The 144,179-nt window shown below is 43.6% G+C and overlaps 2 protein-coding genes across 3 annotated transcripts; both read right to left on the bottom strand.

Annotated features, from left to right (window-relative positions):
- Positions 1–4,654: 4,654 nt before the first annotated feature.
- On the bottom strand, positions 4,655–28,780 carry b4galt7 (xylosylprotein beta 1,4-galactosyltransferase, polypeptide 7 (galactosyltransferase I)). Its single transcript, XM_072263645.1, has 6 exons — positions 27,983–28,780; positions 22,092–22,424; positions 19,518–19,743; positions 18,933–19,016; positions 12,718–12,822; positions 4,655–6,683 (listed from the first exon to the last, which is right to left on the bottom strand). The coding sequence occupies exons 1-6, from the start codon at positions 28,036–28,038 to the stop codon at positions 6,528–6,530; spliced, it is 960 nt and encodes a 319-aa protein (XP_072119746.1). The 5' UTR covers positions 28,039–28,780; the 3' UTR covers positions 4,655–6,527.
- Positions 28,781–42,352: 13,572 nt separating this feature from the next.
- LOC140200386 (semaphorin-4C-like) lies at positions 42,353–121,614 on the bottom strand. 2 transcript variants are annotated; one of them, XM_072263646.1, is made up of 14 exons: positions 121,110–121,614; positions 106,297–106,454; positions 88,223–88,282; positions 82,183–82,281; positions 76,789–76,900; positions 73,398–73,517; positions 67,980–68,131; positions 66,037–66,218; positions 62,326–62,467; positions 58,775–58,994; positions 53,213–53,322; positions 51,989–52,152; positions 47,223–47,281; positions 42,353–44,185 (listed from the first exon to the last, which is right to left on the bottom strand). In XM_072263646.1, exons 1-14 carry the CDS (start codon positions 121,225–121,227, stop codon positions 43,863–43,865), a joined length of 2,019 nt encoding a protein of 672 aa, XP_072119747.1. In that variant the 5' UTR covers positions 121,228–121,614; the 3' UTR covers positions 42,353–43,862. The 2 variants fall into 2 exon arrangements, 1 of the variants encoding a protein (XP_072119747.1); XR_011886613.1 differs by having other exon boundaries at positions 44,160–44,185; positions 51,989–52,181.
- Between the last annotated feature and the right edge of the window lie 22,565 nt (positions 121,615–144,179).

Genomic DNA, 144,179 nt, shown 5'->3' with positions numbered 1-144,179 from the left:
CTGGTATGGAAATATTGACTGGCTCTTTATCTCACTCTGGTATAGAAATATGGACTGGCTGTTTATCTCACTCTGGTATGGAAATATGGACTGGCTGTTTATCTTCCTCTGGTATGGAAATATGGACTGGCTGTATCTCACTCTGGTATGGAAACACCAATGCCTTTCAATGGAAAATCCTACAAAAGGTAGTGGATTCAGATCAGTATGTCATGGGTAAAGCCCTCCAAAGCATTGAGCACATCTACATGAAACACTGTAGTAGGAAAGCAGCATCCATCATTAGAGATCCTCACCACCCTGGCTATCCTTTTTTTCTCGCTGCTACTGCCAGGTAGAAGGTACAAGAGCCTCCGGGCTTGCACCACCAGGTTCCAGAACAGTTACTACCTCTCAACCATCACTTCTTGAACAAAGGGGTTAACTACACACTTGCCCCATCACTGAGATGTTCCCACAACTAATAATCTCTCATTCTCGTTATTTATTGTGATTTATTTATACTTGTATTTACATAGTTCGTACTCTGCACTCTGGGTGATCTTTCATTGATCCTGTTATTCTGGCAACTTGATTGCATTTGGAGAAGAATTTTAAATCTGGGAGGTTGGCAGGTGTTAAGATTTGTGGAAAAGATCTAAAAAGTTCTAATGGCATTGTTCATGGTTGTATGACTGAAGATAGAAATGCCAAGGATGCTTGGGATAATGCAAGAAAACACAAACAAAAGAACAGAGGGCCAAAACAGGATATTTCCACAGAACTTGTTTGGAGGAAGTTAGAAAACCCAATTCAACCCATGAGATAGAGACATACAGCACAAAAATAGACCCTTCACTCCACACTTGTCTGTGCTGACCATAAACTGTGTATTTACACTAATTAGACCATAAGACATAAGAGCAGAATTAGGTCATTTGACCCATTGAGTCTGCTCTGCCATTCCATCATGGTTGATCCAATTTTCCTCTCAACCCCAATCTCCTGCCTTCTCCCCATATCCCTTCAAGCCCTGACCAATGAGGAATCTATCAACCTCTGCCTTAAATATACATAAAGACTTGGCCTCCACAGCTGCCTGTGGCAAAGAAATCCACAGATTCACCAATCTCTGGCTAAAGAAATTCCTCCTCAATTCCATTCTAAAAATAGGCCCCTCTATTCTAAGGCTGTGTCCTCTGGTCTTAGATTCTCCCACCATAGGAAACATCTTCTCCACATGCTATCAAGGCCTTTCACAATTCAATTGGTTTCAATAAGGTTACCCTGTATTCCTCTGAATTCTACTGAATACAGGCCCAAGGCCATCAAGTGCTCTGCAAATGAGAAACCATCTAATCCTGGAAGCATTTTTGGGAACCTCCTTTGAACCCTCTCCAGTTTCAGCACATCGTTTCAAACGAGCCCAAAACTGCTCACAGTACTCTATAAAGCACTAGTGAGGACTCACATAAAGTCTCAACATTATATCTTTGCCTTAAATAATCTAGTCCTTTTGAAATGAATGCTAACATTGCATTTGCCTTCCTCACCACAGACAACCTGCAAATTAACCTTCAGGGAATCCTGCACAAGGACTTCCAAGTTCCTTTGCTTCTCAGATTTTTTGTATTTTCTTTCCATTTAGAAAATAGTCAACTCTTTCATTTTTGTTTACTAAAGTGCATGACCATACAATTCCTGACACTGTACTCTACTGCTTTTTTTGCCCATTCTCCTAATCTGTCTAAGTCACCACGGGTCACCGGCAGCCAACCAGAAAAGGCTTCCATTATTCCCAGTCTTTGCTTCCTGCCAATTAGCTACTGCCTCATCCATGCTAGAATCTTTCCGGTAATACTATGGGCTCATTGCTTGTTAAACCTTGTGGCACCTTGCCAAAGGCCTTCTGAAAATCCAATTACACAACATCAACTGATTCTCATTTGTCTATCTTGCTTGTTATTTCTTCAAAGACTTCCATCAGATTTGTCAGGCAAGATTTTCCCTGACTGCGGCCTATTTTATCATGTGCCTCCAAGTACCCTGAGACCTTATCCTTAAAAATCGACTCCAACATCTTCCCAACCCCTGAGGTCAGACTAACAGGCCTAAGTTTCCCTTCTTCTGTCTCTCTCTCCCTTCCTGAAGAGTGGAGAAACTTTTGCAATTTTCCAGTCTTCCGGAATCCTTCCAGAATCTAGTGATTCTTGAATGATCATTACCAATGCCTCCATGATCTCTTCAGCCACCTTTTTCAGAACCCTACGGTGTACACCATCTGGTCCTGATGACTTGGTCCTCAGACCTTTTAGTTTTCCAAGAACCTTCTCTCTAGTCATATATTTCATGCCCCAACACCTGGAACTTCCACAATACTGCTAGTGTCTTCCACTGTGAAGACTGTTGCAAAATACTTATTCAGATTGTCTGCCATTTTGTTGACCCCATTACTACGTCTCCAGCATCGTTTCCCAGCATTCTGATATCCACTCTCAGCTCTCTTTTACACTTTATGTATCTGAAGAAACTTTTGGTATACTCTTTAATATTATTGGCTAGCTTACTTTCATATTCCATCTTTACCTTCTTAATGACCCTTTTAGTTGCCTTCTGTTGGTTTTTGAAAGTTTCCCAATCCTCTAACTTCCCATTAATTTTTGCTCAATTATATGTCTACCCTTTGGCTTTTATGTTGGCTTTGACTTCTCCTGTTAACCATGGTTGTGTCATCTTTCCTTTAGAATACTTCTTCCTCTTTGAGATGTATAATCCTGTGCCTTTCACATTGCTTCCAGAAATTCCAGCCATTGCTCCCATGCCATCACCCCTGACAGTGTTCTTTTCCTGCAACACGCACAAAATGCTGGTGGAACGCAGCAGGTCAGGCAGCATCTAGAAGTACAGTCGACGTTCCGGGCCGAGACCCTTCGTCAGGACTAACTGAAAGAAGAGATGCTGTTCTTTTCCTATCAATTCTGGCCAACTCCTCTCTCACGCCTTTGTACTGTAATTCTCTTTAATCCACTGTAATACTGATACATCACACTTTAGCTTCTCCTCAAACCTCAGGGAGAATTTGATCACTTTCCCTTACAGGTTCTTTGACTTTAAGCTCTCTAATCAATTCTGGTTCATTGCACAACATTCAATCCAGAATTACTGTTCCCCTGGTGGGCTCAACCACGAGCTGCTCTAAAACGCCATCTTAAAGGGCATTCTGGAAATTCAACACCCACCTGATTTTCCCAACCTACCTACATATTGAAGACCCCCATGACTATTGTGATATTGCCCCTTGGCATGCATTTTCTATCTCCTGTTGTAATTTGTAGGCCACGTCCTTACTACTCTTTGTAGGTCTGTATATAATTCCCCTCAGGGTCTTTTCACCCTTGCAGTTTGTTAGCTCTATCCACAATGGCTCAAAACCATCTGACCCTATGTCACCTCTTTCTAATGAATGGATTTTATTTTTTACCATCAGAGCAATGTCAACCCCTTTGAATTCCAGTCCTTTTGACACAGTGTGTCTCCTTGGACATTAAGCTCCCAGCTATAATCTTTCAGCCATGATTCAGTGATGCCTACAACATCATACCTGCCAATCTGCAACTTCATCAATCTTAATTCCGTATACTGTGCATATTCAAATACAGTACCTGCAATGAAGATGGTACCCAAAGTCAGAACTAAACTCAGATCGCTGGTGTGGTGAGGCAGTGGCCACTATTGTGTTGATAGTGATCCTTACAAGTTGGTAAAGACAGTAAATGGGGATAAATTAAAGGTAGCTTTCTGATATCTGCAAGTTGTAAGTCTGACAGTGTGGAGACGTGGAAGTACAGTTGTTAGTATACACGTGGAAGAAGACCTTGCCGTTATCGATAATATCGCAAAGAGGCAGCATACAGGTAGGTAGGAGGAGGCTGAAAGAATACAAATGTTTAGTAGATATTATTAGTAATTGCAGGAGTTACATTACAATGTGTAAGGAACATGTGCAATGAAAATGGATATTTTGATCAATGTTGAATGTTGTAGAACTACTAAGAACGATGTTTCAGAATGGTTGCAGAGAGGATATACTGGTCTCACTGGCAGAGTTTGCTGTTGCAGGGTTGGATCTACACCAAAAGGGTTTCAACAGGGAGCTGTGCTTTGGAGGTTATGAGATCCTCCAGAACTTTGACAAGTGAGACTCAAGACTAAGGTCTGACTGGTGAAGGAGATTTTAAGATGGAATAAGATAGTATGCCAAATGCTTTAGGAAGGAAATTCAAGTGAGAATTATTGGTAAATGTTCTTTAGGCACATTTGCTCAAGACAAATTTAAGCTCCAGATGTATTTAAGTGAAATATAAACCTCTTACATTCTATTGTAAACTTGTAACAAGTCCATCTTTATCCCTTTCAATGTTCTTCACTTCTATCCACTCCTCGATCTGGGATAGTTTCTTAAACATTCCTATTGAAGTTTGTTGTACCATTTTGCCTCTCAAAGAAGGGATAATTATTTGCCACTGAGTTGAATTAAAATCAATCTAAACAAGAGAACTAACTACCCAATGAATTCTTTATTTCCCCTAAGAGAAACTCATTTTCTCAAACAAGCTTTCTGTATTAAGGAAGGCACAACACAAATTGGTAAAATTAATTTATTTCTACTATAATAATCTGAAAAGTTAAGAAATAAATACAATGAAGAAATGCCCTTAATTTGTAGTTTCCATTCACTAATACTGATGTATCATCATCCATTTTTGATGGTCCTGTATTGCAAAGCATTGTAAAACACTAAAATAAACCATAAGTTTAACAAATTGTTCCGAACTTAGGGTCACTTACAGATATTCTATACATCCCATTCACAAATACCGAATGATAGGAGACACTGGCATTGCCACTGCTGTAGACCTGCAGCAGTCATTAATGCATAAGTATCCTTACAAAATGTTCTTAAAAAAAGCAAACATTGTGCCATTAAAATGCTCAATACTTTAATAAAATTGAATCCTTCGACGAATAAAGAAACAAATCTGTCAATATTTTATGATTTTCTTACTATGAATCTGTTTCAATTCATTCTGTTGTCTCCCCACACAGATCCTTGACCACTGTTCACAATTTATTTTTGAGAGATGATTTTTTACAGGTTAAAAAAATCCCCCGAAAAACCCCAAGAATTGTAACTCATGGATTACAATACAATTTCAAAGCAGACTAAAACAACAAAATAATCAATGAGATCTGAAGATCTCTTCATTCCTCTTAAGAATGTCATAATCATATGGGTACTGAAAGTGTCCATCAGAAGCTGAATGTGATACATGATGTAGTACTACATATATTCCACTGGATGGCAGAATAATCAAGGCATATGCTTTCTGCATTACTAAGAAGAAAATCTGCAGATGCTGGAAATCCAAGCAACACACACACACACAAAAAATGCTGAAGGAACTCAGCAGGCCAAGCAGCATCTATGGAAAACAGTACAGTCAACATTTTGAGCTGAGACCCTTTATCAGTCCTGAAACGTCAACGGTACTCTTTTCCATAGATGTTGCCTGGCCTGCTGAGTTCCTCCAGCATTTTGTGTGTGTTGCTTTCTGCATTGTTCCCTCTCATTGAACAATTAAAGGCCAGAAGACCCCCAAAAACAGGAGCTGCAAAATCACATAGCCTATTATTTTAATTAATAGCATGAGAGGAATTATCAGTTAAAATTTAAAACAGACTGTTCTTTATTTGCTTAGAGTGTTCTTTACCTTCATTGTGAGATCATTTCCATCTTCTCGACTTAGCTTGGAATGTAGCTTTTCTAACTGTACAGATAGTAACCAAGAACATTGCACTGGCCGAGTTTCAAAATCAGCATCATGAATCTGTGAACTTGTTGACAGCAGTAAATGCGTTTATCACAATGTCACAACCATGTTCACTGACAAATGCAGACACATTGATATGGAGATTTCAGTATTCTTTGTAAACTTCTGTTCCATCATTCCATGAACAAGAGGAGAATCCATTGGTCTCTGAATTGCAATGCTAGGGTTGGCATTGTTTCTAAAGTGGGTACCATAAGCTTTAAAGGTCCTTTTACAGAAAGCTAACAGATGATGTTGTTCTGCAATATTGGCAGAAGGCCTCTGCTCCCTCATTGAAATGACAATATACAGTCCATCAAGAGAACACTTAAAGTAGGTTATTGGCTATGACCTTAACAAAAAGATAAGGACTTGGAGACAAGAAGATTTTGCTAGTTTATGAGCAACTTCCCATGAAGAAACTTTTTAAATTGCTAACCACTCAGACTCAGAGATTCTTGTAACCAACTTGTCAAATGCAGCTAAAATCTGTAACATTGATCAATACGTCACCCATAGAGTATCCCTGTCCTATCCCGGAACTTGGTATGACATCGTGTACTGAGAGCATCACCAGTAGAAACAGGTGCCCAAAATCACAGAGCAATACGTCTGTCCACTTAGTTAGCAGTTCCATATCAGCTAGAAGAGATCCAATTATTTCTGGCTTATATCCCATCAGTTTATTACGCACCAAGGTGTTTCGTTTAGGTCACATTCCAGTAAGATGTTGATGATAGTGCAGTGCACCCCTGCGATCGTCAGCTCTGTTCTTGACCCAACACTGTATTTCAAGTTCCTTAATCCACCTTCTTTGTCAACTTTAAACTGTTCCTGTTAATAGATAAGAGAAGTGGGGAACAGGGGAACGGGGGTGTAGGGGTTAAAACAGATGTGAATCAATAATTTTCAAACCACTGTCACATCAGACCTTAGGAAAGAAAAATCATATTCCCCATTAATTTTCTCTAACCTAACCTCCCCACACTCTCATCAACTTCCACTGGAATCAACTATTCACCTACACACTTGGGGCAATTTACTATGTTCAATTGACCTATTAACTCTTACTCTTTGGTATGTGAGAGAAAACTGGAGCACCAAGAGGAAACCCACATGATCACAGAGTGAATGTAAACTCCATACAGAAAGTGCCAAGAGGTTCAAATTTGGCAGATGGCGGTGCACGTGTGTATCGCGAGACTCAGTGTCTTACCAGATTTTGAAAAATAGTGTTAATTTATCTGCTTGTTTCCTGCGTGTTCACTCAATTCGGCTATGCGAACTACACTTACAGCCAACAGTCACTTTTGGACATTAACTACCGATGCACCAACACAGTTTAGGACTATCCATTCACCTTCGACCAACTACCTCCGGAGTTAGTAAGGACACAGCGGACCTGCATTCAACTCGCAACGACCGGAAGGGCCTGGTGCCGGCATTGAGACCGTAGACAAAGATGGGGGAAGCGTGGAGGTCTGTGTGCTAGGCTAAGGCTAAATCCACACCGGCCAGCGCTACCTAGCATCTTCCTCGCCAATGTTCGGTCTCTGACGAACAAGCTGGACGAACTAAGGACTTGGACCCTCACACAAGGAAGGCTTATGGATTGCAACGTCATGTTTTTTATGGAGACGTGGCTAAACAGTGATGTCCCAAACAATGTGGTAGAACTGGAAGGGCGCACAGTCTTCAGGGCTGACAGAGCTGCAACAGAGACAGGTAAAAGTAGAGGAGGTGGTTTATGCATCTACGTGAATCAATCATGGTGTACTAATTCTACCATTGCTGACACTTATTACTCTGCTGATCTGGAATACCTGATTATTAAGTGCAGACCTTTTTATCAACCTTGAGAGTTTACATGCATTATTGCTGTCGCAGTTTATGTTCCACCAGATGCTAATGCTAAAGTAGCCATGAAAGACCTCAGTGCCGCTACTAGCAAGCTGCAGACATTGCATCCAGACCGACCCTTTATTGTTGCTGGGGACTTTAATCAATGTAACCTACATACTGTGCTTCCAAGGTTTTACCAAAATGTATCATGCAGAGAGAGAACGTCGACTCAGACCATGAGAGTCCTGCGTCGGGCATTTTCATGCCTTACAAGGCGCAGATTGGAAGTCTGTGTGGGGCGCCACTCCTCGCACAGACACTAGAGCAATGTGTGGTTAAGTGCCTTGCTCAAGGACACAAACACGCTGCCACAGCTGAGGCTCGAACTAGCGACCTTCAGATCACTAGATGAACGCCTTAACCACTTGGCCACGTGCTCACCACAAGGGGTAATAAAACCTTAGATCATGTCTACACAAATGTGGCTGACGCTTACAAAGCCACTACCCTCCCCCACCTGGGACAGTCCGACCATCTTTCATCGTTTCTGCTTTTCAAGTATAGCCCGGTCATTAAACGTGTGAAACCCACAATGAAGACTATTCAGATCTGGCTGGAGGGTGCTGACTCTGCTCTTCAGCACCAATTCCAGCACACAGGCTGGATCGTGTTTGCTGCCCATGCCACCACAGACTCTCAGATTAACTTTGATTTATATATCAACTCTGTCCTTCAGCACATCAACAAGTGTGTAGATAGAGTGATATCACAAAAACAAATAAAAATTTTCCCCAATCAGAAACCATGAATGAACAGAGAAGTTCACCTCCTGCTCAAAGCCAGAGATTCAGCCTTCAGGTCTGGAGACCGGGAGGCTTACAGCTCAGCCAGGGCTAACCCGAGGAGGGAATCTCTCAGGCTAAACATATATACAAACAGAGAATCAAGGAGCATTTCAACTCCTCAGCCTCCCATCACATGTGGCATGGCATACAGGTCATTACAGACTTCAAACCACCTAGTGCTGTGCCCCATTCCAGCTCTGCTTCCCTCCGCTTTGACCGAGAGAACAAGCAGGTCAGCCTCAAAGCGGATCTCCCACCTGGTGAACTGCCTCTCTCACTTTCCACCTCCAATGTTTGCGCCACCCTGAGCAGGGTGAATGTACGGAAGGCAGCTGGTCCGGATGGAATACCTGGCCGTGTGGTCAGAGTCTGTGCAGCGCAGTTGGCCAGGGTCTTCACAGGCATTTTTAATCTGTCCCTGGCCCAGGCAGTTGTCCCTACAAACTTCAAGATTGCCACCATCGTGCCAGTGCCAAAGCATTCCACTGCCATGGGCCTGAATGACTTCCGTCCAGTTGCACTCTCCCCCATCATTGCAAAGTGCTTTGAGATACTTGTTATATCAAATCTGAAATCCCGTCTGCCCACCACCCTGAACCCCCAGCAATTTGCCTATCGTATCAACAGGTCAACAGAGGATGCCATCTCCACGGCACTTCACTCTGCCCTGACCCACCTGGACAGCCCCAACTCTTACGTCAGAATGCTGTTCATTGACTTTAGTTTGGCATTCAATACTGTGATCCCCTCCAAGCTGATCACCAAATTTCGCCAGCTTGGTATCAGCTCATCCCTCTGCAACTGGACCTTGGACTTTCTGACTAACAGACCCCAATCAGTTAAGTTAGACAACCTCTCCTCCTCCACTCTCACCCTGAACACTGGCGTGCCTCAAGGCTGTGTGCTGAGCCCTCTTCTGTACTCCCTTTTCACCTATGACTGCATTCCTGTATATGGTTCTAACTTCATAGTCAAATTTGCAGACGACACCACGGTAGTTGGACTGATCAGAGGAGATGACGAGACGGCCTACAGGGACGAGGTCCAGCACCTGGTCGCATGGTGTGCCAACAACAACCTGGCCCTTAACACCCAGAAGACCAAGGACTTCAGGCATGCTAGGAGCCACACTCACGTCCCCATCTACATCAACGGAGCTGTAGAGGAGTGTGTATCAAGCTTCAAATTCCTTGGTGTCCACATTTCCAAGGATCTCACCTGGTCCCTGAGCTCCTCCATTCCGATCAAAAAGGTGCAACAGCGCCTTTATTTCCTGCGGAGCATCAAGGAAGCTCACCTGTGTCCCAGGATACTGACGGACTTTTACCGCTGTACCATTGAGATCATACTCACCAACTGCACCTCAGTGTGGTATGGCAATTGTCCTGTATCGGACCGCAAAGCACTCCAGTGTGTGGTGAAAACTGCCCAGATGATTATCAGCACCCAATTGCCCACCATTGAGAACATTACCATAAACACTGCCTGGGCAGGGCGAAAAGCATTATCAAGGATGCACCTCACCCTAACCACGGACTTTTTCCTCTCCTCCCATTCGGTAGGCGCTATAGGAGCCTCCGCTCCCGCACCAGCAGGCACAGGAAGAGCTTCTTCCCTGAGGCTGTGACCCTGCTGAACCTCACATCACAGCGCTAAGGAGTATTGCACCCATATTGTACTGTCTCAGTACTTTTATATTTGTGTGCTGTAGCACTTACTTTTTATTCACAGTTATTTTGTAAATAACACTATTCTTTGCATTTCTGGTTAGATGCTAACTGCATTTCATTGGCCTTGTATCTGTACTCGGCACAATAACAATAAAGTTGAATCGAATCGAATTGAACTTTTGAGACTGCAGCTCCATCAGCTGGATACTGGTCCATTATCTATTTCCCATTACTTCACAGTAGCAAGTAATAATAATATGCAATCATTCCTTCCTTCTACTGCTTTAAGCAATGGCAGGACTACCTGGAAATGTTTTCAGTTGTTGAAAAATAACAGACCCCCCTGCACCCATCCAGAACTATTTATTCCTTTGAAGAATTGAGATACGGTGAAACTGGCCTCAGCAGCTTTCTGGAATCCAGGCTGTGATCATGTACAGGACTAGACTGAGTATCTCTCTATTCATCTATGGACAACATCAAAAAGGCAGTCCAATTCAAACCCAGGTGCTTGGTACAGGATGCTGGACAACATTCAGCAGCTGTTACACTTTTGTTTCCTCCTCCTAATCCAGCTTTTGTGCCCCTGACAGTTGTGGTTTGGCAACCCAGCATAGGCCAGGTGCGGCCAAGGGCCTTTTAGTCTGCACAGTTTGGCAGCAGGCAGGAAGTCTGCTTACTGGGTTTTATCAGCAGCACACTTCAGGAAATGTTAACACAAAATAATCTGCAGATGCTGGGGTCAAAGCAACACTCACAAAATGCTGGAGGAACTCAGCAGGTCGGGCAGCATCCATGGAAACGATCAGTCAATGTTTCGGGCCGGAACCTTTCGTCAGGACTGTAGAGGGAAGGGGCAGAGGCCCTATACAGAAGGTGGGGGGAGGGTGGGAAGGAGAAGGCTGGTAGGTGCCAGGTGAAAAACCAGTAAGGGGAAAGATAAAGGGGTGGGGGAGGGGAAGCAGGGAGGTGATAGGCAGGAAAGGTGAAGAATGAATGGGGGAAGAGAGAGGAGGGGGAGGGAATTACCAGAAGTTGGAGAATTCTATGTTCATACCAAGAGGCTGGAGACTACCTAGACGGTAATCCCCCTCCCTTCCCCCTTCCCTATGTCACTCTGCCCCTTCCCCCAGCTGCCTATCACCTCCCTCCTGTTTCCACCTCCTTCTACTACCCAATGTCTTTTCCCCTATTCCTTTTTCACCTTTCCTGCCTATCACCTCCCTGCCTCCCCTCCCCCACCCCTTTATCTTTCCCTTTACTGGTTTTTCACCTGGAACCTTCCAGTCTTCTCCTTCCCACCCCCCCCGCCCACCTCCTTTATAGGGCCTCTGCCCCCTCCCTCTTCAGTCCTGACGAAGGGTTCCGGCCCGAAACATTGACAGATCGTTTCCACGGATGCTGCCAGACCTGCTGAGTTCCTCCAGCGTGTTGTGAGAGTTGCTCAGGAAATGTTAAGACGGGCCATTCTTTCTCTGGATGCGATCCTCAGAAGCAAATGGAAAATGACATCTAAATTTTCTCAAATGGCAGCTTCCAAATCTGAACAGTGCCAGTTAGTTTCCCAACAGGGAGAGAAAACAGAAATCATCCATTGTCGTTATCACTTTCGACAATGATAGAGAGTGAGAGTAAGAGAGAGATTAAAATGCAACAATAGCTTGAACTATGGGCAACCTGTAACTCTGTTTAATAAGTTACATTGATTCTGATCAAAACTACTGTATTATTCCTAGACAAGCACTGAAACTGATGAATATGGGACACTTCCACATAACTGAGCATAGCACTCTTGGAATTAACTGCAGCCAAACCAAGTCACTCTGACCCTCTGCTATTAATGACGAGGGCATTCCTCCTTTCTCATGCCATGGTCCCTATTCATGATGACTGCTGTGTACTGCCTGGTCTCATTGGTAATAATGAATGCCTGGATAATAGTAAATACCTAGTGAGGCCAAACAGCAGTGACAAGTGCAGCATAGAACACACTCAGCTGTCTACCCAAATGAATGGCAAAACGAAGAAAAAATAAAAATCAAGTGTGGAAATCTGAAAAAGAAAATGTTAATGCAGGAAACACTCAGTAACAACACTAGGCAGAGAATCAGAGCCAACAATTCAGACATGACTGATCATCAGAACAAATAACCTATCATTGTGAAACTTTATCTGTTTCACCATTCACATTTTCTGCTTCTACCATCCATACTAATAAGTTATTTTCCGATTAACACTAGTGATCATTGTCTCCTACTGATATCAGTAGTGAAGGGTCCAAGGAGACAAAGCTCACTACTGTTGATTAGACTACATTTCCTATATATAAAAACATGTATGTGCTGGAGCTGGTCAGCAATTCAGGCAGGATCTGTGGAGAAAGGTTTTTAATGTTTTGGGTTGATGTGATCTGTTGTGACTACTTAGGTGTTATAATATTCAGTGAAACCCAACGATTTCAGCTTTAGATCTCTCACACCTACTGGTAACTGTTGGGAGTTTAATCCATACCTGCTTCTGTCCTGATACTCTCTTCTGGTCTCGCCGCCTCCACGCTGGATCATGGAAATGTTTGAAGGTATTATATCCTGTCCGAATTCCAGTAGGACGATAAAGCTGCAAATTCACAGTAAAATACATTTTTTTCAAAAGACAGCAAATGCTGGAGATTTGAAATAAAAATCAAAGATGCTAGAAATACTCAGCAGGTCAGGTAGCATCTAAGGAAAGAAAACAATTCATTTTCTGATTAAAGATCATGAAAAAAGAATCTTCATGAAGGGACTTTGAACCGAAACTTTACCTATTTCTCTTTCCGCAGATGCTGCCTGACCTGTTGAGAATTTCCACTATTTTAAATGTTAAATTGGCTGTAGAGCAGAAAGTGCTTGCCATCCCACTTAGTGTTTGAGACAATAAATGAGATTTGCTCAATCATATCAGAATCATCCATTAATTTTTAAAGAGTGGAGATGAACAATAATTTGTCAGCTTAGACCATAAAACAAGATCTAATTCCTTTCAGCAGCAAAAAGATACACTGTGCACTCAGCGTAAAATATATAACAACTTGAATAAGTTAAGACCTGTAGCATACTCCATCTTAAAAACCGTAAGCGAGACGGCTGAGAAATCATATCACGATGCAAAAATTAATAATTGCGCTGTTTTGCAATTATAGAAATATATGTATTCCACCATTAATTGAAAATTACATTACACATTCCCCCCCTTGTGTAGCTCTACAATATTTTGGGGAATATGTGTCTCAGTCTTTATGGCAAAAATATTGTTTACAGCTTATAAAAGTCGGTGTCATTTGTACAAGGCTAGAACTGTAGCTAAACACTTGTACAACACAAACTCAAAATACTGCAAATGTGAAAAAAACTGAATTATTTGGCAAATCAAGTAGCAAGTGTTCAGAGAGAAAGGAGTTACTGTTTCATGCTGATGACTTTTCATCAGAACTGGGGGGATAAATTTGAAGTAAAATAAGATTGTAAATTGCAAAGGAAGGAAGAATGATGGGAGGAAAAAGGAAGATTCATGAAAGAAAAGAGCTCAAAACGAGGGCGGATGGAGCTCAGTGGAATAGGTGATGATGCTATTAAATGTAAAAGATATATATGGAAAAGGTAAAAACAGGAAGAGAAATAAATGAGTGAGATAACAAGTCTGAAAATAGCTGCTATTGCCAAAAATCCAAGGTATTAACGTAGAAATTGCTGGTTAACTGATATTGAATTCATCGTCAAGTATATAACTTGTAATCTGCTTAGTTGAAGGACGCAATGTCACTCCTCAAGATTGCTTTGGGTTTTGATGGAACACTAAGAAGGGCCATCTTCTGTAATTAGATAAGTAAGGTCAAAGTGGGAGGAAGTTGGTGTGTTAAAATGATAGGCAACTACATGTTCAGGAGTCATGAGTTGAATGGTGGCATTCCGAAAAACTTTCAGCCCATCTATGTCCTGAAACTTGATCTCTGTTGTCCACCTCTTTTCTGATATGCTCAGAATTTCCAGGATATCCTCCAATGAGATAATGCATGCAGTTTGGCTGCTGAATATATACATTTCCTGTATCTGACCTCAGAATCCAACTTTTAACAAAACTGTAAAAAAAAATCCCATCTTAGAATTTCATATTCTACACTTCATACATGAAATTCTTCATGAAAACTTTGATACAAAATAGCATCAGAATTTCCAATCTGAATTGCAAATATCAGAAAGAAACAGAAGCCAAAAGAAAATATCCAGAATGAAGAAAGTGAGGAACTCTCATCGGATATCACTTTCTTAGGTGCTAAAACTGGAAACTAGAACTATTTGAACCATCACTTTAAGTGAAGCAACCTTTTGCAAAGTTGTGCTGGTTTATTCAGCAGCATTTACCACAAATGAGCCAAACCTGTGCCGCAGTTTGAAGAATTTAAAACACAAGTCATATTCAGTACACACTTCATGCCAGTTTAAACAACACTGGATTGGAAGCTGGCCATGTTCACAAAGCCGTCTCACATTTAGCACTTTGGCAAGTTTCATTAATTCTCCCCATTTGCAGCATTTAAAATGAGCTATTTTCAGGCACTAATGGACAAATATTAAAAATCATAATAATTTACTCAGAAACTGAACAATTTCAATGATATCAGTAACTGGATCTGTACATTTAAAAAAAACTCCTTTGACTTATTTAAACTTTGTGTTTCCAATGGCATTTTCTCATTTCCAGCTATATTTATAGTATATTGAAAATGCTACAGCATTGTATTGCGCAAGATTTTACGTTCAATGAAATGTTACTTGATGACAAGAGACTAAGCAGAACAGGCCTATCAAAGTCTATCAAGAGAAGGGGTCTGAAAGAAATGTGTAAAATTATAAGAAGGGTTAACAGGATAGATGCCAAGAAGCTACCGACATAGGGAATCATGGCTTCAAGATAAACAGTCAGCTATTTAGCGCTGAACAGACCATTTTTCAGTCAGAATTTATGAGTCTTTGGGAATTCCTTAGGTCGAATAGACGCTGAGACATCAATTATATTCAATAAAATTAGATCACAAAAAGAATCAGGGGAAATGTCAATAAGGTGGGAAAGTGGAGTTAAGGGAGATAATTTAGACACTACCTTATTGAATGGTTGCGCAGTCCCAGGAGATTTTATGGCCTGGTTGGTTGTTCGTCCATCGTTGACGTCGATGAGGACTTCGACACCATTATGATGGTGTCGAGACTAGCGCGTGATTTGGATTTAAGTGAGGGAGAGTTGCGCAGCGTCAGCCTCACTCTCTCTTCCCAATTCCCATCTGGATCCAGTGGCAAGACAGAGTCTAGATGGCTGGAGATGGGACTAGGCGCAGTGAATGACCAGGACGTCTTCTGTGTCTTGTCCTGCTCTACACGTTCCACGACGCTTGCAGAGACCGCCTTCGTGACCGTTGGACCTTCCATAGGTCTCGTCCGCTCAATCCGCCAGAGTCTGTCTTCATATGCTGGGATAGGCAACTCCCTATCACACCGAGGGTTTGAGACCCGTCGGCTACCCTCACCTGGTTTAGCCGGCTTGTCGAAGCTGTTGCCCGGGGTGTGGCCGCTGTCGCATGCAAACAGCTACGGGGAGCCACAGGTGAGAGCTGAGTGCCAGTTGGGGACCAAAGGTGGACTAACCGCCCTGAAAAGGACGCGACATTTTATGGCCTAATCTTGATCCTGTTTTCATGTTCCTATTTGAAAGTGCCATTATCATCATAATAATTGGAGGGGAAAAAATGCTTTATTGAAAGAACACAATGTACAAATGCAATGTTCCTGACCTCCGGCAAGACCTGTGTCGGAGGTCTGTGGGCCTACGTCACAAGAACTGGTGTGTGAACACCTTGATAGTAATGGCCCACTGCTCACTGCAGATAAGAGTTTTTAAAATGGTGAAGTGCAGACCCTTCTGCTTGCTGAGGGAGTTCAGTGCCATTGTATTTACTGCTGTTTATCACCCCCTGTGCTCATGCTGTGGAAGTGTTGCAGCTCTACAGCACAATGTGCAGCTTCAAAGCCACTCACCCTGATTGTCCTTTCATTGTTGCTGGTGACTTCAATCATGCCAACCTAAAAACAGTCCTGCCAAAGTTCCACCAGCATGTCAAATTTGCAACCAGAGGAGAGAGTATATTAGATCTGGTTTATGCCAACATTTGTGGGGCCCACAAGGCTATCCCCCCATCCTCTCCACGGATACTCAGACCATACATCCATTTTGGTAATCCGTGAATACAGACCAGTGGTTAAGTGAGTCAAACCAGTTCACAGGGAGATCAGGAACTGGCTAGAAGGTGCCACCCCAGTGTTGCAGAACGGCTTCAAAAGCACGGACCAGAGCACATTCAGGGAGGTGGCTACCCAAGGTGATCATGTCAACATAGAAGAATATGCAGGATTAATGACCGGCTGCATGGGAGAATGCATTGAGGATGTTACCATGATTGAACACTCCACTACCAGGGCAAACCAGAAACCATGGCTGACTACAGAGGTTCATGTATTGCTTAGGAAGTGGGACACTACCATCAGATCGGGGAACAGAACGACTCTAAGGTCAACAAGAGGCACGCTCTCCCATGCCATCAAGAAGGTAAAGTATGAGTATGCACAGAAAATCCACTCACCTTTGTTTCACCAGGGACACGTGGGGCATGTGGCAAGGTATGCAAACCATAAGCAATTACACAGAAACATAGAAAACCTACAGCACAATACAGGCCCTTCGGCCCACAAAGTTGTGCTGAACATGTTCCTACCTTAGAAATTACAAATCCACTCCGTGCGTCAACAACAGGAAAGCATCCTTTCCTAATAGGTTGAATGCTTTCTGTGCACAATTTGACCACATTAATTACGTGACATCAAGGACAGAAACCTTGTCTGGCCATAGCTGAGGCTAAAAGCACCCTCGTCACGGTATACCACGTAAAGCTGCAGAGCCTGGAAACATATCTGGTCAGGTGCAGGGGGACTGTGTGGCCTTGCTAAGAGGTCTTAATGGACACCTTTATTATCCCTCTGAAAGAGTCCAGTCCCTGTAGACTTCAAGGCAGCCACCATCATTTCAGTGCCCAACACAGCAATGGTATCTTGCCTAAATAATTACCGCTCAGTGGCACTGACTTCAACAACTATGAAGTGCTTTGAGCAGCTGCTAATGAATCATATAAAGTCCCACCCTCCAGCTACATTGAACTATTTCCAGTTTGCCTGCTGCTCAAACCGCTCCACTGATGCCATACCCTTGGCCCTCCACTCCATCCGGTCCCACCTAGAAAACAATGCCTTGTATGCCAGGATGTTGTTCATCGACTTCAGCTCGGCGTTTAACACAACTATCCCTCAGAGGCTGGTGGATAAACTGTCCTCATTGGGACTCAATGACTTAAAGACCTCAATCAGTCCGAGTTGGCAGCAACATCTCAAGCTCCATGACGCTAAGCACTGGTGCCCCCCCAGGGTTGTATGCTTGGCCCACTGCTATTCACACTGCCAAATTCAGCTCAAACTGCATCATCAGGTTCGCTGATGATACAGCAATGGTTGGTTTCTTCAGCAACAATGATAAGTCGGCATACAGAGAGGTGGTAGAGAGGATTGTCAAATGGTATGAGAACAATAGTCTGCTTCTCAACATAGACAAGACAAAAGAGATGGTTGTGGACTTCAGGAAGGCACAGGTCAATCATTCTCCATTGCACATCAATGGCTCTGCTGTAGAGAGAGTGAGGAGCACAAAGTTCCTTGGTGTGCACATAATGGATAATCTAACCAGGATCCACTTCACCTCCTCACTAGTCAAGAAGGCACAGCAATGTCTACATGTACTTTCTATGGAGATTGAGGCATGCAAGGCTCCTTGGCCTCATTCTGACAACTTTCTGCAGGAGTACCACCGAATGTCCTGTCTGGCTGCATCATTATGTGGTGCAGAACCTGCAAAGCATTGGACTGCAAGACCCTACAGAGGACAGTCAAAACCGCCAAGAGGATCCTCAGGGATTCCCTGCCACTATTCATAACATTTATTGAGAGCGATGCTGATGAAAGGCCCAGAGCGCTGTTGAGGACCACTACCACCCAACCCACCATTTCTTTGATCCACTACCGTCAGAACGGAGGTACAGAAGCATCAGGACTAGGACTGCCAGACTGGGTAACAGCTTCTTCCCGCAGGCTGTGAGACTAAGGAATACCCTGTCACCACCAAGATCTTGTCAATAGGTCAGCAAGCTGTTAACTTGTGCTGTATTTTACTTCATGCATTTTGAATGATATTATTAACATATTTATAGTATAACAATTTGGTTTATGTGCTCTGTGTGATATATGCTGTGTGAGTGCAGAGTCTGGAGGAACATTGTTACCATTGATTGTATATCTGTAGCCAGATGACAATAAGCTTGAACTTGAACTGAAAGTTTACTGCATACTGCCTCTTCAGTTACCAAAGCACAATGGGAATATTTTACAAAACATTTCCCATCAACAATCCTCAAGTGTTATTTTGGCTTCACCCTAGTTCACGAAAGGAGATCACAGGTTGAAGAGTATATTAGAGTCACAGCCAAGAAGTTGAAAAAAAAGATCAAACAAGAATTTCACAACAGAGTTTTAACCTGCCTAATATTCATACTGAGTGTTGCAAGTCTCTTGTGCATAGTGGTACTAGATGATTACCTGGAGTCCTGCTGCAGTCATTCTACGATAAAATTCATCATCCTCGCGTCCCCATCCCCAAAACCGGTTTGACATCCCATTGCACTGCAAAGGAAAGGAAATACATTGTGTTTGGGAAAAAAAGGCCAATTTGCACAAACTCCTTAGCTGGGTTAAATCCGTTATACAATACAAATCCATTCTTTACCGATTTTTATACTGAAATTGATACCTGGTTCTGTATAGTCTCAAAGTCACCTGAATGACTTAAAATTGAATGCTCACAGTCTTCGTTTACATTTCCAGCTTTTAATAAAAGTGCTGCAGGTTGCAACTCTTAATTATATAAAGTATTTGAGAATTATACTCTGAAATACTGTGCAACTGCTCTTGCTTATGAAACAAATTTCACTTTTCTTTAAAGGACACAGAGAGCTATTCAGCCCTTTGGCTTGATGATGTCTTACTTCCTTATTTACATATATTCTTAGAATTCCATTTCACAGTTAAAAGTGGTGATGAACATTAAACACTATGATAGCAGTGACTAATTCAGCTATAGTACTTCTTTTTACTTGGCCTCCTTCAAGCAGTATTGTTACTCACCAGTTCAAAGTGTTGCTTGGTGAGGAGGAGTATCCCTCCCACATAGTTCTTGTAATGATAGAGCGGATGAAGTTCTGGGGATGCCACATGAAAGGGTCCTTTCTCAGGATACCCGTAGTCCAGGTCTTCATTCTGGGGCAGCAAGTCCACATCATGCATAGCAAGGTAGTCGGTATCATTCCCACTCTCCAAGAAACCAACGTTTATCAAAGACGCACGATTAAATCTGGGCAGAAAGTTATTAAAATGAACACACAGGATCCCAAAATGAAAAAATAGGATCCTTTGGTCCTTTTATAATTCTTTTTTTTTATACTTAAAAAAAAACTGGTCATAATTGACTGCTAAAATTAATTAAGTGATCCATATAGAGTATATTTTCTGAAAGGCTAGAAACTATTATTTTCAATACCGTGGAATCAAATAGTCATCGAGTCTCAGGCTTCCCTATATTCTGAGAGATTAAATGTTTAGCAAAGGAGCAAAGTTTAAAGGATGCAGAGCAGAGCCAAATTACAAATTTTGCAAACTTGCCCTGAGAAAGGAAAGCTCGTTGTACTCTCACTTCTTGTTCATGTTCAGGTATATGTTATGGTATGATCTGGTGATTTCTTCCACCACCTTGCTGATAACTGCCCAATATTTTGTGCATTGAAACACTCGGCCAGTCTCCCAACTTATTTTCAAAATGACAGTCTGGATATTATAATAAGCTGGATTTAGACTGTGGTATGCAGTTTTCAGTACCAATGTGGAATGCTATCAGGACCATAATTTTTTTCTATGCAGTGTGCATTCAATTAAACAAAACACGAAAATAACCAAATTTTTATACATTATCTTAAGAGAAAGCCACATATGACTGTACTATCAAAACTTCCACATTGAAGGCATGTGCAGGTACTTCAAACTTCTCAAAATTATTTTCCAGTTCTTTCACAGTCCCACCTCATTTTCTCTTCAGTATTCTTGAGGTATGTGTTCCTCCAATGGTCTTTCTGAGCATCTGATCTTAATAGCTCCACCTACAGGAGACATGATTTTAACTGTCTGCATTATAAACTCTGGAGTTCCCTCTCTAAACCTCTTGCACTCTCTCTCCTTCCTTCAATACTCTACTGAAAATGTCACCTGACCTAAGATCTTATAAAAGTTGTTGCCAAATTTTATTAGATAATGTTCCTGTGAACCAGTCCAGCATGGTTTACAAGTTGTTGCCTGTTGTGATTCACATACTCTTCTCCCAAAGTAGTGGAGGAAGGCATTCCCATTAAAATTCATCCTCTAATTTATTACCTGGCCACTCACCATCAGCCTGATTGAATGCATTATGGTCCAGCTTTATTCTGAATCCTGATTGAATGCATTATGGTCCAGCTTTATTCTGAATCCTGATTGAATGCATTATGGTCCAGCTTTATTCTGAATCATTATGGCTTTGAAATGGTTAGCTAATAATGAAATGACGAAAATAGTCAAACAATACAGATTTTGGCACTTAACATGCAGGCATCTCTTTGCCTTAACTTACATTGGATCAGCGCCTTATTCTACCTAATGCTGATGCTGGTCTTGGCTCCCTAGCCCCATTCCTATTCCCAGCTTCCCTGAAATTGCCTTCTCTGGAAATCCTGCTACTGTATTCTAACACCATACAGACCATTGGAGGGCACTCAAAATTACGTTCATAGACATTTTCTTTGAACACTAGATAAATATGAGACATTAGGAAAGACACAAATACAGCTATTCTAAATATTGCCAAAATATATGGTCAAGTATTACTCAACAAATTGGAGCTACTATCTGGTCAAATACATGTACAAATTATACATTTATCCCTGGAATTACTGTGTCTTACATTTACTTTGAATATTGGCACTAATGAATTACAGATAGCTTTCTCTTTTTTGCTACTGTTTTGTCTTCCTGCTGATTAGTTGCTGTCAATTTATACCACTAGCCAGGCCCTGCTGATTAACTTAAAACACAGTCTATTAACAGTATAAGTTTAAACAAAGTTGGAATTCTCCTGGGTTTCAGTACTGCTGCTACAAAGATTCAATTTGGCTTTTTTTTATAGGCTAAGAGAAGCACAGTTCATGATCTCGGGAAAGGAGTCACTAACACACTACTGACACCAGAAAATTATGTAAAAATAGTGTTTGATTACAATACTGAAGAGTTCCCAGTTACACTAGATAGCTTTGGTGAACCTTGCTATTGAAAATGGAAATTCTGTGATTAAAATCCAGCAACGCATACAAAACACTGGAGGAGCTCAGCTCAGGCAGCATCCATCCAAAAGAATAAAGGGTTGACGTATCGGGCCGAGACCCTTCTTCAGGACTGAAACTTCAACTGTTTATTCTCTTCCACAGATGCTGCCTGACCTGGTGTGTTCCTCCAGCATTTTGTGTGTGGTGCTTTAGATTTCCAGCATCTGCAGACTTTCTCTTTTTTGACTTTCAGTAAACACTATATACAGCAATATGTACAAGTTTGATTCTTAATATGTGATATAACAACCTACAGCGATATTATGTAAATATTATACCTTTTAAAGCCCAGTACCTGAAGTGATCGACTTGGTTGATTACAAGAATCTTGTGTCTGATTTTCTTCTTCTTTAAAAATGCGTGCATATATGGGACAAAGCTCAAAAGTTCTTCAAAACGCTCCCTGAAGGGAACAATGATTGCAATTCTGTGAGGGCCCCAGCTTGGATCATCGGTTTCCTCCCGGCAGGACACGTGCACTGAAGCATCATTCTTGCTGCGCTGGCTGCTGCTTATTCTACAGTTATACTGCAGCCACATGACAGAAAAGAATCCGAGGACTACAAATGTACAAAACAACTTAAAGATGGAACATCTTCTGGGTAACATCCTGAGCAGCAGGCCTGACCTGGAAAGGACCACAGCACAGTTACATTATGAAGAGTTTACCAAAGCTGTCCTTGGCAGTGAATTCCACAGATTCACCACCCTCTGGCTAAAGAAATTCCTTCTCATCTCTGTCCTAAACAGACGTCCCTCTAGGTCTCAATAACATTCGCGTATGCAGCACAAGCATTATTGCACATACTGTATGGTCATTACACATGTGCCTTTGTAATACTGATACATTCAAGTAAAGACACTAGGTGCTCAGCAGTACATTTGTAAACCTGCATGTTAGAAATACTTTAAACGCACATGTGCATTATGTGCACACTTAGTATATTTGGATAGTCATGCACACTTTACAACCAATACCCACATATTATAAAAGACACACTAACTAACACACACACACACACACACACACACACACACACGTACACATATGGAGCAAAAAATACATGACACTCACAAATTTGACTGCTCTGTGGACAGACCAACTAGAGCAGGAGCCCTGCCAGACAAAACAAGACAATCAGGGGATAGGTCACTTAGGGTGAAGCAAGTTGATAGCTCAGATTGCCATGATTATATTCTAAGGCAGATCATGTTCAGAACCATCTTAGAGGATATCACAGTGTATATTCAATTATTAAATATAACTGGGTTATTAGTGTCCCATAACCACCACCCCTACCATTTTTAATTTATTCTGAAGAAGCAACATTCCAGCAGGAATGATAAGTTAAGGCATTTATCCTTTAATCTCCTCTGTAACTTTATATAGTACTTCCTCCTTTAAGGCTATTCAATTACTTTGATGTAAATTTATTCTGACTACCTTAGCTACTAAAAGTGTTGGCCAATTCATGTAAAATGCACATTTATACATGTAAATCCTTAGAGAACTACAAGCACAGTTAAAATTGCTGGAATGGCTTTATGAATGTACTGTAAAAATTGCTCTGTCTCCTGAAATTAGTTTAATTATAAGTAAGCAAGAGTTCAAGAGCCAGGAGGTAACGCTGTAACTCTCCAACTCTCCAAAACTCTGCTTCGACCACAAAGTCGAGAAAATCTGCAGATGCTGGAAATCCAAAGCAACACGCACAAAATGCTTGAGGAACTCAGCAGGCCAGGCAGCATCTATGCAAGAATACAGCTGATGTTTCGTGCCAAAACCCTTCACCAGTGCAGAGTAATTTCATATTCACAGCTGGCTGTTTCTGGCATCTCCAAGCCTGAAATCTTGAAACTGCAGTGAGCAAAACAGGTCTGTATTGTCTTACTGCATATTTCTTACAAACTCTTAGTGATAAAAATCACTGCTTTTTGAACAGAAGCACTTGCACATTTAAAAAGTGTTCGCAGTAAGCACACTGTAGTGTCAAACGGCCACACAAGTGCACGTGTCTGATACTAGTGTTACATACCCCGTAACTGGGTTGCCAAACCAGCAGAAATGGATCACTCAGTTGGAGTCTGCATTACTAGAACTAAGAAAGTTTTATTAAAGAAACAAGCAACACAGTACTCTAATCAAAAGGATAATGAATGCAACAGTTCAGCAATGATAAACATGCATGTACACAGAATTAAGATAACAGGATCAATCAAGCTCTATCGTTGTCTAGGGGTAAATGACCAGTTTCAAAGTAACGCAAAGTTCAGTTCAGTTCGCAGTAATCGCTCCCGTGGCGATGGACAGTGAGGGGGGGGGGGAGGAGAGAGAGAGCAAAAACGAATGAATATTCAAGGCTTCCACACACAGACCTTCGCAGTCAGCTTTCGGCCGCGTCCTTTGTGATGTCATCTGGGGTCACTGACCGTGACCCCTCCGTTTCCAGACACGATCGTTTCCCTGCGCTGAACCTGGCACCCAGGCAAGGGTGGACACACACCAGGTTCCCACCGATCGTACCTTTCCACCCTGTGCGTTTATGGCCCGGTACTTCCCACTGACTTGTGAGAGACGCACCGCTTCCAGGGTCTTGTTACCTCAGGTGTCGTGTGTGTCCTGCCTTAGCGAACCTGTCCCTCTTTATCCCCCCTGCTGGGGTATCGCCTGTCCATCACTTCAAACAGTTCAGGGTTCAAAGGGGGAGCCGCTCTAGACAGCTCTCTCTCCCGTCCCTTCATTACACATCTCCAATTGCTGCTCCATTGTTTTCCTTATCTCTCTCTCTCCTGAAGACGGTGGCAGACCGACTGCTGATCCCACCAGTGCCAGCACAGGACAGCTACATCTTAATCTATGTGTATTCTTGTCACACCAGTTAGAAATTGTTTGGCAACAGCTTCTCCTGTCCCAATTAAGTGCCATAGTATCCCAAACAAATGAAGGGAATCCTGGCTATTTTTTCAGTTAGTTTTTGTTCTTTAAGAGTTGTCCAAAGTTAGTGGCTGCCATGATTTACCGTTGGCCCAATTAGCCGGAATCCACTGTACTTTTAGGACAGCTTTACAGCGAAAGGAAAATATTTTTAATGAAGAATCAGTAACTAAATGAAAGGAATGAATGGTTAGGGTGGTGAATAAGGAAACAATCAAGCAGGCTGCTTTGTCCAGGATGAGGCCAAGATTGTGGGAATTGTTGGAGCCAAACTCATCTGGCCACGTACAGCATATTCCATTATGCTATTCACTTCTGCCTTGTGAATGATGTAGAGGTTTGAAGCATCAGGAGATGAGTTACTCGCTAAAGGATACCCATCAAAGATTTTCTTATAGCTATAATTTGTACAGGGTTGACCCAGTTGAATTTTTGGTCAATGGTAATCTGCAGGACATTATTATTGGGGTAAAATTGAATGCCAAGAATTGATGGTTAAACTTATTGTCTGGCACTTTTGTGACAGTAATATTAGTTGCCAATGAATTACTCATGTCTGAATGTTGTTTAGGTATTCCCACATTTTAAGTACAGAGGAGTTTTTAATGGAAATGAATTTTGTGTGTTCTTTAGCAAACATCCCATTAGGTAACAAGAAGATCATTAATGAAACAGATGAAGATATATTTTTCCCTGAGGAACTCTTGTAGTGAGATGTCTTCCTTGGGTTCGTGATGACTAACATAGAACAACTACAATCATTTTTCTTTGTAGGAGCTATGACTCTAATCAATGGAGTATATTCCTAGATACCCACTGACTTCAGATGTACCACAGCACCTGGATGGCATATTCAGCCAAAAGCTGATTGATGTCTCACCTCATCTCCAGAGATTGGGCCAAGGGAGCAACGAGGTCTGGAGCAGAGTGGTCCTGGTGAAAGCTAATTAATAGGCAGTGAAGTAAGTACTTCTTGTCAGGGTTGTTGATAGCACCTTCCATCAATGTGCCAATAAATGACAGTAGACTGATTGGGCAGAAATTACCCAGACTGAATTTATCCTGTTTATGTGAATATGACATACTGAGACAATTTTGCTAGGTCTCACCATTCTTAAGGAAATTCTCGGAACCTCATCCTACTGTTTGTCTTCCATTATTCATGATTAACTGTGCTGGGATTACAGAGTTTTGATGGGGTTGTTGGTTGTCAGATTTCTTATTTTGTACCCAGTATTTGCTTCTTTGCACACAAAGTCCTGTTTTGCAGCTTCATAGACAGGTGTTGTATTTTTGGACATGTCTGGTGCTGGCCTTGGCACCTGTCTGCTGCACTTGTCATTGAACTACTGATCATCCCTTAATTTGATAGTAATGGTAGAGTGAGAGGTATTCTAGGCCATGAGATTATGGTCAGCATACATTTCTATTGCTACTGATAGACCACAAGATCTCACAGACACGTAGATTTGTGCTGCCAGAGCTGTTTCAAGCCTATTCCATTCAGTACAGCTGTAATCCCGCACAAAGCAATGCACAGCAACCTTGGTAGGAAGACAAGACTTATCGCTACTAGTACTGTGCAATGGGCAGTTCTATTAATGCTATGGTGAAGGATGCATCTGCCACAGGTAGACTGATGAGCATGTGGTCAAATTGCATTATCCCTTGTGTTGGTTCACTCACTACCTGCCAGATATCCAGTCTGAAATCTATGTCCAGTGCTGATGTACATTGGTCCCTGCCAAGATTACACTGTGTCCTTTCTATGTTCAATATTGATTTCAAATGTGTTCAATGTAGAGGAGCAATGATTCATCAACTCCAAGACGGTGTAGGTTAAGAGATAGTGTCCTTCCTACATTTGACCATATGAAACTTTTGGAGTCTGGAGTCGATGTTGGTGCCTATAGGTGTGACCATCATATGGCACATATCATGCCACTACCTCTGATGCGTCTGACCTTCTGGTTGAACAGACCTACCCATGGATTGCGATGGCATTTTGGATAAGGCATGATTCTTTGAGTATGAGTATGTTGGACTGTTTCTTGTGCAGTCTGTAGGACAGCTCTCCCAATTGAGACACTGGTTCCCAGATGCTGTGAGGTGGAATTTCTAAGGTTGATTCCGCTGGCCTCCACTTTACCATGTATGGATTTGCTGCTGTGGTTGCCCCTCAAGTATAATTCTATCTCTGTTTGGTTCTAACAGTAATGGTACAATTACAAATCTTGCAAGGCCATTTAAGAATCAATCCAATGGGATGGGTCTGCAGTTCTATATAAACTTCCACTCCGCAAAGGCCAGAAGGGTTTTTAAAGGAGCAGTCCTCCACATCCTAACTTTAAGTAGTTTCTTGTGAAAAATAGAAGGCAGCTGTTTAAATCAGAATTCCAATTATACTTCATAAAATAGCCCTCACCTTTATCCTTATTTGACTTGAAGGATTTCTATTGATGCAAACGCACTGACATGATATCACAATATTACACACTGGAAGCAGTGGGTTAAAATCTGCCCCAGCCTGATGTACTTAACAGCTAGGAGTATGGGAGTATTAAAATCTGTCAATAACAGACTTGGGAAATTACGATCAAAGACCCCTTTTGTAGCGGTAGTGTAGTCAATCAGTTATATAGAACATTCAAGTTTCAAGGACTGTAAACTCTGGGACAACTCAAGGTCTTCAGAACAAAGTTAAGTGATCGTTGAAGCTTTTCATTTTCATTTAAAATGGTTTGCACGACCATGAGAAAATAAACAGGGACAAGGAATAAAAGGAGTGAGGCAAATCACCATTCCTGTCCCTGGGTTGTCAGTCAGTGAAACAGCAGATTGTTCTCAGTGCCACTTTCCTGAACTAATCCCATCTCTTCTGATGTGTTATTTAGTTTATGTAACAATTTATACAATTATTTTCCAATACATAAGAGATATTTCAAAGTCAAAAGTATATTTACCTAATTAGTTTAAATAGACATTACAAAGATCTTACAGATCTAAAATTTTGAGGTGTCACACCATACTTAGTCACAAGAGGTCAATAATACAACAAATTTAGCGTGTAAGAAATTAATTGTAGGGTGAATTAATTAACTCAGTGGTCTCTACACTAAATGTAGTGCTGGATCAGTGGCCAACCAGTGCATTGAAGAATATTACACTATTTTAGTAAAATAAAAGAAATTAAATTTATGTATGACAAACAAATAAAATCCCTAGTTTCTCCTATTAAACATTATGCTTACCTGCTGTCCTCCTTGGTGAAGTAGAGAATGGGTTTTCGTCTGGACGAGTACATCATTTTCTTTCACTCCTTAGCTCTCAATCTCTCTCTGGCTGTGTTACATAGTCTATTGGCAAAAGATGTGGCGGATCTGTAGACAAGCCTCGTATTCTCAACAGTCCTTCCAAATATGACATACATTCGGAGAGCACAGCCGCTTTGTCAAAGGTTGGACACCAGCTTCAAACTTCGAGTCCTGCCCCAACAGATTAGTGCACTCAATGGCCCACAAAGACTTGTCGGCGGAGATACGTTAGTGGAGCTCTTCAGGCATTGTCATTTGGAAGATGCAGCCAAAATCCTTACAGCGATCATCGAGTACAGCTAGCCCCACAAATCCTCAGTTCCCCGATTCCCAGACTCTCAGCCCCGCCGGGAGTCACCCTACAGCCCCCAGGACTCTCTTGCCCGGTGTAACAGGATGTTTGCAGACTAAGGTAAAGTCGCCATCTCTCCTTTCCACAATGGAATAAGCAGTTTCTCAGACCCCGGGGATCCCTCGGCGCCCTTTCTCTGTGCGGTCACCCCTCCCCCCGGCTCCTGCTTCCTCTCACCCCTCCGGGACCCAACGTCCCTGGCGGCCGCTGTAGGGGCTGCGATCCAAATCCAGATCGAACGAGATCAGGGTTGGGGCTTAGGCAGGCGGGGGAGGTCCCGGGCCTGAGACCTGGGACAGAGGGGTGGGCGGGTACCCGAGGCCTGAGACGGGCGGCGGGGTGGGGGGCAGGATCCGATCCCCGGCACCGCGTTGGAAAGTTCCTACACGCTGGCCGTGGGTGCCACCTCATTCACCATCCGGTGGATAAACGTTCCGCAAAAGCATATTACAGTCAGTACGTTACATTTCTTCTCAACTGCAGAGGTATAAATATATTTATATTTACCTTATGGCTCAATCTTCAGCGCATAATCATAAAATTATGTAAAAAAGCAAGAATTCTGTAATAGTCGGTAAAATGGCACCGTATATGCGAAGGGCATTTACACCCGCAGCGTTTGAAACTATGAAGTATTCAGAAAGCGCAAGGTCTTTATTTTAGATTCTACATCTGCTACAATAACTTACACAGTGAACGTTTACATGAAAAGTTGGTGTAAGTGTGGCCGACATTTCACGTGACATTTTCCCCACTGTATGACGTGTGTAATTTATGTATAATTTATATATTGTGTGTTGTATCTATATGACTGCAACCAAGTTTCACATTTCACTGTTCCCTGCTGTATTTGGGCATATGTTAAATATAACGGAAATATCAGTTTATATGTTACTGATATCCTATGCTATCGTTTTGCCACAACATTGTATATCTGTGTTAGATACTGTAGTTGGTAGGATCTTGAGAACATGACACTGATTTGAATGGCTTAGAAACACATTTGTTTAACCTGTTACTTTGTTTTTAAGGAAAAATAGAGCAAACTACTAGAGGAAATCAACAGGTCAAGCTGATTTTACCTGTAGAGGTAAATGGATAGTCAAAGTTTCAGGTCCAAAATGAGCCTTCTCAGTTGCTACTCAACCTGCTGCATTTCTCCAGCAGTTTGTATGCTGCTTTGGATGACAGCATCTGAAATCTCTTTTGTCCTAGCTTTATTCCTAATGTTTATAGGAAAGAACACAGAAACACCATGTATTTCTCACAACATCCAATATTTTCCTGTATAGAGTCAGAAAGTACTGAAACAGGCGTTTCAGCCAATCTAGTCCATGCCAACATGATCTTCTGTCTAGTCCCCTCTACCTACATATGTACCATACCCCTCCATACTCCTCTCATTCATGTACCTATCCAAACTTCTCTTAAATGTCACAATTGAACCCACATCTACCAGCTCCACTGGCAACTCATTCCACACTCACTCACATTTTCCCTCAAATTTCCCTTAAGGATTTCACCTTTCACCCTAAGCCTTTGGCCTCTAGTTCTTGTCCCACTCAAGCTGAGGGGGAAAAGCCTGTGTGCATTTATCTTATCTACAGTATACCCTTCTTGAAAGAGACTAGTGTAGAAATTGCAGGGGCCCTGGCAGAAATATTTAAAATGTCCTTAGCCACGGGTATGGTGCCGGAGGATTGGAGGGTAGCTCATGTTGTTCCGTTGTTTTAAAAAGGCTCCAAAAGTAAACCAGGTAATTACAGGCCAGTGAGCCTGACATCAGTAGTAGGTAAATTATTGGAAGGTGTTCTGAGAGATCGGATATACAGGGGCTGATTAAGGATAGTCAGCATGGCTTTGTGCGTGGTAGATCGTGTTTAATGAATCTTGTAGAGTTTTTCAAGGAGGTTACCAAGAAAGTAGACGAAGGAAAGGCTGTGGATGTTGTCTACACGGACTTTAGTAAGGCCTTTGACAAGGTCCCACATGAGGGGTTAGTTCAGAAGGTTCAGGCACTAGGTATCTGTGGAGAGATTGTAAACTGGATTCGAAATTGGCTGTGTGGGAGAAGACAGAGAGTGGTAGTGGATGATTGTTTATCAGACTGGAGGCCTGTGAATAGTGGTGTGCCTCAAGGATCTGTGCTGGGACCATTGTTGTTTGTTGTCTATATCAATGATCTCAATAATAAGGTGGTAAATTGGATCAGCAAGTTTGCTGATGACACTATGATTGGAGGCATTGTGGACAGCGAGGAAGGCTTTCAAAGCTTGCAGAGGGATCTGGACCAACTGGAAAAATGGGCCAGAAAATGGCAGATGGAATTTAATGCAGACAAGTGTGAGGTGTTGCATTTTGGAAGGACAAATCAAGGTAGGACATACACAGTAAATGGTAGGGCACTGAGGAGTGCAGAGGAACAAAGAGAGCTGGGAGTTCAGATACATAATTCCCTGAAAGTGGTGTCACAGGTAGACAGGGTTGTAAAGAAGGCTTTTGGCATCCTGGCATTCATAAATCGAAGTATTGAGTATAGGAGTTGGGATGTTATGGGGAGGTTGTATAAGGCATTGGTGAGGCCAAATTTGGAGTATTGTGTACAGTTCTGGTCACCTAACTATAGGAAGGATATCAGTAAGATTGAAAGAGTGCAGAGAAGATTTACTAGGATGTTGCCAGGTCTTCAGGAGTTGAATTACAGGGAAAGATTGAACAGGTTAGGACTTTATTCCTTAGAGCGTAGAAGAATGAGGGGAGATTTGATAAAGGTTTACAAAATTATGAGGGGTATAGACAGAGTAGATGTGAATAGGCTCTTTCCACTTAGATTAGGAGAGATAAATATGAGAGGACATGGGTTTAGGGTGAAAGGGGAGAAGTTTAGGGGGATCATTAGGGGGAACCTCTTCACTCAGAGAGTGGTGGGAGTGTGGAATGAGCTGCCATCTGACATGGTAAATGTGGGCTCACTCTTAAGTTTTAAGAATAAATTGGATAGGTACATGGATGGGAGAGGTCTGGAGGGTTATGGGCTGGATGCAGGTCAAAGGGACTAGTGGAATAATGTTTCAGCACACACTAGAAGCCAAATGGCCTGTTTTCTGTGCTGCAGTGTTCTATGGTTGTACAATTTTGTATACCTTTACAAGATACCCCTCATTCACCTATGCTCCGAGTTATAAAGTCCTCATCGATTCAACCATTCCCTATAACTCAGGGCCATAACTCCCAGCAACATCCTTGTAAATTTTATCAAAACTCGCTCAAGCTTATTGATATCTTTCCCACAAGTACTTGACCAGGCTGCACTCAATACTCCAAATTCAGCCACACCAAAGTTTTGTACAATTCAGAATCGGAATTAGAATCAGGCTTATTATCAGTAATATATGACACCAAATTTGTGGCTTTGCAACAGCAGTACGATGCAATAGTATTACTAACTTATGTTGTGAAATTTGTTTTGCAGCAGCAGTACATGCAATACTTAGTAAAGCTACCATCAGAAATAGATGTATAAAAGTGGTGCAAGAAGAGAGAAACTGGTGAGGTAGTGTTCATGGATTCATGAATTGCTCAGTAACCTGGTAGTGGAGTGGAAGAAGCTGTTCCTAAATCGTTTAATGATGGATTCCGCCTTCTTGAAACGTCGCCTTTTGAACATGTCCTTGATAGTAGGGAGGCCTGTGCCCATGATGGAACGAACTGTGTTTATAACCCTCTGCAGCTTTTTCTGATCCTGGCCATTGGCACGTTTGTATCAGGCAGTGATGCAATTAGTCAGAATCCTCCTCTCAGTACACCTGTAGAAATTTGCTAGAGTCTTTGGTGGCATACCAAATATCCTCAACTGACTTATTTACTTGGGGCCTTAGCTCTCAGTGGACAACCTCCCACCTGCATCATCCTCTGGAGTCGATGGTACGGTTGGAGTTCAAACAGCGATGCACACACTGTGGTCTGTCTGTCAGGTAGTCCATTATCCGGGATACAATGGAAGGGCCAATCTGCATTGAACAGAGCTTCTCCCCCAGCAATAAGGGTTCTATGCTGTTGACGGCACTTGAGAAGTCAAAAAACACGATCCTCACAGTGGCAGTTTCAGATCCAAATGGCAGTTTGCTCTGTTCAGTAGGTAGATGGCAGCGCTGTCAACTCCAATGTACTCCTGGTGGGCAAACTGTAGGGGATTGAGGGCTAATGTGACCAGGACTCAGAAGTGAGCCAGGACCAGCCTCTCTAGGGTCTTCATGATGTGTGAGGCCAGGGCCACTGGACAGTAGTCACTCAAGACTTTTGGTTGGCCCTTCTTTGGTACTAGGACCACACATGGTGTTTTCCACACAGTCGGGACCCTTTCCAGGCTGAGACTCAGATTGAAAATGTGCTGGAGAACTCCACACAGCTGCTCAGCACACTTCTTCAGGACCACGGGGTTCACACATTCAGGTCGGTGCTGGATCCCAAGAGACGCAGTCTAGAATGCTTCCAAGATGGCTTTTTACAGCAGCTTGTAGTTTGGCCCACTGCAGGAACAGCAATTCTGGATTGTGTGTTATCTAATGACCCAACTTTTGAGTAGGAAGCTTAAGGTAAAGGAGACCTTAGGAGACAGTGATCACAATGTACTTCGCCATGTATTCAACATGAGCCTGAGGCTCTGGAAGGCTCCTGTACTGTGGAAGACATCCTGCCTCGTCCCTGTGCCGAAGACGCCGCGCCCCAGTGGCCTCAATGACTACAGACCGGTGGCATTGACCTCCCACATCAAGAAGACCCTGGAGAGACTTGTTCTGGAGCTGCTCCGGCCTATGGTCAGGCCACACTTAGATCCCCTCCAGTTCGCCTACTAGCCCTGACTCGGAGTTGAGGATGCCATCGTCTACCTGCTGAACCATGTCTACGCCCACCTGGACAAGCCAGTGAGCACTGTGAGGGTCATGTTTTTTGACTTCTCCAGTGCGTTCAACACCATCCGCCCTGCTCTGCTGGGGGAGAAGCTGACAGAGATGCAGGTGGATGCTTCCCTGGTATCATGGATTCTTGATTACCTGACTGGCAGACCACAGTACGTGTGCTTGCAACACTGTGTGTTCGACAGAGTGATCAGCAGCACTGGGGCTCGACAGGGAACTGTCTTGTCTCCCTTTCTCTTCATCATTTACACCTCGGACTTCAACTACTGCACAGAGTCTTGTCATCTTTAGAAGTTTTCGGATGACTCTGCCATAGTTGGATGCATCAGCAAGGGAGATGAGGTTGAGTACAGGGCTACGGTAGGAAACTTTGTCATATGGTGTGAGCAGAATTACCTGCAGCTTAATGTGGAAAAGACTAAGGAGCTGGTGGTAGACCTGAGGAGAGATAAGGTACCGGTGACCCCTGTTTCCATCCAGGGGGTTGGACATGGCGGAGGATTACAAATACCTGGGGATACGAATTGACAATAAACTGGACTGGTCTAAGAACACTGAGGCTGTCTACAAGAAGGGTCAGAGCCGTCTCTATTTCCTGAGGAGACTGAGGTCCTTTAACATCTGCCGTACGATGCTGCGGATGTTCTACAAGTCTGTGGTGGCCACTGCTATCATGTTTGCTGTTGTGTGCTGGGGCAGCAGGCTGAGGGTAGCAGACACCAACAGAATCAACAAACTCATTCGTAAGGCCAGTGATGTTGTGGGGATGGAACTGGACTCTCCCACGGTGGTGTCTGAAAAGAGGATGCTGTCTAGGTTGCATGTCATCTTGGTCAATGTCTCCCATCCACTACATAATATACTGGGTGGGCACAGGAGTACATTCAGCCAGAGACTCATTCCTCCGTGGTGCAGCACAGAGCATCATAGGAAGTCATTCCTGCCTGTGGCCATCAAACTTTACAACTCCTCCCTTGGAGGGTCAGCCACCCTGAGCTGATAGGCTGGTCCTGGACTTATTTCATAATTTACTGGCATAATTTACATATTACTATTTAACTATTTATGGTTCTATTACTATTATTTATGGTGCAACTGTAACAAAAACCAATTTCCCCCGGGGTCAATAAAGTATGACTATGACTATGAATTCACCCTGCAGTTTGAAAAGAAGCTAAAATTGGATGTATCAATATTACAGTGAAGTAAAGTGAATTACAGAGGCTTGGGAGAGGAGATGGGCAAAATTGATTGGAAGGGGACACTAGCGGGGATGATGGCAGAACAGGAATGGCTGGAGTTTCTGGGAGCAATTCAGAAGGACAGGAAAAATGCATTCCAAAGATGAAGAAGTATTCTAAATGGCAGATGAGGCAACCATGGCCAACAAGAAAAAAATCAAAGACAGCAAAAGAAGCGAAAGAGAGGACAGATAATATTTCAAAAATTAATGGGAAGATAGAAGATTGGGAAGCTTTTATAAACTAGCAGGAAACAACTAAAAAAGCCATGAAGAGAGAAAACATGAAAGGTGAAGGTAAGCTAGCCACTAATAGAAAATAGGATACAAAAAAGATTTGTCAGATATATAAAGAGTAGGAGACAACTGTGGCTATTGGACTGCTGGAAAATGACGCAGGAGAGGTAGAAATGGGGTCAATGAAATGGCAGGTGAACTTAATAAGTATTTTACTTCAGTGTTCAATGTGGAAGGCACAAACAGAATACCAGAAGGCAAGAGTGTCAGGGGGCAGAAGTGAGTGTCGATGCTATTACTAAGGAGAAGGTGCTTGAGAAGATGAAAAGTCTGAAGGTAGTTAAGTCACCTGGACTAAAATGGACTACACACCAGGGTTCTGAAAGAGATGGCTGTAAAGATTGTGGAGGCATTAGTAATGATCTTTCAAGTATCACTAGATTCTGGAATGGTTCCAGAGGACTGGAAAATTGTAAATATCACCCCACTCTTTTTAAGAAGGGAGGGAGGCAGAAGAAAGGAAATTATAGGCCAATTAGCCTGATTTCAGTGGTTGAAAAGATGTTCATCTATTATTAAGGATGAGGTTTTAGGATACATGGAGGCACATGACAAAATAGGTCAAAGTCAGCAAGGTTTCCTGAAGGGGAAATCTTACCCGCCATATCTGTTGAAATTAGAACATAGAAATCTACAGCACATTACAAGCCCTTCGGCCCACAATGTTGTACCAACTATGTAACCTACTCTAGAAACTGCCTAGAATAAATTCTATGAGGAAATAACAGGCAGGATAGACAAGTAGAGTCACTGGATGTTGTTTATTTGGATATTAAGAAGGCCTTTGACAAGGTGCCACACATGAGGCTAGTTAACAAGGTATAGTTAACACCCCATGGTATTTCAGGAAAGATATTAGCATAGATAGAAGATTGGCTAACTGCCAGAAGCCAAAGATTGGGAATAACGGGAGCCTTTTCTGGGTGGCTGCTGTTGACTAGTGGTGTTCCACAGTGTTTGGTGTTGGGACTGCTTCTTTTCACATTATATGTCAATGATTTGGGTGAAGGAATTAATAGCTTTGTGGCTAAGTTTGTGGATGATCCAAGGATAGTTGGACAGATGGTGTTGAGGAAGCAGGGTGTCTGTAGAAGGAGGTTCCCATCTTGGGTTCCACAGACTCCTGACTGAGTGGTATTGGTCCATGGTGTAAAAAAGGTTGGAAACCCCAGACTTGGAAAGATTGGGAGAATGGGCAAAGAAGTGACAGATGGAATATAGTGTAGCGAAGTGCATAGTCATGCACTTTGGTAGAAGGAATAAAGGTGTGGACTATTTTCTAAATGGGGGGGGGGAAGGAATCCAAAAATGAGAGGGACCAAGCGACCTGGGAGTCGTCATGCAGGATTCCCGAAAGGTTAACTTGCAGGTTGAGTCGGTGATAAGAAAGGCAAATGCAACGTTAGCATTCATTTTGAGAGGAGTAGAATACAAAAGCAAGGATGCAATGCTGAAGCATTATAAGGTATTGGTCAGACTCCACTTTGAGTATTGTGAGCAGCTTTGGGCCCTTGTTCAAAGGAAAGATGTGTTGGCATTGAAGAGGGTCTAGAGGACATTCACAAGAGTGACACCAGTATGAAAGGGTTAATATATGAGGAGCATTTGATGGCTCTGGACCTGTACTTACTGGAATTTAGAAGAATGAGGGGAACTCATTGAATCCTATTGAATGTTGAAAAGCCTAGAAAGAGCGAACGTGGAGAGGATCTTTCCTGTAGTGGAGGAATCTAGGACCAGCAGGTTCAGCCTCAGAATGGAGGATGAGGTTTCAGGGTACTTGGAGACTAATGATAAAGTAAGTTAAAGTCAGCATGGTTTCTGTAAAGGGAAATCTTGCCTGACAAATCTGTTAAGAGTTCTTCGAGGAAGAACAGGATAGAGAAAGGAGAGGCAGTCTCCTTTTAATTTGATTTTCAGAAGGCATTTGATTAGGTGCTGCACATGAGGATGCTTAACAAGATAAAATCCTATGGCGTTACAGGAAGGATACTTGCATGGATAGAGGAATGGCTGACAGGCACGAGGCAGTGAGTGGGAATAAAGGGGGCCTGTTCTGGTTGACTGCCAGTGACTATCAGTGTCTCTCAGGGGTCAGTATTGGGACCGCTACTTTTCATTGATTGTCAGTGATTTAGATAATGGAATTAATGGCTTTGTGGCAAAGTTTACAGATGATATTAAGATAGATGGAGTGATAGGTAGCGTTGAGGAAGCAACGCGATTGCAGCAAGACTTAGACAAATTGGAAGAATGGGCAAAGATGTGGCAGATGGAATACAGTGTTGGGAAATGTATGATAATGCATTTTGGTAAAAGGAACAATAGTGTGGACTGTTATCTAAATGAGGAAAAATTCAAACATCGGAGATGCAGAGGGACTTAGGAGTCCTTGTGCAAGACTCCCAGAAGAATAATTTACAGGTTGATTCTGTGGTAAAGAAGGCAAATGCAATGTTGGCATTTATTTCAAGGGAAATAGAATATAAAAGCAAGGAGATAATGTGGAGGCTTTATAAGACACTGGTCAGGTCGCACTTGGCGTATTGTCAACAGTTTTGGGCCCCATATCTCAGAAAGGATGTGTTGCCATTGGAGAGAGTTCAGAGGAGGTTCATGGGGATAAATCTGGGAATGAAAGGGTTAACATATGAAGAGCGTTTGGCAGCTTTGGGCCTGTAGTCCCTGGAATTTAGAAGAATGCAGAAGTTTGTCATTGAAACCTACCGAACATTGTAAGGACTAGATAGGGTGGATATGGAGAGGCTGTTTCGTAAGGTGGGTGTATCTAGAACTAGAGGGCACAGACTCATAATTGAGGGGTGACCTTTTAGAACAGAGGTAAGGAGGAATTTTTTTTTTAGCTAGAGGGTAGTGAATCTGAAATGCTCTGCCACAGACTGCAGTGGAGGCCAAGTCCATGGGTATATTTAAGGTGAAAGTTGATAGTTTCCTGATTGGTCAGGGCATTCAAAGATACGGCGAGAAGGCAGGTGTGTGGGGTTGAGTGGGATCCGGGATCAGCTGTTATAGAATGGCGAGCAGACTTGATGGGCTGAATGGCCTAATTCTTAAGGTCTCATAGCATGGAAACAAGCCCTTCAGCCCAACTTATCTGTCCTGACCAAGATGCCCATCTAAGCTAGTCCTGTTTGCCTACATTTATCCCATAGCCTCTAAACCAGGAGTTCCCAGCCCTTTTTTATGCCATGGAGTCCTACCTTTAACTGAGGGGTCTGTGGAACCCAGGTTGAGGCCCCCTGCTCGACAACCTTTCCTATACAATAAATCTGAATGTTATTGTGCCTGCTTCAGCCACTTCCTCTGGCAGCTCAGTTATATACACCCCACCCTCCATGTGAAAAGGATGCCCCCTCACCCCCCCGTCCTTATCCTCTCACCTTAAACCTATGTGCTGTAGTTTCTGATCTCATTTCCCTTGTGTGCTTTCCCCCTACATATGTTCCTCATGATCTTGTACAACTCTAGAAGGCCAACCCTCAGTCTGCTATGCTCCAATCAATAAAGCCCTAGCCTGACCAGCCCCTCCCTATACCTTAGGTGCTCGTCCTCATATATCTTCTTCAAGCTCTTTCCAGCTTAATGATGTCTTTCCTAATATAGGATGTCCAAAAGTGTGTACAATATTCTAGGTGCGGCCTCACCAATATCTTGTACAACTGCAACTAACATCCCAGCTCTCATATTTAATGCCCCGACCAATGAATGCCAGTGTGCCAGTCTCCGGGTATTTATCCAAAAACACCACCTTTCACTGTCCTATCACCCTGAGTCTCCGGGTATTTATCCATAAACACCACCTTTTTGCCTAGGAGTCCAATATTCAAATACATAGAGGCTTTTGAAGATTTTGGGTTTTGATTTCTAGCCCCAATAGGAGCTAAAATTCATAAAATTTTTCATTATAACAACTATTTCAAAGGGGGAAGACAGATGCTGGAAGATAGGTCAGCAAGGGCCTAAGTTGATGCTGTGGGTTTTTGTAACTGGAGAAGGAAGCAGAAAAAGTGGATGAGGAGGTCATTAAAGATGATAGTAAATGAAGACAATTCTAATTATCATTTAAGTGAATAACCTTGCTAAGGAAATTTTAAGTCATTGCACAAAGACAAAACTTCAGATAATAACAGCTTAAGTGTGTAATATTGTTGAGTTAAACGTTGGATCTGTTTATTGCTCAATAAAGTGCTGAGATTGGGCATCTAATGGTTCTGGGATAGAGGCTGGTGTCACAATAGAAATGAGTATTGTGAGCCATTACAGAGAAGCTGATCTGGTTGCAATGGACTATGTTGTAACGGGCTGAGAATGTGGTTCTGGTGCAGACTGAGGACATTTGTGCTTACTTTAACTGTTCCTTTGGTCCCATTGTCTGTTTGCTTATGACACAAGATTCAGAATTTATAGAAATTTGCTGATCGTGTTATTTATCTTTGAATTTAACTTGTTTTTCGTAAACACACACTAGTTTATCACAAGGATATAGCTAACTAAGAAACACCAGTTTCTTAGTTACTTATAGGCAATTTAATCCACGTAATGGAACACAAATGCTCTAACCATCTGCCATGTGTGGGAGCTCAGCCCACTGTAACTAGCTGTAATGAGTTTGGTGAAAACTAAAAAATAATGTTCAGACATGTTAAGTTATTTTACTTGTAAAGATCTCGATTAGTAATTTTTGATTCAAATGCACCACCCACTAGCAAAAACAAGCCATTGCAAGTGAAAGTTATTCAAATGTTTGGAATTGTTGGGCATTGGTAGATATTCAAAAGATACTTCTTTTTTCTCTCTGAATTCACCACTGCCAAAAGCATCAGTAGGCACAGGTTAACGTTAATTATTATTGGCTGCTCGTCGCAAATTGGAAATAATTCACTTTGTCATCTAAATAATAATCCACCCGAGGGCCAGACGGAAACAATCGTAACTCTGCAAGTCCTAAGTTTGCATCGTCTGATTCCTGTCAAAGTATGTGGATGTATGCCATTGTGGCAGGCAAACCTATTAAACAAATAAATTTCAGTCACAGACATCTGACACGTATGATGAAGAATCCTAGTAGAATTCTGAGGGGAAAATGCAGTAATTGCATTAATTGTCTTAATTTCTGGATATATCTTAAAAACTAGAACTATACATCTGAACACTGCCACAGAAATTATCATTATACATCTGTATGTACACTGTCATAAAAATTACAGTTATAGTTTTGTGGCGGCATTCACCTCAAAAGTCATGTCTAAAGCTATTTAAGTAAGTGTGTTCCTTTGAATACCTGACATGTTTCATAATAACATTCATTTTCAGGGAGCAGGTTACATTGAAATGGAAAGCATTTTTGTATTTGACACATGGTGCCGAGTTTGGAAAGCACTGCAAAAGCTCAGCTTTGCATATTTATACTCCTGTACAGTATTACATTAAATAAAATAACTGTTGCTTCACCGGTTGAATTTTGATCTGACTGTTGTGGAGGATTATGAGACAGAAAGTGGTACCTTTCAGGAAGTTCATAGTGGCAGGGGTTCTGTTTTATCAGAGGCTTCCTGTTGTTTACTTAGTCGCTGAACAGGAGATTGTGCAACTGAATTCCTCCCGTGGAAAAGGTGAGCAATTCTGAAATCAATTTGAAAAACTGTAGAGTGTGTGAATGTGGGTATACCTTTAAGAACATGAGTGCTGCCTACTTTCATCAAAGGAATGTTTTGTTGGTTGCTCTCTCAGTGGGAGTTGTTGCAGTGATCAGTATGGGAGGCAACGCTATGCACCAGTTGAGGACTGTCCATTTGGAGGGAAATGTGAAACCTGGGCAAATAAACGAGTGCAGAACCTCCCAAGAAGGCAAGGAACACCACAGGCATAGGTTGGGTGCCAAAGGGATTGCAAAAGATCAAGTGATCTCACCAAGCCTAGGGCTGTAAAGGAGTTGCATTGCTGTCAATGGGAAGATGATATTCCCACAAGTGGTGTAGTTGCCCAAGTAGGTAACATCACCAAAGAATTTGCCTCTCCTGATATTAACAATGTATGAGGAGCATATTTGAACTTAGGGATTTGCAGTTTTTCTGTTTGCCTGGCAGAAAGACATGTGCACGTTTTCCCTTCTCTCTGGGGTAAAACAAACACTGCATCACAGTAACAGGCGTAGATTGCTGGAGGAACACAGCAGATCAGGCAGCATCTATGGAGAGGAGAAAACAGTTCCTGTTTCAGGCCAAGACTGTTACTCCTTTCCATAGATGCTGCCTGACTTGATGAGTTCCTCCAGCATTTTGCGTGAGTTGCTGAATAATTCCAGCACCTGCAGAATCTCTTGTGTTTATGATTTACTGCGTTGCAGTGGTGGGGAATTATTGAGCAGACGACTATCATGGAGTCCTCTGTAGGGGCTACCACAGGGGGCAAAGTTACAGAGCAAAATATAAAGCAAATTCACACATTGAAGGGCTAGCTGTTTTTCACTAGGTAGAGTTCAGAGTAGAATTTGGATAATAATTTGCCATCCTTCGAATAGCAGGGATGTTTGTAGTCCTCAGTAGCAAGCAGATTGGAAATGGATCTAGATTTGTTTTAATGGTACAAGATACCTCGTTCCACAGAGTGCGAGGAGAATGCTTGGCCCACTGCAAGAATCTATCAATGAGGTGTGAAGCTCAGCACAGTGTGTGATAATTTAAATATGTATATAGATGTTGGGTTTTATGAGTTTCTGAGAAATATGGTATATATGAAAGATACATTGATATATAAAGAGCTTAACTCATACAAAGCAGCATTTTCTAACTGTATGTGCCCACACTATGGAACAGGCAGCTTCTCCAGAGTGATATAAAGTGTCTTTGAATGTTCTACACTGAAAATGTATCATCAGCATACAGAGAGCAAATGGTCACATGTTAAATTCTTAGCTGTATTACATGCTACATCCCTCTGTTAATCATGAAAAAGAAACAAAAAAAAACCCCAAAAGAAATGTAATTCCTGTGCAAAATAACATTTACTTTACTACAATGAGATAATTCCTTAACTCCTGAATCACTACCAGGTTGAATGTAAAGAAAAGGTAATGGTCACATCTTAGCTGAACGCAAAATGCAGTTGAAACATTGTCCAGGATCTCATTTGATCCTCTCCACTTGTAACCAACAAGATACCGTAAAGTTTATCTGTTCTGGTGTATCTGCCATAGCCATCTTTATGTAGAGTCTATATTCTTTCGGCAAGTTACTTGTAAATCTCATGGCTTGAGCAGCTTTACTATCCCAGTGCGTAACATCTAATCGCAATCACACAGCTCAGTATCTCCTGGCACACATCCATAAACGATCCCTGCGAAGCAGGATCACAGATGATATTCGATGTTCTCCATTTACTAGCACTCTGAACACTATGTCTTTTCATCTTTCTATTATTCATTCATTTGCAAAGATGTGGGAGGATAATTGGTTATTTGTAAGAATATACAGTTATTTATTAAAGAAATTTTATTTTACAAAGCAGTATCTTTTATCCTCTATGTGCCTCATTCTCTCCAGGTGGGCAATATCTCATCAGAGGCAAGCAAAGACATTCTACTCTGAGGGAGCACACAGAGAGAAACTGATGACATATTAGACTTGTTAAATTAGTACCAACCAATCTTATACCTTCTTTCCTTATGAAGGGGAGGGAGGGAACGTCGACTCAGACCATGAGAGGCCTGCATCGGGCATTTTCATGCCTTACAAGGCACAGATTGGAGGTCTGTGTGGGGCGCCACTCCTTGCACAGACACTGGAGCAATGTGTGAGTAAGTGCCTTGCTCAAGGACACAAACACGCTGCCACAGCTGAGGCTCGAACTAGTGACCTTCAGATCACTAGACGAATGCCTTAACCACTTGGCCACGTGCCCAACACTTATGAAAAGATACTACTTCTAAATGTAACATGGAAGTGCAGGCAAATTTGACAAAATGTGGAATTGTCAGTATACATATATTTTCCATGAAAATTAAATTTGGAGTGCTTTTGGTCAGACAATAAATAAATATGGTTTTTAAGTAACTGCAACAAATGTCAAGTTATAAGCTTAATGTACAATAAATAAATTATAAAAAAAAAGCTTATTATTTTTCCAGTGCTAAACAAAAGGAATCATCGTCTTAAAGTCAATAGCTATAATCAGCCTTACTGTTAAAAAGTACAATGTAACCGTCTCAATTGTGCTCATGTGCACATAAAATCTAGATAAACTTCCTTTAAAGGGCATATTGATCGAACAGTACCAAGTTTCTATGCTTTGTTTAAACAAAAATACTAGAACACACTACATTAACAGGTACGTGGTGTCATTCATAAATAAGGCACTTAGTTTCTTCTTTCCGAGAAGGATTTTATATTCACATTATTTTCGTGTGATCTAATCTTTGCAAAAAAGATTGGTCAATTCTATTCTTTCCACGTATCTTTGGGTGAAGCTCACTAGTCAGACTCTGTTTAAGGGAGAAAGAAGCCCCAATGACTTTCATACTCCAGTGTCCTTTAAGTTCAAAGCTTGACAGTCAACCAAACAGCTGACTGCAAAACAAGCACCTGGATGCAACTCACCAGACTAAAAGACTGCACCAGCTTTGCAGCCAGCAAGTTAGGCTATGGCTCCAGAGGAGCCCTGAGGTATTCTGCATTAGTAGCGGTACAGATTTGAGCCTTCTAGAAAATTGTCATGTGGAATAATTTTCATTAAAGAGGGACTGTTTAAGTTGACCCTTCAGACATTTAGTTTTAGGCTTGAAAAAGTTCAGCCAACTGCCCCATCAGTGATATAATGTCCATTTTACCATCCTGATTGTGGCAGAGGAAGGTACTTGAAATGAACTCTGTCAGTTGTGCTCAAATGTTCCTCGGTTGTGACAAACAACCTTGTTATCAAGGTTAGTCATTCTAGTCTCCAGAGAGAAGGTAATGTTCAGTTAATTGGATAGACTGTAATGAACAGCTAAAATTAAGTCTTCCTAGAGTTCACAATAAAGAAGACAACTACGGCAACAAATGCAACAGGCAATATCAACACTATCAACGCCATCCGTGATCGCCTGGATGTGAGATGATAGGACGCTACCATCTGACGGATACCATTTTCATGGCAATAACAGTCATAGTTGCCGAGTACATCCTCTGTCACTAGCAGTCCTGAACTATAGAAATCAATCGTAATGTTCTTGTTGGGAGTCAGCCATTCACAGTGGGCCTTCGAAGAGGAGGGCTTGCAGTTGAGCACCACATCTGAACGGTGATCGATGACCAGAACAATTTCTTCTGCAGCTTCTAAAATGGATGAAAATATTAGCAAAGCAAACTTGAAGATGGGGGAGAAAATTAAAATATTAAGAACAAACAAGGGAAAATCTACTGATGCTGGAAATCCAAGCAACACAAGCAAGATACTGGAGGAACTCAGTAGGCCAGGCAGCACCTATGGAGAAGAGTAAACAGTCAATATTTCAGGCTGAGATCCTTCAACAGGATTAGAGAAAAAAAGCGGAGAAGTCAGAGTAAGAAGGTGGGGGAGCGGAGGCAGAAATAGTTAGGTGATAGGTGAAACCAGGAGGTGGGAAAAGTGAAATAAAGAGCTGGAAAGTCAATTGGTGAAAGAGATAAAGGGCTAGAGAAGTGGGTATCTGATAGGAGAGGACAGAAGGCATGGAAGAAAGGGAAGTGGGAGGAGCACCAGGGAGGTGATGGACAGGTAAGCTGATAAGGTGATAGAGGGAAATAAGTATGTGGAATGGTGACAGGGGGCCATTACCGGAAGTTTGAGAAAATTATGTTCATGCCATCACGTTGGAGGCTACCCAGACAGAATATAAGGTGTTGCTCCTCCAACCCGAGCGTGATTTCATCGCGGCAATAGATGAAGCCATGGACTGATGTGTCAAAATAGGAATGGGAACGGGAAGTGGAATTAAAATGAGTGGCTACTGGGAAATCCCGCTTTTTCTGGTGGACAAAGCATAGATGCTCAGCGAAGCGGTCTCCCAATCTACGTCGTGTTTCACCGATATGCAAGAAGCCACACCAGGAGCACTGGATACAGTAGATGATCCCAATGGACTCACAGGTGTAGTGTTGCCTCACCTGGAAGGACTGTTTGGGGCTCTGAATGGCAGTGAGGGAGGAGCTGTTGGAGCAGGTGTAGCACTTGTTCCCCTTGCAAGGGTAAGTGCCAGGAGGGAGATCATTGGGGAGGGACGAATGGATAAGGGAGTCGCATAGGAAGCGATCCCTGTGGAAAGCAGAAAATGGAGGCGAGCGAAAGTTGTGCTTGTTGGTGGGTTCCCATTGGAGATGGCGGAAGTTACGGAGAATTATGTGCTGGATGCATAGGCTGGTGGGGTGGTAGGTGAGAACAAGAGGAACCCTATCTCTGGCAGGGTGGCAGGAAGATGGGATAAGGGTAGATGTGCATGAAATGGAAGCGATGCAGTTGAGGGCAGTATTGATGGTGGAGGAAGGGAAATCCCTCTCTTTGTAGAAGGAGGATATCTCCTTAGTTCTGGAATGAAAATCCTGATCCTGAGAGCAGATGCAGCGGAGACGGAGGATTTGAGAGAAGGGGGATGGCATTTTTACAAGTAACAGGTTGGGAAGAGATATAGTCCGGGTAGCTGTGAGAGACAGTGGGTTTATGAAAGACATCAGCAGATAAGCTGTCCCCAGAGATACAGACAGAGAGATTGAGACAGGGAAGGGAAGGGAAGTGTCAGAAGTGGACCGAGTAAATTTGAGGGCAGGGTGGAAGTTGGAGGCAAAGTTGATGAAATTGACAAGTTCAGCATGGGTGTAAATGCAGTACCAATGCTGCTGTTGATGTAATGTAACATTACTAAGAACACCATTCACTCTGAATTGCACAAAAACACTTTTGTCACATTTTAAACAATCCCAAATTACAAACTCCACCCCGTTAAAGTGAAGAGTTCAACGGTGGAAAGTAGAAGAGCTACTCTCAAGCGTATTCTTCCAGTGCCAGAGTAATTACTGAAATAGTCAGAAACAAGGCTCTGCAGATAAAATCTAAACATTTGTTGCACTATACAACAATAGGGAACGGCTTTAAAAACTAGATTTAAAAAAAGTGGTTAGTAGCCTACTTCACTTCAAACATTTCCCAATCGGAACCAAATTTATTGCTATGGCTCTTAATCTGCACAAATGGTGTCAATGTCAATCTGCTGGATTTGGTCTGAACTGGAATTCAAAATTAAAAAGTGTTTGAAGTCTCGGATAAGCAGGATAATATTCAATTACCATTTAGTTTGTGTTGAAGGGGCAGGGGGTTTGCAGAACTTGGACAGGTTGGGAGAATGGGCAAAGAAGTGACAGACAGAATATTGTATATGGAAGTGTATGCTCAAGCACTTTAGTAGGAGGAATAAAAGTATAGACTACTTTCTAAATGGGGAGAAAATTCCAAAATCTGAGGTGCAAAGCGACTTGGGAATCCTTGTGCAGGATTCTTTAAAGGTTAACTTGCAGGTTGAGTCGGTGGTAAGGAAGGCAAATGCAATGTTAACATTCACTTCATGAGGACTAGAATATAAGAACAAGGATGTGATGTTGAGGCATTATAAGGCATTGGTCAGACTGCATTTGGGAGTATTGTGAGCAGCTTTGGACCCCTAATCTAAAAGAAGTGCTGGCATTGGAGATGATCCAGAGGAAGTTCACAAGAATGATTCTGGGAATGAAATGGTGAATGTATGAGAGTTTTTGATGGCTCTGGGCCTGTATTCGCAGGAGTTTCGAAGAATGCAGTGGGGGGGGGTAGCGGATCCCATTGAAAACTATTAAATATTGAAAGGCCTAGACAGAGTGGGTGTTGAGAAAATGTTTCCTATAGTGGGTGATTCTAGGACCAGAAGGCACAGCCTCAGAATGCAGGGACATCCATTTAGAATAGAGATGAGGAAGAATTTCTTTAGCTATAGGGTGGGGATCTCTGAAATTCATTGCCACAGTCGGCTGTGGAGGCCAAGTCGCTGAGTACATTTAATGCAGAGGTTGATAGGTTCAGGGCATCAAAGGCAAGGAGGTGGTGGATGAGGTTGAAAGGGATAATAAATCAGCCATGATGGAATGGCTGAGTGGTCTAGTTCTGCTCCTATGTATTATGGTCTTAATGCAAATACCCATGGATCATAGCCATCCAGCTAGGTTGGAATTAGAACCAGGTTTTGAAGACAGAATTCTAAGTCACTACAAATCCATTCACTACCAACATGACAGCTAATCCTTGTATGGGAACATGATTTATCTCAGGTTTTGCTGGATAATATTCCTGCAGCCTCTGTACCACTATTACCTGTGCGTGGTGGGCACAATTCTGCAGCATTGCCTTTCTTAATGTCTTGTAAGAAGTCACTGCAAAGAACAAAAATATCCAGATTCAATCCATTATTATGGAGTCTATTTCAGTATCATAAGAAGCTTTTCAGTAGCCATACCACCTTACACGTACTGAAGCAACACACATCAAAGTTGTTGGTGAATGCAGCAGGCCAGGCAGCATCTCTAGGAAGAGGTACAGTTGACGTTTCAGGCCGAGACCCTTCGTCAGGACTAACTGAAGGAAGAGTTAGTAAGAGATTCCTGTTGTTTACACATACTGATACTGCTTTCAGTGAATTCACTAAAAAGGCATGCCAGCAGTTCTATTTCATTAGTTTATGGAGATTTGGTATGTCACCAATGACTCTTATAAATTGCCATAGGTGGATAGTGGACAGCATTCTGACTAGTTACATCCCAGCCTGCTATTGAGGCTCCAGTGCACAGGATCAAACGAGCTGCGGAAGGATTATAGACTCAGCTCGCTCCATTATGGGCACAACTCTCCCCTCCATCGAAGGGATCTTCAAGAGCCGGTGCTTCAAGAAGGTGGTATCTATCATTGGAGACCCTCACCATCTGGAACATGCTCTCTTCTTGTTATTACTATCGGGGGAGGTACAGGAGCCTAAAGACCCACACTTAATAATTTCAGAACAGATTCCCCCACCATCAGATTTCTGAACACTACCTTGTTTTCCACTGTTTTTGTAATATATAGATGTTGAATGCTCTGCACTGTACTGCTGTCATAACAAGAAATTTCATGTCATGTCAGTGATATTCTGATCCTGATTCTGAGTGATAATGACTGAAATTCTAAAGTACCAGAGGAGAGGGTGCAGAATTGTAGCCAAATCTCAGACTTGTGCAAACATGATACAAGTGTCTCCTCTGTCAATTACAAGGATCCAATCCTGTCAACATATCAGCGGCCGTTAACTCAGAGATTAAACAGAGCTTCTTACTGGTGCTGAATAATTGCATTATCAGAAATACAATCCTTGGAATGCGAGTCCCCAACTATCCTCTGCAATAAGAGTAAAGTTATTAGCCTGGTAACCGTAAATAACCATATTAAAAATCTAGTGCCCGCAATGATGACAACAACATTACTGGACTGATGTGAAAGCACACCTACTTAAATAATGACCAACAATCCTTATTCCGTCTGAATCAAATAAATCATATCTGCAGTGGAGCCTCTTAAATGCCTTTTGAAATAGTTTAGCAAGACATAGGCAACTAGGGAAAAAAACGCATATGTACGAGGGGTGATTGATAAGTTCGTGGCCTAGGGTAGAAGGAGTCAATTTTAGAAAACTTAGCACATTTATTTTTCAACATAGACCCTGCCAACATTTACACACTTAGTCCAGCGGTCGTGGAGCATATGGATCCCTTCTTTGTCGAACTTGGTGTCTTAGAAGTGGTCCACAGCAGGAGTCATTGATAAGTTTGTGGCCTAAGGTAGAAGGAGATGAGTTATACAGCTCTCATTACATGCACGTGCAGTTCAACTCTTTGAGTAATTATGCAGAAAGTTTGAAGTTAATAACTCATCTCCTTCGACCTTAGGCCACAAACTTATCAATCACCCCTGTTGTGGACCACTTTCTGGAGGTCCAAAATGCCGACTTCTACAAAGAAGGGATCCATATGCTCCACAACTGCTGGACTAAGTGTGTAAATGTAGGAGGGGACTATGTTGAAAAATAAATGTGCTAGGTTTTCTAAAATTGACCCCTTCTACCATAGGCCACGAACTTATCAATCATCCCTCATATATGATTTTTGCATGACTATGTTTTTTTTGCTCGCTATTTTGAATGTGCTGTGTTTGTTTTGCACCTTGGCCCTGGAGGAAAACTATCTCATTCAGCTGTATTTATGTATGGTTGAATGATAATTAAGCTTGAAATTTGATTTGATTTGAATTGGCATTAGATGATGCTAAACCAGTAATACATATGTCCCATGAATAACAATATCATGGGCAGTTTCGACTTGCACATATGGAAAATAGATTTTTAAAAAGCTCAAGTTGGATGTATATTTTACAACAATAAATTATAAAAAGCACATGCATAGTAGTATTTCGGCCACTAGGTGTAGCAGTCAGTTCACCAAAGAAGCAGCCCCAGCTGTCTTGCTCAACCATATATGTTCTCCAATACTTGTCCAATAATTGTCCCCAGTGGTTGACTTTCCTTCATTACCCTTCGCACATTTTCTATGGTGTCATGAACATTGATGGTAAGGGCCTGGATCTTCTGATATTTCAGCCGACATTTAATTAGGCAAGGCATAGAAAAATAGAGAGTCATAGAAAAGTATAGCACACAAACAGGTCTTTTGGCCCATCTAGTCTGTGCTGAACCATTTAAACTACCTAGTCCCAAAGACCCACACTGGGATCATAGCCCTACCATACATGTACCTATCCAAACTTCTCTTAAACATTGAAATTGAGTTCACATACACCATTTGTGCTGGTAGCTCGCTATATAATCTCACTGCCCTCTGAATGAAGTTTCCCCTCATGTTCCCCTCCAACATTTCATCTTTCATCCTTAACTCATGATCTCTGGTTGTAGTCCCACCCAACCTCAGTAAAAAAAAGCCTGCTTGCATTTACCCTCTCTATACCCCTTCATAATTTTGTATACATCTATCAAATCTCCCCTCAATCTTCTACATTTTAAGGAATAAAGTCCTAACCTATTCAATGTTTCCTTATAGCTCAGGTCCTCCAGACCCAGCAACATCCTTGTAATTTTTGTCTGTACTTTCAACCATATTTACAGCTTTCCTGCAGGCAGCTGACCAAAACTGCACACAGTACTCAAATCACAGATGTCTTATGGAACTTCAATATAACATCTCAAATTCTGTAAGCAGTACTTTGGTTTACAAAGGCCAATGTGCCAAAAGCTTTCTTTAAGACCCTATCTACTTATGACGCCACCTTAAATGAATTATGGTTCTATGGAACATTTTGTCCAAACATGGGCAAATGTGATTAGTGTAAAAACCTGCCATGGATAGGGTGGGCTGACAAGATCGTGCTGTGCTGTATTGACTTCATAAGCACATGGGTTTCCTTCAGGTATTCTGGTTTTCTTCCACATCCCGTATGTGTGAATGGGTAGGTTGTTTGCCCACTGGTAATTGCTCCTAGTATGCGGGTAATTGGTAGAATTATGTAAATCAGTGAAGGTGTGTGCTTGATGGTTGGTGTGAGTCGAAGGGGCCTGTTTCCAGGCTATACGATTGAATTAGTCTGCCAGCACTGATTAGTAATATCGTGCTTCTTAGTTTCTAATCTGCACTATGTACTTTGTACAGAATGAGATGCCGTTCTTTTTCGTGTAGGGGCTTGGGTTTGACGTTTCTCTCAGACTGACTTTAATGTTCTTTCTTTCTTTCGTGGCTGTCTGGAGAAGACAAATTTCAGAGTTGTGTATGGATACCTGCTTTGATATTAAATGAACCTTTGAACCTGAATGTAAAACAAAGAATGGAGCTCTTCTTCATTTCCACAGCTTCCTACCTCTCCCAAGCATTCCCTGCTCCAGTCACTGGCTCCTCTCAATAACCCCAAATATCTGCTGTTGTGAAACACTGCCGGGGGGCAATAGTGCAATGAGGGAAATTGAGCGAAATACTGTGAATGAGATCCTGCAATTAAGGCAGACAGGACCTCTACATGCCCATTCTTAACAGTTGGATTCCCATTGTGTCCCATCCCATATTGGAATAACTCAGGAAATCCCAGCAGGAACACAGGAGAAATCTCCCTTTCTGTACTTGACTACAAAAATCATGTTTAAGTATAACTGAGAACTATAAGGAAATTGCTTGAACTATTTAAAAATATAATTGCAGTGACTTGGAATGGAACAGGATAAAGGCAAGTACAATTGGCATCTGATGGCTTTAGCATTTAAGCTGGTAGCTAAAGCCAACTCTATCTTGTAAAGTTTCCAATGCAGAACATGAATTCAAAGATCAGCAACTTTTGAGGAGCAGTGAAATATCAGTCAATGAAAATCAAAAGCTGCAGATGCTGGAAATTTGAAATAAAAGCAGAAAGTGCAGGAAACACTCTGCAGGCAAAACTAAGTGTTTTTTTTCTCAGTCTCTGACCTGCAGAATTTTCCCAGAATTTTCTAGTTTTAATTAAATGGGACAATATTTTCAGTATTTAAGCACTTTAAACCTCCACCTTTTGGACACCTTCAAAAGGCGATGCCTCAAAAAGGTGGAATCCATCATTAAGGACCTCTTTCACCCTGGACTTGCTCTCTTCTCATTGCCACCATCAAGGAGGTGGTACAGGAGCCTGAAGACACACACTCAACATTTCTTCCCCTCCACCATCAGATTTCCGAATAGACAATGAACCCATGAAAACTACCCTCATATTTTTGTTCCTCTCCTTTTGCACCATTTATTTGTACAGCTGCCACAAAACAACAACCTTCATGACATATGCCAGTGATATTAAACCAGTTTCTGATTCTTCTAAATTAAAGTTTTCACACGTGTTATCAATAGAAGTAGCCATTCCTAGACCAATTGTTCGACTCTACTAATTTCAGGTGTCTTTGGATTGGCTAAATCAGTCTGGTATTAGATATGTGGGAATAACTGATAATAGAAAATGCACCCATTCTCCCATGTGGTTCAATTTTGTGCCGTTAATTTTGCTTTAGAACCAGACAAACATGTACTTACTTGTTCAAAGGATGTTTCTTGTATAACTTGCAGCGAGATGCTGACTTACTCCAAACACAGTAGGGATCCCGGGCATAGATGCAGTCATAACAGGTCTTGTACTGTTCACAATCTGCCTCTGCAACCTGAGTAACTTCACTGGGAGAACCAACATAAAGAAATCCCTGGGCAAGAGTAATGAGAATGTTGATAACTAAAATAAAAACAGAAAATGCTAGATATAATCAGATCAGACTGATACCTATTTCAAAGTTAATCTTTGCTGAACCACACCACAATCTCTCATCCGTTTATGGTGGGGCCTGCTGCTTTATTTCATTTGTGATCACTTTTCTCATGATGTGCGTGACCTTGGTGCAATTCTATGTGTTGAACCTGTTCACCCACTGAATGGCATCACACTGAACTTCGACACCCTCATCCAATGGCCACTGCATAATATTTTCCATCCCTCTCTCCCTCCCTCTCAACCGGTTCATGACCACTGAGATTGACTGTAATTCTTGTTTTCAAATTTCATTTTTGGGACATGGGCATTACTGGGAAGGTGAGAATTTATTGTCCATCTCTATAATTAACTTTCAGTGAGGTTATGATGGTCCTTCCTGAAACATCTGGTGAAAGTGTATTCAGGGTACTGTTTAGTTGGAAGTTCTGGTTACAAAGAAGGAATGATAAAGGTCAGGATGGCTTATAAGTTACAGGGAACCTGGGCGTATGCAATGACAGAGGGTGTAGGAACTGCTGCCTCAGAGGAGATAAAGGAAAGCAAATATGAATAAAGAATTATCTCACCAACAATCAGTCTATTTGTAGAGATGGAACTTTTAGGAATTTCAATACTTCCTTGTAACTCATTATGTTTTGAGGATATTCCTGATTGAAGCCATATGGAATTACAACCAAAACTACAGATTTTTCAGCTGCTGACAAATGTTTCAGTCCAGGTTATTCTTTTGCCCATGTGTGTAGCCGATCTCTAAATATCTCACTTGCAATAAGTTGGCCATCCTTTCATCAGCAAGTCATGGACATTATAATGAGTACATACTTATTCAAGTAAAGATAATCAGAGGCTGACTCTATCCTCACAGCAAGTCCAGGAGAGTGAGATGAGACAAAAAAAAAGCTGTTCTTATGCAAAAAAAAACTGGACATTGGATTGCCTTCCCACATCTTCAGAATCAGATGGATAAAATTAGAATCCTATGGTTATTTTCATACCTTATAGTAAAGGAGATTCTGAATGGGTTGAATATTTTTAAATAATTTCTTCTCCTCTATGATATAACTGCGAGAACCAACCAATACAGCTTTGTGCAAACGACCATCATCTGTAGGAGATAGAGAGGCACAGTTTATTGAACCTGAAGAGTTGGTTCAGAAGAGTAAAGGACACTGCAACACCATTACTCAGCTTCACAGATCAGCCTTAGGTGATTCAACTAGGAAGGTGAGACCTTGCTACCCTTCCCTAGATAACCTCCAACTAGAATATGATGGTTCTTCCTGAAACACTGTCACCCATCAGTAAGCATTTTCATGGTGCTGTTAGGTTAGAAGTTCCAATAACAATAAAGGAATGGTAATGTTGGGATAGCTTATAACCTGTAAGGAACATGGAGGTGATACCTGCCATCCTTCTCCAAAGCCTGTTCTCCCTATTGAACTTCAATGGCATCGTGGGGATAAGATTATTGGCCTTCAACAGCCATAACCATGTTCCTTCATGAAATGAATGACACAGCATTGGATTCCTCTTGATGCCCGCTGACTTCTGTTTTACCAGAGTGATTGATATCAAAGGGAGTCACTTTCTCTTCTTTGGAGTTCACCAATGTGGTCCACATTTGGCCAAGCCCATTGTGGAATGTCGGACCAAGTACGCCTCAGTATAAGCCAAACTTAATGAGGTTACAAGTGAATAAGTGCTGCTTGACAGAACTGAATCTCTCCGTTACATTGATGTAACAAGACAGACGGGATTTGTCAAGTGTTTTGTGGATGGAATGCACCCGGGCAATTTTTCCAATTTATTGGGTAGATGTACTGGAACAGCTGTTCCTTAAGGTTATCATAGCCAATTGTGGTCAGGGCAAGTGCAGTAGAGGGGATGAGCTCCTCCCACTACCTATTAAATGCTCCCAGTGGCGTGTGTCTCAAATAGCCTTTAACAACCAAAACCAGCTCCTGGCCTTCACATGTGGCTTCGTTACTAAGCCCAGCAAAATGTTTCTACTGATGGGAGAAGTGGCAAAGACAGATCACTGCTGCCTTGCTCTGAACAGATGGGGCTCATCAACCATAGTTGGCAACTCATGTAGAAAAAAAACTCTGACCTCTAACTCCTGCTGCCCTGTTGCTATACCCACTCATGGGGGAAGCTTTGGGAGTAAACTCCAAAGAAAAATCAGAAGCTGGCATCCCTAAGGCAGTCCTACATTGAGTTTAAAGGCTGACTAGCAATTCCTGTGATACTGTTGGTGCCAAATTGTATCGGTCTCTGCCGCTCCTTTGGATTCATCAGCTGCTTGGAGACGGGAAGCCGGATGCATGGGTAATAGTTTGCTGGAGAACAGGATGTTGTCAAGTGACACTGCCACATCTGTACACAGTGTTCTCAGGGTTTAATGGTGAACAGTCAACTAACTGTCTGAAGTTTGGTTTCTGTAACAATATGGGATAATATGTAGAAGTAAAGATGGATCACTCGCACATCACTCCTTTATGAAAATTGTTGCAAATGCTTCATTCTTGTTTGCAGCCGAATCACTTTTAAGAATGGGGATGCTGTAGAAGCTTCCTCCTCCCTAGGGTTTAATTATCTGTTACCATTCACATCAAGATGATCAGGACCGTTGAGATTTGACCTGACCGGTTGCTGTCTTTGCTGTTTAACACTAACTCTGTGTTGTAGTTTGATCAAGTTGGCACAATTTTGAGGAACTTTGCTGCTATCCTTTTGAAGTCTTTCTACATTTCTCATTAAACTCAGGTTGGTCTCCTGACTTGATAGCAATGGTAGAGAAAGGAATATACTAGGCAATGAGGTTACAAACATATTACTGTATGCATTACCACTGCTGCCAACAGTTTGTGGTGCCTCACAGTGGCACAGTTAGTAGAGCTGCTTCCTCTCTGCTTCAGTGCCCTGGTTTCAATCCTGACCTCCAGCGCTGTCTGCGTGGAGCTTGCATGTTCTCCCTGTGACTACATGGGTTGTCTCTTGGTGCTCCAGTTTCCCCTCGCATCCCCAAGACCTCCCATAAGGCAAGTTAATTGGCCACTGCAAATTATACCTGCTATGTAGGAGAGTGGTAGGACCTGAGAATTCTAGCCATTTGGATTTAAAAATTCCAAAGTTCCACCACACTCTGAGTGAAGAAGTTTATTTTTCCTGAATGGCCGACCCTGAATTCTGGATAGTGAGCCCCACTTCTAGATGAGTCAGCCAGAGAAAGTATTAACTCTGCATCTACTCTGTCAAACACTGTAAGACCCTCCTCAAACTCTGTCAAACCTTGGCGTCTGGCATCTTTCCCCTTTGTTTTCAGTCCTGAAAAACTAGGCCGAAAACGTTGACTGTTTATTTACTTCCATAGATGCTGCCTGACCTGCTGAGTTCCTCCAGCAATTTGTGTGTGAAATCCCTTAAGAATTTGGTACATTTTCAATAAAATCATTTTCTTAGACTCTGGATAGAGTAAACCATTCTGCTTAATCTCTCCCCATTCCAGGAGCTAATTTGGTAATCTGCTGCACTTCCTCCTTTGTAAGTATGCTTTTTTTCTTTAGTACGAGACCAACCTAGCACAGAGTAGTATCACCAGGGCTCCCTAGTAATTGAAGCAAGATACCTCGACTCTTGTACTTAAATCCTCTTTCAAAAAGGCCCAATATACAATTTACATTTCTGATTGTTTGCATGTTAACTTACAGAGATTTATGTAAAAGGACAACCAGATCTCCTCTGACCATAAACACATTACAGTCTCTAAAAAACATCTTTTCTACTTTTAATTTTTTTCCTGCCTTTACAATGAGCTCACTTTGTTATTATACGTAACAATCAATTTGCCATGCTTGTTTCCTTCACTGAACTTACCTTGGTCCTCCTGACAACCCACACAGCCACCCAGCTTTGTATCAACATCAGATCTTGATGTTTTACACATAAGCACCTTGTCTTTGATAAGACTAATAAGCTGAGGCCTAGCACCAATCCTGTAGCAGCTCAGTGGTGGTGAAATGATTTGTTCACACCTGTTCTGTTCTTTGCCTCATTTTCTATCTTGTTAGGACGATTTTGGAGTTGGGACATAAAGCAAATATTGTCTTCAGTGAGCAACCTTCAAATCTGAATGTGCAGTGAAGATAAATGTAAAATGCGACTCTGAACAATGGGTAGACAACACTGATTGAAATACGTTATTTGTCTGTATGTGTGTGTCTGTAGAATGGGTGCAAAGGAGAGTGGTGAGAATGGGGGGTGTAGTTCAACAGAAGCATTGTAAATATAGATTTGTTTGAATTGTCCTGAATTTGTCTTTGATCTCTACCATATAAAAAGTTGTGTAGGTCTGGCCCAAGCAGACCTTTCCTATCGAAAGGGTCTCAATATACAGATAATGCTCTACCGTCCTGCCGAAGGGTTTCGGCCCAAAACGTCGACTCTTTACTCTTTTCCATAGATGCTGCCTGGCCTGCTGAGTTCCTCCAGCATTTTGTGTGTGTTGCTCAATATGATGCCTGTTGCATCTTGTTTTGTCAAATAAAGAGGATGCTTCATGTTGACCAGTACTATTCTCCAGTGACTTCATTCATGCCACAACATACCTCATTCCCTTTATCCCAGAAATAGTCGTCCTTTCTCTCCCAGGTCTTACACAGAGCCTGATGTTTTTACAACGTCACTGCTGACGCACGACTGTGTCACAGGATCCAGCTCAAACTGTGTTATCGAGTTTGCAGAGGACACTGCAGCGGCTGGCTTCATCAAGAACGATGACAAGACGGAGTATAGTGAGGAACTGGAGCGGCTGGTGATTGGCGTGAGAAAAACAACCTAAGCCTGAATGTGGCAAAGACCAAGGAAATCATTGTGGACTTTAGGAAGGTGCACACAAACCACCCTCTTCTGCTATATAATTTAGCTATCCAGCCAATCTTTATGGCTGATGACTTTTTTTTAAAAATGGTCCTGTTAAAATAAATTTTCTTGCCAGTGTAGAAGGAAACATTCCAATGCTGGGAATAAGGAATCCCATCCGCACTCCTGTATGGGTCAGACTGCTGGTGGATGACAGACAGGGACATTGTCAAGCTGTTGTCATTTCACACCACCGTCCTCTGGAAGATCATCCGTATCTTTTGGCCAAGAAAGTTCTCCACCCACGTCCTACTCCTTTAGTGTCACCAACAAGACATGGCCACACCATCATGAGGAAACATTGGAGATGGATTGGGCATGAGAAGAGAGGAGAAGCCAACTCCGCCATCAGGACAGCACTTCACTGGACTGCCGAAGGGGGATGGAAATGCAGAGACCAAAGAGAACTTGGTGCTGTACTGTTGAGGCAGAAATGAGGACCTTGAACCTCAACTGGGGCACAATAGAGATGGCCATGGACAGACAGATGGAGGACCTTCATTGCTGCCCTAAACGCCAATTGAATATCAGGCAGTAAGTAAGTAAGTAATCGAGTGTTTTAACCAAATTGGGATATATGGGGTGTCCAGAGAGGGGCAGCACCTCTGGTGAAGGGACTTGTTGTGGGGCAGCTCACTCACCTTTGGTCCTCCGCTAGACACTCAGCTCTCAGTTGTGGCTCCAAGCAGCCACTTGATCACGACAGTGGCTACACCCAGGTACACTGCTTCGACAGGTGGGCTAATCCATGTGAGGGCAGCCGAAGGCCTCATACCCTGGTGAGATAGGGACATGCTTGTCCTAACATGCAAAGTCAACTCCGGCAGACTTGGCAGATGAAATCTATAGTGAGATACAACAGCCAGGAAGGCAGTACTGCAACGCCCCATGGAGAGCAAAGTGTTAGAGGCACAGAAGACATCATGGTCATCCACTGCAACCAAGGAAGAGCCCAGTTTGTGATGCTTGTTCATACCACTGAACCTGGATTTCTGAGGTCAAGGGAGTGGATCTACCCCAGTGCAACGACTTCTCTACTTTAAAAAACTCTCCAGCACGTGTTTCTTTTCCTGTCATTGTTGGACATAATGGACAACCACCATTTTACCAAATGAAGAAATGGTGGGAGAACAGTTGGGACCCGTTTCTGCACAGTGTTGGAGGTCTAATCATCCTCAGATGAGTTCCTTTACTGGCCTTAAAGTTCATGTGGAATAATTCATTTATATAAAATGCTAGTGAAAATGACAGCATGAAATTCACTCAAGAGTTTTGCAGAAGACGATCAAGTCAAGCCCTTGGTCACTTAGGTATAAATTTCCTTCAATAAAATAATTTAGTACAATGACAAATAATGCTACCACTGTCCTAGTCTGAGAAATAAGTTTGGTACTTGCCGTATCATCAGTTCCAAACCAAAGGATAATCAAAAGATTAGGTGCAAGGTTATTTCACAAAAATAATCAAAAAGAGGCACAGTCAAGCCTATGCCTGCAGATTCCTAACACCACCTGCAATCTTCACTTTGTTAGGTTGTCAGGATGTCTTGAGATTCCAACTAATATCTGTTGTTTTCCCAGCTGCTTCTAGCACTACTCACTAAGAAAACTAATTCAAAAGGTAGCAGGTGCACTTACTTGTTCCAAGGAAGAGAACTTCATAAGTTCCATCCATTGAGCTCACTTGCACTGCGACAATTTTGGAATACTGTGCATTTCTGGTTATCATCCTTGGCTGACCATTCATTGGGTAGACAGCTTGCTGCATGAGAGGGTGACTTCGGCTGAAACTCAGTACGTCGTCAGGTAAATGTAGTGAACTCTCAATTGAATGGTTCCTATGCCAGTTAGTGATACACTGTGAAGGCAAGAGAGAATAATAAAAAGCTTGGATTTTCACTGTTACATCCTGCTCTTTCTCCAACAAAGCTTAGACAGTGTTAGCTTTCAAATTGGCAATTGTATGCTGGAGAAAAAGACGTTTAAAAGTTTGTGTATATCAATATGTCATTTACGTGCATGTAAGTGTATACAGTATTTGCCCATTATGTGCAGATGTTCATGTGCACACTCCAAATGCTCAGTTATGCTTGTACTCACATGTTCTGTGTTACACTAGTGGATAAATGAACATGCACAGAGATACTAGTTCATGATTCTTTAATTCTTTATTGACTGTGTTTCTACTATGTTAATCTGTTTGCCCTTTTATGGGCATTATCGTTTTGATAATATGAAGTACATGCCTACATATGAAGTTTGCTCTCCTCTGAGGAAAATTAAAAGATAGAAGTCAGTAAATGATAGATCCATTTGTTAGACTGTATAATAATGTACAGTGCTAACCTGAGAAAATGGAACTGATTAATGAGACTGAAATGGTGCTTTAAGTTTAGGGTCATATTTAATGAACTAAATTGCATTTTATTAGAATAATTAAGCAGGCAAGCAAGAAAGACTTGCAAGACAAAAGATCAAATATTGAACTGAGCACTATGTACACTTTTCTGCTTTTCTTCAGAATTAGTACCATGGATTTCTTGCAGCACCGTGGTTAATGATTCATAGTAATTTTAGCAGTGCAGCACAGGGTTCAAGTCTCACTTTATGTTTGAAGTGGGATTTGAAACCACTGCCTTTTGACTCAAAAGTGCGACAACTACTGATCAGACACTGTTGACACTTTAATGATGTATGCTACTTTAGCTGGAGGAATGATAGTCACTATATTTTAATGACTCCAGCTCCTGGCCTATACAAAATATAAACAGAATGCATATCAGATAACAGGTATAGGGGCACGAATCTGTTCCCTACCTGTATTGTATTCTGTGTTGCACGTTTATTATGGTATCTACTCACATGAGCGGGGGCGTGGTAAAAGCAAAGTGACTAAGCCACATATTCGTGCTTTGCTTGTCGCAGTTTGTAGTAGCTGGGGTCTGACGGATGTTGTGTCTTTTGCTGACCACTCAATAATGCTCAATTATGCTTAACTTACTGTTAAGTTTCACCGCTTCAAGATTGTATGTTTGCTAATTGCTAATAAAGGATTGACTACATATCCTCAACTTTTGGATCAATCATTATTGGAGTGAAGACATGTCATGAGGGTATAACAAATCCGCAAGGTCACTGTCAGCGGCAATTGTTTTGGTTTGGCCACTACAACAACTTTTTTAACCCATTATGTAACCTGCTAAGACAATGGCTAAGCAATCAAAAACAGAAAATAGAAATAAAGGTTATTGTATTTGAATTGGAAGGTACTGTGTTCATTTTTTTTTAGATACTCAGGTAACAAAGTAAAGAATGTCAAATCCAAGATGGCAATGATACAACATAAAGTAGAATATAAAATGCGAGTGAGACACACTGATGGATTAAACAAATGAACTAGATTATTGCAGATGAATTTCAATGTAGGTCAATATGAGATCAGCCATTCTGGTCTTAAAAGGATAGATCTGAGCACATTTTAATTGCTCATAATGAGGGACAAGGGAGGCCCCAACAGATTAAAAAGTCAATATACACTGAAATATTGTGGTCCAAAAAACTATAATCAGAATGCTCGTGAGACATTAACCTTCATAATTAAATGCTGGAGTAGGAGTAAATGAAGTTTTGCTGCAGTTCTGGACACCACATTGTACACTGATTAAGAAAAAAGCACAGCATAAAACTTTACAAGTTAAATCTCAAAGAAACATAAATTGGACATATTCCTGCAATAGAAAAGGGAACATGGGATGAGAGAATCTAGGCTTTATTGTTTTTAAAGGAACTGATGGGATCTAAGAGGAGAACGTTTTCAGTTGGTGGAAGAATCCATTACAAGCAGTTATCTCACTGAGACATTCTATAGAGAAAATGAGGAGCATTACAGCATCAAGTTGTGTAAGAGTGTACTCTCTTCCAACCAAAACAGGAGATGCTAACTGAACTTACAAGGTTGTGAAAGCGGCTGGAACTAAGGCAATGGATAGATCCTGAATACAGATCTCACTGAACAACAGAACAGACTTGAACGGTAAATAGTTTACTTCTGTTCCTAATAGTGGATATGCACCCGTGACAAAATCTGTTTGCTTGTGCTATTGCCTTTTCAGTCAGTGCATACAAACACTCCATGGCACTTTATTAGGTACACCTGCTTGTTAATGCAAATATCTAATCAACTAATCACGTGGCAGCAACAAAATGCATAAAAGCATGCAGACATGGTCAAGAGGTTCAGTTGTTGTTCAGACCAAACATCAGAATGGGAAAGAAATGGGATCTTAGTTTCAGACCGTGGAATGATTGCTGGTGTCAGACACAGTGATTTGAGTACCTCAGAAGGATCTTCACACACAATCTCTAGAGTTTACAGAGCATAGTGCAAAAAAACAGAAATCATCTGGTGAGCTTCAGCTCAGTGGGTAAAAAAGCCTTGTTAATGAGAGCTCAGAGGAGAATGGTCAGACCAGTTCAAGCCGACAAAAAGGTGATAGTAACTCACATAACCATGCTTTATAACAGTGGTGTGCGGAAGAGCATCTCTGAACCCACAACGCACTGAACAGCAGCAGAAGACCACACTGGATTCCACTCCTATCACTAATAAAGAGGCCACTAAGTGTATAAAGAATTGTGCTGGTGCTTTTAATAAACATATTGACAATAATGTACAAGATAATGAGAGGCATTGATCATGTGGATCGTCAGAGGCTTTTTCCCAGGGCTGAAATAGCTAGCACGAGAGGGCAAATGTTTAAGGTGCTTGGAAGTAGGTACAGAGATGTCAGGGGTAAGTTTTTTATGCAGAGAGTGGTGAGTGTGTGGAATGGGCTGCCAGTGGCAGCGGTGGAGGCAGAAACGATAGGGTCTTTTAAGAGGCTCCTGGATGGATACATGGAGCTTAGAAAAATAGAGGGCTATGGGTAAAGCCTCGGTAGTTCTAAGGTAAGGACATGTTCGGCACAGCTTTCTGGGCCAAAGGGCCTGTATTATGCTGTAGGTTTTCTACGTTTCTATAATAAAAGCTAAAAATTAATGTCTCATAAATTTACTCAAATCTGCTCTATACTTCCAACCCTACTGCACTTCCATCTTTTGATCAACTGGGGTTGATCACCAGCTGCGCCACTGCAACAGCTATCCAATCTGAACAGTTCATTCTTATTTACTTAATACATGTCCCTTACCGAGCCGGGTCTTGGAAATGGAACTTGACCTTTATACTGAACAAAAGCAGAACAGTCAGTTTTGTATTCTAGATATGGTCCATCCAGGGCTGCATGGATACTTTTGATGTCATACGTACAAACTGCAGACAGAGAATCGCTCCTAAAGTTGAAACAGCAAACAAAAAAATACATCAGCAAAGTTAGAATTTTGAGAGGGATTAGTTTTGTCACGTGTACATCAAAACATACAGTGAACTGCATTGTCTGCAGGGAGGACAGTAAATCCAGCCAGGGAGGATTTTTCTGAGCAACCCGCACGTGCCGCCATGCTTCCGATGCCAACAGAGCAAGCCCACAACTCACTAATTGTACGTCTTTGGAATGTGGGAGGAAACCAGAGCACCCGGAGAAAACCCACGATGAAGGAGGCAATACTGTGTGGGCTGAAGTTACCGTGTTAAAATTGCCATTTCTCCATCTCCTAGCCCAGCTATTTCATTTGCCATGCACCTACCACTGTCATTGTGTTTTCGACATATACACACTGAGGTACATCAGCAGATCAGTAGGTGGCTGTTCGGCCCATCTAGTTCATGCCAAACCATTTAAACTGCCTACTGACGTCAACCTGCACTGGGACCATGGCTTTCCGTATCCCTACCATACAAGTACCTATCCAAACATCTCTTAAACGTTGCCATCAAGCTCGCATGCACCACATACACCAGAGTTCATTCCACACTCTCACGACCCTCTGAGAGAAGAGGTTTCCCTCATGTTTCCCTTTCACCCTTCACCTATGACCTCTAGTTGTAGTCCCACCCAACCTCAGTGGAAAAAGCCTGCTTGCACTTACCCTATCTATACCGCTCATAATCTTGTATACCTCTCTCAAAACTCCCCCTCAGTCTTCTACATACCAAAAAATACAGTCCTAACCTATTCAATCTTTCCAGATAACTCAGGTCCTCCAGCCCAGGCAATATCCTTGTAAACTTTCTCTGCACTCTTTCAACCTTATTCACATCTTTCCTGTAGGTAGGTGACCAAAACTGCATGCAATACTCCAAATTAGGCCTCACCAACGTCATGTACAACTTCAACATAACATCCCATCTCCTGTACTCAATATTTTGATTTATGATGGCCAATGTATCAAAAGCTTTCTTTACAACCCTATCAACCCATGGGGCTAATTCCAATGAATTATGGACCTGTATTGCCAGAGGAGCTGTGTTTGTATCATAAGAAGTGGTCAGCTTGTGGTCAGCCTAAAGACTACAATCATCTCTTTGGTCTTGTCCATCCTGAGGCTCAAGTTGTTGCACTCCCCATCTTTTTACCAGCCATTCTACTTCCTTTCTGAACGTCATCTCAAGCTTGGCTGTGGACTACCCAAGCAAAATACGTATTTCTATATGCAGATCTTTCTCCATTCCTATGCTTACACCTCTCCTGGAGCTAATACCTGAAGTTTTGATGTAATCCTCCAAAATCCTTCTCCAGAGCTAATGAGAATGGGGCAGAAGAGAGCTGCATGTAAACTAAATGCCAGAGTTCAACAACAAGGTTCAGGACACTGTTTTACCAGTGGTCTATTTACTCCCAATGGCTTACAATGTGCAGATGGTCTAGCCTACTCCACCTACTGCAGCCTTACCCCACTACAACCATCTCCTGGTGTTTTCCAGTTAACCAAGAAGCAATAGTAGAGGAATAAGACAAAAGAAAAACAAAGACACTTCTCTAATTAAGTCTCTCATGTCAGATAGTGGCACCACAGGGTTAGTGCAGAGGCAGGATATACAAACAGGGAATTGCTGAGTTGCCTGTAGATGGAGCAGAAGAAATGGACAGTGCTGTTTCTGAGAGGGCACAGGCATAAACACTTCTGCTCCAGATGTTTCATCCACTTAAAACAGTGCAGAGACAAAAGCTGGTGAAATCTTTTGAGGCATTTGTTGGCTTGCCAGAAAACTTGTTTGTAATGTAAAGGAACCTAGCTTTGGGCTAGGTAAGTGAAATACTCCCCTAGTTTGTGTTTGAGCTCACGATGGCGGTTTTCACTCATCATCCCCATTTTCTATTTGTGCCATTCCCCCACTCCCCACCTATCATCCCCCAGGTTCCAGCTATCACCTACCAGCCCACTACACCGTCCTGCTCAGTTCCTAATACTGGCTGTCCTCCCTCTACACTCTCTGTCCTGACCCAAAACATCAGCCATCCATTCACCTCCACAGCTGCTGCCTGTCCTGCTGAGTCCCTCTAGCAGCTTGCATTTTGTTTTGCTCCAGATTTCAAAACTGCAGTGTCTTGTATCTCCACTAACTAGCTGGAATCACAGTGTATGGTCTCAGCTAACATGGAGAGCGTGCTGTACATTTTCCAGCTGGCACAATGTGCATGCAAGCAATGGCACCCTCTACCAGGGGTGAGAAGAGCTTGCTTGGGGAGGGAGGGGGTGGTGATGGCGGGGAGGCTAACAAAGACCTAGACCTCATCATGCTTATAGCAACAATTCTGGGAGTTGCCACTTAGCAGACATGTTAAGATTTTAATCTTTCCCAGCCAAGTAGTTGGTGCTGCCATGCTGCAAGAACACTTTGCCTGGAGAAAATTCTCACATCATACTTGTCCCGGCTCTATTATCATTTTCCCTGAAGATAAGGTTTGCTGCTGAGGTGTTTTATGGAAAGGTGGAGGCACTAAATCTCAGTTCAAATATTTACTTCACAACTATTTCTGAAAACCAGAGGAGTGCACTTCAGGTTGCTGACAAGCTTTTTTTCCAGTGTTTTGGTATTCTTAACCCAAGATCACAAGGATCATATAAAATCCTCTAGCTGAAGACTGGAAGCATATAGTGACTTCTGCTCCCTAAGGTGCCTTTGCAGTTCCCAGCATTCACTTTAGCCCTATTTCTGAAACTTTAACTGCTGCTCTTTCCACAGATAATCCCGACCTGCAGTGTATTTCTAGCTTTTTTTTCCGGAATGTGTCATCATCATGGCCCATGAGGACCAGTCTCAAAATGTTCTGCATTTGCCAGTGATGCCAGCAGAGGGAGAGAATCTGCTGAACTCTGAGGTTCAGTTGGATCTCAAAGGAGAGTGGTGGGTGTGTGGAATGCACTGCCAGCAAAGATGGTAGAGACGGATACAATAGGGTTTTTTAAGAGACTCCTAGATAGGTACATGGAGCTCAGAAAAATAGAGGGCTTTGTGACAGAGAAATTCTAGGCAGCTTCTAGAATCCATGGTCAGCAAAACATGGTGGGCCCAAGGGCCTGTAATGTGCTGTAGATTTTCTATGTTTCTATATTCTAAAGGGTTTGTAGGAGCCAGGTATCTATTTTCTGTCTATTTGTTTTGTTTTTGTGTTGTGTGTTTTATAATAGATTATGGTAATTTACCACGTGGGTTGGGGCGTGGTAGAAGTAAATGAGTATTGCCACATACAGTGTCAATTCCCTCACTCAGTCTCTTGGCGGATTTGGTTTGCTTTCTCAAGCAGCCACTACAGGGTTTGTCAAGTACTGTACACAGCTGTCATTACTTAGGTAGGAAGGCGGCAAGGGGCAGGTCAAACATTCACACCCCTTTTCCTCCTTGTGATTTAAGGCTTCCGTCTTGATAAAGCTGCTTATCTTTGTTACTTCATGTTCCTGTCCAGGACACCACACAACAAGAAGGGAACCCAGAGTGTTGCAAACACTTTTAAACTTACCACTGTGAGCTGAATACTGCATAAAACACAGTACTGGTCCAGTTCCCAATGTCGCGCTGCAACATAAAGACATCCTGAATCACATCGAAGTAAAGCTTGCTGGAAGGATCATGGCATATAAGTGAAGTCTTCTGGAAGCTTGTCCACCGCCTCTGTAGATTCTTGAGCCCACCAATGTCACCCTGCAGACAAAGGTCAATAGAGATTCTGAGAAATAAAGTGGCACAGTGAGTGTTCACTTTAACAGTTGCATTGATTATCTGTGTATAGCACAGTAACATATCATGGTTGTATTAATGGTGGTGTGCAGATGTGTCAGGTATGATTTAATCATGGCTGATTTGTAACCCATCTGTCTGCTTTAGATATACTGTCAGTTTGAAACATTCTCTGTGCTTATCCTGCAGTCTACAATACTTTCTATGTGTGGCACTCGCTGTGTTTACCTGGCAGTCAGCAATACTGCCAAGGTGTCGCACTCCCTGTGTTTACCTGGTGACACTCGCTGTGTTTACCTGGCAGTTTGCGATTGTGCCTGCATGGAGCACACTCTGTGTTTGCACTGCAGTCTCATCTCTCCACTTTACTGATGTCCATTTTCACTTAACGAAAACACGTCAGGGCTGTAGCAGCTCAGCTTCACCCTTGGCACCGACTCTCCTTGTTCTTCAAAAGCGAATTTGTGAAGCTGGAACTGAGACCATTTCCTCTATCCAACCCAACCTCACCTACGGGCAAAGCCACATCCCAGAGAAGGAAGCCAAACTACCCCATCAGCACACCATTCCATATATGGCCCACATATTCAAATATTGCTACAGGTTTCTGACTAAACTGGGAATGCCTTATGGAGATATTTTCCTAATGAGAAGGTGTACAGGAGCAAGATATATCAGCTAGTTGAGTGGTGTCACAGCAGCAACCTTGCACTCAAAGTCAATAAGATCAAAGTACTGATTGTGTACTTCAGAAAGGGTAAGATGAGGGAACTCACACCAGTTCACACAGAAAGATTAGAAATGGGAAGTGTAAGCAATTTCAAGTTTCTAGGTGTCAACATCTCTGAGAATCTAAACTGGGCCAAACACTTTGATCCAGTTACAAAGAAGGCATTAGGAGTTTGAGAAGGTTTGGTATGTCATCAAAGACACTTCCAAATTTCTGTAAATGTACTGTGGAGAGCATTCTAACTAGCTGCATCACTATCTGGTATTGAGGGGTGGGGGGGGGGCACTGCACAGGATCAAAATAAGCTGCAGAAAGTTGTAAACTCAGTAAGCTCCATCATGGGCACCAGCCTCCCCAGCATCCAGGACATCTTTAAGGAGCGATGCCTCAAAAAGGTGGCATCCATCATGAAGGACCCCATCACCCAGGACATGCCCTCTTCTCATTACTACCATCAGGATGGACGTAGAGGAGCCTGAAGGTACATACACAACGATTCAGGAACAGCTTTTTCCTCTCTGCCATTAGATTTTTGAATGGACATTGAACCAATGAACACCCAATCACGACTTTTTTTTTCTCTTTTTGCACCATCTATTTAACATTTTAAAAATATTATATATACTTACTGTAATTTACAGCTTTATTATTTATTGCAAGGTACTGCTGCTGCATAACAACAAATTCCATGATATATGCCAGTGATGTTAAACCTGTGTCTGATTCTGATTTCTTTCATGGTGCTGCTAATTTAAAGGAGAACGGGTTTATCTTCATAATATGTTTATCATGTCACACTTCCAAAAGAAATCTTATGATTGTCTAAAATATAATGAGCTGACAAAAAAATACAAGAAAATTAAGTTGCATCTAATTGATTACCACACCTTTAATTACGCGTCTTTTACTTGCGAGGGAGTCACTGAGTGAATTTGAGAACAAAGTCCCAATAGAAAGGTACTGTTGAGAATTGTTCCCAGCAGCTGATTGATTACCTTGCAAATCTTGACAACTCTGGAGACTCGCAGTTTAGTGTAGTAGTTAAACTCCTTGCTGACCTCGCTGAAGAAAAAATATAGTTTGTCATCATCGCCCACATCACTTCCTAAACTCTCCTTCACCAGAGCTGAGCCAATGAAAGTTGGTTCTGCAGGAGTCGGGGAAAGGCATCTCAGTTTCCATTGTTCATGGTGCACAATATGGATACACATCAAAGTAGCAGTAAAATAGGAGGTGTGTAACCATAATCCCTCTCAAGTAGAAGCATGTATTTTATTAATGTCTGAGAGCTTTTTATTTGCAAAGACAAAGGAATAGTAGGGGTGACAAAAACTTGTAAAATAAAAGCAGGTTTTTTACAAGTGCCACAAAACTGCATAAACATTTCAGTTCAACCAGCAACTCTTGATCAATCGCACACTTCTCTCTCAGACTACTGATGCACCCCACAGCCACACATAGTTTTGTAATGTCAGTGCATCCCCAGCACAATGGGTCCATCTGGAGCCATACATGGGCCAGACTAGACAAGGATAGCAGATATCCTCCACTGAATGATGTTAGTGAACAAGATTAGCTTTTATGACAATCCAGTAGTTTTTCTTGCTGATCTAATTCATGTCCAGATGAGGGGTGTCAGTCGAAAGTATTGACAAATCCTTCACACCCGCAGATGCTGCCTCACCTACAAGTTCCTCCAGCAGATAGTCTGTTGCTCCAGATTTCAGCATCTGTTGTTCTTTATCAACCCCTCCCTCGTCGAGCTCGTGAACGGTCCTCTTGGATGATAAAATAGACTCCTGACCTCACAATCTACCTCTTTATGATCAGTCACCTTGTTGTTTACTTGCACAGCATGTATCTTCTATACTTTATTCTGCATTGTTATTGTTTTACTCTGTTCTACCTCAATGCATTGTGTAATGACTTAAACTGTATCAACAGTATGCAGACAAGCTTTTCACTATATCGTGGTACTTATGACAATAATAAAGCAGTTCCAATTCCCAGCCCAGGTTCAAATTACTACACAAATTTAAGTTCCACAGCTGCTCCATTGCCACTTGAACTCAGATCTCTAGACTGTTAGTCCAGATCGCTAGGCTAATCCAGTAATTTAACCATTTTGCTATCAATGTACACTGACTTTACATGAGATTTTTCACTACCAAAAAAAAATCACTGATTGGTATGTAAATTGCCTCACTTTGCTGATTCTGGTGAGGTCAAAGCAGGTGTGATGCATGTGACAAAAGAACCAGTTATCAGAAGATTGATGCCGATAAGAGGACAATGGGGAACATGCAAGGTGCTAATAAGAGAGAGACGAGGGAGATTACCGAAAGGAGACACGGTTCCGAGTATTGTCAGAGACCGGTAGCTTTGAACCCTGAACTGTTTGAAGTTTGATGGACAGGCGATACCCCAGCAGGGGGATAAAAAGGGACAAGTTCACTAAGGCAACAGACACATGACACCACAAGGTAAAGAGACCCTGGAAGTGGCGTGTCCCCACAAGTTGCTGAGAGTTTTGGAGGTCTGGTCGCAGGACCAGCCATAGACACACAGGGTGGAAAGATACGGTCGGGCGGGAACCTGGTGTGTGTGTCCGCCCTTGCCTGGGTGCCAGGTTCACCGCAGAAGAACGATCGTATCTGGAACGGAGGGGTCACAGTCGCTGACCTCAGAAGACATTACAAAGGACTCGCCCAAAAGCTAACTGCGAGGAATATTGAAGGTCTGTGTGGAATCCATTTTGAATATTCATTCGCTTTCGCTCTCTCTCTTCTCCCCGCCCCAACGGCACAACAGCGATTACTGTGAACTGAACTGAACTGAACTTTGCGTCACTTGAAACTGGTCATTTACTCCTAGACTGCGATAGATCTCGATTGATCCTATTATCCTAGTTCTATGTACATGTGTGTTTTATCATTGCTAAACTGTTGCATTTATATCCTTTTGATTAGAGTACTGTGTTGCTTATTTCTTTAATAAAACTTTCTTAGTTCCAGTAATCCAGACTCCAACTAAGTGGTCCATTTCTGCTGGTTTGGCAACCCAGTTACGGGGTACGTAACATGCGTACAGGATTGGTGGAAATACTGCAGAGTGAGTGAAGGAGCTGAACATGATTACATGGGAATGCAAAGAAACCGTTCCACAGACAAGATCCCCCAGAGCAACAGCGACAGTGATGATGTTACAGTAAACTCTGACAATGCAGTAGACTCAGGACTTTGGTGATGCAAGTCTGGCAGATTTTCCAGACTATTATAATGAATGCTATTCAAGCCGTATTTAATTATTTTCTTAATGGCTTTATCATAAATGTTTGCTACTACTACTACGTCGACTTAGGCCCTGGTGGTCAGGCCAGGGCCTTGCCTTGCTGCTGGTACCACGTAGCCCAGCACTACCTGTCTCGGTCGGGTTGTCGGCGACTCAACCGACACTTCGGTTAACCAGGGAGGAGGGTGTGTAGGCACCCAGCAGGACTGAAAACAAGACCTGTCAAAGGGCGGATGAACTCCTTGTGAGTCAACGGCCACGTACTGTCCGTGTGAGGAGTGGCGTGCCACACAGTCTTCCGTTTCGCGCCTTGTAAGGCAAAAGGCAATAAATATTTGCAGTGAAGTGTAACTTACAGGGGAATGCAGAAGTAAAGCCATAGTGGGTCTTGGGTTGGGCATGGGGGGTTGTGGTAAAGGTTTGGATTCTGGGGTGTTGAAATCTGAGAGTTTGAGGGAAACCTTACTTCATGAGGTAGGTGCCAAACCATTGGGTTATCGAACAAGTCAGAGAGCAAATCAATGCAGTTTTCCTGCACTTGTAAGGCAGTGCTTCTGGGGTATAGTTATAGCAGGCAATTATTTTCATAATGAAAGAAATCTAAACACAAGTAAATTCTTACCACATGGGCGGCATGTTAGCGTAGTGGTTAGCACAATGCTTTACAGAACAGGCAGCCCAGGTTCAATTCCCGACCCGCCTGTAAGGAGTCTGTACGTTCTCCCTGTGACCGCATGGGTTTGCTCCCACAGTCCAAAGACGTACCAGTTGGTGGGCTAATTGGTCGTCGTAAACTGTCCCATGATTAGGCTAGAATTGAATTGGGGGATTTCCTGGCACCATGGCTCGAGGAGCCAGAAGGGCCTATTCTGCACTGTAGCTCAATAAAATTTTAAAGAAGTTAGAGGTGATGAAGGGTATTTTGAATCTATAGGGCTTGCTTATATATAGTGTGCTGCAACCAATGAGGAACTGAGCAGCATATCTGCTCTGTGGTTTGCAATTGAAAGTTGATCTTGGTGCGAATGAAAGAGTTAATGAAGATTTTTGGGATGTTTGCATATAATCCTACTGTCACTGGGGATTTCTCCACAGAGTGACACTCAGCAGGAACTTGAATTTGATGAAATGATCTTTCTGGGAACTGCCTACTTCCCCAAACCACTTCATATCGGCAATATTTGTTACCCCCCTCCCCCCAAACACCAGAATCCCTTTCAAAGCTCTTGCTCACAACTCTCTGAATAACCAATCTGTTGATCTCCTAATGTCACTACAGGAAGCTTTAATCTCTAAACCCTACACCAATCACTTCAACGATCCTCAAGTGTGAACCTAGCTTTTCCACCACCCATGATCCTTGGCCGATCATTGGCCTAATCCTGGGACTCAAGTTAAGATTTTTCATTCATTCCCCCAGTTCCCAGACCCAAGGCCTGGCCCAATGATTTCCTCCCTCCTCCGACACCAATGCCGGTAGCCAAATGCATTGGCCCACTGTTTCTCCCCTTAACCCAAGAGCACAGCATCAGCCTGGTCATCTCTCTCATACTCCACACCCCAAATCTAATACAAGCTGAAAATAAAGATCACTACTGCCATGGGTTCCAATTTCCTCCTCCCTGTGCCCGCCCCCCCACAACTCAGCCTCAGGCCCAAATACCTGGCATCACTTCCCTGAAGACTGAATTATGTGAAGTTCTGCTCACCGTGCTTCAGAAAAGATGTGATAGTGCTTGACAGGGTACAGAGGAGATTCACCAGGACATTGCCTGGGATTGAGCAGGTCAGCTATGAGGAGAGACTGGGGAGGCTAGGACTGTTCTCTCTGTAGCTGGGGATGTTAAGAGGGGACGAGGGTAGACTGCGTGAAACCTTTCCCTATTTCAGAGGTAGATAAAAATAGAGGATAAAATTTAAGGTAAGATGGGCAAGATTCAGTGGGGATCTGACAGGGACCTTTCTTCACCCAAAGAGTGTTGGGGACTTGGAATACATTGTGGAGAAAGAAGTGGTAGCTGAGATGCTGATAGCATTTCTGAGATGTCCAGACCAGCACCTGAGTTGTCTAGTCAAGTAAGGCATTGGACCAAGTACTAGATGATGGGATTGATGTAGATAGGTACCTTCTGATGGCATGGAGATATATGAGGGACCAATGGCATTTTTCCATGCTTTATAGCTGTATGGAAAGGAACTTGCCTAAGATTGAGCACATGATGGGATCTATGGTTGGTATCATGAAGGATCTAATGCTCCTGTAGTAATATTTTTTCCTGTTTACTGCCCCTTCTGAATATGGATGCTCCATGAGGGAGGTGCGCACCAAAATTTTCTTTACTGTTTGGATTTGCCATTTGGAAGAAAATCGAAATCAGATTTTTTTTGCCATCTCACAGTGCAGGTAATCTTTAGCTTTCAGGAAAGGAGGTCTATATGTCTCTTACTCACATCAAAGGGTGTTAACAAAAGCAGATAGGAAATGGGAAAAAGAGATATGAAACATGAGATTATCTGAAGGAGGCAACAAATTATAATATCCCAGCAGGTGAGACCCTTGCCGAGTTCTTCTAGTACGGAGTGTTTGATGGAAGGAGGAAAGAGATCCTGTACCTAATAAAGTGGTCACCGAGTGTAAGTTTGTGATCTTCTGCTGCTGTAGCGTAAACACTTCAAAGTTTGCAAATTGTGCATTCAGAGATGCACTACTACTGTTGCCTTCCTGTCAACTTCAACCCATCTCGCCATTCTCCTCTGACCTCTCATTAACAAGGCCTTTTCGCCCACAGGACTGCCACTCACTGGATGTCTTTTGTTTATCGTACCAGTCTCTGTAAACTCTATAGTATGCTGTGCGTGAAAATCCCTGGAGATCAGTAGATTCTGAGATGCTCAACACCAACTATCATTCCGTGGTCAAAGTCATTTAGATCATATTTGGTCCCCATTCTGATGTTTGATCTGAACAACAACTGAACCTCTTGACCATGTCTGCATGCTTTTATGCACTGAGTTGCTGCCACATGGCTGATTAAATATTTGCAGTAATGAGCAAGTATGCAGGTGCACCTAATAAAGTGGCCACCGAGTATGTATCTCATTAATATTTATCAAAAACTCACCTTTCAGCCAGGAATCTAATGCCTCTGTTGTGATCCGCTGGTTGAAAGGACCCATTGCCCTGGAGATAAGGAACTGAATCCCTTGGAGGTCAAAAGCCATTGCAGCATACAGGATTCCATCTGTTAATGCCAATTTGGAAAGGAAAGGGTTGGTAACCCATTTACTCCCACACAGAATTCTACAGTGCACGTACCTCTAATTAGCTTCATTACATTCCACTTTTCAATTCAACAAAGATTTGTTCTTAATCTGCAATATGAAGAGGGTAATAGGAATTGTCCTTGTCCTTTTTGATGTTCCATCAGCATCACACATAGCTCCTCATTTGAGAGGACGGACAGAAAGGTTGATTCTTTTCAGGGCTCTGTTAGTGTTGCCTTTGAGTCAGCACAAGTTCCAAGATAGTTTGGATTGTGGCTCATATTAGAAGGAAGAAAGTCTTTTCACTTTTATCTTCTTCCACTCGTGTCCAATTAACCCAAGAATGAGGATTCAGGTGCCTCAGCGGCCACTGAGTTGGGAGGAAAACCAAAACACTTTTACTACGGCTATACTGGCCAGGGGTAAAAGTAGATAGATAGATACTTTATTGATCCCAACGGAAATTACAGTGTCACAGTAGCATTGCAAGTGCACAGATATAAATATTAGAAGAGAAGTACAAAGAATAAAAATAAGTTATCACAAACAGTCTAACAGGAGGGGGTCACCACTTCCCAGGCTATAGGTTGACTCATTATAGAGCCTAGTGGCCGAGGGTAAGAATGACCTCATATAGAACACTTTGGAGCAGCGCTGTTGTCTTAGTTTATTACTAAAAGTGCTCCTCTGTTCAGCCAAGGTGGCATGCAGAGGGTGAGAAACATTGTCCAAAATTGTCAGGATTTTCTGTAGGGTCCTTTGTTCTACCACAGCCTCCAGTGCGTCCAGTTTGACACCATTAACAGACAGCCTTTCTGATCAGTTTATTGAGTCTGTTGGTGTCACCCATGTTGATGCCATTGCCCCAGCACATCACCACATAGAAGATTGTACTGGTGACAATGGACTGGTAGAACATGTGAAGGAGAGACCTGCATACTCCAAAGGGCCTCAGTCTCCTCAGGAAGTAGATACGATTCTAGCCCTTCTTGTACACAGCCTCTGTGTTGGTGCTCCACTCAAGTCTGTTATCCAGGTGCACCCCCGGGTACTTGTAGGTCTTCACCACATCCACGTTCTCCCCATCAATGAGCAATGCAGACTTATTCTTCCTAAAGTCCATGACAATCTCCTTTGTCTTTGTTCAGCTGTAAATGATTCAGCTTGCACCATTTGACAAAGTCCTCCACCAGGGCCCTGTGTTCATCCTCCTGTCCTCCCTTTAAATACCCAACTATTGCTGAGTCATTGGAGAATTTTTGCAGATAATTTTTGGTAGGTCAAATATGATGGCAGAATATAGTATTTATGGTAAGACTCTTGGCCGTGTGGAGGATCAGAGGGATCTTGGGGTCCGAGTCCATAGGACACTCAAAGCAGCTGCGCAGGTTGACTCTGTGGTTAAGAGGGCATACGGTGTATTGGCCTTCACCAATCGTGGAATTGAATTTAGGAGCCAAGAAGTAATGTTGAGGTTATAGAACCCTGGTCAGACCCCACTTGGAGTACTCTGCTCAGTTCTGGTCGCCTCACTACAGGAAGGATGTGGAAACCATAGAAAGGGTGCAGAGGAGATTTTTAAAGATGTTGCCTGGATTGGGGAGCATGCCTTATGAAAACAGGTTGAGTGAACTCGGCCTTTTCTCCTTGGAACGACGGAGCATGAGAGGTGACCTGATAGAGGTGTATAACATGATGAGAGGCATTGATCGTGTGGATAGTCAGAGGCTTTTTCCCAGGGCTGAAGTGGCTGCCACAAGAGGGCACAGGTTTAAGGTGCTAGGGAGTAGGTACAGAGGAGATGTCAGGGGTAAGTTTTCTACGCAGAGAGTGGTGAGTGCATGGAATGGGCTGCCAGCAATGGTGGTGGAGGCGGATACGATAGGGTCTTTTAAGATACTTTTGGATAGGTACATGGAGCTTAGAAAAATAGAGGGCTATAGGTAAGCCTAGTAATTTCTAAGATAGGGACATGTTCAGCACAACTTGGTGGGTTGAAGGGCCTGTATAGTGCTGTAGATTTTCTATGTTTCTATGTTAACATGATTCAGTGTTGTATATAAAGTCTGAGGTGCACAAGATAAACAGGAAGGAAGCCAATACGGTCCCCTGTGGGGCCCCAGTGCTGCTTATAGCCATGTCTGACACACAGCTCTGAAGCTGCACACACTGTGGTCTGCCAGTCAGGTAGTCTGTTACCCAGGGTACAATGGAAGTGCCAATCTGCATTGAATGGAGCTTTTCCCCCAGCTATGAGGGCTATATGGTATTGAAGGCACTTGAGAATTCAAAAACCATGATCCTCACAGTTCTGCCCTGCTTATCCAAATGGGAGTAGGCTCTGTTCAGCAGGTAGATGACAGCATCGTCGACTCCAATGTGGTCCTGGTAGGGAAATTGCAGGGGACTCACGGCTGGTCTGACCAAGGGTCAGAGGTAAAGCCAAGACCAGCCTCTCTAAGGTCTTCATGATGTGTGAGGTCAGGGCCACTGGCTAGGAGTCATTCAAGACTTTTGGATGGCCCTTAAAGTAAAAGTATCACAAATTTCTTAATGGCACAGTATCATTATAAATATTGCAGGTTTAATCCATTTAGATTTAGTGCATAACTACTTTCTCATTATACACTGGACCTACCTATATCAACATACAATCACGCCTGATGCTAACGCACATTCCCCATCACTGAACAAGTCAGGCCAGGACAGGAAGAGTCAACAGGTACACTGTCATCTTCAATATAATGGACTATATTGCTCCCTGATATGGTCAAATATATGTGCTTGAGAAACTACAAGAATCGTAAATATAAAATATTCTCTCAATTACCACTTTGAGGTGCTCATGCTGGTCTCTTACTTGTACAGCCCCAAACATGACCCCCTCTCACCCAATATCAAATCATACACCTGTGAATGGGACTGCTTCAGCCCAGAAGTGAGGGGTGGTTAAAGGGTTACATTTATCTTCCTCTTATGTAACACACTGTGGCTTCTTCACAACTGTCATAAAAGGAAGCCTGGTGGTTTGTGTTGAGGAGCACCTGTAGTATTCCACTCTGAGCTCATGCTGACTTCCACCTCTTCCCTTTACACCTTTGACAGAAAGGCCAATCTTTCTACCATAAGGCCAGCTTTAGAGACTGTCCGAAATGAACAGTGATCTGGAGATTTTTTTCATGGACAATGCTCACTCTCTTGGTCATCCTTTCTACTGTGAATAGAGATTGTAGAAACATTTGAGGTTACCCGCTACCACAGTGCTGTGCCGTGAAGCCGGGTCATATGGACACCGAGCCTTCCCGCTCTCTGTCAGTATCTCCCCATTCTTGTCTTTCAGCAGCTCGAACTTAGAGACCTCCTGGAAGAAACACATTAGACATTCCATAAGTGACATTGTTATATTCCAGGCACACTACGGTGCACAGAGCATCAAACCCTCTCTACTGCTGTTTACCTTTCACCAGTCCCCTCGTTCCCTGCTGTACACTGACCAGCCACTCCCACACTGATACGCCTGTAATAAACGCATCCCCACTGCTTAGACTGACAATGACATCCTTCGTCTTCTAGTCACGCGGCGCACGCTGTGAATTTTGTGAAAGGTCATGTGACTTTAGTGCCTGTAATCACACGTTAACCAGGTCACAAGTGAAGGAGCAGTGACCATTGTTTGCATTCTTTGACCTATGAAGCCTCAAAGAGATCGCTAATCGAGTAGATCTTCCACAGGCAAAAGTACTTCCCTCGCACAACCTACAGTAGTTCAGATACAGACCAGGACCTGATTCGGTGAGAGATTTAGGACAGATGTACCATAGTGTGGGGGATGGGGTTGTGGGAGATTGAAGGGGAAAGTGAGACTTCAGGTCATGGGGACCTGGACCTCCAGGTGGATTATCTTGAGAGGAGAAGTTAGTGATCATCAAAGACCTCTATCATCCGGGCCATGTCCTCTTCTCACTACTACCGTTGAGCACACCACAAGGTTTAGAAATAGTTATTATGCTACAACTCAGAACTATCCCCCTGAACTGGCATGGATAACTTCATTCACCACAACTCTGAACTGATTATACCAACTACAGAATCACTTTCAAGGACTCCTTACAAATCATGTTCTCAGTATTATTTTTGTTTTGCAGTTTGTCTTCTTCTGCATATTGGCTATTTGTCACTCTTTGTCTGTTTTCATAAATTCTATTTCATTGCTTTGTTGTCTTGTAAACCCTGCAAGAAAATGAATCTCAATGTGGTTTATGGTAACATATAAGTACTTTGATAATAAATTTACTTTGAACTTTGAGGAGAGGGGGGTTGCAGATCAGGAATGTAACTCTTAAGCTTTGGGGGTCCTGACTGAAAGTACCAACATAAGCAATCCTTTCTCTACAAAAATATACTGTATTCATAAAATTTGTGAATATATAACCAACTATACTTAAACATCACTATTTGCTGCAAGATTTATGCTAGGATAGCCTAACATTTTTTCTCTTATGTATATTCCGTAAGCATTAAGAACACAGTTCTTTTTACATCTTTTTACATTAGTCCTAACTGTGTATGAAATCAGGAGGAGTTTAAGCTATCGATTTTTGCACGGTGACCCTGCACTGGCCATACCAAGTTTCAGTGCACCCCGGGCCTTGGAATGCTCCAGCCCTCAGTTGCAGGCATTTCCTTGCACTGGAAGACCACTGTGTTTCAAGCAGACCAAAGCTTGTCTTGCACCATTTGCTGATCTTCCAGCAGCAATATTTGTCTCAGCATGTGTTTCCAAGAGCAGCTTGTACAACACAGAGTCCTCTGTTACACAGATGCTCAAGAGCACTGCAAACCTATCCAGACCTGCTTGGCAAGCACACACTCGAGCGAGAACTGTTTAGATTCCTAGAAAGGTACCGCACAGAAACAGGCCCTTCAGCCACCGAGTTCATGTCAAACCATTTAAACTGCCTACTCCCATCGACCTGCACCGGGACTATAGCCTTCCATACCTCTACCATCCATGTACTGATCCAAACTGCTCTTAGACATTGAAATCAAGCTTGCATGCACCACTTGTGCTGGCAATTTGTTCCACATTCTCACGGCCCTTTGAGTGAAGGAGTTACCCCTCATGTTCCCTTAAACTTTTCACCTTTCACCCTTAACCCATGACCTCTAGTAGTAGTCCCATCCAACCTCAGTGAAAAAAGCCTGCTTGTATTTACCCTATCTATACCCCTCATAATTTTGTATATCTCTATCAAATCTCTCCTCAATCTTCTACTTTCCAAGGAATAAAGTCCTAACCTATTCAATCTTTGCTTATAACTCAGATCCTCCTGTTCCAGCAACACCCTTGTAAATGTTCCCCGTACTCTTTCAACCTTATCTACACCTTTCCTGTAGGTAGGTGACCAAAACTGTACACAATACTCCAAATTAGGCCTCACCAACATCTTATACAACTTCTACATAACATCCTACCTCCTGTACACAGTACTTTGATTTATGAAGGCCAATATGCCAAAAGCTTTCTTTACAACCCTGTCTGTTTGTGATGCCACTTTCAATTAATTATTGAGCTGATTTCCCAGATCCCTTTGTTCACTGTGTAAAACCTGCCCTAGATGGTCCTACCAAAGTGTAACACCCTGCACTTTTCTGCATTAAATTCAATCTGCCATTTTTTCAGCCCAGTTTTACAGCTAGCCCAGATCCCGCTGCAAGCTGTAATAGTCTTCCTCACTATCCAATTTTGGTGTCATCTGCAAATTTGCTGATCCAATTAACCACATTATCATCCACATCGTTGATATGGATGACCAAACAATAACGGACCCAGCACCGATCCCAGTAGCACTCCACTCAGACAGGCCTCCAATCAGAGAGGCAACCATCTACTACCACTCCCTGGCTTCTCCCACAAAGCTAATGTCTAATCCAATTTACTACCTCATCTTGAATGCTGAACAACTGAACCTTCTTCACCAACCTCCCATGTGGGACCTTGTCAACTGCCTTGCTAAAGTCCATGTAGACAGCATCTACTGCCGTGCCTTCATCAACTTTCCTGTAACTTCTCTGAAAAACTCTATAAATTGGTTAGACATGACCTTCCATGCATGAACCCATACTGACTATCCTTAATTGGTCCATGTCTGTCCAATGTCTATCCAAATGGTCATATGTCCAGTCCCTTAGAATACCTTATAATAACTGTCCTACTACTGATGTCAGGCTCACTGGCCTAAAATTTCCTGGTTTATTCTTAGAGCCTTTCTTAAAAAGTGGAACAACATTGGCTACCCTCCAATCATCTGGTACCTCACCTGGCCATCTCACCAAGACCACAGTCTCCTCAAGGGTCTGAAAGAGTGGGTACTTCTCATCATCAGCCAAGCAACATCTTCATGCCTATTTGAAAACTTTGATGATGAATCAAATAACCTTCATGGTCTGATTGCAGAATCAACCAACTGGATCCAATGCCCCCTTCTTGGACAGGGCCTCCAGGATATTCTGTATACATCAGTGCCTGATAGACTTTTGGTGAGAGGTGCTGATTTGCACAAACTTTTCTATGAGAGCCACATGGTGCACCACAATCTAATTGAATGGGACATTCCATGCAGGATGGCTAGGCTCATCCTTCACGACACAATAGACAGGAAGAACTTTAGCACATGCAGTACATTACTTTGTGTACCCAAGTCTTTGCACCATTTGATACAGTCAGCGGACCACATATGGTGTATTCATTCTGGAGATCTGATCACTGCATCCTATAGACCCTTAGATAAAATGTAAGATGTTGTAGGTGAGTGCTGGTGAGCAGGAGCAGGATCCAGCCTACTGCAACACCCCTTGCAGCAACACCAAGAGCACCTAATAGTTTTCCCAATCTTAACTTTGCACTGTTTCATCTTGTCTGTATACTCCACCCAGTTCTTGCTATAGCCCTATCTTCTCCAGAATCAATTCTCAACACCCTCAGGTAATCAGACGTGGTGGTGACAGTTTCTTGCTTTCACTGTGACTGACTTTGGGATGTAGGCAATGTAGATCAGGGGTTCTCAACCTTTTCTTTATGCTATGGACACACTAAGCAATGGGTCTGTGGATCCTAGGTTGAGAACCCCTGATGTAGATGAAGCTCCTACCACCTTATTTGGTTATCAGGGATCCTCTCTGAGTCACTATAGATCAAGCTTTACAGGCTTTTGCCCTCTAGTGTGGGCCACACACAACAACACTATATTCATACAAGCGGCGTCCTGTGTGTGTTGTGGGTTGCAGGGCTCACCATGAAGGTCTAGGTCCGTCTGAACATTTCAACCAGATCCACTGAAGATTCTTTTGGAAAATTCAGACAATTCATGGTTCATGGGATTCACATCAAGTTCTCCATTTCCCTTAATGATTTACATGTTTTGACTAAAATTGAATTGTTTACCATAGAAAAACATTGCACACTCTAGTCACATCCTTGGCAGACTAGTGGCTCATAGTCAATGTGAGGTATGTTAACCTGAATATCAATCTCAGCTCCTTGGTGCTCTGTACAAAACCCATGGCAACCAGTACAGTCACCGGAGGCCTAGAGCTTCAGCTGATGTGGTACCTTGAACATCCAGTTGCAAAACAAAATTTTAACACGCATAAAGTAGCAGAATCTGCTGATTGCCAATGATGTCATTATTTCTCATGTAATGCCCTGGTTGAGATTTTTACTGCTGTACTGTAGGCATTTCATTTCAGCAGTTCTGTAAGAGCAGTTCTCTCTGCTTTCAGACTGTCTGGGTTTGAGCTGAAATAAAAGATTTTGTTGTTCAATTTAGGAAGGTACTGTCAGCCAGTCAGGATGGTGGAATTAGGAGAAGGTTCTGGAGAACGCTGGGTTGAGGCAATTTTTTTTTGGCGGGAGCTGGGAGAAGACAGGAGGGAAGATGGCTGAGGATGCCATCCCAGTTGCACAAGGTGCTTTGTGCAGATGAATGGCTTCAAGGAGGAAGGACCAATATTCCCATGGGAGACCCGTTTGTACGAGATGGATTTTGAGCGACATTCGGAAGGTGGTGTGTACTTTCACACAGACCATAGGTCCAGCGCACAAGTTAAATACAACTTCAAGATGAGCTCCGACTTATGTGCATATTGTATTTGACTGTTTAAGAATAACAGGTCCTTTTTGTTTTTTTCCCTTTCCTTTAATAACTGTTTGCTTAAGTTAACATTCTTAAATATACTTCTTTATAATGGTATGCAGTGTTTGATCTGTTATTCCTTGCTGACGGGCAATTGCGGGGGCAGTAAATCACACAGCATTCACACAAACTGGGGTTTGGGTGGGTGAGAATCCCAACCTCAGGGATTTGGCAGGACCAAAGTCAATAAACCCAAGACGAACAAAGCCTGAGAAAGGTGGCTTTATCCCAGTGGCTATAAGCAAGTCCCATTTCTAGAGACACCCAATAAAAAAGGGTTTCATTCGTGTTACGAATTGAAGATTACTGGACAGGTCTCCAACACCACTCCCCTTGTTCCCTATTTGTCAATCAGAAAACCATCAGAACTCAGCTGGTCTAACCAGCACAAGAGAAGTACACTACCATACCATATATGGGCTTAGAAACAGAAGCAAATTTCTCTTACAAGGTAGGTGCACTGTGGGTTAAAGGCGAATGTTCCACACGTGAAGACATGTGTATCATTGAGGTATTGCAGAACAAGGATGAAATTGTTGCATTCTTCCTGTAAGAAAATAGACAAAGTGATTCCAATTTCATTGATCAGGCTTTCTCACATAGGCGAAGTGCAGATATTAGGAAACTGTTGCATTGGGTAAGTTGTTGCACTGCTCTAGTCACCAAGAAACTCGGTGAGTAAAAAAAACATTTGCACCTATATTAGTGTGCAAGTCACATGCAAACTAATACTTTTTTCTCTTTGAAGAATTTCTGCCCGCTTACGGAATAAGTTATGCCCATCAGGATTCCTGTTGAAAATCTCTTTGTGATGGCTGTTATTGGCCATCATGTTTTACACATGGTGCTGTCATCAGTGTGCAAACCACGTGCTCTTAACACAATGTCTGAAATTGGATCGAACATGACCTTTGATTCTCTATGGTAAGGGAAAGAGCAAACCACACCACAGTTCAGGAATGTATGTCTGTGCTGAAATATCCATTTCATCCTTTATTTGCACATTGTGTCCATGTCCTGCCTTTTTTCAGCCAGGCGATACCAATCAAGACTGCAGCGTAGGAGTACTCAGTGTGATGGGTGTGATGTTTGGTCCCAGTGATTATTTATGTACTTATATTTATTGAGATACAGTGTGGAATAAGCCCTTCCAGTCCTCTGAGCCACGCCACCCAGCAATCCCCTGGTTTATTCCTAGCCTAATCATGGGACAAGTTACAATGACCAATTAACCTACCAACTGGTGTGTCTTTGGACTGTGGGAGGAAACTAACACACCCCAAGGAAACTGACACAGTCACGGGGAGAACGTACAAACTCCTCACAAGCAGCGGCGAGAAACGAACCCAGGTCACTGGCACCGTAAAGCGTCGTGCTAACATTGCATCATGGCAGCATTGTGTGGGGGCCCCATCATTATTGATGTATCCTCATCAATAAACTGCACCATCTAATTCTTCCCAGCCCATCCCAATTCCCACCTGTACTCACCTATCTGCTCCACCATTCCCACTGCTCCCCACCCCCACATCCCTTTGTTTTCCTTCTCTCCTGATGACCAGCATGGAGGGTCCAACAGACCCATCTCAGAAATTCATTCTCTATTCTTTGGAGTTTAGAAGAGTGAGGGATCACGTTATTGAAATGTACTAGATTCTCAGGCAGGATGACAGGGTAAATACTGAGAAAATTCCACTGATGGGCAAACTTTGAATGAAGGGACATAATTATAAGAAAAGGAGATGAACATTTAAAGTCGAGGTGTGATTCCTTGGAAGTCTCTTCCCCAGAGCATTTTGGAGGCTGGATCATTGGGGCTACTTTAAAAAGGAAGTCATTAAACTGTTGAATGTTCAGGGAAAAGGGGGCACTGGAGAACAGACACAGAAGAGGAGATAAGGCCTGGAGCAGCTCACTCTTGCTCATATTCAATGGCAGAGCATGCTTGAGGGACTGAGCGGCCTACTCTTCCCTGAGTTCTTATGCCTGTTCAGCCAACGTCTCATCAATGAGGTGACAGCTGCCCCTTCTCTGGTCAGCAGCCAGCCGTGAAGGATGGGCCAGCTTCTACTGCTTATGAATGCAGAAAGTCACAATTGTGATGTCTTGAAGCCAGCTGTCCCATAAGTGTGTTGGTGATCCTTTGATTTGGCACTTGGCCCAGACGCTGCACCCACATAGCACGCAGCCTCCCGGGTGATGAACATCTATTATCTGTCAAGTAGGGGACCGTGCACAATTTTGATTTGATGGAGATGGTTGTGAGAGTGCGGAGGAACAGCTGGAAAACTTCTGAAATGCCTGCTTTGCTGCCGCTGCTACTGTGTGGTAACTGGAATCTCCGGAGGGGAAGGCCCCGAATCCTCGGCTTTGCGTGTTTCAGCGGCCGGGGCGAGGTCGAGGGCGCTCGACAGAGGATGGCGCTTGGGAGGCTGTATCGGAGAGGCTGGTCGGATGCTTGAAGTTTTCGGACGGATGGGCTCAGTGTCGGCTGTAGTCGGCTGCTTCCAAGGCATCGGCAGTTGTCGGTGCCTTGGAGGTTTATGGCAGGAAGATTCTCCCTTTTGCCGCCTGCTATCGGGAACTTCGGAGTCGATCGACTCGGGGACTTTTGAGACTTTTTTTTACTGTGCCCATGGTTTGTTCTTCATCAAATTATGGTATTGCTTTGCACTGCTGTAACTATATGTTATAATTATGTGGTTCTGTCTGTGTTAGTCTTTGGTTTGTCCTGTTTTTTGTGATATCACTCCGGAGAAACATTGTATCATTTCTTAATGCATGTATGTATTTCTAAATGACAATAAAAGAGGATTGAGTGTTCTCATAATCTAATAGGTGATAGCTAAGTCTCCTGACAAATAAGCTTTCCTTAGCTTTTTGATTTTCTTTGCTGTGAATGAAAACAGACTCTGTGGTTTTAGAAATCATTCAATTTAAGTTAGACAGTCTAGCTTTTATGTTCAACATCCTATTCACCTGATTTATTGCTGCACAAATTAATTTTATGTTCCAAATGCACTCCCTCTCTCAAATTGTTTTCAATTTTCTTCAGTTATTTTTCCCCAGCATTTCAGCCTATCTTCATTTCTTTATTTCTCCATTTCTCTGATGATTCTTGTTGCTTTCCCTTAGATTCCCTCTTTTCCTGTTATATTTTAGTTCACAATTTCTTCAGGTCCCAAATCCTCCCGGCTGGAGAGATCAGGGTGACACAGTGATGCAGCAAATGGTGCTGCTGCTCCCTGACTCCCGCAAACCGGAATTCCCAGCTGAATATCTGGGTTTCTCCCAGGCGCTCCTGCACCCCAAAGGCAAGCAATGTTGTTAGTTATCTCTATTGTAGATGAGTGGCAGAATCTGAGGGGGTGGGTGGTTTGATGGGACCACGGGAAGAATGAAAGGAGGAATAGAGTAGGATAAGTATAAATAGGTTCTCGATGGTCAACACAGATTTGAGGTGCTGCATGATCCTAGGACTCGACCTGCTCATCCCTTTAGAACAGGTCATAAACACAAAATAATCTGCAGATGCTGGGGTCAAAGCAACACTCACAACACATTGGAGGAACTCAGCAGGTCGGGCAGCATCCGTGGAAACGATGAGTCGACGTTTCGGGCCGGAACCCTTCGTCAGGACTGTAGAGGGAAGGGGCAGAGGCCCTATAAAGAAGGTTGGGGGAGGGTGGGAAAGAGAAGGCTGGTAGGTTCCAGGTGAAAAAACACTAAGGGGAAAGATAAAGGGGTGGGGGGGAGGCAGGGAGGTGATGGGCAGGAAAGGTGAAGAAGAAATAGGGGAAAACACAATGGGTAGTAGAAGGAGGTGGGATCATAAGGGAGGTGGTAGGCAGCTGGGGGAGGGGGCAGAGTGACATAGGGGTAGAGGAAGGGAGGGGGAGGGAATTACTGGAAGTCGGAGAATTCTATGTTCATACCAAGGGGCTGGAGACTACCTAGACGGTATATGAGGTGTTGCTCCTCCAACCTGAGTTTAGCCTCATCATGGCAGTAGAGGAGGCCATGTATGGACATATCTGAATGGGAGTGGGAAGCAGAGTTGAAGTGGGTGGCTACTGGGAGATCCTGTCTGTTTTGGCGGATGGAGCGGTGGTGCTCAACGAAGTGGTCCCCCAATCTGCGTCCGGTTTCACCGATGTAGAGGAGGCCGCACCGGGAGCACCGGATGCAATAGATGACCCCAACAGACTCACAAGTGAAGTGTTGCCTCACTTTGAAGTACTGTTTGGGGCCCTGAATGGTGGCAAGAGAGGAGGTGTAGGGACAGGTGTAGCACTTATGCTTACAGGGATAAGTGCTGGGTGGGAGGTTCATGGGGAGGGACGTGTGGACCAGGAGGGACCAATCCCTGCGGAAAGCAGAGAGGGGTGGAGAGGGGAAGATGTGCTTAGTGGTGGGGTCCTGTTGAAGGTGGTGGAAGTTGCCGAGGATAATGTGTTGGATCCGGAGGCTGGTGGTGTGGACTTCGGTACATTGACGACTACATTGATGCTGCTTCCTGCACCCATGCTGAGCTCGTCAATTTCATCGACTTTACTTCAAACTCCCACCCAGCCCTCAAATTCACTTGGTCTATCTCGGACACTTCTCTCCCCTTTTTCGATCTCTCAGTCTCCATCTCTGGAGACAGACTGTCCACTGACATCTTCTACAAGCCCACTGACTCTCATAACTACCTCAACTATACCTCTTCCCACTCCGCCACATGCAAACATGCCATTCCCTATTCCCAGTTCCTCCATCTCCGCCGCATCTGCTCCGAGGATGAGGTTTTCCATTCCAGAACATCTCAAATGTCCTCTTTCTTTAAGGATCGTGGTTTCCCTTCTGCTGTCATCAATGATACCCTCACCCGCATCTCCTCCATTTCCCGCACTTCGGCTCTCACCCCATCCTCCCGCCACCACAACAGGGCCAGAGTTCCCCTTGTCCTCACCTACCACCCCACTCCCGGTGCAGCCTCCTCTACATTGGTGAAACCTGACGCAGATTGGGGGACTGCTTCATTGAGCACCTCCGCTCTGTCCACCAAAACAGACAGGATCTCCCAGAAGCCACCCACTTCAACTCTGCTTCCCACTCCCATTCAGGTATGTCCATACATGGCCTCCTCTACTGCCATGATGAGGCTAAACTCAGGTTGGAGGAGCAACACCTCATACACTGTCTAGGTAGTCTCCAGCCCCTTGGTATGAACACAGAATTCTCCAACTTCCAATTCACCTCCCCCTCCCTTCCCCTATCCCTATCCCTATGCCACTCTGCCCCCTCCCCCAGCTGCCTACCACCTCCCTCATGGTCCCGCCTCCTTCTACTACCCATTGTGTTTTCCCCTATTCTTTCTTCACCTTTCCTGCCTATCACCTCCCTGCCTCCCTCCCCCCCACCCCTTTATCTTTCCCCTTACTGGTTTTTCACCTGGAACCTACCAACCTTCTCCTTCCCACCCTCCCCCCACCTTCTTTATAGGGCCTCTGCCCCTTCCCCCACAGTCCCGATGAGGGGTCCTGGCCCGAAACGTCAACTCATCGTTTCCACGGATGCTGCCTGACCTGCTGAGTTCCTCCAGTGTGTTGTGAGTGTTGTTTAGAACAGGTCAGCTGGTGATGCAGCTAGAGGAGCCTCTGCCTCATGGTTACAGTGATCTAGCTTCAGTCCTGGCCTCCAGGGCAGTCCGTGTCAAGTCTGTACCTCCTCCCTTTTTGCCACACAAGATCCCTCCCGGTGCTCCAGTTTCCCACCACAACATAAAGATGTGCGGATTTGAGGGTTAATCAGTCTCTATAAATTGCCCCTATTGGTGGTTGAATCTAGGGGACATTGCTGAGAAAGTGGGGGAAATAAAACAAAGGGTTTAGTGTAAATACTGTAGGTGTTTTTTGGCTAAATGGATTTGATGGGCTGACGGGCCCATTTTCTGTTGCATGATTCTGTAACCTATTCTGAGATAAAATAAAGTTTCATTCCCCTTTTCTGAAACCAGTCCCATTCCTCCTCCTGGCTAACAGCAGAGCGACAACACTGAGAAGTCTGGGAAAGCAAGAAGAAAGAGAAATGTTGAGTATATACAGCACAGAAACAGGCCCTTGGCCCATCTAGTCCATGTCACCCCATTTAAACTACCTACACCCATCGACATGCACCAGGATCATAGCCATCTATGCCCCTTCCATCCATGTACCTATCCAAACTTCTCTTAAACATTGAAATCGAGCTTGCATGCACCACTATTTTGGCTCGCAAGACCCTCTGAATGAAGATGTTTCCATTCATGTTCCCCTTAAACTTTTCACCTTTCACCCCTAACCCATGACCTCTGCTTGTAGTCCCACCCAACCTCAGGGGGAAAAAGCCTGCTTACATTTACCCTATCTATACCCCTTTGCTTGAAATTCAATTTCTATTCGATTTACTTTCTTCTTCTGGGGGTTGTGTGTGGAGGGGGGCAGGGAGAAAACGTAAATACATACCCTTGTCTTGCCGATTGCAGTGCAGTCCACCCTCTCCTTTTCTGCAACTTCCCACGTGATCTGTCACAGAAACAGATGCCTATGAATTGAGGGGTACAAAGAATGCAGCAAGCAAATAGAGAATAGATTCGTCAGTGTGATGTGCGCAATTTGTCCCTGACCTTACAGACCTGACTCAGGACACACAGAGGAAATGAATGAGCAGCAGAGCTTTATTAAATAGTGAAATAATACTGTTACTGCAGTGATAAAGTAGGAAAAGCAGGACTTTTCAATGCACAAACAGATGTTTCAAACTCGGATCGCCCAATGAAGTAAAGGACAGATAATTCTGGAGAGTCATTGACAACTTGTTAAGAGTGAAAAGAGTAGAGGTTATTGCCTCTGGGAACATTGGAATTTATGGCACATACTATTCACCCCCAAAGTGGATGCACACAGACAATTTGCAGGTTTTAGAGCAAAGAGTTGCTCAAAGTTCAAAGTAAAATTTTATTATCAGAGTACATATACAATATGTCACCAAATACAACTCTGAGATTCTTTTTTCTGTGAGCATACTCCACAAATCAATAGGATACTAACTATAACAGGATCAATGAAATATATAGTAGAACATAGGAGACAACAAACTGTTCAAAGGCAAATATAAACAAATAACAATGAATAATGAGAACATGAGATAATGAGATAAAGATAAAGCATCCTTAAAGTTTGGTTATTGGTTGTGGGAACAGCTCAATAGATGAGTGCAGTTGTCTCCTTTTGTTCAAGAGCCTGATGGTTCTAGTCCAATAACTGATCCAGTGCTCCATACATCACAGGAAATCTGCAGCAGTTCAGCAGGAAAGGGGGCATGTGGCTGCTCAGCCAAACACGTTCCAGAACTCTCTGAGACTTGTAGTGGGTCAATGGAACATACTGCCAGATGATGTGATACGGCAGGTACAGTTACACTGCTTTTAAGAAGTAATAGGATAGGTACGTGAATAGGAAAGGTTTAGAGGGATATGATGGCTGGTGGTGTAGTGGCATCAGCATTGGGCTTTGAGGCAATTGGTCCCGAGTTTGATTACGCCTATCTGCTTGCAAGCTTTCCATCTGTGTCGGGTTGAAGGTCGAGCTGGCAACTCGGTCTTATAAAAATAGGAGTCCATAAGGTGTGGAAAGGAACAACCACCGTTCTTTCTGCCTAGTGCACATGTGTGCAGCTCTCCCGCCATGCACCGCGGTAGAAAAGACCGGAAGTAAAACCCCACAACCCGGAAGCAACCTCGCCTTACAAATAGCTTTCCGTAGTAGGGGTATTGCTATATTACCATTATCCTAATTTGTATTAACTTATCTTTTTAATGCTTACATTACAACACTTCTCCCCCTTTAAATTCCAACATTACCCAAATGCAAATAACTGAGAAACAAATAACAGTGGTGTCATTATCTTATCCGGGTTGCAGGGTTTTACTTCCTGTCCTTTCTGCCCGGTGCGCATGCATGTGACTAACCGATTTAGTAGGTCGATCTTGCCTTTCACTAAGGCCGAGGTAGGGGATCTTGGACTTAAAAAGGTTGGCTACCACTAGTGTAAAGAATGAAACCACCTGGGCTTTTACCTGATCCCTGCTGTCCAGGAATAAATACAGAAACTGCCGCAAACACTCAGCAGGTCAAGCAGAATCAGTGCTAGAGGAACAGAGTTAACTTTATAGTCTCAACACCCAATGTCAAAACTGAGAAAGAAACTCTTGGATTCTCTACCAGTGAACACCAGGACTGGCTTGAGGTGAAGGATCAGGAGCTGACTAGCCACAAACACCGCACTTCAAGGGGGGGAAAAGCAGATGTAGCAGCACCTGAAGGCTGAGGTTCAACAAAAGTTCCATGAACAGATGGATGGAAAGGGAACAGGATATCCAGCAACTCGCGGATAACACGCATAATTTCTTCAATGCTGTCAAAACCATCTGTGGCTCAAATACCCAGGAGTCCTCACTGACCAGTGGGATTCGCTGTTCCACAGCTGCTTGAAGTGCAGAAGGAATAACTGGGGAGGGACTGAGCACCTCAAGTTTATAACTGGAGCTCAAACAACCCAGCCATCTACTTCATAAAGCTTCCTCTGCGCCACCTGTAGCAGAGTTTATGGATTCCATAGAAGGCTCAAAAATCATGGTGTAAGAGGCAGTTACCCTTAACTCCAGGGCAGTGTTCAGAAGTTCAAAGTTCAATGTACATTTATTATAGAAGTACAGGTGTCCCCCGCTTTTCGAACGTTCGCTTTACGAAACCTCACTGTTACAAAAGACCTACATTAGTTACCTGTTTTCGCTAACAGAAGGTGTTTTCACTGTTACGTAAAAAGGCAGTGCGCGCCCCGAGCAGCCGCTCCTCCCCCGGATTCGGAACTGCGTTCTAGCTGGAATTGCTTAAGCACGTGCCTGTGAGCAGCTGTTAGCAAGATGAGTTCTAAGGTATCGGAAAAGCCTAAAAGAGCTCGTAAGGGTGTTACACTTAGCATAAAACTAGACGTAATTAAGCGTTTCGATCGTGGTGAACGAAGCAAGGACAAAGTGAGTTTGGTTTGTGGAAGTTGACGAGGATGATGTTGAAGAGGTTTTGGCATCCCATGACCAAGAACTGATAGGTGAAGAGCTGATGCAATTAGAAGAGGAAAGGATAACAATCAAAACCAAATGCAGTAGCGAACGGACCGAAAGTGAAGTTGTCCAGGAACTGAATGTGAAGCAACTGCGTGAGATTTTCACTGCAATGATAAAGTACGACTATAATTTTGAAAGGGTACATCAGGTTAGGGCATATTTGCAAGATGGTTTGACTGCTTACAAAGAACTGTATGGTAGAAAAATGCGCAAGGCTAGCAGTCAAGCATACTGTCATTTTTCAAGCCTTCCACATCAGCCACAGCAGACGATGAACCTAGACCTTCAACATCGAGGTGGGCAGTCATAGGAGAAGATGAGCTGCCTGCCCTGATGGAAACATACGATGATGAGATGACACCCCAGTGTCCCACCACCCCAATCCCTGGGCCGCAGACGGATACCGATTCGCGGAGAATGCAGCAGTAGCCGGGAGGCACCCAGCACATCTTTAAGAAAAAAAGCTGAAATAAGCAAGCTAAATAATTAGGTGACGTCCGGCACGTAAATGTCGGCCCAGAACAGAGGCAATTGCCGATTGCGTTACCTCTGATCTGGGCTGACATTTGCGTGCCGGGAGGCACCTAATTAATTAGCTTGTTTATTACGGCTTTTCTCTTAAAGATGTGCTGGGTGCATCTCGGCCACCGCTGGACCCCTGCATGCTTCGCGGATCGCTATTGGTTGGCGGCCTGGAGGTTGGGAACCATTGCACCACCCCAACCTCTGACGACTCAGCCTAACACACCATCATCAGTGTGCTCGGCGCTGTCTTCCCGATTCCAGTAAGAGATACTACACTGTACATACATTATTTCTACTTTACATCGGCTGAGTATTTTTATGTGTTATTTGGTATGATTTGGCAGCTTCATAGCTTAAAGGTTACTGGAGAGAGTGTTTTTGCCAAGAGCGCTTGTGCCGTGCTTCTGTCAAGAGCGCTTGCGTGAGATTTTCGCTGTGGAGAACAATGCAGGCAATGATTGTAGAGAAGTATTTCTACTTTATATAGGCTGTGTATTTATCATATCATTCCTGCTTTTACTATATGTTACTGTTATTTTAGGTTTTATGTGTTATTTGGCATGATTTGGTAGGTTATTTTTGGGCCCGCGAATGCTCACAAATTTTTCCCATATAAATAAATGGTAACTGCTTCTTCGCTTTACGACATTCCGGCTTATGAACCGTTTCATAGGAACGCTCTACCTTCAGATGGGGGGGGGGAACCTGCTATATATACACATCATACAACCTTGAGATTCGTCTTCTTGCAGGAACCACAAAATAAGAAACCCAAAAGAACTCCCACAAAAACCTAACAGACACCCAATGTGCAGAGAGAGAGAGCAAAAAAAAAACAGATCGGGTAAACAATAAAAGTAAACAAATAGCATTTAGAACAAGAGTGAGTCCTCAGACATGAAGCCCAGAGCAGGCCACAGCCCCAGCCTCTGTTCATGACAAGGCAGAATAAATGTTGCAGAACCCACAGACATGAAGCCGGGAGCAGCCAGAGCAGGCCACAGCCCCAGCGCGGCGAAGAGCGGAGTAGACATCGCGAGGCAGCGAGCAGAAACAGCCCAACCCTCACCCCTGGTCCCCACACCTTGCCTTTTCAATCCATCTGGCCTGGCATTTAAATCGTCCAAACACCAGGTTATTCCTCGCTCTAGGACCCGAACCCTGTTGCTTCGGTATGCTCTAGGCTGAACCTCACCGTTCACGTTTTGGCCCGTATCCAACCCTTCCAAATCGACCTGTGCTTAGATCAACCAAACCTCCACTCTGACTTTTCTCTGCTTCACATGCCCTGACTCTGTCTTGAACAGGCCTCCATCTTGCTCCAACTCCTCCTCAAACAGGCCTCCACCCCACTCTGACCCCGTTTTGCACCTGCACGCTTTGACCCTCAACTCAGCCTCGCCTTCGCATGCCTTTTCAATGTTTGCGGTGATTGTCTACCATAATCTTTTCCAGAAAAAGTGTTATTAATAAAGAATTTGCTTGTATTTCTTTTGGGAACTGCAAGTTGTCACTTGCCTTCAGCAGCACCATCTTAAACCGGAACCCATGGAGGCCTCAAAAACCATGGTTTAAGAGCCAGTTACCCTCAACTCCAGGGCAGTGCCTAAAGAGAAGAGGACACAATGTTTGGCAGTAGCTGCCTATGTTTCAAACAATATACATTATACTGCTGAGTCAGTTACAGTAGATAGGTTTTGAATATAATACCGCAATCGATTTAGTATGTGCTGCAGTTCACATTGACTTCTTTTATAAAAAATATACAGATACAATGTCAGTGAACAGTGTGTCTCGTGCTAGTCCATCAAACATTCAAAGGTTCATTTATTACCAAAGTACGCATACAGCATACAACTCTGAGATTCGTCTTTTCCAGATAGCCACGAAACAAGGAAAACCTTGGGTGTCAAAGAAAAGCATTAAAACCCCCCCCCGTGCAAAAAAACTAGCAGATTGCACCAAACTGCAAGAAAAAAGAATGGGTGATACACAGAATGCAAAAAAAGATTAAAGATAGATAGATCAATGTCAATGTTATGCTAGGCTTCATCTGGAAGGTCAAAATGACTTGTCGATGAAATGAAGTGTATGATTCAGCCATATTTTGGCAGACATCCCACCTCTCCCGGAAGTTCTGGGAGTCTCCCGCATATTAATAGTGGCTCCCTGATGCCCGCAAATTATATACAATGTCCCGGAAATCAATTTTTTTGAGACAGCGAGCGCTAGTGACCATGAGAGAGAGAGAGAGAGAGAGCGAATGCACGCGAGAGAAAGCGAGTGTGCGCGCCATGGCAGAGTGTTCAAAAAAAAGAAAATATAAAACGTACGTCACCCCAGATTACCCTAAAGTGTACCCCTGCCTAATAGGGGTCAAAAATAATGGCAGTGTTGTTTGCTGCACTGTTTGCAACAATGACTTTTCTATTGCCCCTGGTGGGTTAAGACTGTTAAAGACATATTGAAGTGAGATTAACAGGTGTCATTGGTTCATTAGCATAGCTAACATTATTTAAACTAGTTGGCTAGCTGCTAAGGAGCTACTCTATTGCAGACATCCCACCTCTCCCGGAAGTTTCGGGAGTCTCCCGCAAATTGATGGTGCTACCTCCCTGAAATGAGTTTTTGCAGGGTGGGATGTCTGTTTTGGGCAAAGAATATTCTGCCTTCTGCCCTCTTTCTTTCCAGCCCTGATGAAGGATCTTGGCCCAACATGTTGACTATTCATTTATCTCTATAAAATCTGCCTGATCTGCTGAGTCCCTGCAACACCTTGTGTATGCTGCTAAAGAATATTGTTGGTTCCTTCCATGACCTTTTTTAGCTTAGGAGTTGATTAGTACACATACTCAAATCATGATCAAGTTAACAAGTCTAAAGTACTACCCAATGGTCAAAACTGTACACTACATGTTCTCACAGCCACATTTCAATGATTATTCACCTGGTTGCTATGGGAAGTGTAGTACTCTGCCACAGAGGAGTGAATCTCTGTTGTTAAAAATACTTGGTGTGTTAGGTCACATGCTGCTCCCACTCTCTGGTTAGCTAAGAACATAAAAGACAATAGATTTTACTGATTCCACATGTCCTAAGGATGAATGTGGCCAGAACAGTATCAGGTAACAGAGTTCAGCAGAAGGACATCTGATTAATATCAGTAAATGGAATGCTGAGCTATAAATTTGGACTGTGTACTTAAAAAAATTGTAGCAGCTTTGAAGATAGTGTTGAGAGTGCTCAATAGAAGAACAGTATTCAAGGGCACCGCAATAAAGTTGAAATAGTGCAAATTACCTATAAATCTGCAGTTTTCAATGCTGTCTTCGTAGGATGGGCATTAGGCTATACCAGGATTGTTAATAATTGAAACAGACTGGAGAAACGGGGAATGATGCTATAGGACCTGAGTGCCAATTTTACAGAGGATATTAAAATTATGAACAGTGATAATAGGGTAAAGAGTGACAGACTGTTTCCTCTGCTTAGAGTGAGGAAGATAAATTCTTTGGAATAGTGATTGTATGGAGATTGAAATGTATTGCCAGAGGGAAAGTGATTTAGCTGGACACTATTGTACGCTTTCCTGAGTGGAGAAGGAGTCAAACCACCCTCCCAGGTGGGGAGGATTCAAACTAACCGCACATTGATGATTTAAACATTTGCTTGCATGGCAGAAGAAGAAGGTCATTGCGTGGATAGTTCTGGATGGAGCTGCCATTTTTCTGAAGCAACATCTCTTAGATTTGGGCTGTTATTTCACCCATTGATGTAAGCCTGAATTTCACTTTCTTAGTCCCTAACAATATCTGCACAGCTCTGTTTAATTCAGCAGCTGACAATTACTCAAGAGTTCATCTACGACATTAATTCTCAAGCTTCAGAACTATGAAACAAAAAGGCCCTCTGTTTAAATATTGCCTTCAGGAAAACAGGGTTTTGATTCATCTGCCTCTGATAAAACAGAAGTCTTCTATTCTACTGTGGGGCCAGGAATTCTGGGAAAGGAAGATAAAAATGCAAAAAATATTTTACAAGTCTGGCAACATCTGTGGAGAGAGTAAGTTGTTTCAGGTTGATGAATTTAAAAAGGGTAGTTTGAGGTGGTGCATTCTTTTTTTTAAATACTGGGTTTCTGTATGCTCCCAATGCATAGACTTGGGGTACAGAATGCTCCTTCTCCACCGTGAACCATACAATGGTGTCTAGCTAAATCATTTTCCCTCTGGCAATGCAGTTCAAACTCCATATAATCACAAGTTAAAACTGTAATATATTGTATCTATTGTTCTTTGTCTAATGACATCAGTCGTAGAAATATAACAAATCACACAGAGAAATGCAGAACTGCTAAAACCAGTGCATTCTTGTTTCACAATCTAACTATTCAGCACAAATCACACATTAATGCACTCTAATTTCTTCTTTTTCGGAAGAGCGATTCAGAAATTCATATTATTTGCAGAATTAACCTATTAAGAGTCATATGAGATTCGTCAGATGCTGCAAGTTTTAAGCAACACACACAAAATGCCAGAGGAATTCAGCAGATCAGGCAGCACCCCTGGAAGGAAATAAACAGTCTCTGAATCCTGGTGAAGGGACTTGGCCCGAAACGTCAATTGCTTGTTTCCACAGATTCAATCTATTCATACGATTCCTATTGGTGTTTCACGTTCTCGTCAGAACAGTCTTCTGTTATTTCCATTTCTGAACTTACTTCTTTAGTCAAGTCAGTAGAATCTTGTGATGTTTCTCCTACAATCTCCTCAATGTTTTACACTAGAATACATTCATGATCACCTGTCTTTTCAACATTTACTTGTACAGTGTAGTTCTCTTGCAGAACAGAAGTGAATTACATGTAGACATCAAATTATACCTCCTCTTAAAAGTTCAGAGTAAATTTATTAGGGAAATACATTCCTTTGTGAGCATACTCAGGAAATCCAAGAACCATAACAGAATCAATGGAAGATCACACTCACAGGATGAACAAGCGACCAATGTGCAAAAGACAATTAACTATGCAAAAGAGAAAAAATAAGAATAAATAAATAAATAAGCAATCAATATCGAGAACATGAAATGAAGAGCCTTTGAATGTGAGTCAGTTCAGTTGTTGTGGGAATAGTTCAGTGATGGGGCAAATGAAGTTGAAGTAAGTTATCCCCACTGGTTCAACAGCTTGATGGTTGACTGTTTCTGAACCTGGTAGTGTGAGTCCTGAGATTGCTATACCTCCTTCCTGATGGCAGCAGTGAGAAGAGAGAGCATGACCTGTATGGTGGGGGTCCCTGATGACGGATGTGGCTTTCCTGCAACAGCGTTCCATACAGATGTACTCAGTGGAGGGGAGGGCTTTATCCACAATGGACTTAAGCCGTATCCAGTACTCCTTGCAGGAATTTCCGTTCAAGGGCATTGGTGTTTCCATTCGGGACTGTGATGCAACCAGTCAATATACTCTCCACCACACATCGATAGAAGTTTATCAAAGTATTAAATGTCATGCTGAATCTTCGCAAATTTATAAGGAAGAAGAGGTGGTGCCATGCTTCCTTTCTAATTGCCCTTATGTGCTGGGTCTAGGACAGGTCCTCTGAAATGATAACACTGAGGATGGTCCAGAACATCTAGCTTTGAATCGTAGATTGTCAATATCACATCATTGTATCTCTACTCAATATCACAAATCCTATCAAGTATCTTAGTCACGATTTCATTTCTATCTCAACAGCTTCTCTTCTAACATTCCTTTTCAACATTCCAGCAATATTTGCAGGAACTAAATTCAAGCATGTTCAAAGATAAAGGGATGGGGGAGCAGAGGCAGGGAGGGGATAGGCAGGAAAGGTGAAGAAGTAATAGGGGAAAACACAATGGGTAGTAGAAGGAGGCACCTCCGCTCCGCCTGCCACAACAGACAGGATCTCCCAGTTGCCACCCACTTCAACTCTGCTTCACATTCCCATTTGGATATGTCCATACATGGCCTCCTCTACTGCCATGATGAGGCTAAACTCAGGTTGGAGGAGCAACACCTCATATACCGTCTAGGTAGTCTCCAGCCCCTTGATATGAACATAGAATTCTCCAACTTCCGGTAATTCCCTCCCCCTCCCTACCCCTATCCCTATGTCACTCTGCCCCCTCCCCCAGCTGCCTATCACCTCCCTCATGGTTCCCCCTCCTTCTACTACCCATTGTGTTTTCCCCTATTCCTTCTTCACCTTTCCTGCCTATCACCTCCCTGCTTCCCCTCCCCCACCCCTTTATCTTTCCCTTTACTGGTTTTTCACCTGGAACCTACCAGCCTTCTCCTCCCCCCCCACCCCCCCACCTTCTTTATAGGGCCTCTGCCCCTTCCCTCTTCAGTCCTGACCAAGGGTTCCAGCCTGAAACGTTGACTGATCGTTTCCATGGATGCTGACCGACCTGCTGAGTTCCTCCAGCAGGTTGTGAGTGTTGCTTTGACACCAGCATCTGCAGAATATTTTGCGTTTATGATTCACATATCTCTTCACTCCACCATTCTTCATAAGTGAAACAAACGTGTGGTTAATACTGTTTTATCTACAGAGTCCCTCAAACGTAAGTGAACAAAACTAGGAGCTATTATCCAAGACAAGCTCATCCGGTTGCCATTACATAACAGAACGGGTTTTCATTCAATTGTTGTTTTGCTGTTTTACAGGAACCAAAACATTTCACTACAAAATATTGAGTGACAATGTATAGTGACAATGTACACCAGGAGGTTTCAAAATAATTCCTTTTCCACAATAAACAATGTGCACTCTTTGGAAAGGTCTTGCTGGCCATTTTTACCTCTCAATGGCTTGGTTCTACAATATAGTTATCTTCTAGCAAGATTATTGTTAAAGCCAGACCAATAAACAAAGCTTATGGCTGTGGTAAACCATATATATATGTTGTAAGTGGGTTACCTGTCTGAACACACCCCTCTGCTGACTGCCCCTGTAGCTCCTCCCACAGATCCCTGAATAAAGGTGATTGCGCCGTTGCTCCTCCCCTCAGTCCAGGGCAGATACTCAGCATGGTGGACGTCACATTTTACTGCTAATAAAAGCCTTTCAGTATTTACTCTACTTCCAGTCTTTTGGAGTTATTGATGGTGCATCAATTTTATTAGCAGTAATTTTAAAGCATGGAACACGTCCTGAGACCCGACAAGCTAGACCTCGACCTGCAGACACCTGAAGCCGGAAATGCTTTCGAACTCTAGCTGACCTGCTTCGAATCATACCTGGAGCAGATTGAAGTGACCGAGTCCGCCGCGAAGCGCAGAGTTCTCCTTTCCAGGGTCAGTCCACAAGTCTACTCGATGATAAGAGACCAGCCGAGCTACGACGGCGCGATGAGCGCCCTCAGAAGAAAATACCTGCGGCTGGTAGACAGCGTCTATGTGCGACATCGCTTAGCAACGTGGCAGCAGCGGCCCGGGGAATCAAGTGCTGAGTTCGTCTGGGCCCTACAGACACTCGTGCAGACTTGCGGCTGCCGAGAACTGACGGCCGAAGATCATGCGGAGCTCCTAGTGAGAGACGCCTTCGTCACAGGGACCAGGTCAGTGTATGTGCACCAGTGGCTGCTGGAACACGCCGATCTTACCTTGCATTTGGCGATTGAGCTGGCTGACACGCTGGAGGCCGCTTTCCACAACTCTGATGCTCTCCAGGTACACGATCTCCCGATGGCCTCGTGGACGCCACAGACCCCGCAACCCGCCGGCGAATCGACCACGGCTGCTGCCAGTTGCGAGTCCGCGAAGTGCTACTTCTGCAGATTCGAGAAGCACCCCCGGAAACGCTGCCCAGCCTGACAAGCTACCTGCTCCAGCTGCGGAAAGAAGGGCCACTTTGCCAAGGCCTGTAAGTCCAAACTGTGAGCGGGATCAAGCAGCACCATGGGGGTTGCCATCTCGGCCATCGCCATCTAGCCTGCATGCTGCCACCATGTGCGAGACATGGGGGCGGCCATCTTGGTCGGCGCCACCTCCCACCGCCTACGACCAACGGGTGCTCACGGGGCACCCCACCGCGCCAGACCAAGACAGTGACTCAACCCCAGCATCCGTGACCCTCGACCAAAGCGCTCCCCTCCAGCTCTCAAGGTCCATGATGGACATCCTGGTGGAGGGGCGCAGGACAAGCTGCCTGTTTGACACGGGTAGCACGGAGAGTTTTATCCACCCGGCCACGGTGCAGCATTGCGAACTCGTGATACAGCCGGTAAGTCAGAGGATCACCATGGCTTCCAGGTCGCATAGAACTGACATCCGGGGGGGGTTGTGTAGCGACATTAGTGGTGCAGGGCACAGAATATCGAGACTTTACATTACTGGTCATGCCTCAACTGTGTGCCCCTGAGCTGTTGGGGTTGGACTTCCAGAGCCACCTGAAAAGCGTGACAATGAAGTATGATGGGCCCCTCCCACCAATTACTGTCATAAATCCCCTGTTTTGTAGAGATATGTCACGTACCCGGCTACTGACCACACACACACACCGACCTGCGCATCCCACCCAACATCATGCCAACTGCCACACTACCGACACCACTTGTGGCCTCTCCACCCTCAGGATCCCTCCCCCACTGCTGTTCGCCAACCTGACCCCCGACTGTAAACCTGTGGCAGCTAAAAGCAGGAGGTACAGCGCGGGGGATAGAGCCTTCATTAAGTCGGAGGTGCAGCGGCTGCTCAGGGAGGGGGTCATTGAGGCAAACACAAGTCCTTGGGGGGCGCAGGTGGTGGTTGTTCGGATCAGGGAGAAAAATAGGATGGTCGTGGACTATAGCCAGATCATCAATAGGTTCACGCAGCTCGACGCGTACCGTCTACCCCGCATCGCGGATATGGTCAATCAGCTAGCACAGTACAAGGTGTACTCGACCGTAGACCTAAAATCCGCTTACCATCAGCTCCCCATCCGCTGGGAGGACTGCCCTTACACTGCCTTCGAGGTGGTCGGCAGGCTTTATCACTTCCTGCGCATCCCCTTCGGTGTCACAAATGGTGTATCTGTCTTCCAGAGGGAAATGGACCGGATGGTGGACCAGCGCCAAGTGAAGGCCATGTTCCCATATCTGGATAACATCACCATCTGTGGTCACGACCAGCAGGATCACGACAACAACCTCCAAAAATTTCTCCAAGCGGCCAAAGCTTTCAATCTCACCCATAACAAGGACAAGTGTGTATTCGGGACCACCCGACTTGCTATCCTTGGGTGTGTCATGGAGAATGGAGTCATTGGCTCTGACCCCGACCATATGCACCCCCTGTTGGAACTCCCTCTTCCCAACGCCCTCAGAGCACTCAAAAGGTGCCTGGGCTTCTTTTCATATTATGCCCAATGGGTCTCTAACTACGCAGGCAAGGCCTGCCTCCTGGTCAAGTCCACCACATTCCCCCTCTCAGCCGAGGCCCGCGCGGCCTTCAGCTGCATTAGAGGGGACATTCATTGCCAAAGCAGCAATGCATGCGGTGGACGAGGCCATTCCCTTCCAAGTAGAGAGTGACGCCTCTGACTTCGCGCTGGCTGCTACCCTCAACCAGGTGGGAAGACCGGTGGTGTTCTTCTCCCGTACCCTTCAAGGCCCTGAAATTCGGCACTCCGTGGTAGAGAAAGAGACCCAGGCCATAGTGGAAGCCATTAGGCACTGAAGGCACTATCTCGCCGGCAAAAAGTTCACCCTGCTGACTGACCAGCGCTCAGTCGCATTCATGTTTAGTAACCAACAGCGGGGCAAAATCAAAAATGATAAAATTCTGAGGTGGAGAATCAAACTCTCCACCTACAACTATGACATCATGTACAGGCCTGGGAAGCTCAACGAGCCCTCCGATGCCCTATCCCGGGGAACGTGTGCCAGCGCGCAGGTCGACCGGCTATACGCCCTACATGTAGATCTTTGCCACCCGGGGGTCACCCGGCTTTTCCACTTCGTGAAAGCCCGGAACCTGCCTTACTCCCTTGAGGAGATCAGGGCGATGACCAGGGACTGCCAAGTCGCACTTCTACCAACCCGAAAAGGCACAACTAATCAAGGCCACCCGCCCCTTTGAGCGACTGAGTGTCGGCTTTAAGGGCCCCCTTCCCTCCACCGACCGCAATGTGTACTTTCTTAACGTTATCGACGAGTACTCGCGGTTCCCCTTCACCATTCCCTGCCCCGACACCACTACCACGTCAGTTATAAAAGCCCTGCGCAAGCTCTTCACTCTGTTCGGATACCCATGCTATATCCACAGTGACAGAGGGTCCTCATTTATGAGTGACGAGCTGCGCCAATATCTACTGGCTAGGGGAATTGCAACCAGTAGGACCACGAGCTATAATCCCCAGGGGAATGGACAGGTAGAGAAGGAGAATGGCACAGTGTGGAAAGCCACACTCTTAGTCCTCAGGTCAAAGGGACTGCCGGTCTCCCGCTGGCAGGAGGTCCTTCCCGAGGCACTCCACTCCATCCGCTCCCTGTTATGCACGGCCACCAATGCCACCCCTCATGAGCGGCTCTTTTCTTTTCCCAGAAAGTCGACCACTGAAACCACCCTACCAACTTGGCTGACGTCCCCGCGGCCAGTGCTGCTCCGGAAACATGCGAGGAGCAATAAATACTCCCCGATGGTCGAGAGGGTTCACTTACTTCATGCGAACCCCCAGTATGTCTAAGTGGTTTTATCTGATGGGCAGGAGGACACGGTCTCCATCCGCGACCTGGCGCCCGCAGGAGCTCCGGGCCCCTACCCTGAACACTCCATGGTGACCATTAACCCCGTACCCACCAATATATGTACCCACGAGACACCGCGCACTCCAAACCTACACAGACACCACACGACACTCCTATACCGGGCGCGACACACACGCACGAGGGATTAACAACACCTAACGTGCTGGCACCTCAAGTTAGGCCGGAGCCAGCACAACCACCGTCGCCGGTGCTACGTAGATCACAGCGACGGACTCGACCGCCTGATAGACTTGACCTGTAAATATACTTGTTTTAAATATTGTCAGTCACTTCACCCCACGGGACTCTTTTCAAAAAAAGGAGGGGTGAATGTGATAAACCATATATATATGTTGTAACTGGGTTACCTGTCTGGACACACCCCTCTGCTGACTGCTCCTGTGGCTCCTCCCACAGACCCCTGAATAAAGGCGATTGGGCCATGGCTCCTCCTCTCAGTCCAGGGCAGATACTCAGCATGGTCGAGGTCACACTTTACTGCTACTAAAAGCCTTTCAGTATTTACTCTACTTCCAGTCTTCTGGAGTAATTGATAGTGCATCAATGTCCACAGTTGTTGTGCACGCAATTCCTGAATATTTAGTGTATAACTCTCCTAAAATTTATCTTCTTACAACAAAATGTCACATCCTCGAGGAGTAGTAATCTTGGCTGAATTCATTCATTGATTAAACCACAAACTCATCATACTGAGCATCATCCACAAAGTTTCAATGCACTTCAATGAATTTACAAGCATTTGGGTTAGTCAGCACGGCTTTGTGAGGGGTAGGTCATGCCTCACAAGCCTGATTGAATCTTCGAGGAAATGACAAAACAAATTAACGAACATATAGCAGTAGATGGGGTAAATATGGATTTTAGTAAGGTATTTAAAAAGGTTCCCCATTGTAGGCTCGTTCAGAAAGTCAGGAGGTTTGGGATCCAGGGAGACTTGGCTGCATGGATTCTGAATTGGCCTGCCCACAAAAGGCTGCGGTTGGTAGTAGAGGGAGCATATTCTACCTGGAACACAGTGATCATTGGTGTTCCACAGGGATCTTGCCTGGGACCCCTGCTCTTTGTGATCTATAAATGACTTGGATGAGGATGTGGTGTGTTAGTAAACTTGAAGATGACATGAAGGTTGGTGGCGTTGTGGATAGTGTAGAAGGTTGTCATAGGTTTTAATGGGGCAATGACAGGATACAGTGCTGGGCTGTGAAGTGGTAGATGGAGTTCAGTCTGGAAAAGAGTGAAGAGATACACTTTGGAAAGTCGACACTGAGGGCAGAGTACAGGGTTAATTCCAGCATTCTTAGCAATGTGAAAGAACCAAGGGATCTTAGGGTCCATGTCCATAGTTCCTTGAATGTTGCCATGCAAGTTGATAGGATGGTTAAGAAGGCATGTGGTGTGTTGGTCTTTAATAGTTGGAAAATTGATTTCAAGAGCTGCAAGGTAATATTGTAACACTATAAAACTCTGATACAACCACACTTGTGTTCAGTCCTGGTGGCCTCGTAATAGGAAGGATTTGGAAGCTTTTGAGGGGGTGCAGAGGAAATTTACCATGGTGCTGCCTGGATTAGAGAACATGTCTCATAAAGAAAAGCTGAGTGAGTTTGGGCACTTTTCTTTGGAACAAGAGATGCAAGGTGACTTGATAGAGGTATATAAGATGATAAGACTCTTAGATTTAGTGGACAGTCAGCGTCTTTTTCCCCGGGAAGAAATGGTTGATAGAAGAGGGCATAATTTTAAGGTGATTGTTGGAATGTATAAGCAGGAGGTCAGAATTAGATTTTTAACACAAAGAGTGGTGGGTACGTAGAACGCATTGCCGGGGGTGGTGGTAAAGACAGATACATTAGGGACGTTTAAGATACTCTTGGATAGGCACATGGATAAAAGGAAAATGGAGGGTTATAGGCGACGGGAGGGTTAGATTAATCTTAGTGTAGGTTATGAGTTTGGCACAACATCATGGGCTGCAGAGCCTGCACAGTGCTGCACCGTACTATGTTTTGTGTGCCAAAATTCTCCATCAGACTACGTAATAGTTGATTGCTTGACTAAATTCTCATACACAACTCCACACTATTTCTGAGGGTCGTAGTGTTGCTAGGACCCTGTAACTTTTACACTACTCCATTAGCACATCTTTTGCATTGCATAGTATCTGAAGGTTTACTGAACTGTTGTACATTTCAGAACTTATTTCCTTTAACAGAATAGTTTCTGTAGAATACTGTTTGGTACTGTTTCATGCAGGTGCATTCTTACATCAGTTTCAATTACCACTATATTATTTGTTCTGAAAGTGATTTCCTTTTCTTCTATTTTTGCACTGAAAGGCTCAAACAGTTGATCATATATCCAAGACTTCCAATGTAACCAGCTGGAGTTTAAACAGCCAGTTTGTCCTCTTCTCCTTCTGACGTCATTGCCCTCAAAGCTGATGATATCCCACCAGAATATGGAAAGATTCCTACTGCTTTCTACCCATTTTATTTGGCTGCATACTGTGAATCACCCTTCTACAGTGTCTTTCTTCATGCAATTACAACAGCACTGGTCCATGAACCTATGAACACTACCTTGTTTTCCCTTGCACTACATATTTATTTATAGCATAATTTATAGTAGTTTTATATCTTTGCACTATACTGCTACTGCAAAGCAACAAATTTCACATCATGTAGGGCACAGATAATAAACCTAATTCTGACTGGAGCTGTAGGAAGCTCTTTCATCTCGTGAGTTTGTACGTTCTCCCCGTGACTGCGTGGGTTTCCTCTGGGTGCTGCAGTTTCCTCTCACAGACCAAAGATGTACCAGTTGGTAGGTTAATTGGACATTGTAAATTGTCCCGTGATCAGGCTCGGGTTAAATCAGGAGTTGCTGGGCAGTGTGGCTCAAAGGGCCAGAAGGGCCTACTCACACTGTATATCAGTAATAAATAAATAGATCGCAGATGGATGAGCGGAAGGTCAGAAAATTGGGCAGAATTTAAAAATCAGAAAAACATGACCATAAGTGTAGGGTTCGCGGTAATATTAACTGTAATGTTAACTGTTAACTGCTAATAATAAAATGGCTTCTCGGTAGTGTTATAGTGAAATAGTTTCTTTATAATGTTAACTGATGAGGTAATGTTCTTTGTAGCTGAAACGTTTGGGTTATAATTATAGATAACAGGGTATTAACCAACGGAATTCATGTTATTCTATCTGTATGTGTGGGAACCTGAGTGAGTGCGCGGGGAATTCGGCGAGGAGGGGCGAAGAGAAAGGATGTGCGGGAAGCGCTCTGGTAGACCACCGTGGTTGGTCCCAGTTCGAGGGTCGAGGAGTGCGGAGGAGATCGAATGATGGAGAGAAGACTCTTGTTTCTTGAGCTCCAACGATTGTGCACAAACTGATTAACTCTGATAAGTGTGGCGCCTTTTTCTTTTATATTTGTTTCCCTCTTAACCACATAGTCACAGTGAGATTTATAAAGTGTAATCATTTATTCGTACTTTGTGTACTGTCTGATATTTTACGTTGTGGGGTTTGTACCGGGGTGCATTACACAGCATCTACACAAACGTGCGACACAGTTTGGCGGGTAGATGGTGGTTTCCCCCTAGACAAACGTGAGGGGATAGCGCTGAGTGTTATGTAAGATTAATTAAGTGAAAAATTAGAGTCAGCAATACAGCAAACGAGAAGTAAGAACAGAAATTAAGAGTCCCCAGATATTTAAGAAAGAAAAGTGTTAAAAAGTAATGCCAAAGCTGCTGGAGGAGGTCAATGGGTGAGGCAGAATCTACGAAGGGAAACCCACATCAGCATTTCAGAGCAAGACTCTTCCTCTGAACTGGGAAGTAGTATGTACAGTAAATAAAAAAAGCATGCTTGCTGAACTAGTTGTTGACACAAAGATTGTCAGAAAAACAAGTTGCAAAAGGGCATCAGGAGGCTACAATGAGTTATAGATAAATTAAGTGGTTATAACTGGAGGCTTGCCCAACTGAATATCTTCCTTCAATTTAATAGATTCCAATGCATCAACATCAGTCAGGCATTTACTGAGTTCACAAATGACCAGAGTCTTACAAGATAGTTACTGTCTACTCACAGCTGCTTTAACCTCTTGGGTCACACTTATAAGACTAAGCGCAAACAAAGCGCCTCTGGCTCCCACATACAGAGTGTTTTCCTTCTTTCCCAGCAAGAATGTCCTGTAGTCAGACACACCCTCCTGAGAGAAACGCTGGACAACGGGTGCATGGAGATCTGCAATACAAAAAAAACAGAAGCATTAGAAAATAAAGACTTTGCTATTTGTTGCGTATTTAATATTTCAGTACTATTGTAAATACATTGTTTGATTAAGCATTCTTTGGTGTTTACATAATTGGTTATAATTTGTATGTAAAAGCACATGAATGGCATACGTCATTACATCACCACATCATAAGTGTGCATCTCACTAAATTAAAGAGCTAAGTACACACAAAATTTCTGGCTCCGTGTTTTTCTTTCAATTAGTTTTATGTTTTGGAGTTACAAAATGTAATACTGTTCTAGTTTAATTCAGAATGAATCTACTGGCCACTATGATACTGGTGCCCTAAAACTCCAGCTCTCAGGTAATGACACATGACTTATGGATTCAGAGCAGAGGAAACAGCAGTGAATATCTCTTAAATGTGAAACACGAAAAACACATTGTAACAGGACATTGAATGCAAACAAGCAGGTATTTGACTACTCATACCAAAACCACTTTAGCTGTACGTAGAGTACATATATATTTCCTCTGCACATTAAAAGGAACATTTGCGGGTCAGTAAATGCAGAATGTTTGTGCATAGTTATAGACATGTAACATTCTGTTTCAGACCAGGTGCAGCACCCCATAAAATATGTATTTGATGTAACAAGCTGGACTCAATTGCAGTGATCAGTAGAATATTTGCATATTGTGGCTATACTGGCAAAGGATAGATTTTGACTTCCCATACTGAAACATCTGTCTTCTTAAAAGCATATTCACATGGGTGGATGTTGTCAGTATAAAAGTTTAAGTGAAAACAGTCTGCTGTGTAATTCTCGAACATGTGTTGTTCATAATTTGGAAAACCCATGAATGCAGGGCTCTCACTTAGGTTGAAATTGAAATTCTGCCCACATCTTTTATGGATTGCATCACATTTAGAAGGTTTACTGAAACACTATGTGGTGGAAATACGTTTTCGCTTGGATGCAGATCAAGTTTGCAACAGCCCATCTGAAACACATTTGCAGTAATGAAGGTGACTGGACAATGATTAACGATCTGACTGGAAGGTGTAGCAAAGAGAACAGTCTGAGGAGATTGAATGGGAAGCTAATCCAGAAAAAGCAAAGTTCTCATCTCCAATGTGAGATTTTGAAAACCAGACAGTTCAAACTCCAGTTTAAACTTTAAATCCAATGCCAAAAGACCACCAGTGAGTGTGGGTGGGTCAGTTAATCATAACACTTTCCCTCAAGAATCCAGATTGCAGCCTCTATTAGGACTGTTGTTGGCTCCTTACTTAATGAACATGTGTTCAGACAATGATAACATTCACTCCAGTTTACAGCTGGGGCTGCTTCAAGACTGTATGAAAGTTAGGAAAAAATGGAACAGGACAAATTGAAGTAGACTGCTTCTAGCTGGGGAGCCTGAAGTGGGGACAAAGACACATGCAAGATGGGTGGAAGAGCAATTAAGCCAATTTTCTTCACTCAGGGAGTTGCAATTGCTTTGGGCTGAGTCAACTTTCCAGGGTTACTGATCAAGATAGAATCGGTATCAATGTTGTACATTAAGTATATGGGAGAGAGGGGTTGGGCAAATTTGTTTAGAGCACTTTATTCAAAGAATTAATGAACCCGGACGAAAACTAGCAGAGCAGGTTAGCTTGTTTCCATGGCTAATTTCTTGGCACGTCAGGTTCTCTAGAGCAAGCAGCATTAAGTCAGCCTGCATCCTTCTCCCAGCCAATCCCCTGTGGGCATCAAATACCAGGAATCCAAGGATGCAAGGTCCACCCATCATCATAGCTTTGGTTAACACCAGCTGGAGGTGCCCATTGTGTAATCATTGCCTGACCTTACGCAGAGCATTTGGGGGAGTAAGAGTCTAAAATCTTGAGAGAAAACAAGTCTACTGATGGATTATAAGGAGGGAGGATGAAGTGATGCCAAGACTTGTAATTTAGTTCTTTAGCAATCAATATTGATGTGCTTCCACCATAATAATATATTATGCTGTTTTTGCTGTGTAAAACAATCTAAGGATGTAAAGTAAATTAAGGATTAACATCTTAAATATCCTCATGGACTTTAGGGTTTCTGAAACCTGGAGCATGCCTGTGATGTTCCAGTGACATCCTAGTCAACTTCTTTAATTCCATTATTAAATACCCCTACAGCAATCCAGGATCTTCTAACCTTACTTAAATTCCTGTTGCTGTTCATCGTCTATAGCTCAGCATTTAATTACCATTATTCCCACAATCCTGATTGAGAAGTTGCAGAACCTGGGCTTCCATACATCCCTCCGCAATGGGATTCTCAACTTCCTAACCTGAAGACCAGAATCTGTGTGGATTAGTGGTAACATATCCTCCTCGCTGCCCTACTCGCTATATACACATGACTGTGTGGCTAGGCATAGCTCAAATACCATCTATAAATTTGCTGACGATGCAACTATTGTTGGTAGAATCTCAGGTGGTGATGAGGGGGTATACAGGAGTGAGATATGCCAACTAGTGGAGTGGTGCCACAGCAACAACCTGGCACTCAACGTCAGTAAGACAAAAGAGCTGATTGTGGACTTCAGGAAGGGTAAGACGAAGGAACACATAGTAATCCTCATAGAGGGATCAGAAGTGGAGAGAGCGAACAGCTTCAAGTTCCTGGGTGACAAGATCTCTGAGGATCTAACCTGATCCCAACATATTGATGTAGTTATAAAGAAGACAAGACAGTGGCTATACTTTATTAGGAGTTTGAAGAGATTTGGCACGTCACCAAATACACTCAAAAACTTCTACAGTTGGACCATGGAGAGCATTCTGACAGGCTGCGTCACTGTCTGGTATGGAGGGGCTACTGCACAGGACTGAAAAAAGCTGCAGAAGGTTATAAATCTAGTCAGCTCCATCTTGGGTACTAGCCTACAAAGTACCCAGGATATCTTTAGGGAGCAGTGTCTCAGAAAGGTAGCGTCCATTGTTAAGGACCTCCAGCACCCAGGGCATGCCCTTTTCCCACTGTTACCATCAGGTAGGAGATACAGAAGCCTGAAGGCACACACTCAGAGATTCAGGAACAGCTTCTTCCCCTCTGCCATCCGATTCCTAAATCTTTGGACACTACCTCGCTTCTTAAAAAAAAAATACAGTATTTCTGTTTTTGCACTTTTTAAAAAATCTCTTCAATATACGTAATTGATTTACTTGTTTATTATTATTATTATTATTATTTTTTCTCCACTCAATTATGTATTGCATTGAACTGCTGACACTAAGTTAACAGATTTCACGTCACATGCCGGTGATAATAAACCTGATTCTGATTCTGATTCCTGGTGTCAGTTGGGTAGTAATAAATGGCATGTAGATCTTAGGATAAAACTCCATCTATTCAATCTATTTCTGTCCTTTCTATCTGCAGTTAGTGCAAAGGCACAATTTTAAATCAGTATCTCTGAGATTTGTGGGAAAGAGAATACACACTTAGAAATGCCAGTGCCCCGAAGTAACTGCAGTCTACGGTTGCTGCATAGTGGGCCACACAATTATTTGGTCATGGCACTCACAGATGCAGACTTCAGTCATGCCTGAGGCCTTGTATGTCTTCATGGTAAAATGTGCCACCAGAAACCGAGATAGGGTCTGTCAATTCAACCAGGAGAGAGGTGTGGTGGTGATTGGAGCCTCGTTTAGAGCAAGTCTAGTGATAAGCGGTGAGGGAGCAGTGGAGGGCGGTGGTGGTATTTGTAAAAAAAAAATTGAGAGGCCATGAGAGAGGTTGCCAGAAAGGTCAATATCCAACGTAGGAGGCAGTGATTAAGCGGATTCTGTGCCTCAGAGTTGAGTGGCGGATCGTGGGGTGAATGGTTTGCTGGAGTTTGGGTCAAGGCTTTAGTGGGCCAGAGGGTCCGAGCTTGATCCACAAGACCATCATATGATAAGGAACAGAATGGTAAATGCAGAGAGGGGAGAACAAGCAAGCCTTTTGTTGTTTTATATTTAAAGTATTCATTCAGATGGCTGATTAGGAAAAAGTGGCTGATGTGCTGTTCATGGACTTTGAAATGGAATTTGATAAAATCTAATTATCAAAGAGGTATCAAAATAATGAAGAGTGTTGAGAGAGTAGATAAGAAGAACCTGTCCCATTGGCAGGTCAGAGCACCTGACAGCCCATAACGAAGAGAATTGTGAAAATAACTAAACATGAAGTGAAGAAGGAAAAAAGATTTTTGTGCAACAACTTGTTAGGTCTGAATGGCTACCACCCAGGTGGGATAGTGGAGGTTAGTTCACAGGGGAACTGGTTAAGCCAGCAAGAGGAAAACCTGCCAATATGTGGCAAAAGTATAGGGTGGATGGGTTGGAAGTATAGGGTGGATGGGTTGGAGTTCACTGGGTTTCTCTTGCACTGAGGCACAATAGATTCAAATGAGCCAAATAGCCTCCTTTAAATCTGTAAGCATTTGTGATTCAGCAACAGTGCATGCATGCAATGGGCTTTATAAACATTGAGGCATTTCTGTGTTGACCAAAGAGAATCTGTTGGCACTGCCTCATACACTCCTGGCTGAAGGATGCCAGACTTGTTGAATGCATGATTGAATCAGTCTCTGCTGCTTTCTAATAGATTATTTTCAATGGGGACTTCCTGAAGTCTCTCTCAGTTGACCAGCCTTTTCATGTACTCTCATAGAAGACAATCAGTAAGGAGAGATGTCAGGCTTGAGCCAAAGGGTTTGTAAGCTATATATCTCATTAATATCATCTCATTAAATGGCCCTCTTTCTACCTACCAAACTGGGAGTCAACTATGTTACACTGGTGTTCTCTTCTCTCTAAATTATATTTTTACAGAATTAGCATTCCTATCAGTGTCACCACCTGCATGAATACAACTCAAAAACTGTTGCACAGCAATATTGAAAAACAGATACATCAGCCACTGCATTTTCTAACGTCCATGTGTCCATTCTAAGGAAATTTATTTATCTATTTTTTTAAATTTAGAGATACAGTCTGTTCCACCAACCAGCTTATTTAACAATAGCCTAATGACAGGACAATTTACAATGATCAATTAACCCTCTAACTGGTACATCTCCGGATTGTGGGGGAAACCAGAGCACTCGGGGGACACAAAGGAAAGAACGTACAAACTTTCTTACAGTGGATGCCGGAATTGAACTCTGAACTTCAACACCGAGCTGTAATAGTGTCCTACTAACCGCTATGCTACCATATGAGTGACTTATATTACCCACAATCTCAAACGGCTCACAAGGAACTGAAGGCATTTGCTTTATCCTGGAGGGGAAAAACAGTGCTTTTTTATGGAGAACAGAATGAAACAGAGGAAGTTAGCATAAGTGGACAAAAATTGATCGAAGTCTGCAGATGATTAAAGATCATCCCTTTGCTACTCCCTGTGTGGGAGTAGCAAAGGGATGGAGAGAATTAAAAGACTATGAGGTCAGGGTTGCCATGGGGATAAAGTTGTAGACATAATCCAGCTAATGTGTTCATGGGGACAGTTAAAAAGGGAGTAAATGAAAAGCTTTGAAGTAAGTTAGAAGGTAAGAACACACAGAAATAAAAAATCTGTCTAGTGCTGGTTGAGGGACAAATCCAGCAGGTCAGTCTGTGTTATACTTCATATTCAGTCTGGAAGGCTGTGGCCTGTCTGTGTGGAAGGTGTTGTTCCTGAAGCTTACATTTAGCCTTGCTATAACAGTACAGGAAGTCTCAAATAGGTAAAATAAAGTGGGACTGAGATGACAAACTAAATGGCAGGAGATAGGAAGCTGTCAGTCACTCATGCGAACTGAATGCAGATGTTCCCTAAAGCACTCTGCAATCTGCATTTGGTTTCTCCGATGCAGCAGAGACTATAACATGAACACCAACTGCAGTAAACTAGATTGCAAGTGAATCCCTGCTTTGCTTGGAGAGGATGTTTGGTCTCTGGATGGTGAGAAGGAAAGAGATGAATAGACAAGTGCCACATCACCTGTAAGAGTGGGAGTTGTAGTTGGTAGTGATGACAGAGTAGACCAGGGAGATTTGAAATGCTGAAAAGAAAGGGAATGGGGTGGGGTATCTGGTAGTGGAACATTGTTAAACCTGGTGGATATTGCTAAGCATGATCTGTTGAATGTGAAGGCTAATTGATGGAAGATGAGGACCAAGGATTCCATCCTTGCTCAGCAAGAGCTGGTCAGGAAGAAGTGCAGACAGTAGTTGAGATGGCACTCTATCGACCCTGGTAAAGAGAATTCATAGTTCAGGAAGAAAGAAGACATTCCAGAAGCATCTCTGTGGAAAGACTTTTCATCAGAACAAATACTAACAGGAGATGAAGAATAGCCCTAAGTCCTTACAGCAGTCAAGGTAGAAAGAAGTACAATCAAATAGTAATGGAAGTTTGTAGGCTTCTAATAGATGTTTATGGCTACTGTATCCATTAAATGGAGACAGAGATCTACAAAGGGAAGAGGCAAAGCTGGACCATGTGAACTTCAGATCATGATTGAAATTGGCAGCAAAACATAAGAGTTTGATATGAGTGTAGGGTAGGAAGCAGCACCAATCCATGTACCATTAGAAAAATTACAGGAGGAGCTCCAACAAGCACTCACAACACGCTGGAGGAACTCAGCAGGTCGGGCAGCATCCATGGAAAAGATCGGTCGAGCCCAAACTATCGACTGATCTTTTCAACAAATGCTGCCCGACCTGCTGAGTTCCTCCAGCATGTTGTGAGTGTTGCTTTGACCCCAGCATCTGCAGATTATTTTGAGCTCCAACAAGGACTGAAAGACTGTTTCATGTGTCCCACAAAAATACAGATATAACTTGGGACCATGCGAGATGCCACAGCAGTACCTTTGATCTGGAGAAAGTGAGTGGAGTTGAAGGAGAATGGATGTGAAAAAAATGATGCTATATTGTAGATATTATGAACAGCTTTAGTTTAACCTTTATGCAAAACATTCTTTATTAACATCTACAATTTGGTGATATGCTACAGACTCTTCAGAGATATTTCACAGACTGGTAACAAGTCATATTGCGGTCAAATGCAGATTGCTCCAACATTCATGGACTCAGGGCCTTGGACTTTTTTTTTGTGTGACTGTATTTTACTGATATGTTATATGTGCTATGTGCTATGTGCTATGCCAGCCTTGTGCTGTGTGTGACTATTGGAACTGTGTTTTGTACCTTGATCCCAGAGAAACACGGTTTCATTTGGTCATATTCGTGGGCATTCATGTATGGCTGAATGATAATTACACTTGAACTTGAACTAAGAATTTTACACTTGCATTACTGGATTCCAGTGAGTATCTTCACAGGCAGGATAATATTCAGGTTCCTACAAAAGGACTTGCTACTACCACTTCAACAAAGATTTTGTTTTCCTTATCAGTGTGATGATGTTACTGTGATAAAGTTATCATTGTGATGACAGTGATGATGAGAAGAACATGCAAGCTCCTTATAGACAGTGCCAGGAATTGAATCCAGATCACTGTTGCTTTCAAACATAAAGGTAACCACACACCAGCTCTCTTCTGAGTAATCCCATCACTCCCATTCCCTCACTGTATTTCTTTGTAGCCATCGTACTTAATCTCTGTTACAGGCTCATCAACACCCCTTTTATTCTTCTGCCACTTATAGCAGCCAAAAAACCAACCAGAATATCTTTGGAATACAGGAGATAACTAGAGCATATAGCAAATCTCCAAGTTGTCCCATAGAGAACATGCAAACCCCTCACAGACAGTATCCAAGGACAGGACCAAACCTGGGTCCCTGGAGCTCTGAGCTAGCTGCACTAATTGTTGTGCCACCCTGAGCTTGCATTTAATTCAATCAGAATTTCACCTCGCTGCACTTTGTGAATTGTTGATTAAACAGTTTCAACAGTGAGTCACGTTAGCATAGGGTGCAATAAAATAGCACCTCTTCAAATCCTTCACCCTATATCATTTAATGTTTCACACAGCATTACATCATTCCCACATAAAATACAATCATGTTGCATTATTTTTAAACATTTAACCCAGAGAAATTGATGGCGAGGCAGAAAAATGAACTTGCAATGAGCCAAGCTGTGAAGTGGGTAATTGAGGGATTTTGCAGTCACACTGTCTCATTTCTTCAGCCAAGAATCAGGAGGAAGGAGCAGATGTTCCTTTCGGGTCACCACCAACAATGCTGACAACAGGTCCACCAATCTCATTCCGAGTTTGTAGTTCAGAGATCAGAACAAAATGGGAAAGATGCCAGAAAAAAAATAGGTGGGAGTTTAGACATAACAGATTCTTTTAAATTGCAAGTGAACTAAAGAGCTTTACTATTTTTGTGGAAAGTTTTAGGCAGGCAAAAGATTTGAACTTTTGCCATTCTACACCAGCTTAAACTGACTACAGAATATATTAATTTGTTGCTTCATATTGTATCCATAAGCAGATTCCGAGATGCATACATGCATAGGGTGTTGAAGATAGGGCAGTGTATATCCTCCAGAATTCTGCAGAGCAGAACAAACAGATAATATCAATCAAGATTCAAAACATGTGCAACTCTGGAGCTAGTACACTCCAGAATAGCATAAATGTTCAGGAGGAAGGAGTCCTTTTTAACCACCCCAACACCTACAAATCAACCAATACTGTTTAATGATTATCAAGTGTTTAAGGTTTATCACTATTTATTTTTTATGCAACTGCTGTGATCTTTCAAAGGTCTGCTGCTTTGCAAAGTTGCTTCAGGTTGTAAATGTCTTCAGGGAATGGGGTAGTGAGTGTGTAAAGAAGCAAACTGACTTCAAAGCACTTGCATAATCCTGTCCCAGGCAGGTCAGCATGTGGTTATTCCCCCAAGAAATATAGTTAAGAGGGTAAATGAAGAAATAACACGCAGAGCAGATCAGGCTGCTGGAAGAGCAAGGAGGAGAAGAGCTTTCAGCAGGATACTACATCCACCATGGTGTGCTGCAAAGAATTTTCCTACCTGAACATCACAAATAAATGATGTGCATGATGCTGAACTTTAGGGTTATGGTTATGAGGTTATGGGGACTTTGGGGAAGAGTAATCATAATATGATAGAACTGTACTTAAAAATTTGGTGATTTAGTTCAGTATGATAAAAGAGGCTCCATCTTAAATAAAAAAAGGCACGGAATGTGAGTGGGCTGTAATAGTTTGGATAATGACAATAAAAAAGTTTAGCTAGAATTTAAGAAATTAATATACAATTTATAAGGTGAAATGCATTCACTTAAAGCAAAGAGAAACAAAAAAGGTAATGTGCACAAGAAATTAAAGATAGCAAAATGCTTTTAAATTTTGCCAAAAAGCCAAAAGGTCTAAGAATTGGGAAGATTTCAGAATTCAGCAAAAGAGGACCAAGACATTGATAAGGAAATGGAAAGTGAGAACAGCTCCTTTTTTAATTATTGGGAGCCTTATTCCCACAATCCTTTTAATTTTCTTTCACTGGAAATTAGCTCATAATGCTATGCAACATCAAAAATTTCTAAAGGAAATAATATTTAAACTTCGAGAAAGACCTGCTGGGCAGGCAGCACCACCAACCAGCTTGACAGATTACCTGAGTTTTATACTGAAGTGATAGATTGCCTGAATTTTATACTGAAGTGACAGATCCCGTTTTATATTGAAATGACAGATTACCTGAATTTTATACCAAAATAACAGAATTCCTGAGTTTTACACAGAAATGGCAGATTACCTGAGTTTTATACTGAAATGACAGATTACCTGTTTTATATTGAAATGACAGATTGCCTGAACTTTATACTGAAATGATGCCAGGTGAAAATCTGATGCATTACTTTTTTTTACCTCCATCAGATAAATGATAACTATACCAGCAACAAATTCAATAAGGAAATTGTTGATTTATTTTAAATTGAGGGAAAGTCTGAATATTCTACCTATTCATTCTTCAATTCATGCCAAATGAACTAACAGTGTTATTTTGTTATTAAGTTAAGGAATGCAAAGTCAGCCTAACCTTCCCGTAAAACGGCCAAAAGCTGGGGCTCACTCACCATCCTCCCTACAACAGATAAGTACCCTATCAGGTCCACACCAGCTCTCTTCAGAGTAATCCCATCACTCCCGTTCCCTCTTCGTATTTTTATTTCGTAGCTGTGGTAAACAATACATATATATATGTTGTAACTGGGTTAACTGTCTGGACACGCCCCTCTGCTGACTGCCCCTGTGGCTCCTCCCACAGAGTCCTGTATAAAGGTGTTCGCCTTGCCCCTCCCCCTCAGTCCGGGGGCAGATACTCACCGTGGAGGTCGTATTGTACAGCGAATAAAAGCCTTTCAGTATTTTACCAAACCTCAGTCTTTTGGAGTTATTGAAGGTGCTTCAATTTTTTTCGCTGTACATTTTAAAGCATGGAACATGCGCTGAGACCAGACAAATTAGACCTCAATCTGCAAACACCTGAAGCTGGAAATGCTTTCGAACTCTGGCTGGTCTGCTTCGAAGCGTACCTAGAGGAGATTAAAGCGACCGACACCGTAGCGAAGTGCAGAGTTCTACTCTCCAGGGTCAGTCCACAGGTCTATTCACTGATCAGAGACCAGCCGAGATACAATGGCACGATGAGCGCCCTCAAAAGACAATACCTGCAGCTGATAAACAGCGTCTACGCTCGGCACCGCTTAGCGACACGGCAACAGCGGCCTGGGGAATCGAGTTCTGAGTCCGGGCGAGCCTGCAATTGCCAGGAGCTGATGGCGGCGCAGCATACAGAGCTCCTAGTGAGGGACGCCTTCGTCACGGGGAATAGGTCAGTGTACATGTGCCAGCGGCTGCTGGAAAAAGCCGATCTTACCCTAAATTCAGTGATCCAGCTGGCTGATACGTTGGAGGCTGCTCTGCACAACTCCGAGGCTCTCCAGGCACGCGATCCCATGATGGCCTCGTGGGCGCCGCAGACCCCGCAACCCGCCGACGAATCGACCTCAGCTGCCGCCAGTCGTGAGTCCGCGAAGTGCTACTACTGCGGACTGGAGAAGCACCCCCGGAAATGCTGCCCAGACCAACAAGCTACCTGCTCCAGCTGCGGAAAGAAGAGTCACTTCGCCAAGGTCTGTAAGTCAAGACTGCAAGCGGGATCGAGCAGTGCCGCGTGCGAGACATGGGGGTCGCCATCTTGCCTGCTGCCATCTTCCCTGCACGCCACCACCACGTGCGAGACATGGGGGCCACCACCTTCCCTACACGCCAACACCACGTGCGAGACATGGGGGCGGCCATCTTGGTCGGCGCCACCTCCCACCGCCTACGACCAATGAGTGCTCACGGGGCACCTCACTGCGCCGGACCAAGACAGCGACCCCACCCTGGCTTCCGTGACCCTCGACCAAAGCGCTCCCCACCAGCTCGCAAAGTCAATGATGGACATCCTGGTGGAGGGGCACAGGACAAGCTGCCTGTTTGACACAGGCAGCACGGAGAGTTTTATCCACCCGGCCACGGTGCAGCATTGTGGAATCATGATACGGCCGGTAAGTCAGAGGGTCACCATAGCTTCCAGGTCACATACAACAGACAGCCGGGGGTGTTGTGTAGCGACGCTAGTGGTGCAGGGCACAGAATATCGAGACTTTACGTTACTAGTCTTGCCTCAACTGTGTGCCCCTGTGCTATTGGGGCTCAACTTCCATAGCCACCTGAAGAGCGTGACAATGAAGTATGATGGGCCACTCCCGCCAATTACTGTCATAAATCCCCTGTTTTGTAGAGATATGTCACGTACCCCGCTACTGACCACACACACACACCGACCCGCACATCCCACCCAACATCATGCCAAATGCCACACTACCAACACCACTTGCGGCCTTTCCACCCTCAGGATCCCTCCCCCACCGCTGTTCGCCAACCTGACCCCCCCACTGTAAACCTGTGGCAACTAAAAGCAGGAGGTTTCAATCTCACCTTTAACAAGGACAAGTGTGTATTCGGGACCACCCGACTTGCTATCCTTGGGTGTGTCGAGGAGAATGGAGTCATTGGCCCTGACCCTGACCGTATGCGCCCCTTGTTGGAACTCCCTCTTCCCAACACCCTCACAGCCCTCAAAAGGTGCCTGGGCTTCTTTTCATATTATGCTCAATGGGTCTCTAACTACGCAGGCAAGACCCGCCCCCGGTCAAGTCCACCACATTCCCCCTCTCAGCCGAGGCCCGCGCGGCCTTCAGCCGCATAAAAGGGGACATTGCCAAAGCAGCAATGCATGCAGTGGATGAGGCCATTCCTTTCCAAGTAGAGAGTGACGCCTCCGACTTTGCGCTGGCTGCTACCCTCAACCAGGCAGGAAGACCAGTGGTGTTCTTCTCCCGAACCCTTCAAGACCCTGAAATTCTGCACTCCGTGGTAGAGAAAGAGGCCCAGGCCACAGTGGAAGCTATTAGGCACTGGAGGCACTATCTTGCCGGCAAAAGGTTCACCCTGCTAACTGACCAGCGCTCAGTCGCATTCATGTTTAGTAACCAACAGCGGGGCAAAATCAAAAATGATAAAATTCTGAGGTGGAGAATCGAACTCTCCACCTTCAACTATGACATCATGTACAGGCCTGGGAAGCTCAATGAGCCCTCCGATGCCCTATCCCGGGGAACATGCGCCAGTGCGCAGATCGACCGGCTATACGCCCTACATGCAGATCTTTGCCACCTGGGGGTCACCCGGCTTTTCCACTTCGTGAAAGCCCGGAACCTGCCTTACTCCCTTGAGATCAGGACGATAACCAGGGACTGCCAAGTCTGTGCAGAGTGCAAACCGCACTTCTACCAACCCGAAAAGGCACAACTCATCAAGGCCACCCGCCCCTTTGAGCGACTGAGTGTTGACTTTAAGGGCCCCCTTCCCTCCACCGACCGCAATGCGTACTTTCTTAACGTTATCAACAAGTACTCGCTGTTCCCCTTCGCCATCCCCTACCCTGACACCACTACCACGTCAGTTATAAAAGCCCTGCGCAAGCTCTTCACTCTGTTCGGATACCCATGCTATATCCACAGTGACAGAGGGTCCTCGTTTATGAGTGACAAGCTGCGCCAATATCTACTGGCTAGGGGAATTGCAACCAGTAGGACCACGAGCTATAATCCCCGGGGGAATGGACAGGTAGAGAAGGAGAATGGCACAGTGTGGAAAGCCACACTCTTAGCCCTCAGGTCAAAGGGACTGCCGGTCTCCCGCTGGCAGGAGGTCCTTCCCGAGGCACTCCACTCCATCCGCTCCCTGTTATGCACAGCCACCAATGCCACCCCTCATGAGCGGCTCTTTTCTTTTCCCAGAAAATCGACCACTGAAACCACCCTACCAACTTGGCTGACGTCCCCGCGGCCAGTGCTGCTCCGGAAACATGCGAGGAGCAATAAATACTCCCCGATGGTCGAGAGGGTTCACTTACTTCATGCGAACCCCCAGTATGTCTAAGTGGTTTTATCTGATGGGCAGGAGGACACGGTCTCCATCCGCGACCTGGCGCCCGCAGGAGCTCCGGGCCCCTACCCTGAACACTCCATGGTGACCATTAACCCCGTACCCACCAATATATGTACCCACGAGACACCGTGCACCCCAAACCTACACAGACACCACACGACACTCCCATACCGGGCGCGACGCACACGCACGAGGGATTAACAATGCCTAACGTGCTGGCACCTGAAGTCAGGCCGGAGCCAGCACAACTGCCATCGCCGGTGCAATCACCGCCGGTGCTACATAGATCACAGCGACGGACTCGACCGCCTGATAGACTTGACCTGTAAATATACTTGTCGTAAATATTGTCAGTCACTTCACCCAGTGAGACTCTTTTTGAAAAAAGGAGGGGTGAATGTGGTAAACCATGTATATATGTTGTAACTGGGTTACCTGCCTGGACACACCCCTCTGCTGACTGCCCCTGTGGCTCCTCCCACAGACCCCTGAATAAAGGTGTTTCGTCTTGCCCCTCCCCCTCAGTCCGGGGGCAGACACTCACCGTGGAGGTCATATTGCACAGCCAATAAAAGCCTTTCAGTATTTTACCAAACCTCAGTCTTTTGGAGTTATTGAAGGTGCTTCAGTAGCCATGCAATTTACTCTCTTTAACAGGTCATCAACGCCCCTTTTATTCTTTTGCCCTTTAATTTACAATCGCTAGATAACCATCCCGCATATCTTTGGGATACTGGAGTTAACTGGAGCACCTAGCAAATCTCCAAGCTGTCACACGGAGAACAGGGTAACTCCTCACAGAAAGCCACGACCAAGTCTGGGCTGGAGCTCTCAGGCAGCTCCGCAACAGTGGAACGTGCGGCACCACGCCCCTGCAAGCGCTATATATTGAGACGCCAAAGTAAAATCCTAAACTTGCAACGATGTTAGGAAATAAAATATTGCAGTCTATGCGTCAAAAGGATTAATCACATGTAAATCTGGGAATACACTGTTGTACAGCTTCGTCATGGCGGTTAATTCACCCAATCCAATACTTAATCCATTTCTAGAAACGGAATCGGTGTTATCCGAACAAAAATAAACAAAATAAGCCGTGATAAACGTTGCATTTCGGTGTCGGCACAGACTGAAACACTCACCATCAAATTCCCTCGTTTTCCTGGGAACCTCGCCCACATCCAGCGCAAAGTTTTGAGTTTGATAGAGAGCAGCAGGAACCAGCAAAAGTAAAACAGCTCGCTGGATTTTCCCAGTCATCCTGTTCGTGCCAAAAAAAAGCGCTAAAGCAAAATAAATCTGACGGTCAATGTTTGTACTTGCCCCGGAGCGGGCGACCTTTCTGTCCGCCTACTCTTTCATGAAATAGCAGAGCTTATTGTACTTCAGTTTAAGTTTCCTCTGCAGAATATTCACCCTAGTGCTCCGTATTTTTAAGTTGTGACGGGGGTTCGTCATAAATTGGCGGCGGCACTTTCTCCCTTCATCCTGTCCCCTCACGCCTGTGCTAGTGAGGCGATGTCCTCTCGGAGTTGGCTCTTGCTGTTCATCTGGAGGGATGCGCCAAATGCCTTCTCTGCCTGCGACCCTCCTACATTTTTTTAAATCCGTTCTTCTGATTGCACTATGCAGAATATTGATCGCTCATCCAGCAACATACAAAGCAAATAGAACACGCCGATCTAGCGCTAACCACCAGCGGGTGGATTTGCCCTTTAGTGCAGGATCCTGGCTGGATTTGGCGATGGAGGTTGGGGACTCGGCAGTAACATGATGCCATCTACCTCGTCATGGCCCGTGCACCTTAGTGTGCTCTGGAACTGTAACACTATATTCTGCACTCTGTAGTTTCACTATCCTGTTATACCTATGTTTTGAGACGATCTGTCCGGATAGCATGCAACATAATGATTTTTTCACTATCTCAATAATATCAGAATCAGAATCATGTTTATTTATCAACACTCACAACACGCTGGAGGAACTCAGCAGGTAGGGCAGCATCCGTGGATACGATCGGTCAACATTTCGGGCCGGAACCCTTGGTCAGGACTGAAGAGGGAGGGGGCAGGGGCCCTATAAAGGAGGTGGGGGGAGAGTGGGAAGGAGAAGGCTGGTAGGTACCAGGTGAAAAATCAGTAAGGGGAAAGATAAAGAGGTGGGGGAGGGGAGGCAGGGAGGGGATAGGCAGGAAAGGTGAAGAAGGAATAGGGGAAAACACAATGGGTAGTACACGGAGTCAGAACCATGAGGGAGGTGGTAGGCAGCTGGGTGAGGGGGCAGAGTGAAATAGGGATAGGGGAAGGGAGGGGGAGGGAATTACCAGAAGTTGGAGAATTCTATGTTCATACCAAGGGGCTGGAGACTACCTAGACTGTATATGAGGTGTTGCTCCTCCAACCTGAGTTTAGCCTCATCATGGCAGTAGAGGAGACCATGTATGGACATATCTGAATGGGAGTGGGAAGCAGAGTTGAAGTGGGTGGCTACTGGGAGATCCTGTCTGTTGTGGCGGACGGAACGGAGGTGCTAGACGAAGCAGTCCCCCAATCTGCGTCAGGTTTCACCGATGTAGAGGAGGCCACACTGGGAGCACTGGATGCAGTAGATAACCCCCACAGACTCACAAGTGAAGTGTTGCCTTACTTGGAAGGACTGTTTGGGGCCCTGAATGGTGGCAAGAGAGGAGATGTAGGGACAGGTGTAGCACTTGCACTTACAGGGATAAGCGCCAGGTGGGAGATCCGTGGGGAGGGACGTGTGGACCAGGGAGTCGCGGAGAGGGGTGGAGAGGGAAAGATGTGCTTAGTGGTGGGGTCTTGTTGAAGGTGGTGGAAGTTGTGGAAGATAATGTGCTGGATCTGGAGGCTGGTGGGGTGGTAGGTGAGGACAAGGGGAACTCTGTCCCTGTTGTGGTGGCGGGAGGATGGGGTGAGAGCCGAAGTACGGGAAATGGAGGAGATGTGGGTGAGGGCATCTTTGATGACAGCAGAAGGGAAACCATGATCCTTAAAGAAAAAGGACATTTGAGATGTCCTGGAACGAAAAACCTCGTCCTCAGAGCAGATGCGGCGGAGACGGAGGAACTGGGAATAGGGAATGGCATGTTTGCACGTGGCGGAGTGGGAAGAGGTATAGTTGAGGTAGTTATGAGAGCCAGTGGGCTTGTAGAAGATGTCAGTGGACAATCTGTCTCCAGAGATGGAGACCGAGAGATCGAGAAAGGGGAGAGAGGTGTTCGAGATAGACCAAGTGAATTTGAGGGCTGGGTGGAAGTTAGAAGTAAAGTCAATGTCTCCACCACATTCTCCTCTCCTGAAGAGGGGAATTCCCGGGTGCTGTGGGTTTTTAATGATGGATTCTGCCTTCTTGAGGCACCACTTCTTAGACCATAAGGCCACAAGACATAGGATCAAAGTTAGGCTATTTGACCCATCAAATCTGCTCTGCCATTCCATCATGGCTGTCTTATTATTCCTCTCAACCCCATTCTCCTGCCTTCTCCACATAACTTTTGATGCCCTTACTAGTCAAGAACGTATCAATCTCCACTTTAAATATACTTAATAACTTGGCCTGACAAATCTGTTGGAATTCTTTGAGGAAACAGCAGGCAAGATAGACGAAAATAGGGTCAGTGGATGTTGTATACTTGGATTTTCAGAATGCCTTTTACAAGCTGCTGCATATGAGGCTGCTAAACAAGATAAGAGCCCATGTTATTAGCGTGGACAGAAGATTGGCTGACAGTCAGTAGGCAAAGATTAGGAAGAAAGGAGGGCTTTTCTGGTTGGCTGCTGTTGACTAGTGGTGTTCCACAGGGGTCAGTGTTGAGGCCACTTCTTTCCACGTTATATGTCGTTGATTTGGACAATGGAATTGATGGCTTTGTGGCCATGTTTGTGGACAATACAGAGGTAGGTGGAAGGGCTGGTAGTGTTGAGGTAGCAAGGAGTCTACAGAAGGACTTGGACAGATTTGGAAAATGGTTAAAGAAGTGGGTAGATGGTGTATAGTGTAGGAAAGTGCATGGCCATGCACATTGGAAGAAGGAATAAAGGTATGAACTATTTTCTAAACAGGAAGAAAATTCAGAAATCTGAATGGTAAAGTGGACTAGAAGTCTTCCTGCAAGATTCCCTAATTTGCAAATTGTGTTGGTGGTAAGGAAGGCTAATGCAATGTTAGCATTCATTTCGAAAAGACTGGAATATAAAAGCAAGGGTGTAATGCTGAGGCTTTATAAGACATTGGTTAGGCCATACTTGAAGTATTGTGGGCAGTTTTGGGCCTGTTAGCTAAGAAAAGATGTGCCATTATTGGAGAGGGTCCAGAGGAGGTTCATGAGAATAATTCCAGGAATTAAAGCGTTAATCTATGAGGGGTAAACACGAGGAAATCTGCAGATGCTGGAATTTCAAGCAACACACATAAAAGTTGCTGGTGAATGCAGCAGGCCAGGCAGCATCTATAGGAAGAGGTACAGTCGACGTTTCGGGCCGAGACCCTTCATCAGGACTAACTGAAAGAAGAGCTAGTAAGAGATTTGAAAGTGGGAAGGGGAGGGGGAGATCCAAAATGATAGGAAAAGACAGAGGGGGAGGGATGGAGAGAAAGCAGGATCTCCCAGTGGCCACACATTTTAATTCCACATTCCATTCCCATTCTGATATGTCTATCCACAGCCTCCTCTACTGTCAAGATGAAGCCACACTCAGGTTGGAGGAACAACACCTTATATTCTGTCTGGGTAGCCTCAAACCTGATGGCATGAACACTGACTTCTCTAACTTCCGTTAATGCCCCACCTCCCCCTCGTACCCCATCCGTTAATGCCCATCCTCTGGCCTTCCCCCCCCTTTCTTTCTCCCTGGGCCTCCCATCCCATGATCCTATCATGTCCCTTTTGCCAATCAACTGTCCAGCTCTTGGTTCCATCCCTCCCCCTCCTGTCTTCTCCTATCATTTTGGATCCTCCCCCCCTTTTAAATCTCTTACCAGCTCTTCTTTCAGTTAGTCCTGACGAAGGGTCTCGGCCCGAAACGTTGACCGTACCTCTTCCTGTAGATGCTGCCTGACCTGCTGTGTTCACCAGCAACTTTTATGTGTGTTGCTTGAATCTATAAGGGGTGTTTGTTTGCTCAGGACCCGTAGTTGTTGGAGGTCAGAAGAATCAGGTGGGGGATCTCATTGAAACCACTCAAATATTGAAAGGTCTCCACAGATATCTGTGGCTATGAATTACACAGATTCACCATCCTCCAGCTAACGAAATTCTTTCTCATCTCTGTTCTAAAGGGATGTCCCTCTATTCTAAGGATGAGTCCTCTGGTCCTAGACCTTCTCACTATGAGAGATATCCTCTCCACATAGATGTAGATTGGGAGACCACTTCGCTGAGCACCTGCACCCCGTCTGCCAGAAAAAAGCAGGATCTCCCAGTGGCCACTCATTTTAATTCCACTTCCCATTCCCATTCTAATATGTCCATCTGTGGCCTCCACTGTCGGATGAGGCTAACTTAGGTTGGAGGAACGCCTCCAGCCTGATGGCAAGAACATCGATTTCTTGAACTTATGGTAATGTCCCCACCCCCATCTCCTTCACCATTTCCCATCCTCTTTCGCTCTCTCACTTTATCTCTTTTGTCAGCCATCACCTCCTTCTGGTGCTCCTACCTCCTTTTCTTTCTTCCATGGCCTTCTGTCTCTTTCACCAATCAACTTCCCAGCTCTGTACTTTATCCCTCCCCCTTCAGGTTTCACCTGTCACCTGCTGTTTCTCTCTCCCCTTCCCCATCTTTTAAATCTACTCCTCAGCTTTTTTCTCCAGTCCTGCCAAAGTGTTTTGGCTCGAAACGTTGACTGTACTCTTTTTCCATAGATGCTGCCTGGCCTGCTGAGTTCCTCCAGCATTTTGTGTGTGTTGCTTAGTGTTTTAGAAACAGCTTCTTCCCCTCCGCTGTCAGATTTCTCAATGGACAATGAACCCATAGCCACTAACTCACCTTTTTTTGGCTCCCTTTATGCAGTACTTCTTTAATATAATTTTAAAAATATATTTCTTATTGTAATTTATTGTTTTTTGCTATTATTTTGTACTGCAAAACAAGAAATCTGATAACAGATGTCAGTGATATTAAAGCTGATTCTGATTTATTTTTTTTTTATTAAAATAGTGCAATGTAGGCCCTCCCGACCCTTCAAGCCACACCACCCCAGCAACCCCACAACCCCAAATAGCCCTAAAAGAAATACTGGGCAATTTACAATGACCAATTAACCTACCTGGTACGTCCTTAGACTGGAGAGGAAACTGAGGGACTCAGCGAGAACCCACACATTCCATGTGGAGGACTCACGGAGACTCCTTACAAAATGGTGCCGGAATTGAACTTTGAACTCCAGAGTGCCCCAAGCTGTACTAGCATTATGCTAGCCACGATGCTGCCATGGCAGCCACTATTCTCAGATTCTTTTTTAATCTAATTCTTAAATTATTCTATGATTCTTGGTAATAGCAACTACACTCACTCTACTGACATTCTTGAGTATCTGGCATACTGGAGGTGTTTTCCACAGTGAAGACTGATGCAAAATTCTTATTATGTTCATTTGCCATTTTGCTGTCTCCGATTAAGACCTCTCCAGCGTCATTTTCCAGCAGTCCGATATCCACTCTCCACTCACACTTCTCTTTTTCTTTTTATATATCTGAAAAAAAACATTTGGTATCCGGTTTTATATTATTGGCTGAGTTACCTTCATATTTCATCTTTTCTCTCTTTATCACTTTTTTAGTTACCTTCTGTTGGTTTGTAAAAGTTTCCCACTAGTTTTTGCTATATTATATGGCCTCTCTTTTGCTTTTGTGCTGTCTTTGACTTTTCTTCTCAGCCATCATTGCCTCACCCTCCCATTAGAATACTTTCTCCTCTGTGAGATCTGTCTATCCTGTGCCTTCCAAATTGCTCCCAGAAACTATTGCTATTCTGCCATATATCCCTGCTGGTGTCATCTTTCAAACAGCTTTGGCCAGCTCCCCTCTCATGCCTCTGTAATTCCCTTTATTCCACAGTAATGCTGATGCATCCAACATTAGCTCTCTTCTCAAACTGCAGGATGAATTATGCTATTACTAAGGGTTCATTTACCTTAAGTTCCCTCATCAAATCTGGTTCATTATACAACACCTAATCCAGAATTTGCTTTTCCCTAGTGAGCTCAACAACAAGCTATTCCAAAAAGCCATCTCATGGGGAGTCTACAAATTCTTTCTCCTGGGACCCAACCCCAAGCAGATTTTCCCAATCTAACTCCTGTGACTATCATAACATGGCCCTTTATGCCTTGTCTATCTCCTGTTTAAAATTGGACTCCACATCCAGGCAACTATTCAAAGGCCGGTAGATAACTTCCATCAGCGTCTTCTTACCTTTGCAATATCTTAACCCTACCCTCTTTCTAACGGTTTGATTTCAATTTCTATCAACAGGGCCACCCAACTCCTCTGGCTACCTGCCTGTTCTTTCAATACAATGTATATCCTTGAACATTAAGCTCCCAACTAAGATATTCCTTCAGCCATGGCTCAGTGATGCACACAACACCGTACCTGCCAGTCTTTTACTGAGCTACAGTATCATCAACCTTATTCTATATACTACATGCATTCAAATATAACACCTTCTTGAAGATGTCCTCAATGATGGAGAGTATTGTACCTGTGATAAAACTGGCGGAATCTACAACTCAGCATTGGAGGCTCCGTACCAGATAGTGATACATCTGTAGAAATTTGCAAGTTGCTGGTGACATACCAAGTCTCCTAAAACTCCTAATGAAGTAACCTTCTTGCTGTGCCTTCTTCGTGATGGCATCAATATGTTGGGCCCAAGACAGAACTCCAAGATGTTGCCTAGAAGCTTGAAAGTGCTCAGCTTTTCCACCACTGACTCAGCAAAGAGTTCCAGGGTGTGTTTTACAGACTTCTCCTTCTTGATGTCCACAGTCAATTCCTTGGTCTTGTTGAAGTGTGCAAGGTTGTGAACCAGCCAATATATCTCTCTCCTATATGCCTCCTCATTGCCATTTTTTAGTTCCAATGCCATAATTTTGCTATTTTAACATTTGAAGAGGCTGTTACATATTGATGACTTTTATGGGGATGGTTCTCTCAGAGAGTTTTTATTTTACAGAGATATGAACAGACAGTTTTGAAAGGGTTTGTATCAACAGATTTCATTATTCCAAAGAGTCATTAAACCCAGGCTCTGATTCCATTACGACAGTTGTTTTCCTGATAACCACATGGAGAATCAAATCTTCCACGAAACCATGAATGTATTGCTTCTGGTGCTCACAATGCAGTCTTCTCTTCTCTGGAGAAAGTAAATGCAGATTGTATCTCTGCTCTGTGGAGAGGATGTTTCCAGTAGTGGGAGACTCTTGGACCAGTGGGCACAGCCTCAGAATACAAGGGTGTCCCTTTAGAACAGGGATGAGGAGGAATTTCTTTATCCAGAGAGTGGCAAATCTGTGGAATTCATTGCCAGTGACAGCTGTGGGTGCCAAGTCATTGCGTATATTTAAAGTGAAGGTTGCTAGAGTTACAAAAAAGGGATTCTGGTGCAGGTCTGTGCATTTTTGCAGGTGGGCTGCAGAACAATTTCAGCAATCACATGCGTGATTATGCACAAATGTGTTTCATTGTGGTGGTATTTAACTCCCTTCCTCTCGTTTCAGTCTGGTCAAGACGACCAAAGGCAGAGCAATGTCAATGTTCCCTGCTTTCCATTGTCCTGGTTCCAAGAAAGAAGACTACCATTAGATTGATGCAGTTAAGGAGCAGCATTAATTTAGTAATAAGCTACTACTGCTGAGCTTTGGTGTTAGATTTTGTTTGTCAGTTCTAGTTAATGGCCCTGTTGGCCTAGTGTTGATTGTTTTTCCTATATTTCTGTATAGTTCCTACTAGAAGTCCATGAACCATTGATCAGCTTCAGTGTCTCTTTCTCTCAGCACTTGGGCCATAACTGCAAATCTGAGTCAATAAGTCTCCACCAAGAAAGTGTTTGCAGCAGAGAGAACTACTGAACTTGTCCTTGACATTCTTTGGTCAGATCGGAGAGAAGTTGCAATCGGTTGAAGTTGCATTGGGACAAGTGACTCAAGCAGTACGACAGATACTCCCAGAAGGCAAGCCCAGTCCAGACCAAAAATCATGGAGGAGAAGCTAAAATCAGTAGAAGGTAGGTTAGCCAACGTGTCTCATGCAAAGCGACAGCTAATTGCAGAGCAGCAAGCACAGTTCCATCTGCAAGCATGGGATTCAGCCCTTGCCATGAAGATTCGACAACTAGCCGCAGGAAGCCAGAATCAGGAGCAGTGACTACTGCCCTCACAGTCGCAGCTCAGCAGTTTACTACCGACATCCAGACTCGGGACAGCCACTGCCACTCTCGCTGCTGCAGTTCAGAAGCTTTTAGCTTGTCAATCTCATTTCCAGCATCTCCCAGATCCTTTTCACAACAGCTGATACAGCAGTGACCCCGACAGCTTCAGAATTTTATTACACAGCATGAGGACCTTCTGAGCTCAGCTTTGTTGGTTTGGTGAAGGTGCACGTAAACTGACGTACCTGGTGACTTTCTTAGATGGACCTCAACCAGCCTGTTCAACGCTTTATGAGAACAAAGTTCCCCTGCTACCCAGTCGTTTTGGCAATTTGTGGAGTTCAAGAGAGTTTTTTATCTTCCAGTACAGGGTCAAGAGGTTGCCCACTGACTCTTGGACCTGTGCCAAGGTAGAGGGACACTGAAGGACTGTGCATTAAAGGTCTGCACACTTGCAGTGAAGATGGTGTGGGATGAGAGACCCTTCATCATTGCCTTCCAGTATGGACTCAGCACATGGTTCTGGCATGAGATTGCAGAGCATGATGAGCAGGACAGCCTGGATGACCTGATTACTCTGGCCATTTGAGATGACAACCAGGCATCTGAGTGGCGCAGAGAAGGAATGCCCGAGCTCCCTACTTCTTAGTTCACTGTTTGTCTGCACCTTCTCCCGCATCACCCAGTACACGGTACGCAAAGGTGCCATGCACCTACATATCTCAGAAGGAACAAGATCGGTGCAGGAGAACAGTTTCCTGCCTCTATTGTGGCAATCCAGGACACTTCCAGCCATAATATCCCAAGCACCTAGTAAAAGAGAATACCTGTGTAACACCCTGGGAAAGGTTTCACTGCTAACGTAGTGGTCTTTCTATAGAAGCAGTGTTTGGGTTACATTTGGAGATAACGGGTGCTTTGGAGTGTGAGTCCTCCAATGAAGGGAATGTGTTTTTGTGTTGCATGCTTGACACCGGTGTGAGCTGGGTCTTTTGTATTGTTGGAGATGAAGGGAGAAGACGCCGGAAAGAAGAGGTGGTAGTTCTTGACCCAGAGAGGGGTCATAATCCGACGAAGCCTGGGGAGATCGAAGGAGGATTGCGAAGGGGAAACCTTGAGCTCCAGTTTGTGCACATTAGACTGTTTAATTAAAACGGACCTTTTTCTTTTTTTTTGCTTTTTCTTTACTAACCCTTTAGTCAAATTAAAAATTATAAAGCTAAATCGTCACTTCTTTCTCCATTCCCCAAATCTGTCCAAGTCCTTCTGCAGTTTCTCTGCTACCTGGCCCTCCACCTATCTTTGTATCATCTGCAAACTTGGCCACAAAGCCATCAATTCTGTCATCCAAACTATTGACATGAAAAGGAACAGCCCCAATACCGACCCCTATGGAACAGTATTAGTCACCGGCAACCAATCAGAATAGGTTCCCTTTATGCTGAATCTTTGCCTCCTGCCAGTCAGCCAAACTTCTATCTATGCTAGTATCTTTCCTGGAATACCATGGGCTCTTATCTTGTTAAGCAGCCTCATGCGTGGCACTTTGTCTGAGGCTTTCTGAAAATCCAAATAAACTACACCTACTAACTCTCTTCTGTCTCTGCTGCCCATTACTTCCTCTAAGAATTCCAACAGGTTTGTCAGGTAAGATTTCACCTTAAGCAAACCATGCTGACTTTGGTCTATTTTTCACATGCCTCCAAGTACCCTGAAACCTCATCCTTAGTAATGGACTCTAACCACTGAAGTCAGGCTAACTGGCCTATAATTTCCTTTCTTCTGCCTCCCTCCCTTCTTAAAGAGTGAAATGACATTTACAATTTTCCAGTCCTTTAGAACCATTCCAAAATCTAATGATTCTTGAAAGATCATTATTAATGCCTCCGCAATCTCCTTGGCCATCTATTTCAGAATTGTGGGGTATAGTCCAGCATCTGGTCCACTTAACTTATCTCCCTTCAGACCATTCAGCTTCCCAAACACATTCTCCTTAGTAATAGAAACAACACTCATTTCTGCCCCCGACACTCTTGAATTTCTGGCATACTGCTAGTGTCTTCCACAGTGAAGAATGATGCAATATATTTATTAACTTCATCTGCCATTTCTTTATCCCCCATTACTACCCTCTCCAGCATCATTTTCCAATGGTTCAATATCCACTCTCACCTCTCTTCTACTCTTTACACACCTGAAAAAAACTTTTGGGATCTTCTTTTCTGTAATTGGCTAGTTTACCTTCATATTTAATTCTTTTCCTCTTTATGTTCAATTTTAGTTGCCTTCTGTTGGTTTTTAAAAGGTTCCCAATCCTCTACTTCCCATTACTTCTGCTAGATTATATGCCCTCTCTTTTGTTTTTATGCTGCCTTTGACTTACCTTGTCAGCCATGGTAGCATCATCCTCTAAATAGAATACTTCTTCATCTTTGTGATGTATCTATCCTGCACCTTCCGTATTGTCCCCTGAAACTCCAGCCATTGTTGTACTGCCATCATCTCTGCTAGTGTCCTCTTCCAATTAACTTTGGTCAGCTCTTCTCTCATGCTTCTATAATTCTATTTACTCCATTGTAATACAGTACTGATACATCTGACTTTATCACCTCCCTCGCAAACTGCAGGGTGAATTCTATCATGATCACTTCCTCTTAAGGCTCCTTCAGCTTAAGCTCCCCAATCAAATCTGATTCATTACACAACACCCAATCCAGGATTTGTCTTTCCCCAAGCGTCTCAAGCATAAGGTGGCCTGAAAAGCCATCTTGTAGGCATTCTACAAATTCCCTTTCTTAGGATCTAGCACTAACCTGATTTTTATAATCTTCTTGCTTGTTTCTCTGTACTTGGATGAATTTCTTACCCATTCCCACCCTCACCAGGAATACATCTAGCATATCCAGAAGGTTGTCAAACACATCCGCGAGAATAACCTTTAAGCTAAACCAGAGAAGTGTGAGTTCCACAAAGAACTGATGTCATTTTTGGGTTATATTCTCACTCTTTCCAGTGTTCAGATGGACCCACGTAAAATTCAGGCAGTCACAGAGTGGCCAAACTATTTGCAGACAAATAGCACCTGGAGTTTGCACCTGGAACTTCATGGGGTTTGCAAACTTTTATCTTTGCTTCATTAGAAACTTCAGTTCTACCATGGCACTGATAAATTCACTCACCCAGGAAGACCTCTTCAGGATTCTTTTGGGCAAGTGAAGCAGACTAAGTATTCTCTAACTAAAACAATGCTTCACCACTACCCTGGTACTGCTGCACCCAGACACATCATGTCAAATCATTGTTAAGGTGGATACATCAGATGTTAGCTTGGAGCTGTTCTCCTCCAGTGCTCTTCATTGGATAACTGGCTGCTCCTGTGCCTTTCTTTCCCATTGCTTGACTCCTGCCAAGTGTAACTACCATGTTAGGAACCAAAAACCTCTGGAGGCCCTGGAAGCATAGCAACAGTGGCTGGAGGGGGCAGAGCGCCTCTTTTCGGTAAGGAAAGATCACAAGAGCCTCTCCTGTGTTAGGACGCCAAGAGACCAACTCCTGTCAAGCCCGCTAGACTCTCTTCTTCTACCAGTTTAATCTTACCCTTGTCTATATCCTGGCAACCAGAATAGCAAGTTCGATACTCTCTCCCAGCAGTTCAACGTGTCTGAGGACAATGCCAATCCAGAGCCTGCCCTTTCTCACTTGTGCATTGCTGCACTGGTGATTTTGGGAATAGAGGCAGAGCTGAAGGCCACCCAACAGTGTGATTGAGGCCCAGATGGGAGACCTCCCAACCAGCTGTTTGCCCCTGCCATGGTGCAACCCTAACTGCTGAATGGGATCACTTCTCCCATCTGGTTGGATCTCCTGAAATTTATCAAGAGACAATTTTGGTGGTTATCTATGTCCCAGGACAGGGGTCCCCAATTTTTTTGCACCGTGGACCAGTTTAATATTGACAATATTCTTGTGGATCGGCCGACGGGGTGAGGGGGGTGTTCAAGTAGGGTTGCCAACTTTCTCACTCCCAAATAAGGGACAAAATTAGCAGTCAAATTTGGGACACATGTGTTTACCCCGAGAAAGACTACCATGACCATGAAGCCTTGCGCGGGCACCTGTGTGCGCATGTGTGACGTGCGCATTCCTGATGTGCGCATGCGTGTATGTGCCGATTTTTTTCTACAAATTAGTTTTGGCTTAATCTTCCTGATTCTGTTAAGTGAAACTACACTGTACATACATTATTTCTACTTTATATAGGCTGTGTATTTATCATATCATTCCTGCCTTTACGATATGTTAGTGTTATTTTAGGTTTTATGTGTTATTTGGTATGATTTGGTAGGTTATTTCCAGTTGAACGGTGCGTGACAGGGAATGAGGAAAGGTGCAGCTGACTCATATCGTTTCATATCACCAAATCATATCGTTTCCTCGTGGCCTGGTACCGGTCCGCGACCCGGTGGTTGGCGACCACTGTTCCAGGGCATCCACAGCTTCAGCTCTGCCTGTCCCACTTGTGTCCAGAAGAGGTGCCCTGTGTGTCTGCAGTGTCGGCTGCCTGTGCCTCATCATCCCATGTCCCACCTCTCTGTGGATTTCATCACTGGTCTTCCCTCATCTGATGGAAACTTCAGCATTCTGGTGGTTGTGGACAGATTCTCCAAGGCTGCCCATTTCAGTGCTCTCTCCATGCTCCCATTGTGGCGTGTGGACAAGTGGTTGAGGTGTTGGACTAGCGATCTGAAGGTCGTCAGTTTGAGCCACAGCCAAGGCAACGTGTTGTGTCCTTGAGCAAGGCACTTAACCACACATTGCTCCAGTCCACCCAGCTGAAAATGGGTACCGGCAAAAATGCTGGGGGTGAACCTCGCAATAGACTGGTGTCCTATCCAGGGGTGGCGGGGGGGGGGGAGTCTTGTACTGTCAGTTGCTTCACGCCACAGAAACCAGCATAAGTGCCGGCCTGATGAGCCTATAAAGCTCAGGACAGACTGTAACTTTTAACTAAGCTCCCATTGGCTCATGAAATTGCTTCCCTCTTGGTTCAGAATGTGTTCGGGCTGCATGGCTTCCTTCGGGACACCATCTCTGATCAAGAACCACAATTCGTTACCCATTTTTGGAAGGCTTTCTTTTCTCTTACGGGAGTCACAGCCAGTCTCTCATCTGGTTAAGAGTCTCAATTGTCATGGTCCAGTCTGTGAAGTCTGCATTCCGGTTCATGGTCCGGTCCGTGGACTCAGGGCTCCGGGTCTTCCAGCTGTCCCTTGTTTGAGTTAATCATAGGCACTTGATTCCCATCTTGGGGCTTGGAATATAAGTAGCCTTGGGGTAGAGTGTGAGCTGCTGGTTTGTTTTGTCAAGATCCCCTGGGAGCAACCTGCTGGTGGAAGGCTAGAGCAGCCAACTGCCATCTTTTGGCTGTATTGGGGAACCATCCCCTCATGGAGCCTTGCTGTCAGTAGTCGGAGCTGTCTTTGCGGTATGGATTTGGCTGTTTCCCAGGCCAGCTGAGTAGCTGCCAGCTACTCTGAACTAGGTAGGGATCTGGCTGTTTCTATAGCCAGCTGAGGTTTTTGGCTGAACTGAGACTTGGAGCTACCCTGGAGCAGAGATGGTACTGTCTGTTGTTCTTTGGTGTTGTCTCTTTTTGTCCTTGCCTCTGTGGGGTAAGTCAGGCCATTCTGCTGTTGGCCTGTGGGGGGGTCTTGTTTTGTCCTGTCCTTGCCTCAGTGGGGTAAGTAGGCTGTTTTGCTGTTGCCCTGTGGGGGGGGGGGAGATCTGTCTTGTCTTGTCTTTGCCTCTGTTGGGTAAGTCCAGCCGTTCTGCTATTAGCTGACGGATGATCCTGTCCCACCTTAGTGTGGGGAAGTTGAGTCCCAGCTTGTCTAAGTATAAGTCCTGACTTTATATCTATGTACTGTTCTGTCTCATGTGATGTCGTGTTAACGATGAGACCCGGCTTTTCAAAGGTTAAGTCCTGGCTCTATGTTAATGTACAGTTCCCAGTCTGCCTCCAAGTTATCAGCTTCTGCAAGCTCTCGACCCTGGACCCCAGCCGGCAGCGGAGCTCTCGATCCCGGACCCCAGCTTGCAGCCAAGCCCCAAGGATCCCAAGCCAAGCTTCAAGAACACTAGTCTGAAGTCCCCAGCCTTCAGCCAAGCTCACGACCCAAGACTCCAGCCTCAAGCCTCAAGAGCAAAGACCCCAGCCTGTCTCCAAGCTCAGGCCTCTAGACCCCAGCCATGTCCTGTCCTGAAGCCACGTCATATCCTTGCCTGGTTCTGGGGTCCGAGCCCGAGGCAAGACCCAGGTTCTGGGTCCTTGTCCAGTTTCGGACTCGGAGTCAAAGCCTTGTCTCCTAGTCCATAGTTTCTAGTCCTGGTCCCACTTTCCCTTGCCCAAGTCTGTGCTCTTGTCTGAATCCTGTCACGCCCCTACTCTAGTGCTTCTTGTACTTGTGTCTGTGTCTCGCATTTGGGTCCGTTCCCAGCAACCCCTTGTGACACCAATCTAACAGCTAGACTGATAGACTGAATCAGGACAGGAGACAATCCTGCACCGCCTTGTCTCTTCCAACTCCATGTGCGGGAGCTCCTGCTGCTGAACAGTTGGTCCAATGCTACCAGCGCAGTGGAGATGGGTCAGAGATTCTCTGCTGTGTGCTCAGAAACAACATGCCCAGCAGGCTGATTCCCTCTGCCAACAGGAGAGGCCTCTCGAGCCAGGGAAGAAAGTCTGGCTGACATCTAGGGATCTTCCCATGAAGGTTGACAGCTGAAAGTTTGCATCATGCTACATGGGACCATTTGTAGTGGAGAAGGCTGTCAACAAGGTCTTGTATAGATTGCACCTACCATCATCAATGAGGATTCACCAAGTGTTCCATGTTTCGCAGCTCAGGCTGCTGACCACCTCCCCTCTTGTTCCAGTCAAACCCACTCCCCCTCCTCCTGACTTGTTTGATGGGTCCCTGGTCTAGTTGGTGCAGCTCCTCCTAGCATCTCACAAGACAGGGTCCCGTATCTCCCGGATTGGGAGGGGTATGGTCCTGCGGAACGTCCTTGGGTTCCATCCATGACATCCTGGACAATTTTCTCATTCTGAGGTGTCAGGCAGGAACAGATCACTGGCACCTCAGGAGGGGGGGCTGTGTCACAACCATGGACTCTGCTGCAGGGTCTGCATGTCCTCGCATGTGGTCTACAGAATGGGTTCAGCAATGATGATCATGAGTACACACGTTGCAGCTAATTAGTGTTTCATTGTGTTGGTATTTAACTCCCTCCCTCTCTTTTCAGTCTTGTCAAGACTTGATCAAAGGTCAACGAACGTTCCCTGCTTATCATTGTCCTGTCTCCAGGAAAGAGCACTACCAGTTAGATTGACACTGCTAAGGAGCAGTATTTATTTGATAATAAGCTACTACTGCAAGCCACCATATCAGCGCTAGCTTTAGTTTGACAGTTCTAGTTAATGTCCCTGTTGGCCTAGAATTTATTGTTTTTCCTTTATTTCTGTGCAGTTGTTATTAAAAGTCTGTGGTCTGTAGATTTGCTTCGGGATCACTGTCTTGGCACTTGGCCCATAACTGCACATGCATGTCAGATAGGTTCTGGATTAGTAAGAGCAATAAAGGTTATGAGTAGAAGGCAGGAGAATAGGCTTGAGAGAGAAAATAAATCAGCCTTGATTGAATAACAGAGCAGCCTTGATGGGCTGAATGGCCTAAGTCTGCTCCTATGGCTTATGGTCTATTGGCCTTATCAACCATCTACAGTTTATCCTCAAGGAAACTCTGCCTTCACAAGATTAAAGGTAACAGAGGTCCTATGCACTCTTCTTCCTTACCCTCTTTGCTAATTGTTTTGTCTTAATTTCTTTCCCTTTCTTTGACAAAGTGCCTTTGATTTAAAATATCAATTCCTTTTCTCTTTCCAGAAGGAGACAAGTTTGTCTGGGAAACTACAAAAATCCTGGCAGAACCACAAAACAAGAAATCAAGAGAATTCTTAGGAGCTTGATTATAAACGAAGGTTCTATTAACAAGCGTACTAGGGACACAATTTATGAACCTATGTGCCTGCAGGATTGGGGCCGAGGGGCGAGCTGTGGACACCCGAGGGACCGATGCTCACAATTTAGCCAGGATCCAGAGGTGACTAGTGGCCAGTGTGACAGCCAACCAATCAGTACAATGAGTCAGACCAATATAAATGCAAACACTCAGCAGAAATAACACTCAGTTGTGCACTGATGATGTCACCTTGACTAGTGACAAAACATTTGTAATCTCACCAGGTGTGGCGAACAACCCTAATAAACAGGTTATTTTAGGATTGGTAGTCTGTGGCTAGTGGAGTGACATAAAGGTTGATACTGGGACTCCAGTTGTCCACAGTCTATATCAATGATTTAGGTGAAGGGAGCCAGGTGTAATATATTCAAGTTCTGAAGAGTGTGCATGTCCCTGTACACATATTGCAAAAGTTGATGTGCAGGTAAAGCAAGAAATTTCTCTGGCTCCTCACTCTCTCTGGACCATATGGACAACAGGAACACATGCACTGAATACCCACTTTATTAGGTTCATCTGTACACCTTCTCATTAATGCTAATATTTCATAACCTAATCATGTGGCAGCAACTCAATATATAAAAGCATGCAGACATGGTCAAGATATTCTGTAGTTGTTCAGGCTACACATCAGAACTGGGAAGAAATTTGATCTAAGTGACTTTGACTGTAGAATGATTGTTGGTGCCAGATGGGGTGGTTTGAGTATCACAGAAAATGCTGATCTCCTGGGATTTTCATGCACAACAGCATCTAGAGTTTACAAGATTGCATGCTTAACTCTCTGCTGTATTCCTTATCTGTGTAACTCAGCACAGTTCCACAGCATTTAGAAATTCACTGACAAGACTACTTGTTGGACAGATCACAGGTAGTGATGTGTCAGACTACCAAAGTAAGATCGGACAAATGACTGAGTGTGCTACAACAGCAATTTTTTTCCTCAACATAATTATGACTAAAGAACTGTTTGACTACAGGAAGGGAACGAAGAGCTTACATGTGCCTGTCTACATTGGTGGATCAAAGTGGAGTGAGTCAGCAGCTTTAAATTCCTAATCATTAGCATATTAGATGACCCAGCCTGAACCCAGCAATAGATGCAATCATGGGGAAGGAAGGCCAGCATCTTTATTTTCTTAAGAGGTTAAGGAAGTTGGCTTGTAACCAACCATTCCATAGGTGTGCTGTTTGAAGTTTCCTGCCTAGTGCAACATGATCTGGTACATTAACTTGATTGCACAGGAAGGTAGTAAGCTACCAAACATAGTGGACTCAGCTCAATACATCATGGACACAACCCTTCCCACCATCAGGAGTATGTGCATGTGGTGCTGCTTTAAAAAGGCAATATCAGTCATCAAATATCCTTACCATCTTGGTCAGGCGAGTTTCTCACAGCTACCAATGAGGAAGGGTACATAAGCCTTCTCCCACACCATCAGGTTCAAGAACAGCTCCTTCCTTTCCTCCATTCAGTTCACGAACCACCCTGCATGATCCTAATCATTACCTCAATATTGCAACACTAGGACCATTTTGCACTACAATGGACTTTGTTTTTGTTTTGTTCTAATTGTCCTTCCTCTATAATTTTGTGTGGGCACGTGGCCAAGTGGTTAAGGCATTTGACTAGCGATCTGAAGGTCGTGAGTTCGAGCCCCAGCCAAGGCAACGTGTTGTGTCTTTGAGCAAGGCACTTAATCACACATTGCTCTGCGACGACACTGGTGCCAAGCTGTATCGGCCCTTGCCCTTCCCTTGGACAACATCAGTGGTGTGGAGAGGGGAGACTTGCAGCATAGGCAACTCCTTTAAAAAAAATAAAGATGCTGGCCTTCCTTCCTTGTGATTGCATCTATTGCTGGGCTCAGGCTGGGTCTTCCATACAACCTTGCCCAGGCCTGCACCCTGGAGAGTGAAGACTTTCCAGGCGCAGATCCATGGTCTCGCAAGACTAACGGATGCCTTTATTTATTTATAATTTTGTGTAATTTACATTTCATCTTCTGACTGTTGAGTTTCTGATGCTGTGTGCCTGTGGTGCTGCTGCAAACAAGTTTTTCATTGTACATGTGCATATATGGGTTTGTGCATATGACAATAAAATTATCTTTGATTTGAAAAACTAGGAAAGCAAAGAGAATTTTGTTGTGTATTTAATATTTCAGTAATATTTGAGTAACATAAATATATTGTTTGATCAAATATTTTTGTTTATTTGAATAATTCATTACATGTTATATGGGAAAATATGTGAATGTCATACGTCATCACACCATCACATCATACGCACGTGTCTCGCTAAAGTAAAAATAAAACTAATACACACATTCTGGCTCTGTGTTTTTTGCTTTCAATTAATTTTACATTTTAGCTTTGCAAAACGTAACAGATTTGATGAGGTAGTTTAAGATGAACCGAGATGACTACCTACCTTTTGAAGCACTGCGAGCTGTTCAAGTTAAAAAAGAGATGCAGCATGTTTTTTCTCCTTTGGAGTATCTACTGTACTGGTCATTGCGTTCCAATGATGCGGCAGTTCTTTCCCATTGGTTGCCTTGCGTTTCCAGGTGCCTCAGAGGTATGAGAATAGCATGTGTGAGAGACTTGCTGGCTTTCCTTCGTCTCTAGAGGCTCATCGTTACACTGAGGTCACAACCAGTGCTAAAGAACAATTGGGAAAGTATACTGCAGATACAGGAGAGACCACGTGCATACTTAGCTAATTATCTGTTATTGAATGGTTAGTTTTGTAGTTTTATAATTAGGGGAGACTTAACAAAGTACCTTTTGAGTTTGAATTGTTATTGAATGGTCATTGTTGTAGTTTTTATAACTTAGGGTGGCTTAGATGAGTACTTGTTGGTCGAATGTTTTACTGTTTTCTGTAAATAAATGGTTAGTGTGCTTATTTGTAATCAGTGTCTTCTGTCTTACTTACTATATCCATGAATTTGCCTCCTGGTAACAATAGTTGAGTTAAAAAGAAAAATAGCATATAGTGAATTTATGGATTCATAAACAGAGAGTACTCAGTGATAATAATCATAAATTTTAAAAACGCAGAAATAGCTGGCTACGTTGGAAATATAGATGCATTTGATTGGACAATTAGTAACTAGTTGATGTAGTAGAACGAATTGAACAGTATTTCGAAGCAAACGAAATACCCAATGAAAAGCAAGTGCCAGTTTTTCTGAGTGCATTGGGTTTAAAGGCAGACAGTTTGCCGAGAAGTTTGATGGAATCTTACATGAAAGTATTCAAAAATGGCCCCAACTGAAGCACAACTTACATTTAAAAGAGCAATTGAAATAACTGTAGCAATGGAAACAGCAGACAGAGACGTGATTGCATTGCAGACAGTACTAAATGTGAACGTGAGCAAAATTTCAGCATCTAAACAGAAATCAGCCTGCCGGAATTAATTGTGTTACCATTGTGGTAGGGGCTCACATTCAGCAGATTTACAGATGAAAGTTGCAGAAAATGCAACAAAATAGGATACATACAAAGAGCATGTCGGGCATACAAAAATAAATGGCCTGCACAGGAAATAGACAAAGACAAGTCAAGTTGTAGTTTCAAAGTGAGCACTAATCTGCATGCTGTTGATGAAAAATCTGATAATGGTGAGAGAGGCACAGGATTCGGTACCTTTGAGATTTCCGATGTGAAAACCAGCAATGAACAAGTAATGTGGCTTACAGCAGAAGTGAAAGGCAAATTAATTAAAATGCAATTGATTCTGGTTTTCTGTTTCAGTCATTCCACAAAATGAGTTTGAGCAACATTTCAAAGATACTGAACTGAAGTTTGCAGATATCCAACTAAGAAATTTAACTGGAGAAAATATAACTCATGTGGAAAGTATAACTCATGTGGCTTGCATGAATTAAAAACAGGAGGGTCAGCATTGCGAGGTCATAAGTGACTAAGACACAACAACTTGATTGAAGATCCATCCACCATTTGCATGCTACATCACCTTCAATAGAGTCAACTGAAAGGGAATTAAGAAAGGCACTGGCTGAGGCCACAGCAGTGTTCAGGGATGGCATTGGAAAACTCAAATATATCAAAGGGAAACTACCATTAAATGGAAATACCACACTTTTTACAAAGTTTGTCCATTTCCTTATACCATCCATGAGAAATTAGCCTGTGAGCTTGATTGCCTGGTGGCTGAAGGAATTCTTTCCAAGGTCAAGTCGAGCCCTTGGGCAACACCAGTGGTCCCAGTTGTCAATAAGAATGGGCCTGTCTAGATCTGTGTTGATTTTATGGCCACCATCAAACCAGTGCTGAAAGTATATCAATATCCTCTGCCCAGGATAGAGGATATCTTTGCTAACCTTTCTTGAGGGAAATACTTCAGCAAAGTGGACTTAACTGAGGCCGACCTACAGATAGAGATGAAAGAAGAGTCCAAAGGGTTTCTCACCATAAAAACTCACAAAGGACTTTATCACTATAAGAGACTTATTTTTGGAGTAGCATCTGCACCCACAATTCGACAGAAAGCTATGAACAAGGTGCCTCAAGGTTGTCCAGGTACTCAATATTGCTTCATGATATAATTGTTATCAATAAGGATGGCAAGAAACATCTTGAAAATCTCAAGATAATGTTGAAAAGATTAGAACGTTATGGGCTCAGATACTGTGCAACAAGTGTGAATTCTTTAAACAAAGCATCACTTACTGCGGTCACACCATTGATGCATAAGCACAAGTGTGCTGAGAAAATTCAAGCAGTGGTGATGTCCCAAGGCCAAAGAATGTGTCACAGTTGCACAAACCTGGCTACTGTGCTCCACCCTATGAACTCATTGCTACAGATCGGGAAAAAATGGCAATTGAAAAAGCACCGTGAGGTGGCTTTCCTAAAGATAAAGGAAGTGGTAATGTTAGACACTGTACTCACACATTATGATCCACATCGTTTATTGAAGCTTGCCCGTAATGCCTCGCCTTATGGTATATGTGTAGTCATGTCACATTTATGAGTGATGGAAGTGAATGCCCTTTCGTTTTTGCATCACGTTCTCTTAATGGTGCAGAGAAAAATTACACACAGATTGACAGAGAGGCCTTGAGTCTAGTAGAATGTAAAACATTTCAACCTGTACTTTTATGGAAGGGAGTTTACCCTCATTACTGATCATCAGCCACCAATGTCATTTTCAGTCCAAAAAAAGGTGTTCCACTAACAGTAGCAGGATAGATGCAGAGATGGGTTTTGTTACTTGGAGGACACAATTACAAGATCAAACTCAGGAGGAGGACTAATCATGGAAATGCAAACGGATTGACCTGTTACATTGGAAAAGAAAATACCTGAAAAAATTACAACAGAAAACATTCCTCCCGATGTATCCTCCCGAGCACAAATCAAAATTATCCCTATTATGGCAGAGGTGATCCAAAGGGAAACCAGAAAAACCACACACTGTCTCAGGTCTACATTGCAGTCCAAAATGGATGGAATGTGCAGCAGAAATCTTAGTTCCCCCATTTTTACCAGGGTAATGATGAACTTGCCGTTGGTGGGTGTGCCTCATGTGGGGATTGAGAGTTTTTCCATCCAAGCTGAAAGTTTATGTGTCAGAGGAGCTACATACCAGTCATCTCGATGGGTTCAAAATGAAAGTGTTGGCTTGAAGTTTTGTCTGGTGGCCTGGGAATAGATCAGCAGATTGAGCAGCTCACCGTGCACTGCTTGGGATTCCAACACGTCCAGAAGATCCCTGGAAATGGTCCGCATTGCCCCAGCAGAGGATTCATGTAGATTTTGCCAGACCATTCATGGGCACAAATTGCTTCATAGTTGTGGATGCAGCTACAAGGTGCCCAAAAGTGTTCCAAACAGCCTCCACTAGAGCCTTGTACACTTTATGTGTGTTGAGAAGCTTCTTCTCAAGGACTGGTGTTCTAGAACAGCGACAATGGACCACAGTTTGCTGCAGAATGGTTTGAGTCATTCCAGAAAATGAACGGAATAAGACACATTACATCTGCACTGTACCTCCTAGCTACAAGTGGCTTGGTGGAAAGGTTTGTCCAGAATCTAAAGAACGCACTGTACTAACATTGATTCAGAAGTCCTGGTGAGGGACTACAGAGGTGATCAAAAGAGGGTACTTGGAAGCATTAAGGAGGGAACTAGACAACCCTCTACACAGTGGAGATTGCATCTGAAATCATCTGGAGACAACACATCAATCAGTTGAAGACAACAGTCAATTGTTAGAGAAGAAAGCTGTCCTGAGCTGTCAGAACCACTTCCTGCAGTCCCAGAGTCAACTCCTACAAGCACCACAGAGGAGGCCCCGGAACATGAGATTTTTTTCACAGCCATAAGTCTAACCTGCCAAGCAGAGTGATCTCCCTTGTCAGGAAAGATGCTATTCCACAAGAGTAAGAAAGACTCCATAGTGATTAAACCTTTAGGCCTGAATGAGACAAATTAAAATTTACTATGTGATGGATGTCTATATAATTGTTGTATTATAAAGCATATGTATGTATGTATATAAATTGAGATGCGTTCTATATTGAGTTGGACTATGTAGCTAAGTAGGGAGGAGTTCTGCGTATTTAATATTTTATTAATGTTGTAAATATATTTTTGATTAATCATTCTTTGTTGTTTGGATAATTCATTACAGGTTATATGTAAAAGTAGGTGAATGGCATACATCATGCCACCACATAATATGTGCACATCTTTTT

The sequence above is a fragment of the Mobula birostris genome, chromosome 7 (genome assembly GCF_030028105.1).
Source record: "Mobula birostris isolate sMobBir1 chromosome 7, sMobBir1.hap1, whole genome shotgun sequence".
Taxonomy (NCBI): domain Eukaryota; kingdom Metazoa; phylum Chordata; class Chondrichthyes; order Myliobatiformes; family Myliobatidae; genus Mobula; species Mobula birostris.
This window is presented reverse-complemented; position numbering and strand designations above follow the sequence as displayed.

Bases quoted from the DNA above. Each gene is read 5' to 3' on its own strand.
- b4galt7 (XM_072263645.1), bottom strand. From the start codon at position 28,038: ATGATGTACTCGTCCAGACGAAAACCCATTCTCTACTTCACCAAGGAG. The intron at 22,425-27,982 runs GTAAGCATAATG...GGTCCTTTCCAG, and splicing joins TTCACCAAGGAGGACAGCAG to GTCAGGCCTGCTGCTCAGGA. The intron at 6,684-12,717 runs GTATGGATTAAA...ATCTATTAACAG, and splicing joins GAGTATCAGGACAGAAGCAG to GAACAGTTTAAAGTTGACAA.
- LOC140200386 (XM_072263646.1), bottom strand. From the start codon at position 121,227: ATGACTGGGAAAATCCAGCGAGCTGTTTTACTTTTGCTGGTTCCTGCT. The intron at 66,219-67,979 runs GTAATCAATCAG...CTTTGTCTGCAG, and splicing joins GAGTTGTCAAGATTTGCAAG to GGTGACATTGGTGGGCTCAA. The intron at 62,468-66,036 runs GTAAGTTTAAAA...TTTCAACTTTAG, and splicing joins GCAGTATTCAGCTCACAGTG to GAGCGATTCTCTGTCTGCAG.